Raw genomic sequence first — 126,115 nt, 5'->3', positions numbered from 1 at the left:
CCTGGAAGGACAGAGAAGAGATCTGGGAAATGTATTTCATGACACATGGAGCTTCCGGACCACCACACTGTATAATGACTCTGTGCTCTGCAACCTCCCTCTCATGCTGCTTTTTTTTTAACCAGCCATTTGTTTCAGGTTTTGCACACATGATAAACTGCACACTTTAGGCCCGAAGATTAGTTAAACCTCCAAAACAGAATATATTTTCTGAAAGCAAAGACAATGGGTGGGCGGGGCTGGGGGGGGGTGCAGTTGCCCCAGGCACTGTGATACTATGGGAGGTGTGGGGGTGGGGAGCACTGCAAGGAGATTGGAGGGGGGTAGGGATTTGTGTAAGAAGGATGAATTTGGGGGGGAGAAGTATTTTTATAAGAGGGCAGATTGTGGGGGGGATTTGTGTAAGAAGGATGAATTTGGGGGGGGGAGAAGTATTTTTATAAGAGGGCAGATTGTGGGGGGGATTTGTGTAAGGAGGAGGAATTTGGGGGGGGAGAAGTATTTTTATAAGAGGGCAGATTGTGGGGGGGGATTTGTGTAAGAAGGAGGAATTTGGAGGTAGTTGGGTAAGGGAGAAGTATTTTCATAAGAGGGCAAATTGGGGGGGGGGGGGGGTGTAATGCAAATAGTGATCATTTAGGGGGATTTGTGTTGGGAGAGGGGGTGGGGAGCCATGCTGGGAGGGGGGAGGATTTGCAGTGGGGGAAGAAAGAAGATGTGTATGGGGAGGGGAAATTTTAGGCATACGGGATTTGTGCTAGGAGAGGTTTTTTTTTTTTTTTGGGGGGGGGGGGCAAACCTGGGGGGATTTGGGGGGGGCAAAGATTTGTGCTCGGAGGGGGGATTTCAGCAGGGAGGCGGATTTGTACAAGGGCGAATTTATATGGGGGGGGGTTGAGCATTAAAATTAGTGCATAGGTTGTTTTCTTTTGGGGGGGGGGGCATTTTTGCTGACGCATAAGGCTCAAACATCTTCAGGGGGGCGCAGTTTAGCGAGTTCACTCTGGACTATAAAGGACCTTGTTCAAGCACTGTTTTCAGGAAGCTATGTGCAGTACCCCTGTTGGCCCCTCCCACTCAGCCATGATCTGCCTGCATTGTATAGAGAAGCGCAGAGACCCAGCAATGACATCAGTAGATATAAAAAAAAAAAAAAATTTTGTGACAACATAAAGAATTTATTTAAACATTTCGTGTTGATGGGGGGGGGGGGGGAGGGTAGAACCAGGAAAAGCAAAAAGAATGAAAATGACATGTAAAGTTGCTGAATCTTGTATAGGATTACAGTGATGGAGATTTCTCGGGTTTATGGCCGACACGTTATGAGGGTCTCGGAGATGTTTGTGCGGCAGAATTTCTGCACCTGATCTCCGGCTCATCATTCTGCTCCCATAAGAGCCATCCTGCAGAGACCACAAATGTTCGGCTGACTCCATGCTGTCCCTGGACCGGTCCCTGGGACCCCCGGCGCACACATGATACGGCTTCAGGTCTTCCAGTAATTGCATCTCCGGGAGAAACATTACCGCTCCCCCTCCACTTCCAGTATCGATCGGAGGAAGAGGCTCATCTCCTGAAGGTCATCAGCGAGGACACAAGTCGATCTCTCGTGTTGTGTCTCTGCAATGCTGGAGCCGTCCAAGATCTACCAACCTTCAACCAAGCCACCCAAAAGTGAGCCGGGTGGGTCATGTCATCCCCTGGCTTCTTTACCCTACCCATCATAGTGCCTGGCCACGTGCCCAACCGAGTGTGTGCCCACCATGTGTTCCTGGCTGTGTGTCCATCCCTGTGCCCAATCTGGTGTGTGCCCACTATGTCTTCCTGGCCACATTGCCAACCTAGTGTGTGCCCACCATGTGTTCTTAGCTGTGTGCCCAACCATGTGCGCAACCGGAGGTGTTGCCACCATTTGTTCTTGGTTGTGTGCCCAACCTAATGGGTGTCCACCGTGTGTCCAACCTAGTGTGTGCCCACCATTTGTTCCTGGCTGTGTGCCGAACCTAGTGTGTGCCCACCATGTCACCATGTGTTCCTGGCTGTGTGCCCAACCTAGTGTGTGCCCACCACTTGTTCCTGCCTGTGTGTCCAACCTAGTGTGTGCCCACCATGTCACCTTGTGTTCCTGGCTTTGTTACCAACCTAGTGTGTGCCCACCATGTCACCATGTGTTCCTGGCTGTGTGTCCAACCTAGTGTGTGCCCACCATGTCACCATGTGTTCCTGGCTGTGTGCCAACCTAGTGTGTGCCCACTATGTCACCTTGTGTTCCTGGCTGTATGTCCAACCTAGTGTGTGCCCACCATGTCACCTTGTGTTCCTGGCTTTGTTACCAACCTAGTGTGTGCCCACCATGTCACCATGTGTTCCTGGCTGTGTGTCCAACCTAGTGTGTGCCCACCATGTCACCATGTGTTCCCTGGCTGTGTGTCCAACCTAGTGTGTGCCCACCATGTCACCATGTGTTCCTGGCTGTGTGTCCAACCTAGTGTGTGCCCACCATGTCACCTTGTGTTCCTGGCTGTGTGTCCAACCTAGTGTGTGCCCACTATGTCACCTTGTGTTCCTGGCTGTGTGTCCAACCTAGTGTGTGCCCACCATGTCACCATGTGTTCCTGGCTGTGTGTCCAACCTAGTGTGTGCCCACTATGTCACCTTGTGTTCCTGGCTGTGTGTCCAACTTGATGTATATTCCCACCATTTGTTTCTGGCTGTGTGTCCAACCTAGTGTGTGTCTACCATGTGTTCCTGGCTGCGTGCCCAATCAGTCATGGGAGGAACCAGAAGGTCGGGGACCTGCAGCTCGGTCTATGGGAACTGCAAGCACCAGTACACATACCTCCCAACATTCTAAAACAACAAAGAGGGACATATGTAGCGCAAAGTATATAGTTGAGGGGCACACCCCCAGAGACATGAAGCATGCAGATACACAAAAAATGGTAAAACCTACACATAATTACCCATAATAACAATATCCATTCCATTAGAGGGGGTAAAAGAAGTACAGGACAGTCCAACACATTTAATGGTTGCACAGGCTTGTCTTCATAAAAGAATTTTTAGAGAAATTCCCATGACAAACCTGCGTGGATATATGTTTTGTGGGAATGGAGAAAAAATTGAATGTTATTAGGCTATTTTGTCTCCAGTTCGAATGTTATTCATTCAAAAAGTATAGAGCGAATCAGGAAAATGCCTCATAATGGCCACTAGAAGGAGCCGACAATCATGGGAAATAAATATTCATCAGCGTCATCTAGTGGCCATAATGTGGTATTGATTTGACTCACTGTACCCTTTTTGAATGAATAACAATCGACCTGGAGAGAAACAGCCTAACAACATTCATTCTTTCCCCCAATTGGCACAGAACACATGCGGTGTCACAGGATGAACAGCTCTGCAAACGTTTTATACATATACACCTATTTGGAGTAAGGAGGAATTGGAGTCCAATATAAGGACAGTCCCTACAATTCAGGGACAGACGGGAGGAATGAACACACTGGAAGATAGACTGGTCTGTGAGATGATGAAATGGTTAAATGTGAGTCACGTGACCCTTTCTGGCAGCCATGTAGGAAGGGAAGTTAGCTCAGTCGTGCCGTGTGCTGCTTGTTCATCCTTTTCACATTATAACAATCGTACAAAACATGACGTCCGGAGTGTATAGAAACCCCAACCATGAACGTCTCGTTAGTTCCCCTTCCATCTGTAAAGTGTTACTAAACCCTGGACCCCACATTCACTGTGTTCCGCTCTCCCGGACCCCGCATTCACTATATCTGCTCTCCCCGGACCCCCGCATTCACTATATCCGCTCTCCCCGGACCCTGCATTCACTATATCCTGTCTCCCGGACCCGCATTCACTATATCCGCTCTCCCCGGACCCCGCATTCACTATATCTGGTCTCCCCGGACCCCGCATTCACTGTATCCGCTCTCCCAGACCCCGCATTCACTATATCCGCTCTCCGCCGGACCCGCAATTCACTTTATCCGGTCTCCCGGACCCCGCATTCACTTATCCGGTCTCCCCGGACCCCGCATTCACTATATCCGCTCTCCCCGGACCCGCATTCACTATATCCGCTCTCCCCGGACCCCGCATTCACTATATCCCGATCTCCCCGGACCCCGCATTCACTATATCCGCTCTCCCGGACCCTGCATTCACTATATCCGCTCTCCCGGACCCCGCATTCACTATATCCGCTCTCCCCGACCCCGGATTCACTATAATCCGCTCTCCCCGGACCCCGCATTCACTATATCCGCTCTCCCGGACCCTGCATTCACTATATCCGCTCTCACCCGGGACCCTGCATTCACTATATCCGCTCTCCCCGGACCCTGCATTCACTATATCCGCTTCTCCCGGACCCTGCATTCACTATATCCGCTCTCCCCGGACCCTGCATTCATATATCTGGTCTCCCCGGACCCTGCATTCACTATATCTGGTCTCCCCGGACCCTGCATTCACTATATCCGCTCTCCCCGACCCTGCATTCACTATATCCGCTCTCCCCGGACCCTGCATTCACTATTCCGCTCTCCCCGGACCCCGCATTCACTATATCCGCTCTCCCCGGACCCCGCATTCACTATATCCGCTCTCCCCGGACCCCGCATTCACTTTATACGCTCTCCCGGACCCCGCATTCACTATATCCGGTCTCCCCGGACCCCGCATTCACTATATCCGCTCTCCCCGGACCCCGCATTCACTATATCCGCTCTCCCCGGACCCCGCATTCACTATATCCGCTCTCCCCGGACCCTGGATTCACTATATCCGCTCTCCCCGGACCCTGCATTCACTATATCCGCTCTCCCCGGACCCTGCATTCACTATATCCGCTCTCCCCGGACCCTGCATTCACTATATCTGGTCTCCCCAGACCCTGCATTCACTATATCTGGTCTCCCCGGACCCTGCATTCACTATATCCGCTCTCCCCGGACCCTGCATTCACTATATCCGCTCTCCCCGGACCCTGCATTCACTATATCTGCTCTCCCCGGACCCCGCATTCACTATATCCGCTCTCCCCGGACCCTGCATTCACCGACCGCATCGTTACAGATCTTCACGACGTCGTGTGCGTTCTCCCATTGGCCGGGACCGGATCGCGTGTTTTACAGACATTCACAGGACAAAAAAAACTGTTTTATAAATGAATATGTTTTACTTTGAGAATATTGTCATCAGTGGGATGTGATTTAGACCCCTCCCCCCCCCCAAAAAAAAAAAAAAAAAAAAAAAAAAAAAACTTCAGTAAAACAAAGAAATTCCAAATAAACTTAAGGACATCAGAGCCCCCCCCCCCCTTTTACACTGGAGTCAGAGTCCTCATCAGAATCCTTCTTTCATTTGTGCCCCCCTTACATCAGAGTCCCGAAAGTTCCCCTTACACCCGAGTACTTGTTACATCAAAGCCCCCTGTACATTGCAGTTCCCATTAAAGTCTGTTTTACATCAGAGTCCCCATCAAGGCCCCTTCGCATTAGAGTTTGCATTAAAGCCCCCCTTACATCAGAGTCTCCATTAAAGCCCCGCTTACATCAAAGTCTCCCATATATCAAGAGTCTCCATCAAGGCCCCCTTACAATGGAGTTCCCATTAAAGTCTCCCATACATCAAAATTTGCATTAAATATTAAAGTCCCCATTACATCAAAGCTCCCCTTACATCAGAGTTTGCATGAAAGCTCCCCTTACATCTGAGTCTCCCATATATCAGAGTACCCATCAAAGCCCTCTTACATTGGAGTCTCCCCATACATTGGAGTTCCCATTAAAATCTCCCTTACATCAGAGTCCCCATCAAGGCTCCTTCACATCAGAGTTTGCATTAAAGTCCCCCTTACATCAAAGTTCCCCTTACATCAGACTCCCCATTAAGGCTCCTTCACATCAGAGTTTGCATTAAAGTCCCCCTTACATTAGAGTCTCCATTAAAGCCCCTATTACATCAGAGTCTCCCATATATCAGAGTACCCATCAAAGCCCCGTTACATTGGAGTCTCCCCATACATTGGAGTTCCCATTAAAGTCTCCCTTATGTCAGAGTCCCCATTAAGGTCCCTTTATAGCAGTTTGCATTAAAGCCCCCCTTACATCAGAGTCTCCAATATATCAGAGTACCCATCAAAGCCCTCTTACACTGGAGTCTCCCCATACACTGGAGTTCCCATTAAAGTCTCCCTTACATCAGAGTCCCCATCAAGGCTCCTTCACATCAGAGTTTGCAATAAAGTCTCCCTTACATCAAAGTTCCCCTTACATCAGAGTCTCCATATATCAGAGTACGCATCAAAGCCACCTTACATTGAGTTACCATTAAAGTCTCCCCCTTAAATCAAATTCCCCCTCGACATCAGAGTCCCCATCAAGGCCCTTTTACATCAGAGCCTCCGTTAAAGCCCCCCTTACATCAGAGACCTCATCAAAGCCCCCTTATATTGGCAACCCCCTTACATCAGTGGGCCAGATAAAATCTTGCAGGGCTGAATTTGGCCCATGGGCTGTAGTTTGGAGCCCCCATTAAAGCCCCCCTTACATCAAAGACCCCATCAAAGCCCCCTTGCATTGGAGTCCATCCTACAAAGCCCCACCCCCTTACCTGTACATTGGGTATACCGTCCTATTCCAGCCATAAACAAAAGTCTACATTTAGATTACAATTTCTTTTTCAAGTTTAGAGGGATAAAATCGAACCGATCCCATCTTCTCCGCCATCCCATAGACAGCGATTACCCTGATCACATGATCCCCGGCGGGGTAATTACTGATCACATGATCCTCGGCGGGGTAATTACTGATCACATGATCCTCGGTGGGGTAATTACTGATCACATGATCCCCCAGGGGGTAATTACTGATCACATGATCCCCCGCGGGGTAATTACTGTCACTGACTTCTAATGAGCGGAAGATTGATTTACAAAACAAAGAATCTTCACATCAGACAATATTTACCCAGCTAATCATCTTCCCCTCCCTGTCTGATGATCAGAAAACTGCCCCCAGCAATCACTGATACTCACTAGAGTCACAGCATGCCCAGCCAGGCTGTCCCACAGAGCTTGCAATCTAGCAGAGAACACAACTTACTGTCAGCCTTCTTCCAGGAACTAGTTACAATGTTACAATCAAAGCACAAGCTAAGGAACTCTGTTGGTTTGGTGGGAGGGGCAGAAAGAGATGACATCCCTGATTGGCTGCCAGGAGTGTTGGAGCCGTGAGAAGGTCAGTGATTGGCTGTGTGCACTGAACTGAGGGAGAGCCACAATGCTGAGTCTCATTGCTGTGTCACATGCCTTTCATTACTGCATGACTGCAGCCTGTGTTATCAGTGTGCACATGGGGGGGTTGGGGGGGTGAAACATTGCAACACGATATGTACAACCGGACAGAGCTTGGGAACAAAAGAATAAATATATACTATTATTATTATACAGGATTTATATTATTATTATACAGGATTTATGGCGCCAACAGTTTGCTCAGCACTTTACAATATAACGGGAGACAATACAGCAACAATACAGTTCAATACAAGAGGGATAGGAGGGCCCTGATCCTTGGAGCTTACAATCTAAGAGGGAGGGGCTGTTGGTACAAAAGGTAGTAACTGTGGGGGATGGACTGGTAGGAAGAGTAGAAGATTCCATTATTAGCTGAGGGCGGGATAGGCTTCAATGAAGAGAGAGGTTTTCAGAGATCGCCTAAAAGTGAGCAGAGTAGGCGATAGTTGGATAAATTGGGGTAGAGAGTTCCAGAGGATGGGGGAAGCTCTGGAGAGTCCTGGAGACGAGCATGGGAGGAGGAGACAAGGGAGCTAAAGAATAGGAGGTCTTGCAAGGAGCAGAGAGTACGGTTTGGGTGATATTTGGAGACAAGATCGGTGATGTAATTCGGGGCAGTTATAAATGGCTTTATATGTTATTGTTTTGAATCATTACCATCATTATAATCACCAATAAATATATAGAATATTTATATATACAACTGTCCACAGTACATAAGTCAGGAAATATAGTAACAGAAATATACAACTATTATTATTATTAATAATAATATTAATAATAATAATAATAATAATATTCGTAAGAATAATTAACAAGTATAATCAATAATAATATATACAAAAGTAATATATAAATTTGGCAAAAGCACAGAAGCCAGGAAATAATAATAGCAGTAAACAATAAATAGAGCTAATACTAATAATATATGCAAAAATAAAAATAATATGCTGGCTCCAGATTACAGGAGTCAGCAAACCAAAAAATAAGTAGTAGTAGTATTGTTATAATTATTATTATTAATAATAATAATAATAATATAAATTATAATAATAATAGTAGTAATAAACAATGAATATAGCCAATAATAATATATGCAAAAATTTTATATGTATATATATACACACACACGAACAACTGTACAGGAGCCAGCAAACAAAATAACAACAAAACAAAATAAACAAAAAACAAAATTATAACATAATAAATATGTAGTAGCACTGTGGTTAATAATAGGAACATTTTTTAATATATATATATATATATTAATAGAGGCACAGGAGCTTAGAAGCAAAAAATATATATATATATATATGTATATATACAGTATATAGTAATAATAATACCGTATATACAAGGGACATCCAGAGACAAGCATCAGGAAACAAAATAATAAATATCAACAAGAACTATTATGAATAATAACAACAGCAGCCAAAAAATATATACAATAATAATTTATACAACAAAATAATAAATATATAGAAGAACAATTAACAGTAATTAAATCATTTTAATAATTTGTCTTATTATTATTATTACTATTAATAATAATAATTACTAATAAATATCTGCTTAATAAATATTACTAATAAATATAAAACAATATTAATAATATATACAACCATCTGGGGAACAGGAGCCAGGAAACAAAATAATAAATATGTACACAAATTATTAATGATAATAATAATAATAAATATATACAATAATATTACTATATTCAATTATAATTTATTGTTAATATTAACAATAAATATGAATGTACAGTATATGTGATGGAGGTGTGGGTGGGACAGAACACACGCGAAGAGCAGTGGGCACACACGGTTTTTATTGAGTGATTTGGGGCACTTGATCGGTATAGCAAGAGTTAAGTCCGGGGCACACAACAGAGGGCAGTTCAGGCAATGGGTAATCTGGCACACAGCAAAAGGCAGACTGGCAGCAATGGGTAATCCGGGCTCACAGCAGAGGGGACACAGCAGAAGACAGTTCAGGCAGGCAATGGGTAATCCGGGCTCACAGCAGAAGACAGTTCAGGCAGGCAATGGGTGATCCGGGCTCACAGCAGAGGGGACACAGCAGAAGACAGTTCAGGCAGGCAATGGGTAATCCGGGCTCACAGCAGAAGACAGTTCAGGCAGGCAATGGGTAATATGGGCTCACAGCAGAAGACAGTTCAGGCAGGCAATGGGTAATATGGGCTCACAGCAGAAGACAGTTCAGGCAGGCAATGGGTAATCCGGGCTCACAGCAGAAGACAGTTCAGGCAGGCAATGGGTAATATGGGCTCACAGCAGAAGACAGTTCAGGCAGGCAATGGGTAATCCGGGCACACAGCAGAAGACAGTTCAGGCAGGCAATGGGTGATCCGGGCACATAGCAGAAGACAGTTCACAGGGTAACAATTCAGGGACTCACCAGCCAGCAGTAGCTTCAGCAGAGGAAGTCTAGGCAGATAGGCACCCACTCCTCACGGGTCTTCAGAGGGATGTGTGTCTTGGCCGTAGCTTCAAGACTCCACAGGCATTAGAACCACAAGTCCCAGCAGTGCACAAAGCAAAGCACAGTTTAAAGCATCTCCTAGCTAGCCCTTCAGGCATAAGCGGCTCTGTCCATCCTGACACAAGCTCTGCCCATTCTAAGAGTCCTTCTCCCCACAAGGTCCTTTCCATTTCCCCCCCAAGCCCCCGGTGCCGACAAGTCTGGCTTTTCACAGCCACAAGACACCATGCTGTCTGCGCTCCCTGCTGGGACAATTCTCACCTCCCACCCCCTGCTGGTGCAGGAACTTCAAATTATAAACAAATCAGACAAGATGATTGTTGGCCACAAAACAACACAAAAATAAAAGAATATTTCTGTGGATATAGTGAATGCGGGGTCCTGGGAGAGCGGATATAGTGAATGCGGGGTCCGGGGAGAGCGGATATAGTGAATGCGGGGTCCGGGGAGAGCGGATATAGTGAATGCGGGGTCCGGGGAGAGCGGATATAGTGAATGCGGGGTCCGGGGAGAGCGGATATAGTGAATGCAGGGTCCGGGGAGAGCGGATATAGTGAATGCGGGGTCCGGGGAGAGCGGATATAGTGAATGCGGGGTCCAGGGAGAGCGGATATAGTGAATGCGGGGTCCGGGGAGAGCGGATATAGTGAATGCAGGGTCCGGGGAGAGCGGATATAGTGAATGCGGGGTCCGGGGAGACCGGATATAGTGAATGCGGGGTCCTGGGAGAGCGGATATAGTGAATGCGGGGTCCGGGGAGAGCGGATATAGTGAATGCGGGGTCCGGGGAGAGCGGATATAGTGAATGCGGGGTCCGGGGAGAGCGGATATAGTGAATGCGGGGTCCTGGGAGACCGGATATAGCGAATGCAGGGTCTGGGGAGACCAGATATAGCGAATGCAGGGTCTGGGGAGACCAGATATAGCGAATGCGGGGTCCGGGGAGAGCGGATATAGTGAATGCGGGGTCCGGGGAGAGCGGATATAGTGAATGCAGGGTCCGGGGAGAGCGGATATAGTGAATGCGGGGTCCGGGGAGAGCGGATATAGTGAATGCGGGGTCCGGGGAGAGCGGATATAGTGAATGCGGGGTCCGGGGAGAGCGGATATAGTGAATGCGGGGTCCGGGGAGAGCGGATATAGTGAATGCGGGGTCCGGGGAGAGCGGATATAGTGAATGCGGGGTCCAGGGAGAGCGGATATAGTGAATGCGGGGTCCGGGGAGAGCGGATATAGTGAATGCGGGGTCCGGGGAGAGCGGATATAGTGAATGCAGGGTCCGGGGAGACCGGATATAGTGAATGCGGGGTCCTGGGAGAGCGGATATAGTGAATGCGGGGTCCGGGGAGAGCGGATATAGTGAATGCGGGGTCCGGGGAGAGCGGATATAGTGAATGCGGGGTCCGGGGAGAGCGGATATAGTGAATGCGGGGTCCTGGGAGACCGGATATAGTGAATGCAGGGTCTGGGGAGACCAGATATAGCGAATGCAGGGTCTGGGGAGACCAGATATAGCGAATGCGGGGTCCGGGGAGAGCGGATATAGTGAATGCGGGGTCCGGGGAGACCAGATATAGTGAATGCAGGGTCCGGGGAGACCAGATATAGTGAATGCAGGGTCCTGGGAGAGCAGATATAGTGAATGCAGGGTCCGGGGAGACCAGATATAGTGAATGCGGGGTCCAGGGCGATCGGATATAGTGAATGCGGGGTCTGGGGAGACCAGATATACTGAATGCCGGGTCCAGGGAGCCCGGATATAGTGAATGCAGGGTCCGGGGAGACCGGATATAGTGAATGCAGGGTCCGGGGAGCCCGGATATAGTGAATGCAGGGTCCGGGGAGACCGGATATAGTGAATGCAGGGTCCGGGGAGACCGAATATAGTGAATGCAGGGTCCGGGGAGACCAGATATAGTGAATGCAGGGTCCAGGGAGAGCGGATATAGTGAATGCAGGGTCCGGGGAGAGCGGATATAGGGAATGCAGGTTCCAGGGAGACCAGATATAGTGAATGCAGGGTCCGGGGAGAGCGGATATAGTGAATGCGGGGTCCGGGGAGAGCGGATATAGTGAATGCAGGGTCCGGGGAGCCCGGATATAGTGAATACAGGGTCCGGGGAGACCGGATATAGTGAATGCAGGGTCCGGGGAGACCGAATATAGTGAATGCAGGGTCCAGGGAGAGCGGATATAGTGAATGCAGGGTCCGGGGAGAGCGGATATAGTGAATGCAGGTTCCAGGGAGACCAGATATAGTGAATGCAGGGTCCGGGGAGACCGGATATAGTGAATGCAGGGTCCGGGGAGACCAGATATAGTGAATGCAGGGTCCGGGGAGACCAGATATAGTGAATGCAGGGTCTGGGGAGACCAGATATAGTGAATGCAGGGTCCGGAGAAAACGGATATAGTGAATGCAGGGTCCGGGTAGAGCGGATATAGTGAATGCAGGGTCCAGGGAGACCAAATATAGTGAATACAGGGTCCGGGGAAAGCAGATATAGTGAATGCAGGGTCCGGGGAGAGCGGATATAGTGACTGCAGGGTACGGGGAGAGCGGATATAGTGAATGCAGGGTCCGGGGAGACCAGATATAGTGAATGCAGGGTCCGGGGAGACCAGATATAGTGAATGCAGGGTCTGGGGAGAGCGGATATAGTGAATGCAGGGTGCGGGGTTTGGTAACACTTTAAAGCGATTCTTATGACAACATTCATGTTTCACACATACTGAGGACATATGCCACATGGGGACAATTAAGGACAACTACGCTGCATTTTGGCACCCAGGAGCCAGCTTTTGTGTACAAATAAGTCACGAGTTATGTCTGTACACGGGTATAAGCAGCTCCAAGTGCAGACACACAGTATGGATGGACTCCCCTGAACTTTGACTGTCCTATAATTTATTTGTATTCAATAAATTATAGGCCGTATGCAACACTTGTGGTTTCCAGGCACCAAAATACAGCCGCGTTTTCTATGATATGCCCCAGTAAGCCTAAGTGCATGAGCCCCTGGGGCTTACCATGAAAGCTGGTCACATGTCCCAACCCCAAACTGATCATCCTTGTCTGACCTGTGGGGTGCATTATACTGGAAAATCCTGTTTGTCTTTAAATTTGATTAACGCGGCTCCGCCCAAAAAGCTTTGTCATCCAATGTTATCCAATGTTTACAAACTCTACTAAGTCCATCTGCCACCATGGCACTGCCGGTAGCACTACAATTTCATTCCAGCCGCATTTCTTTGAGCCCCTTAGCAGAAGGCCTGTACCCCCCCCCCCCCTCACAGACATTGCACCCCTGAAGCACCTATGGAGGGTACATTGCAGTGCAGCCTTCTATACACACATTAAAAAAATATATATATATAAATGCACATTGATTACAGGATTAGTGTTGCTGCATTTGCTGCTTTGCTGCAAAAGATGAACGTAGCCATTAAAGCAGATCTAAACCCTCACCTAGATGACATATCCTTTGCCACAGCTCCCTGTATAATACACAATTGGCATGTTTTATCATTTACAGCATCCATTTTTCATCATTTTTTGAAGATCTCCTCCAGTCGCTTTTAGGCACTTGGTGTCTGTGTGCCCTCCCTCCAGGGTGGGTGGCAGATTATTACTCTGGACTGACTTTTCTGGCAGTCACAATGGTTGGACCATGTCTGCACAATGTGTGTTAGCAGAGCTACACAAAGTCTCCACTAGGGGCACAAGTGACAAGGTGACAACGCAGGAGCACAGTTGGGAAAGAGTGTTGTCAACCTATACCAGGAAGTGATTTTTACAACTTTGCCAGTGCTACACCCAGTGGTGTATTTAGGTTTCATGCTGCCCTAGGCAACACAAAAATCCGCTCCCCCCGCCCCCTTGGTGAGACCCTGACACTGACAAACACCCCCTTCCCCCACGATAAGAGCCTGACATTGACCAACAACACCCCCCCACACCCGAGAGAACCTTCCACTACCACCACCCCCCATACACTGGCAACCCCCCCACCCCCCTTCACAGCTCCCCCAGGATAAGAGCCTGACATTGACATTGACCAACAACACCCTCCCCCCCACCCGAGAGAACCTTCCACTACCACCACCCCCATACACTGGCAACCCCCCCCCCCCCACCCCCCTTCACAGCTCCCCCAGGATAAGAGCCTGACCTTGACCAACAACACCCTTCCCCCCCCCCCCACCCGAGAGAACCTTCCACTACCACCACCCCCCATACACTGGCAAACCCCCCCACCCCCCTTCACAGCTCCCCCAGGATAAGAGCCTGACATTGACCAACAACACCCTCCCTCCCCACCCGAGAGAACCTTCCACTACCACCACCCCCATACACTGGCAACCCCCCTTCACAGCTCCCCCAGGATAAGAGCCTGACATTGACCAACAACACCCTCCCCCCCCCACTTGAGAGAACCTTCCACTACCACCACCCCCATACATTGGCAACCCCCCCACCCTCTCTCAGATACCACCTGGTCCCCATGCTGCGTGTCCCTTCTTCCATCCCTTTTTTTGGGGGGCAGTGCTACACCCCTGAAAAATGCTGCTGCCCCCCTGAAAAAATGCTGCCCTAGGCAAATGCCTTGTTTGCCTTGTGGTAAGTACACCCCTGGCTACACCCCTCATGCATTATTACTCTGTCACCCTAACCCCCCCATCTTTCCCCACAAGGGCCTCCTCCACTGTCACCACCACATCTACCACCACCCCCCCACTATCCTATCACCCCCCCCCATCCCCAACCTTACCAAGCAACATTTTGCTAGTTTCATATAAAACAAAAAGTACTTTATGTGAAGAGTTACTGAAGTCATTCAACAATAGAGCCGGGAACCCCCCGGACGTGGAATATTTAACATTTCTATCAATTTAATGACGGCCTGTGAGGACAGCTGGCTGTGTTCCTCTTTCGAAATGACAAGAAAGGAAGTCAGCTATGTGTAGGAAAAAAAAATTATATATATTTTTTTTTTTTTACTTTTTCTCCCCTTCCTTTTCTAATCTCCGTTCTGCTGATCTCCTCCAGCCTCTTTAAGCTTCTTCATGTCTTTATGCACTTGCTTCAGCATGGGCTGCGCCATATTGCCCTGGACTGGCTTCCTGATACTCACAACAGAGGACTGTGCCTGGGCAGTGTGTGTTGGTACATTTGCTTGCAGTCTTCAACAGACGCACATGTGACAGGGTGACAACGCAGGAGCATGATCAGGAGGCAAGGGCAGAGTGTTGTCACCCTATAACAGGACGGGTCCTTTAAGCCCTTGTGCACACGGGACGTTTTGATAACGCTGGTAATGTTAGCTGTGTAAAGTCACGTTAAAAACGCGAGTCATTCAGCTTTTTTTCAGCATTTTTGCATTAGCGGTGTTTTCCCGCATTTGATATGAAGAGGTGCTCTGATGTGGTGGGGGACTCTAACAGGAAGAGGGGCTCTGATGTGGTGGGGGGACCCCTGATGTGAAGAAGAGATCTGATGTGATGGGGAGACTCTGATATGAAGAGGGGCTCTGATGTGGTGGGGGACCTCTGATTTGAAGAGGAGCTCTGATGTGATGGGGAGACTCTGATGTGGTGGGCGGGGGGGGGACCTCTGATGTGAAAGGGGACTCTGATATGAAGACTGGCTCTGATGTGATGGGGATACTATGATATGAAGTGGGGCTCTGATGTGGTGGGGGACCTCTGATGTGAAGCGAGACTCTGATAGGAAGAGGAGCTCTGATGTAGTGGGGGGACCACCAATGTGAAGAAGGCATCTGATATTAAGAAGTGCTCTGCTGTGATGGGAGGACTCCGATATGAAGAGGGGCTCTGATGTGGTGGGGGGACTTCTGATGTGAAGGGGGACTCCAATATGAAGAGGGGCTCTGATGTGGTGGGGTGGACCACTAATGTGAAGGGGGAGCTTCTTATATGAAGGGGGAGCTTTTGATTTGCTGTGGGGGCATCTGAAAAGATGGGAGGACCTCTGATGTGAGGGGGGGGGGGAACCTGTGACGTGAAGAGAGGACTCTGATATTAAGCAGTGCTCTGATGTGATGATGGGACTCCGATACGAAGAGGGGCTCTGATGTGATGGGAGGGCCACTAATGTGAAGGGGGGGCTTCTTATAAGAAGGGGGAGCTTTTGATTTGCTGTGGGGGCATCTGGTAAGATGGAAGGACCTCTGATGTGAGGGGGGGGAAGGACCAGGCTCAGGATTCCCATTGACAGGAAACGGTTACTATTTTTAGACTGGGGGGGCTCCAGATTCTGCATACTGTAAAGGGTGCCACCAGGGAAAAATGGTTGAGAAAAGCCGATGACATCTCCAGATGACACCTATTATTTATTTCAGGTACTTATATAGCGCCATCAATGTACGCCGCGCTTTACATATATATTGTACATTCACATCAGTCCCTAACCCTCAAGGGGCGTACAATCTAAGGTCCCTAACTCACATTCATACATACACATACTAGGGACAATGCAGACAGGAGCCAATTCACCTACCAGCATGTCTTTGGAGTGTGGAAGGAAACCGGAGTACCCGGAGGAAACCCACGCAGGCACAGGGAGAACATGCAAACTCCAGGCAGGAGGTGCCATGGTTGGGATTTGAACCAACGACCCGAGTACTGCCAGGGAGAAGCGGTAATCATTTAGCCGCTGTGCTGCCCCCACCTACAGATGACACCTACATGCCTGTTGTAACCTGAACCTTCCGGTTCTACTTCAAAGAACTTTATTTTTATCCTCAATGACTTACCTGTCCGATATTTAATGACGAGATGAGGAAAGCACCCGGCACTCCTTATTGGGCAAGAAGAAAGGGGATTTCTGGGTTATTTTTCATCTCAGAACATCCGACGTCATAAGAAGCACATAATATGCTTTCACTTTTGTTTTAGGGAAAAAAAAAAAGAAAAAAGGAAAAAGAAAAAAAAAGGAAAAAAAAGCAAAAAAAAAAAAAAAAAAACAGTTTCTTTTGAAAGGGAACGGAAAGAGAGCCTGTCACTTCCCAAGATCCTTGAAGCAAAACTCCAGCTTTTTACTATTATTATACAGGATTTATATATTATTATTATTATACAGGATTTATATATTATTATTATACAGGATTTATGGCATCAACAGTTTGCTCAGCGCTTTACAATATAACGGGAGACAATACAGCAACAATACAGTTCAATACAAGAGGGAAAGGAGGGCCCTGATCCTGGGAGCTTACAATCTAAGAGGGAGGGGCTGGTGGTACAAAAGGTAGTAACTGTGGGGGATGGACTGGTAGGAGGGTTAAAAGATTCCATTATTAGCTGAGGGCAGGATAGGCTTCCCTGAAGAGAGAGGTTTTCAGAGATCATCTAAAAGTGAGGGGTGGAGGACACTGAGTGGAGGCCAGTGGAGGGATTGGCAGAGAGGGGTGGAGGCCAGTGGAGGGATTGGCAGAGAGGGGTGGAGGACACTGAGTGGAGGCCAGTGGAGAGATTGGCAGAGAGGGGTGGAGGATACTGAGTGGAGGGATTGGCAGAGAGAGGTGGCAGATACAGAACAGTTAGTAAGGTGGATGAGTCCGGCAGGAGCATTCATGATAGATTGAAGAGGGGATAGCCTGCGATGAGGTCGGCCAATGAGAAGGGAGTTACAATAGTCAAGGCGAGAGATAACCAGGAAGGAAAGAAGTTGCTTAGTGGTTTCCGAGGTTAGGAACTGTCGTATCTTGGAGATATTGTGGAGGTCGGAGATGTTTTGAAGGTTGGAGATGTTGGAGATGTTGCGGAGGTTGGAGATGTTGGAGGTTGGAGATGTTGCGGAGGTGAAGTCTACAAGATTTGTACAGTGATTGGGTTTGGGGCTGAAAGGACAGATGGGAGTCCAGGATTACACCTAGTACCCTGGCATGAGGGGAGGGACTGATGGTTGTATTATTGATCTTGATGGAGAAGTCAGGGGAGGGGGGCATGGGCTGGGGGGGGGGGGGGGCTGCCATGTCCAGATCAATGCCCTGTGCTGTTGACTGGTTCCCCTTGCCGTATTCAGATCAATGCCCTGTGCTGATGACTGTTACCCCTCGCCGTGTCCAGATCAATGCCCTGTGCTGATGGACGTGAACCTTTCCCGCCTTGACTCTCGCTAGGTCTGGTTTAATGACCTGTGGCCTTAGGCTTAAACCTTGCCCCGGGACCCGGACCTATCCTTTTGGATGGCTGCAGGACCACCCTGTAATCATGCCCTTGATCCCACGACTCCACCCATATTGCTCCCTGGGATCTACCCTCCCCCAACTCTATCTGCTGACCAAAGGCTCCTCTACAGCGATTGGAAGATTTATTATTTTATTTTCAATAAACAGATTACACTTCCATGCTCTGTGCAATAGAATGGCTATATCCTTCCCTTCTGGGGCCCCCGCTGGTGTTCCGGGCTCCTCTTCTTGGTGTGCTGCCATAGGAAAGGCACTATTATGGCACACCTGCAGGCTCACTCCTGAGCCGCACTGCCTGCATCCATAGGCACAGATGGAGCGGCTCGGCCCTGCCCCCATCACAGGATTTGACTGACAGCAGAGGGAGACATTGGCAAAATTCAGCAATGCCTGTGAACACGGGGACAGCCGCTGCACACTGGGACAGCTGCAGCACACGGGGACAGCTGCAGCACACGGGGACAGCCGCTGCACACGGGGACAGCGCTAGATCTGGTAAGGATCAAGGAGGGCAATTCTGTTACCCAAATATTTTTTACCGTAATGCAGAGAATGCACTAAAGTGGTTGTAAAGGCTGAGGGTAACTCTCCTCACAGCCCAATCCCCCCCCCCCCCAAATACCTGAGACCAATCTCGATCCAGCGCTGTGCATGAGAACAGCGGCTCTCCCGCCTCTCTCCCTCCTCAATGGCTCAGGAACAGCAGCGGAAGCTATTGGCTCCTGCTGCTTTCAATCACAGTCAGTGAGGAGGGAAGTGGGGTGCAGGGCCGAGCCATGCTCTGTATGTCAATAGACACACAGGGCGGGGCTCAGGAGCGAGCACACATGAATGCCCCCATAGCAAGCGGATGGCTAAGGGGGCACGAGACAGGAGTGCAGGCGAGGGACTCAGGAAGAGGAGGAATGGGGCTGCTCTGTGCAAAACCACTGCACAGAGCAGATAAGTATAACATACAGTATTTGTTATTAAAAAAGAAAAAAAAATTGTACCTTTAATATCATCAAATTGAAAACCGTTTAGGCCAGGGGCCTCCAAACATTCTAAGCAAAGGGTCAGTTTACTGTCCTTCAGGCTTTAGGGGGGGCCGGACTGTGTCCAGTGGGAGTAAACAATGCCCCATCTTTGTTTATACTGGGAGGAATAGTGCCCTATCCATTGGTGTCAGTGAGAGGAATATAGTGCCCCATTCACTGGTGTCAGTGGGAGGAATATAGTGCCCCATTCACTGGTGTCAGTGGGAAGAATATAGTTCCCCATCCACTGGTGTCAGTGGGAAGAATATAGTTCCCCATCCACTGGTGTCAGTGGGAAGAATATAGTTCCCCATCCACTGGTGTCAGTGGGAAGAATATAGTTCCCCATCCACAGGTATCAGTGGGAAGAATATAGTTCCCCATCCACTGGTGTCAGTGGGAAGAATATAGTTCCCCATCCACTGGTGTCAGTGGGAGGAATATAGTTCCCCATCCACTGGTGTCAGTGGGAGGAATATAGTGCTCCATTTACTTGTGTCAATGGAAGGAACAGCGCCCCATCCATTGGTGTTAGTGGGAGGAACTGTGCCCCATCCATTGGTGTCAGGGGAACAGTGCCCCATCCATTGGTGTCAGGGGAACAGTGCCCCATCCATTGGTGTCAGGGGAACAGTGCCCCATCCATTGGTGTCAGGGGAACAGTGCCCCATCCATTGGTGTCAGGGGAACAGTGCCCCATCCATTGGTGTCAGGGGAACAGTGCCCCATCCATTGGTGTCAGGGGAACAGTGCCCCATCCATTGGTGTCAGGGGAACAGTGCCCCATCCATTGGTGTCAGGGGAACAGTGCCCCATCCATTGGTGTCAGGGGAACAGTGCCCCATCCATTGGTGTCAGGGGAACAGTGCCCCATCCATTGGTGTTGGGAACAGTGCCCCATCCATTGGTGTCAGGGGAACAGTGCCCCATCATTGGTGTCAGTGGGAGGAATAGTGCCCCCATCCATTGGGGTCAGTGGGAGGAATAGTGCCCCCATCCATTGGGGTCAGTGGGAGGAATAGTGCCCCATCCATTGGAGTCACTGGGAGGAATAAGAGCCCTAAGGGCCGAATAAAGGCAAACAAAGGCGCACATCCAGCCCCCTGGCCACAGTTTGGAGACCCCTGGTTTAGGCTATAGAACCAGTTTAGGCTACCCCATACCCCATGTTCCGCTCACACCTCCATCACATTCAGGCTGAGCTGGCACGGCTGATTGTACCATCTACGATCCCGGCCGCAAGTACCCGCAGGACGACACTTCTTGCCCCCATGAATGAGGCCTTAAGTTTTAAAAAGAAAGAAAGAGAGAGACTGCACCACAAAGCTATGAATTTAATTTTTATTTTATACAAAAAGGAAAGAAGGGAGATCTGTATTAAGTCAGATGCATAATAACGAACGCCATTGCAACTCTTCAAGTGACAGATCCCGGCCAGAAACCGTTCAGTGACGGTATAGATCACAACGCTTTTCCAAGCTTCTCATTTTCACCCATATTTTTTTTTTGAAAGAAGAAGAAAAAAAAAAAAATGTTGCTAAAGGGATCCAAGAACGAAAGGGGCAGAGGCGGACATGTTTGTACACCCAAACATGATAAAACAAAATTCAAATTAAGGGGAAACAAAAAAAACCAAAAAAAAAAAACCAACAAAACAAAAAAACAAACCAACAAAACAAAAAAAACAAAAACAAAAAACAACAAAACGAAAAAAAACAACAAAATGAAAAAAAAAAAAAACCAACAAAACGGGAAAGAAAAAACCCCAAAAAAAACCACACAAAACAAAAAAACAACGAAAAAAACAACAAAACGAAAAAAAACCAAAAACAAAGCAAAACGAAAAAAAATAACCAACAAAAAAAAAAACAAAACAAAAAACACAAAACAAAAAGGACACTTCTTGTCCCCATGAATGAGGCCTTAAGTTTAAAAAAAAAGAAAGAGACTGCACCACAAAGCTATGAATTTAATTTTTATTTTATATAAAAAGGAAAGAAGGGAGATCTGTATTAAGTCAGATGCATAATAACGAACGCCATTGCAACTCTTCAAGTGACAGACCCCGGCCAGAAACCGTTCAGTGACGGTATAGATCACAACGCTTTTCCAAGCTTCTCATCTGCACCCATATTTTTTTTTTTTGAAAGAAGAAAAAAAAAAAAAAAAAAAAAAAAGAAGTTGCTAAGGGGATCCAAGAACGAAAGGGGCAGAGGCGGACATGTTTGTACACCCAAAACATGATAAAACAAAATTCAAATTAAGGAGAAACAAAACAAAAAAACAAAAAAAAAAAAAAAAACAACAAAATGAAAAAAAAAAAAGGGGAAAAAAAAAACGAAAATGGAAAAAACTCCCCAAAAAAACAAACAAAACAAAAAAAACAAAAACGAAAAAAACCAACAAAATGAAAAAATAAAAACAAAACAAAAAAAATTAAAAAAAACCCAACAAAACAAAAAAACAGCAAAAACACAAAACAAAACAACAAAAACACAAAACAAAACAAAAAAACAACAAAACGAAAAAAAACAAAATGAAAAAAAAAACCCCAAAAAAAACCAAAAAAAAAAAAACTGGAAAAAAACAAAAAAAATTTTAAAAAACCCAAACAAAACAAAAAAATAACAAAACGAAAAAAAAACAAAATGAAAAAAACAAAAACAACAAAATGAAAACATAAAAACAAAAACGGAAAAAAAACAACAAAACGGAAAAAACAAAAAATTAAAAAAAACCCAACAAAAAAAAAAAAAAAATTAAAAAAAACCCAACAAAACAAAAAAAAAAAACGAAAAAAAACAAAAACACAAAACAAAAACAACAAAATGAAAAAAGAAAAAAAAAACAAAAAACAAAAAGCAGAACTAAACTTGTCCAACTCCCAAACAGTTTCCACAACTGCATAGATAAACGTTTGTTGCAGAGACCACAATATATAAAGAGTTATTTAAACTATAAAACATTTTTTTTCCTTTCATTGCTATACAAGACAACAATCTCCGAACAGAAGTCGATCCGAACCAAGTTCTATGGCACAGGCTCGGCGATAACCAAAAGCACGCCAATTTTTTTTTTCTTGCGGATGCGTTCCTCGCTTGCCGATGATTATCAAGTCGCTGTCTATATATTTAACAGTCACAACAGTGGAAAGCGATCCTCATTTCCCCACGAACGGTAATTTGGCGAGCAAACCTTTGACATATCTCTGCAAAACAACCTGGCGCCGAAAAGTATCGCCGGTCAGAATGCTCGATATTAGCCTTTTTTTTTTCTGTTTTTTTTTTTTTTTTAAAGTCAGCAGCCCACCAGTGCAAATAATTTCACTTCTCCTTGGGAGTTTGAGAAAAAAAAGAAAACATTTTAAATAAAGTTTTGCATTAAAAAAAAAAAAAAAAAAAAAAAAAAAGGGGCGCCTAGTAAAACCTGTACAAACTAAACTTTGAATTCCAGGTGAACTCAAAGGCCATCTATACCCTGTGCCACAAATATATAAATGAAATATACAGAAGATCATATTTTTCTCAAGTTTTTTTTTTTTTTTTTTTTTTTTCTGTTGAATCCACAAAACGTAACGTGATAAGAATTCCAAGCAGCTTTTATTTATTTATTTTTTTTTTTTTCACCAGGAAAAAAAAAAAGGGAGGAATTAGAGCAGTTCCTGAGGGATCGCAGAAACGGTACATCTCACGCCATTCTCTCCCCCCCCCCCCCCCCTTTTGGCCATCGTGTATACAGTTTTGGTTCCGACGTGAGTTTTTCGAATTTTTTCGCAGTTGCTCCCGCGGCCCGAGCTCAATGCCGAGGATCTGACGATGCTTCTCGCCAACGCACACGTCCCTCTTGTGTGCGTCGCGTCTTGCCGGGCTTCGAAAAGGTTTTTGTTTTTCGCTCTGTTGCCCATCGCGGATTGCGAGTTTTGCGTGTTTTTATAGATTTGAAGCGCCGGAGAGGGGAGCTCACGTTTTCCGATGCGAACGGCGAGATTGCCAGATCTGAAATTTGTTGTAGGCGGTCTGCAGCATCTCCTCCAGGTGGCTTGTGAGCTGCAATAGAAACAACAGAGCTCAGTGCTGGAAGGTGCATGGGCCATCGTCAGCCGGATTTTGTTCCATCCAGGCCACGGCGATTTTAACCACTCAGCCCGAAAAAGGTGACAGATGCGGATGTGAAAACAACATTACCGGCTTCTTCCTCATGCGCCCCCCCCCCCCCGCTGACCAGCGCTGTGATTGGACATTTTGCGATTTTGTCAATGATTTATGTCGAAAGCAGGGAGAAAGAACAGCCAGATCTCTTAGTAAAAGCAGCACTTGTTGGGTACACAGTTAACCCTTTGTCATCTCCCAGTCGGTGCCTGCACCAGATTGCCCGCCGCACTATCACAGTCCAGTATAATCGTCATTAGTACAGTGTAGAGCATTATTATCTGATCACTGTATTAATGTCATCTCCCAATCAGTGCCAGCGCCAGATTGCCCGCCGCACTATCACAGTCTAGTAGAACGTCAATAGTACAGTATAGAGCATTATTATCTGATCACTGTATTAATGTCACCTCCCAACCGGCGCCTGCACCAGATTGCCCACCGCGCTATCACAGTCCAGTATAAACGTCATTAGTACAGTGTAGAGCATTATTATCTGATCACTGTATTAATATGACCTCCCAATCGGTGCCTGCACCAGATTGCCCACCGCACTATCACAGTCCAGTATAACCTCATTAGTACAGTGTAGAGCATTATTATCTGATCACTGTATTAATGTCATCTCCCAACCGGTGCCTGCACCAGATTGCCCACCGCACTATCACAGTCCAGTATAAACATCATTAGTACAGTGTAGAGCATTATTATCTGATCACTGTATTAATATGACCTCCCAATCGGTGCCTGCACCAGATTGCCCGCCTCACTATCACAGTCCAGTATAAACGTCATTAGTACAATGTAGAGCATTATTATCTGATCATTGTATTAATGTCATCTCCCAATCGGTGCCAGCACCAGATTGCCCTCCGCATTATCACAGTCCAGTATAACGTGATTAGTACAGTGTAGAGCATTATTATCTGATCACTGTATTGATGTCACCTCCCAAACAGTGCCTGCACCAGATTGCCAGCCGCACTATCACAGTCCAGTATAAACGTCATTAGTACAGTGTAGAGCATTATTATCTGATCACTGTATTAATGTCATCTCCCAACCGGTGCCTGCACCAGATTGCCCGCCGCACTATCACAGTCCAGTATAAACGTCATTAGTACAGTGTAGAGCATTATTATCTGATCACTGTATTAATGTCATCTCCCAATCGGTGCCTGCACCAGATTGCCCTCTGCATTATCACAGTCCAGTATAACGTCATTAGTACAGTGTAGAGCATTATTATCTGATCACTGTATTAATGTCACCTCCCAACTGGTGCCTGCACCAGATTGCCCGCCGCACTATCGCAGTCCAGTATAAACATTATTAGTACAGTGTAGAGCATTATTATCTGATCACTGTATTAATGTCACCTCCCAACCAGTGCCTGCACCAGATTGCCTGCCGCATTATCACAGTCCAGTATAACGTCATTAGTACAGTGTAGAGCATTATTATCTGATCACTGTATTAATGTCACCTCCCAACCGGTGCTTGCACCAGATTGCCCGCCACGTTATCACAGTCCAGTATAAATGTCATTAGTACAGTGTAGAGCTTTGTTATCTGATCACTGTATTAATGTCACTTCCCAAGCTGTGCCTAAACCAGATTGCCTGCAGCACTATCACAGTCCAGTATAACCTCACCAATACAGCGTAGAGCATTATTATCTAGTCGCTGTATTAATGTCACCTCCCAACTGGTGCCTGCACCAGATTGCCCGCCGCACTATCACAGTCCAGTATAACGTCAATGACCACCGCCATTACCAGTATAGCATCGTAGCTGCGTAAATTGCATAAAGGCTGTAAAAGCAATCATTTCCCCTTCTCTCTGGCTGCATTCTTGCAGCCACTGAGAAATACTGTGTGAGCTGCGATTGGTCACAGCTTGTCACATGGTACAAGCCTGTTGTGAATGGCCCTGTACCATGTGATCTCTGTGATCATTCACAGATTTCACACGTAGTAAGCAAAGATGTCAGAAGTGACATCTTGTTTACTACTATTCATGTGATTACTGATTGGCCAATCAGTGATCACATCAATTGGGACCTCACACAGAGGTCCCGTACAGCGATCTTTGTTTGGAGGACACAGCGGGCACCGATCGTGGTGCAGCGCATTCCCAGGGAGCGTGCACAGGCAATGGATGCGGGGGGGGCACTTAGAAACGTCCAGCCGCATCCGCAGCGCTCCCGTCTGGCCGTTTATCAACATGGACCAGACAGGAAGAAGTTAAAAGACTTTGAAATATCTTACATTTGTGCTCAAGTATTGCTTCTTGATTTTCTCCTGGAATGGACATAATTTAGTAACCTGAAACCTTTCCAAGTTACTCTTCATTTTAATGACCTGCAAAAGAAAATACAGAAAAGTTTACATAAATGACTTTTGTTTATTGAGAGAAGAAGAACAGCCACAGCCTTGAATATAACAAAACTGCTGAACCATCACAGCTACATCTTTCCATCCTTTCCCATAACCTGTTACTGAAAACATGGAGGAGGTGCCATACATTACATGACTACCCTGTAGTCGCACACATGCTAAACCAGGGCTTGAAATTTCCACTCACCTGCTCGCCAATGGCGAGTGGAAATTATGGTGGGGGCGAGTGTGTCCCCCAGGGCCGTCTTGCTGAGCAGGCTCGGAGCTCAGGCCGGATCTGTCATTGGCACTGGGAGCCGTCAGACTGCTCAATAGCTGAGCGCAGTGAAAGCAAAGGAAGGAGTGTGTGCTGTGCTCTCTGCCTCCCCCTAGAGTGCAATACCCGGATCTGTGAGTGAACAACGAAGTACTGCAACTTTTTAAGGGGTGTGGGGGGGTGGTGTGTGTGTGTACGTGTACATGTGTGTGTGTATCCATGTACAATTGTACATGTGTCTGTGTGTATGTACATGTGTGTATCTGTACATGTGTCTGCGTGTATGTACATGTATGTGCAGGGGCGAACTGACAACTCATGGGGCCCCCGGGCAATAGGGGATCATGGGGCCAGTGTCCTTGCCCACACTCAAAAAGGCCTATATAAAAAAAAAAAAAAAAAAAAGGTACCAGGGGCATTTCATGGGGCCCCCTACTGACCCCGGGCAGTGCTCAAGTGCTCAAATGGTCAGTCCGCCCCTGTGTATGTGTGTGTGTACATGTGTCTGTGTATGTATGTACAATTGTACATGTGTCTGTGTGTGTATCTCTACATGTGTCTGCGTGTATGTATATGTATGTGTGTGTGTGTACGTGTGTGTGTGTGTGTGTACGTACATGTGTCTGTGTGTACATGTGTCTGTATGTACGGGTCTGTGTGTATGTACATGTGTCTGTGCTTGTGTATGTACATGTATCTGTGTGTATGCGTGTCTGTACGTGCCTGTGTTTGTATACATGGATGTGGATGTGTGTGTATGTACATTTCTGTGTGTGTGTACAGGTGTCTTGGTTGGTTGGTGGTGTTGGTAACTCTAAGGTCTGGCTAGTAGTTCAGGACTTGAAATTTTAGGCCCTGTGCTAAACGATTTCTGGTCGCCATGCGGGTGACCAGTAGAGACGGATGGAAAATTGTCGGCCACACATCGGCTGCATCTGCTCATATGCAGCCGTGTTTGGGTATTCTGACAGGCGCGGGCAGCGGCCGTGTCTGTGCACCTGCTATGTCCCATAGGGCATGAATAGACAGCACAGTGGCTCAGTGGTTAGCACTTCTGCCTAGCAACAGTAAAGTTGTCGGTTCAAATCCCAACCATGGCACTACCTGCCTGGAGTTTGCATGTTCTTCTTGTGACTGCGTGCGTTTCCTCCGGGTGCTCCGGTTTCCTCCCACACTCCAAAGACATGCTGGTAGGTGAATTAGATCCTGTCTAAATTGTCCCTAGTATGTGTATGTATGAATGTGAGTTAGGGACCTTAGATTGTACGCCCCTTGAGAGCTAGGGACTGATGTGAATATACAATATATATATATATATATATATATATATATATATATATATAAATAAAACGCTGTGCTCCGGTTTCCTCCAACCAGGGGCGGACTGACCATTTGGAAACTCGGGCCCTGCCTGAGGGCATGGGGTCAGTAGGGGACCCCTTGAGATGCCCCTGGTACCTTTTTCAAAGGCTTTTTTGAGTTTGGGCAAGTACACAGGGGCCCCATGATCCCCTATTGCCCGGGGGCCCCATGATCCTCTACTGGCCGGGGGGCCCCATGAGTTCTCAGTCCGCCCCTGCCTCTAACACTCCAAAAAACATGCTGGTAGGCTAATGGACTCCTGTCTAAATTGGCCCCAGCGCAGATCTATGGGTCAGGTATAATTAGCGCTTCTTCCATGCAGCACTGTCCTCGGTTCAGATCCTGGCCAGAACACTATCCGCACAGAGTTTAGATGTTCTGTCTGTGTTTGCATGAGTTTCCTCCCGGGTACTCCGGTTTCCTCCGGCACTCCAAAGATGCGATGATGGTGGATTAATTGGTTCCTGTCTAAATTGGCCCTAGTATGTGTGTATGCATGCATGCAGAATAGGGACCTTTGATTGTAAGCTCCTTAACCCCCAGTTTGCATCTAAGCGGGTGGTGCCGCTGTGGATACGCATGAAAATCCATGCAGCTGCACCACCCACACAGAGAATTGCGGACCCGCGGGCGGGTGATATTAGTTCTAATGGCACGCCGTCGCACGGGGAAACACAACCGTACTGAGAACCTCGGCTGCGTTTTACAAAGTAGTGCAGGGACTTCTTTCCCTGCGTGTCACGGGGCACGGGAGTCCATTCAAATGAATGAGCTCTCATGCCCAAGCAAAAGGCGGCCCGCATGGCCACATAGGTGTGAACCAGGGGAAGGCACGGACTGATGTGAATGTATAATAAATATGTAATAATATTTATTATTATTATACAGGATTTATAGCTCTAACAGTTTGCGCAGCGCTGTACAATATAAGGGAGACAGTACAGCAACAATACATTTCAGTGCAGAAGGAATAGGAGGGCCCGGCTCGTGGAGCTGACAATCTAAAAGAAGGGGGAGGGGGAGGGGATACAAAAGGTGATAGCTGCGGGCAATGATCTGGTGGAGGTGACTCAAGTACAATTCTTAGGTGGAGGTGGGGTAGGCTTCCCTGAAGAAGTGCGTTTTCAAAGATCGCCTAAAGTCAGACAGGGTGAGGGCTGACCGGACATACTGTGGTAGGGAGTTCCAGAGGATGAGAGAGGCTCTGGAGAAGACTTGTGTGTGAGCTGGTGGTCTGTATACAGTGCCTGGGCTCCTAGTTCTCCTCCGATTAAGAAGTCTCCTCACTCAGTACATCACCTGGAGGCCATCGAGTGATCACTGAGCAGGCCTCCTTTTTTTGGGTCTCCCTGTGAGCTTACACCATCCACAGAGCGGGGCCGCCAACATTGGCAGCGGATGTCGGAGAGTGAGGGATACCAGGCCTGACCAGACCCTGAAGGGATCTCCAGTACTCTGAGATTGATCTCTCTAAATGCGCAGATTGATTGCGTATCTGGTGAGTGCGCAATCTTTATACTGAGATTGATCACCATCCTACTTGGATCAGATTACTGGATCCTGAAGATCGTCATGATCTCCCACGCACCTTATTATTGGACTTTTATTTGGCACGTTGCACATTATCAGTCACTGTATAGTGACACATTCGATCACGGTCTATCACTTTATTTATCGATGTGCCAATATCATATCAAGTTTACTCATCTCTTAGCTGGTTTTATCTGAGGTGTTTACATGCAATAATGATATATTTCTTATGCCATTTTTAAGTTATTTATACTTATTCATTGGATTTTGATATTTTTGGGTTTCACCCGTTTTATTATAGTATATTATTACAGCTGGATATTTTAGCGCTACACCCTGCTGTCTATTATACAAAAGGTGATAGCTGCGGGGGATGATCTGGTGGAGGTGATTCAAGTACAGTTCTTAGGTGGAGGTGGGGTAGGCTTCCCTGAAGAAATGAGTTTTCAAAGATCGCCTAAAGGCAGACAGGGTGGGGGCTGACCGGACATGTTGTGGTAGGGAGTTCTAGAGGATGGGAGAGGCTCTGGAGAAGTCCTGGAGGCGAGCGTGGGAGGAGCTGATGAGGGTGCTAGAGAGGAGGATATCATGGGAGGAGCGGAGCGGGCGATATCTGTGGATGAGGATTATATATAATAAACTGACGATGCTATAGGATTACCTGTAATAAATAAAATGAATGCACGGGGATACACGGAACACCTGTGTACAACGCCTGTGTGAATGAGGCCTAAAGGACACTCAATTCTGCTCCGCCATCAGCTTTTCCCAACACAGAAGCTCGGTATCTCTTACCTTTTCCTCTAGAAAAAGCGTATTGACAGGGAAGCAGGACCAGAAATGGCGCAGCAGCTCGCCCACCGCCACGTATAAATGCTTGAGTTCAGACTGGATGTCGTTTGGCACCATCTCTGTAAGGGACAGACACACGTCATTGCAGAGCCTGATGGAAAACAAAGTAATATGCTTTGTATCCTACGGAGCAAACACACAAGTCTAATATATGGGATGAAGGGCGCGTCCCCTCTTCTGAAAATCATAAATAAGTATTGGAGTTCACGGAGAGCGTTAGAGACCTTACAAGGTGCCACGGACTGCGTTGATTCACAGAAAAGAGTTCCAACATAGCGAAGGTCAAAGCTTTTATTTTTTTATGTGTGGATAGAAGACTGACAGCAATGTCCCCCCGCTGGGGAGATTCACCCTCTCCATCTGTCCTGGTGGCCATCGTCACTGAGACCAACAGAGATGAGAAATGACAAATTTTACAGTTGTCACCAGAGCAAGAACATGTGGAAAATGTCTAATTGGGACAACTGTACCAGTGACAACTAAATTAGAATTTTTATTATTTTGTTTTTGTATTGGTCTGTTAGCGTGTGTGTGTGCGCATGTGTCTGCGTGTGTGTGCGAATTATTCTTTTTTTCTTTGTAATGGTCTGTTAGCACGCGTGTATGTGTGTGTGTTGGTGTGCTATAAAAAGGTCAATTGTACCTCTGCTAAAAATTAAATTACGTCGAATGCAAAACATGTATGGGTAGAAAGGGTTCAAAACCCAGGTTTCTTTGCAGTGTCCACTGGAGAGATTTTCCTTCACTTCCTGTGCTGGAGGCACAACCGGATGTGAGAAGAGAGGCTTTTTTTATCTGTTACTTTTTTTTTTTTTTTTTTTTTTTTTAATAAAAGCTGCCTTCCCTGTCAGCATGCTGCAGAAACTACTCTCCCTCTTTGTGCAGAAGCAGTGATCTCTCTGGAGAGGTCCTGCAGAGTCTGACCTATATCACTGAAATCGGCAAAGCTCATGCTCCCTGTTGATTGTAAAGCTCAATCTCCGATTCAGTAGTGGGTGAGACAGACCTCTGCAGAGACCACTACGTCCACACAGAGCAATCGTCCTCTACAGCAGAGGATCAAAGTGTTACTAAACCCCGGACCCCGCATTCACTATATCTGGTCTCCCTGGACCCTGCATTCACTATATCCCCTCTCCCCGGACCCCGCATTCACTATATCCGCTCTCCCCGGACCCTGCATTCACTATATCCGCTCTCCCCGGACCCCGCATTCACTATATCCGCTCTCCCCGGACCCCGCATTCACTATATCCGCTCTCCCCGGACCCCGCATTCACTATATCTGATCTCCCCAGACCCTGCATTCACTATATCCGGTCTCCCCGGACCCTGCATTCACTATATCCGCTCTCCCCGGACCCCGCATTCACTATATCCGCTCTCCCCGGACCCTGCAATCACTATATCCGCTCTCCCCGGACCCCGCATTCACTATATCCGCTCTCCCCGGACCCCGCATTCACTATATCCGCTCTCCCCGGACCCCGCATTTACTATATCCGCTCTCCCCGGACTCTGCATTCACTATATCCGGTCTCCCCGGACCCTGCATTCACTATATCCGGTCTCCCCGGACCCTGCATTCACTATAGCTGCTCTCCCCGGACCCTGCATTCACTCTATCCGCTCTCCCCGGACCCCGCATTCACTATATCCGCTCTCCCCGGACTCTGCATTCACTATATCCGCTCTCCCCGGACCCTGCATTCACTATATCCAGTCTCCCAGGACCCCGCATTCACTATATCCGCTCTCCCCGGACCCCGCATTCACTATATCCACTCTCCCCGGACCCCGCATTCACTCTATACGCTCTCCCTGGACCCCGCATTCACTATATCCGCTCTCCCCGGACCCTGCATTCACTCTATCCGCTCTCCCCGGACCCCGCATTCACTATATCCGCTCTCCCCGGACCCTGCATTCACTATATCTGATCTCCCCAGACCCTGCATTCACTATATCCGGTCTCCCCGGACCCTGCATTCACTATATCCGCTCTCCCCGGACCCCGCATTCACTATATCCGCTCTCCCCGGACCCTGCATTCACTATATCCGGTCTCTTCGGACCCTGCATTCACTATATCCGGTCTCTTCGGACCCTGCATTCACTATAGCTGCTCTCCCCGGACCCTGCATTCACTCTATCCGGTCTCCCCGGACCCTGCATTCACTATAGCTGCTCTCCCCGGACCCTGCATTCACTATATCCTCTCTCCCCGGACTCTGCATTCACTATATCCGCTCTCCCCGGACCCTGCATTCACTATATCCAGTCTCCCAGGACCCCGCATTCACTATATCCAGTCTCCCCGGACCCCGAATTCACTATATCCAGTCTCCCCGGACCCCGCATTCACTATATCCGCTCTCCCTGGACCCCGCATTCACTATATCTGGTCTCCCCAGACCCTGCATTCACTATATCCAGTCTCCCCGGACCCCGCATTCACTATATCCGCTCTCCCCGGACCCTGCATTCATATATCCGCTCTCCCCGGACCCCGAATTCACTATCCGGTCTCCCCGGACCCCGCATTCACTCTATCCGCTCTCCCCGGACCCTGCATTCACTATATCCGCTCTCCCCGGACCCTGCATTCACTATATCTGGTCTCTCACAGTACACACAACATGGAGATGCAATTATTGTAGTAAATATAAACTGCTAAATACCTTTTCTCATCAGCAGTTTATAGCAGTCTTGTGACCAGGGACGTGGATAAGGGGGTACCACCACTCCTCCTGTATGGGGCCCAGGATATCAGGAGGTCAAAGCAGCTGGGTGAATCAGATGTGGGCAGGGAGGGTAATCAGCATAATGGGGGGGGGGGGGGTGTTGCTGGAACCGATCCCCTCTATGGTTCTCTCTGCAGCAGCTAAAAGCGGACTTCTTCTCCTCTCCCTCCTGCTGGCTTTCAGCTGATTTTACTGTTGTGGGTTTAGTAACACTTTACAATACACTGCATTTTTAATGAGTTTAAAGTAGTACAGACATTTCAGTGACTAGAAGAGAAAGTCGACTCACGGTTTATGGCTTGCTGGGCCCCTCCCTGCATCAGGGCCCCACCTGGTGAGAGAGCCGATATGGTGCTACTAGCAGCCGAGCTTGAAAGAACCTGCATCATGAGAGATAGGAATTAGATATTTCTTACAGGCATTAATACAGCACTTTACATACTATACAGTCACATCGGTCCCTGACCCTCAAGGGGCGTACAATCTAAGGTCCCTGACCCTCAAGGGGTGTACAATCTAAGGTCCCTGACCCTCAAGGGGTGTACAATCTAAGGTCCCTAACCCTCAAGGGGCGTACAATCTAAGGTCCCTAACCCTCAAGGGGTGTACAATCTAAGGTCCCTGACCCTCAAGGGGCGTACAATCTAAGGTCCCTAACCCTCAAGGGGCGTACAATCTAAGGTCCCTGACCCTCAAGGGGCGTACAATCTAAGGTCCCTATCCCTCAAGGGGTGTACAATCTAAGGACCCTAACCCTCAAGGGGTGTACAATCTAAGGTCCCTAACCCTCAAGGGGTGTACAATCTAAGGTCCCTAACTCACATTCATACATACACATACTAGGGCCAATTTAGACAGGAGCCAATTAACCTACCGGCATGTCTTTGGAGTGTGGGAGGAAACCGGAGTACCTGAGGAAACCCACCCAAACACACAACATGCAAGCCACATGCAGATGGTCTCCTGGCCAGGATTTGAACCAAAGACAGAGTGCTGGAAGGAAGAAGTGCTAACCACTGAGACAATATTAGGAATCACATTTTCCAGTTGCTGCTCACATGACATTCTCTTACCCCGAGCAGGCTATGTATAGGAGACAATGATCTAATCTGGCAGCAAACCTGCCTGTTTTGCAGGCCATAGACGGGGCGTTTATCGGCCGAATTTTCGTCCGCATGAAAAATTGGCCGACATTCACGCCGTTGGTGAGGCCAGCCCGTCGGCTATTTTTCGCGGATCTTCACATTTATTTTTATCGGTCATGCTGGAAAATCCACGAAAAACGACATTGGTGGCAGCATCGGCAACGGGGCTGACCGATTTTCCTTCCTTTCTATGGCCTGCCTTTGTAGAACAGGAAGTGCTGCAGGCAATGGTTGTTCTATAAAAACAATGGCAGTTGTCTGAGAAATGCTGTCCAGTCAACTTGCTTAACTCGAGCAGACTCAGGCGAATACATTCACACTTGTGCTTCACTTCCATTATATCTCATGACTTTGGAATTTCAGGATCTGTATAAATTCCCTCTGGGGGGTCTTCTGTATATCAGAGATGAACAATATTGATCCCTGTTTACCCCTTCATGCTGGCGCCTCCTGGCCCTTTAAGAGTTTCAGAAGCCGGGAGACGGGACGGGCGGGTATTAGGGATCATGTGACCACTGTGATCCGTCATCATGGCGGTCACATGATCGGGAAAGGTCCCAATCGAAAGAGCAGACCGGGACCTTTCCGTGAGTACCGGACGTGTGTGCTGGGAGCGCGCAGGGTGCTCGCTCTCAGCACATATGTTTTTTGTTAATAGAACGCAAATGTGCGAGCGCTTGGCGTCTAGGCCCAGATGCCGGGAGGCTGCACATTTGTGTGCGGCTGTCGTGAAGAGGTTAAAAAGAGACCCTGCCTCCACGCTAAAAGTTAAAGAGGTTGTGAAGGCTGAAGGTTTTTTTTTACCATCATACATTCATTCACAGATATCACACGTAGTAAGCAATGATGTCAGAAGTGACATCTTCCTTACCCCCTTGTGTCCGGAGGAGCGCGCACAATCCAAAATGGCGGGCACCGTTTGTGAACGGCAACCCGCCCCTGAACTGCCACCGTCCGCCCGTTTATATACAGCGACGGGAAGTGGTTAACAACTTCCAGTCCGGACACTTTCACCCCCTTCCTGCCCAGGCCAATTTTCAGCTTTCAGTTCTATCACACTTTGTATGACAATTGCGCGGTCATGCAACACTGTACCCATACGAATATTTTAGCTTTTTTTTGAGACAGATAAAGCTTTATTTTGGTACTATTTATTCACCACTGGGATTTTTATTTTTTTTGCTATGTAAATGAAAAAGTCCAAAAATTTTGAAAAAAGTGTTTTTCTTATAAAATTTTGCAAATAAATAGTATTTCAAATCTTGACCAAAATTTATTCCGTTATCTTTTAGTAAAAAAAATAAATAATCCAAATTAGTTTATAACCAAAAATTATAATTTTTAAACTTTTTTTTTACATTTTGGTTTTTCTTTTTTTATATTATTTATGTTTATTTTTTTACATACTGTCACCCTAGCAGTACAGTGCCACCATGGTGACACTGTACTACTTGTGGGGGGTGATGAAGATTTTTTTTTTTTTTTCACACTGATTGCTTTTACACCCTTAAAAGGCTGTAAAAGCAATCATTCCTCTCTGGCTGCATTCTTGCAGCCATTGCGAAATGCAGTGTGAGCTGTGATTGGTCACAGCTTGTCACATGGTACAAGGCTGTTGTGAATAGCCCTGTACCATGTGACCTCTGTGATCATTCACAGATTTCACACGTAGTAAGCAATGATGTCAGAAGTGACATCTTGCTTACTACTTTGCATGTGATCACTGATTGGTCAATTAGTGATCACATGATCGGGACCTCGCACAGAGGTCCCGTCCGACGATCAGTGTCCCACTGTGTCCGGAGGACACAGCGAGCACCGGATTGCGGTGCTGTGCGCTCGCAGGGAGCGCACACAAGCAGGGTCAGGGAGGCCGTTTATCAACGTCCACCTGCCCCTGCACTGCCACCGTCCGTCCGTTTATATACAGCGGCCGGACAGGAAGTGGTTAATAAATGGTTTATGGGAAGGAATTTACAATAGCTGATATTTTGCACCTTTGAGGTTACACCGTGTTATCCCTCCCAGTTATCTATACATGTTCTGCCTACAATATGCTCCGCCCCTACCTGAGTTAGCCCTGGTACGTAGTTGTCCATCTGTTGTGTAATACTGTTCAGAGAATTAATAATATCCTGACTGGTTGCATATTGCTGGGAGTGGACTGGGGTCGGACCATGGCAATACCTGAAAATAGGAAACAAAAATGGAAAGTAAACACCCACCACAATGTATCGAGAGCAATATTTCCATGGGTTTACCCATCCACCCAGTACTTGTATATGTGAATTAATGCTGTCGTGATCTATGGTACCCCAGGGGTCCATTTTCCATATGGTTCTGTTTAACCCCTTGACGCCGACGTAACACAAATATACTGCCTCGCAGATCTGGGCCTTTTTCCCTGAGGCCGCTTATTTGCGTACCTGTCTTTGTGCTGGGAGTGCGCCGCACAAAGACCGCGGTGTCACCGAGAGCCCCGGGTCCCATTCTAACGATCGGGACCCGGGACTCATATGATCACTATGATAGGTTCATTCTCTCCAGGTCTAACTCATCCTCTTACTCGAGATGCTGTAACTATTATGGAGCGCTAAGGGGGACTGCTGCACCCAGAACTCAGTTGGAAGACGCCAGGAATCCAGAGAACTACCAACCCTTGGAGCACGCCACTAATGGATGACTATCTTGTTGAGGCTGAGAGTATGAAGTACTGCCTGTGGAGGAGAGATTTCTTGTACTGATGTAGCCCCAGTGAATGGTCAAAGGTTACCACTAGCAACCACGGTTAACCTCCCTAGCGGTCTGATTATGTCAGTATTTCTGTGCTCAAAGCGGTACTTTTTTTGCATGGAAATAGGTCTTTTTTTATTATAGGCCTGTCATTTTTAGGAATAACTCACTGAAATCTGTCTGAACAAGAGTCTAGTAAACATCCCGGGTATGATACAATTTGAAACACGAAATCATAAATTATAATATAAGAAATAATCTTCAGGGAAGCCTGCCCCGCCCTCAGCTAATTACTGAATTCCTCCACTCTTCCTACCACTCCATCCCCCACAGTTGTTTCCTCCTGTACCACTATCCCCTCCCTCCTAGATTGTAAGCTCCAAGGAGCAGGGCCCTCAAACCCCTCGTGTATTGTATTGTTACTGCACTGTCCCGTGTATTGTCTCCCATTATAATGTAAAGCGCTGAGCAAACTATTGGCGCTATATAAATCCTGTATAATAATAAAAAATAATAATATAATAATAAATTTAATTCAATAATATAATCAAACCAAAAACACTGAAATGTGAAATAGAGCGCCAAGTTCGCACATCGCTGAGTAAAGTCGTAAAATCGTCACGAGGAAGTCACAAGGTACTATCCTCTCCCTATCCCCTCCCTCCTAGATTGTAAGCTCCAAGGAGCAGGGCTCTCGAACCCCTCGTGTATTGTATTGTTACTGTACTGTCCCGTGTATTGTCTCCCATTATAATGTAAAGCGCTGATCAAACTATTGGCGCTATATCAATCCTGTATAATAATAATAATGATAAAAAATAATATAATAATACATTTAATTCAATGCTATAATCAAACCAAAAACACTGAAATTTGAAATAGAGCTCCCAGTTCGCACATCACTAAGTCGCGAAATCGGCACGAAGAAATTACGAGGTATAGTGACGTAACGCGTAGGTATGCCGTGACGCACATCTTGCGTTGGACGCCATCTTGGAACACCCTGAAAACCCCATGCAGTACACCCAAGCATGAGGATGTAAATGTGTTTTCTCTTTGCCAAAACGTGAGTGGGCATTTATTTAGGTTATTAAAGGAGATTTAATTACAAAATTACTACACTATGGAGGATCTCTTTTTTTCTCACCATGGGTATTGGTGAGAATAATATTTAGCAGACACACCTTTCCTGAGAGGCCTGGAGTATCTGATATAATACCTGGGAGAGGGACTACAGGTGAAACACTACCAGCCAGGATTGGAGTAGGATCTAGGAGTGATCCTGAAAGCGAAGTGGCCCATTGGGTCTCCTAAAGGAGGTGAGGAGGCAATATAGCCACTGTGGATAAAGTGTCTGACACTTTCACGGATATCATCACCACCTTGCATGATTTTTTGTTGTTTGAAGCACCTATACATATTTATGGCATTTTTAAAGATTTATATACGTGTGTTTTATATGTGATTTGTTGTGTGGTCACATTGGCACGTATCACCTTTGTATTGTATCCCCTGTGTAATAGGGGTCTATGTCCTAACATTATAGGTTGCAGTATTATTTACATTTGTGTTGTTGGATTTCACTGTTGTCAGGTCACTTGTGTGAACACAGATCACATTGCTTTGGGCACTATATGCACTTATATTTATTATTTACGGTCACACAGTTTATTATTCATTTATTTTAGCACAGTGGTTTATATCATTTTGATATATATTTAGGGTAGCGCTGCACTAGTTTTGAGTATTATTCTTTTTATCACTGTTAAGGTGATATATTTTTCAGGCATTATTATTTTATTATTATTATACAGTATTATTATTATATTATTATACAGTATTTATAAAGCGCCAATAGTTCGCTCAGCGCTGTACATTACAAAGGGGGACAGAACATGTGACAGAACAATACCAATACAATGCAAAACATGAGGGGATCGAGGGCCCTGCTCTTTCCAGCTTACAATCTAGGACACAGTATTTATATAGCGCCAATAGTTCGCTCAGCGCTGTACATTATAATGGGAGACAATACACGATACATTACAACAACAATACAATGCGATACACGAGGGGATCGAGGGCCCTGCCCCTGGGAGCTTACAATCTAGGAGGGAGGGGATGGTGGTACAGGAAGAGATAGTTGTGGGGGATGGAGTGGTAGGAAGAGTGGAGGAGGTCGGCAAGTTAGCAGGGGGTGGGGTAGGCTTCCCTGAAGAGATGGGTTTTCAGGGTGCGCCTAAAGGAGAGGAGAGTAGGTGATAGTCTGATGGATTGGGGTAGGGAGTTCCAGAGGATGGGTGACACCCTGGAGAAGTCCTGGAGGCGGGCATGGGAGGAGGAGACCAGGGAACTAGAGAGAAGGAGGTCTTGTGAGGAGCGGAGTGTGCGTGTTGGGTGGTACTTGGATATTAGGTCGGTGATGTAGTTCGGGGCAGTATGGTGGACAGCTTTGTACGTCAGTGTTAGGATTTTGAATTTTATCCGTTGGGCAATCGGAAGCCAGTGGAGGGATTGGCAGAGGGGGGTGGCGGATACGGCATTACTTCCTTTAAGCGCAGGAGGACTCTGTATATACATTTCACTTTTAGAACACTTGTCCCAGAAAGCAGGCAACCAACTCAAAACATGACCCATGAATGTGATGTGATAATTACCTATCGGATTTCTTAAGATTAAGTGCTATTGGCTTCAAACCATTACTTTCTCCCAGATCTTCATAGTCTATGGCCTCCTGCAGCTTCACCTACAAAATAAAAGCGGTCAGTAATGTGCAATGAAGATTTGACCTGAGATGGCAATATAACCGGCCATATTCTATCAGATAAACACTGCAGCAATTATTACAATCATTTTTCATTGTGTTGACCACTATTAGGGCTCATGTACACTGCAGCTGAAAAACTCACGTTTAGGAGCTGTTCTGCGTTTTGTTCAGCAGCCCCTGAACTCTCCCTAATGTTCTCCTATGTGTCCGTGTACACATCGTCGTTTACAGTCGTTTACAGGCATTTGAGTTTACAGCCGTTTTTTTGAACGCAGCAGTCGATTTTATCGGCATTTCAAATGCAAAATGCTTGTAAACGCAGCTAAACGAGGCAAATCGCATTTATAAGCGTTTGTTTTTAAACTTTTTTAACTCTTCCAGTTCTTGATGCTGTCCAGAGCCTTTTTTCATCATGAAAATGCATGCAAAGTGTTTTCAAGGTACTCAGATGGACAAAACGACGAACACAGGATGTTCCTACCAAGCTTGTCACACATTGTAATGACCAATTCACACCTCAGACCTCTCCCACCCTTGGAAACAAAAGATATGTTAATGACCATTCACACCTCAAATTCCTCATGAAGACCCCCTGCCAGGTGACCTTAATGACTCCCTCCACCAGACACCTTTCCCACCCTTGGAAACAAAAGATATGTTAAGGACCATTCACACCTCAGACCTTTCCCCCCTTGGAAACAAAAGATATGTTATGGACCATTCACACCTCAAATTCCTCATGAAGACCCCCTTTCAGGTGACCTTAATGACTCCCTCCACCAGACACCTTTCCCACCCTTGGAGACAAAAGAAATGCTAATGAGCAACTCACACCTAAGATAATCTCAACACATACTGCTGTCTCTGCTTCTACTCTCTGTATTTCTGTGAAACAGTCTGAAATAGTTAATAATTTACCATTTTTCAGTGCATTCTGGGCATTTGGGAGGTTCTCCTGTGCTTATCTTTAAAAAATGCTTCTAAACACAAACACACACATAAACGTGTTATGCAAACGCGGCTAAAAAGACGTTTTTTAACCTATGTTTTCCAGCAGTCAGTTTCCATCATTCAGAAGTGTCCCGTGTACATGGGGCCTTAACCAAAAGGGAACTCTTACCAGGTCCTATGGACACAGAGGACTGGACACTCATCAGGCTCTTTGTACTGACCAAACAATATACAGTTGTGCTCAAAAGTTTGCACCCCCTGGCAGAAATTGTGAAATTTTGGCATTGATATTGAAAATCTGACTGATCTGCCAAAAATGCTCTTTTATTGAGGGATGATGATCATATGAAGCCATTTATTATCAAATAGTTGTTTGGCTCCTATTTAAATCATAATGATAACAGAAATCACCCAAATGGCCCGGATCAGAAATCTCCACCCCCCCCCCCCCCGGATCAGAAGTCTCCTCCCCCTGGAATGTTTGGCCTTGGTACAGACACACAAGGTGACACACACGGGTTAAAATGCCAATTAGAGGTTAATGTCCCACATCTGTGGCTTTTTAAATTGCAATTAGTGTCAGTATATAGTCAATGCGTGTGTTAGCTGTTACGTGGAAGTATTGAATAGGCTAGATACTGAGCCATGGGGATCAGAAAAGAACTGTCAAAAGTCCTGCGTAACAAGGTAATGGAACTTTATAAAGATGGAAAAGGACATAAAAAGATGTTCATATGCCAATCAGTACTGTTAAATCACCTATTAAGAAGTGGAAAGTTTGGGGATCTCTTGATACCAAGCCAAGGTCAGGTAGACCAAGAAAAGATTGGAGCTGTCACGGACATAAGAATTGTCCAGGATAAATGGCTTCATATGATCATCATCCTTCAATAAAAGATCATTTTTTGGCATGATCAGTCATATTTTCAATATCAATGCCAAAATGTCACAATTACTGCCAGGGTATGCAAACATTTGAGCACAACTGTATTTCTCATGGCTGATATGCAATGCAGACACAACTAGTCCATCCCATGCAATGTGCTGCAGATCAGCAGTGAATGCTAATATGAGGTTGTGATTCATTTCTCAGTGAAGATAGTGAAACCTTTGGGCAGCAGCTGCTGCTATTATAACAATTCATACCTTCTTTACAGGGGGCTGAAAGAAATCGGAGTCCCGAGAATTGCCGTCTGTGCTACTCGTCTCACTGCATTGATCATTTTGTGCTTCTCTGCAAAGACATCAAAGCACATTGTTATACACACAGGAGATACAATCAGTTCATAGTATACCTGCTGTTTAGTGTGCCTGCCTCCTTCAGAAGGTCACATGACCAAACGCCAGAGCAAGAGGGGACCTGCAGATGTGTAAGGGTAGTATTTCAGCCCTTCAGTTACTCTAGCTATCCATTCTGGAGAGACTTAAAGTGCAACTGTAACAAACAATGCCCCTACCTACCCGCGTGCGGTCTTCTCCAGCACTGTAAATGGAGCCGTGCATGCGCAGCTCAGCTTCCAGTGCCGGGCCAGTCTCTCTGTGCCAGAAAGATGGCCTCCTGCGCATGTGCGAACGTTATGAGTGAGACATCTACACTTCATGGTTATGAACATGCGGTGAAGATCACAAGTCACACACATATATATATATATATATATATTTTTTTTTAATTTATTTATTTTTTATTTATTTAAAAAACATTTTTTCACATTTTTGGATTTTTTTGACCCTCTTTGGAATTTTCTATTACTCTATTTTGGGACAGTTACACGAGTTGTCATTATATTCATGTTTTTTTATTATTTACTTCACATGTTTATTATTGGTTGAATCTGAACCACTGCACCACCTGCCTGGAGTTTGTATGTTCTCCCAGTGCCTGCGTGGGTTTCCTCCGGGTACTCCGATTTCCTCCCACACTCCAAAGACATGCTGGTAGGTGAATTGGCTCCTGTCTAAATTGTCCCTAGTATGTGTATGTATGAATGTGAGTTAGGGACCTTAGATTGTACACCCCTTGAGGGTTAGGGACTGATGTGAATGTACAATATATATGTAAAGTGCTGCGCAAACTGACAGCGCTATATAAGTACCTGAAATACATAAATTACTATACGGAGGGGTTACAATAACTTTTTTGGTCTAAGCACACTTAGCCGCCCACAGCCAAATCACCCTGAATGCACCCGATCTTGTCTGATCTCGGAAGCCAAGCAGGGTCGGACCTGGTTAGTACCTGGATGGGAGATCGCCTGGGAATCAGTCAGGCATGGAGGGACAGCCTCAGTGTCCTCAGATGCTCATGTTTGGTCAAGCCAAATCAGGACAGAATAGTCAATGGAAGGAATATGGTCTATTTGGCAAATTACAGTTGTACCCTCAACATCAGCGAAATATGATGTTATAGACTTCACCTCCGCAACATCTCCCAAGATACGTCCGTTCTTAACCCCTTGGCGCTGGCACCTCAAAGCCCTTTAAAGGTTTCAGAAGCCGGGAGGCGGGGCGGGGTTTAGGGTCATGTGACCACCGTGACACGCCGTTACATGATTGGGAAAGGTCCTGATTGAAAGAGATCAGGAACTTTCCGTGAGTACTGGACATGTGTGCTGGGAGCGCACAGGGCGTGCGCTCTCAGCACATATGTTTTTTTTAATAGAATGCAAATGTGTGGCCGCTCGGGGTCTAGGCCCAGATGCTGGGAGGCAGCACATTTGCGTTCGGCAGGCGTGAAGAGGTTAATCTCGGAAACTACTAAGCAACATCCCTCCCCGGTTATCTCTCGCCTTGACTATTGTAACTCCCTCCTCATTGGCCGACCTCATCGCAGGCTATCCCCTCTTCAGTCTGTCGTGAATGCTGCTGCCAGACTCATCCACCTTACTAACCGTTCTGTATCTGCCACCCCTCTCTTCCAATCCCTCCACTGGCCTCCACTCAGTGTCCTCCACCCCTCTCTGCCAATCCCTCCACTGGCCTCCACCCCTCTCTGCCAATCCCTCCACTGGCCTCCACTCAGTGTCCTCCACCCCTCTCTGCCAATCCCTCCACTGGCCTCCACCCCTCTCTGCCAATCCCTCCACCGGCTTCCCATTGCCCAACAGATAAAATTCAAAACATTAATAACATAAAGCCATTTATAACTCTGCCCCAAATTACATCACCAATCTTGTCTCCAAATATCACCCAAACCGTACTCTCTGCTCCTCGCATGACCTCCTGCTCTCTAGCTCCCTTGTCTCCTCCTCCCATGCTCATCTCCAGGACTTCTCCAGAGCTTCCACCATCCTCTGGAACTCTCTACTCCAATTTATCAGACTGTTGCCTACTCTGCTCACTTTTAGGCGATCTCTGAAAACCTATCTCTTCAGGGAAACCTATCCTGCCCTCCGCTAATAATGGAATCTTCTACTCCTCCTACCAATTCATCCCCCACAGTTACTACCTTTTGTACCACTAGCCCCTCCCTCCTAGATTGTAAGCTCCCAGGATCAGGGCCCTCCTAACCCTCTTGTATTGAACTGTATTGTTGCTGTATTGTCTCCTGTTATATTGTAAAGCGCCGAGCAAACTGTTGGCGCCATATAAATCCTGTATAGCAATAAAAAAATTAATAATATGATGGAGGTCTACTTCCTGTGTAGAGTAAACCTACTCTTTTCGGAGACCCGCTGCCAGCACCATGGCACTGTGGTGGTTAAATCGTTTGATGATGGCGGCATTGCTGTTTTCTTTCACAGATTTTGCATTTGAAGTGGATGGCCCAGAGGAGATCCCGTATCCCTGAGAGAGAAGATGACACGGTCTAAAGTATGCTCATAATCCCAAATTCATACACGAAAAAAAGGTTAGAAAAACTGGGCTTATCTGGTTTTAAAACAAGCAAAGAATAAATGAAAAGAGAAGTGATGTGTTATAATGCACTATATGACCATAAAGCTTGTGGATACCTTACCATCACACCTACACGAGCCTTTTGGACATCCCGTTCAAAAACCATGGGCAATAATATGCCTTGGGGCCACGAAAGCCTCCGCTCTTCCGGGAAGGCTTTCCGTAGGAATTTAGAGTTTGCCTGTGGAAATGCGTTCCCATTCAGCTAAAAGAGCATGTGTGAGGTCAGGTTCTGGTGTTGGATGAGAAGACCTGGCTCACAACCAGCTAAGTCATCCCAAAAGGTACTCAGTAAGGTTGAGGTCAGGACTCTTGAGTTTCTCCATGTTAATCTATGGGGTTGATTTACTAAAGGCAAATAGGCTGCTCACTGCAAGTGCAATAGCTCTAGACCTGAAGGGAACATGCAAGGAAAATAAAAAAAACAGCATTTTTTCCTGGCACGTGATTGGATAAAAAATCAGCAGAGCTTCACCTCCTTTCAGAGCTTCCCTTCGGATCTAAGTGAACAGTAATCTTTAGTAAATCAACCCCTATGTCTTTATGGAGCTGGCTTTGTACAAAAGGGCAGAGTCATGCTGGAACAGAAAAATACCTTCCCTGAACTGTTCCTGCAAGGTTTGGAAGGGCACAATTGTCTGAAACATCTTCACCAGCTGTAGCATTTACCTCCCTAGCGGTCTGATTATGTCAGTATTTCTGTGCTCAAAGCGGTACATTTTTTTGCATGGAAATATGTCGTTTTTTTATTATAGGCCTGTAATTCTTAGAAATAACTCACTGAAATCCGTCCGAACAAGAGTCTAGTAAACATCCCGGGGATGATAAAATTTGAAACACAAAATCATAAATTATAATATAATAATAAATTTAGCCCTATATGTGACTATGAAACTGTTCAAATCGGTGCGACTCCGACTTTGCGGTGTGACACTGAAAAAAGGTTCCTGCACTATTTTTGCTGATTTCATGTGCAATTTGCATAGACACCTGTGCATGATGTTGCACAGATGTCAGGCAAGCTGCACATGAAATCACACTGACCAGCGGATTAAAACTGTGCTACCTTCAAGTGAAGAAGCACAATTTCAAAGCCACATTGAGCATTAGACAGGGCTTATGCAAGCCATACATGGTTCGAATTCCAAACGATTTTTCGTCCAAAAATCGGAAACGTCGATCGGTCAGTAATCCGATGGCGCCATCATTGATTTAGAAAATCAGCTGACCAAGTCATAACGTTCACCCCATATAACAGGCGAAACTTCCAACATGCCCGATCCCCGAAAAGGGGAGGAACCACGAAAATCGGCCGGTGCCACTGACTCACCAACAGAGCGAAAATTGGCCGATTATTCTTAGGTCTGATTTTCGGACAAAAAAAATCAGTCGATTTTCGACCCATGTATGGCTGGTCTTATGCAGGTCATAAACAGGTCGAAACCCGGCCATTTTGTTAATAAAAAAAAAAAACGAAAAATCGGTCATTTGATCGACAGATGTCACCACCAACGTAAAAAAAAAAATGGCCAATTTTCGTCCCGTCTACGGACGGCATTTTTTTTTTTTAATAAATATTTATTGGATTTCAATCAGATATAATTAACAGACATTTACTTCATTAAATAATCATTATATTCCTCATAATTTATTTAATTCCCACCACCCTAATCCCCCCCCAAAGCCCCTCCCCACCCACACCCATCCCCATATCCCTCCTCCCCCCCTCCATCCCGCTCTGCCATTTCTTATTCAAATCCAAAAGAGAGAGAACGAATAAATAAATAAATATATAACACTATCCTTTTTCTTTCTAAAAACTCATTTCTAAAAATCATTGTTCGTCAAGAGATGTAAATCAACTATATTTCACTTTCTTGTCTAAATTCTTCCCATTTTCCCCACTTTTTGTGGTACATCTCCATCCCGTCTATGTGTGTATAATAAAGTCTTTCCATCTCACATAACGGACTCGTTCTGATCAACCAATCTTCTTCCGTTGGGACCTCCCTTTTTTTCCAAAACTTAAGAATCAAGCTTTTGGCTGCACTCAGAAAGTACCAAATCCCAGAATCCTTATATGATCTCACTGTAAGCTCAGAGATATGAAGGAGACATAACTCTGGGTCCAATCTAATATCGATCTTAGTAATTTTCCTCATTAAATGGACGATTTTCCCCCAGAACACCTGTATCTTTGAACATTCCCACCAAATGCGATATAGAGTACCCACTTCTCCACAACCTCTCCAACATAGTGGAGAGTTCTCCCCATTCATCTTGTGCTCCACACTCGGTGCAATGTGCCATCTAACTAAACACTTATAATTTAATTCTACTTCTCTCATACTAATATTTTCGTGAATTAATCTAAGCATTTTCCTCTGCTGTTCCGCATCGATCTCCCTACCCATATCTTTTCCCCATTTCTCTACATAAATTAATTTTGTGTCAGTGTCTAGTGCCGTTAAGATTCTTTATATTTTAGCAACACCGTGTCTCCCATCTCCCCGTGTATCTAATAAACTTTCAAATAAATTCCAATCCTTTTTAATTCTCACCGGTTTTGGGAGACTCTCAAAAAAGTGTTTTAATTGGTGGTATCGAACCTCGTCCATTCTGCTAAAAACCTCTCCCTTTAATTTCTCCATCTCTCTATAGGATCTTAGTTCATCACCAACGATCTACTAACCGCCAAAGCCAAAGGCGACTACTCTGTCCTCCTCCTCCTAGACCTCTCTGCGGCTTTTGACACAGTCGACCACCCCCTCCTCCTTAATAAACTACTCTCCCTTGGCATCAGAGACACCGCTCTCTCTTGGTTCTCGTCCTATCTATCCCAACGCTCCTTCAGCATTTCCTACAACGGCGCCACCTCCTCTTCCCTCCCCCTCTCTGTTGGGGTCCCCCAGGGCTCTGTCCTTGGACCCCTTCTCTTCTCCATCTACACCTCCTCCCTTGGCAAACTCATACACTCCCACGGCTTCAACTACCACCTCTATGCTGATGATACTCAAATCTACCTATCCACCCCTCACCTCACCCCCACATTCTCCGCCCGCATCACTCACCTCCTAAACGACATCTCTGACTGGATGTCGCTCCATTTCCTCAAACTCAACCTCTCCAAAACCGAGCTTCTCGTCTTTCCCCCTTCCCGTGCCCCCCCCCCATCCTTTCCATCACTACCAACAACACCACCATCAATCCCGCCCAGCAAGCCAAGGTCCTTGGCGTCATTCTGGACTCAAACCTTTCCTTCCAACCTCATGTCAAATCACTCACAAATACATGCAGGCTCCACCTCCGCAATATCGCCAAGATACGCTCCTTCCTTACCCCAGACACCACTAAACTACTCGTTCACTCCCTGATTATCTCACGCCTTGACTACTGCAACTCCCTCCTCATCGGCCTACCCCAGTGCAAACTCTCCCTGCTTCAGACCATCCTGAACTCAGCTGCCAGACTCATCCACCTCACCAGCCGCTCCACCTCTGCCACCCCCCTCTGCCTCTCCCTCCACTGGCTCCCCATTGCCCAACGCATTAAATTCAAACTGCTCACTCTGACCTACAAAGCCATTCACAACACTGCCCCTAACTACCTCACCGACCTGATTCCCAAGTACCACCCTACCCGTACCCTTCGCTCTTCACAGGACCTCCTTCTATCTTGCTCCCTGGTCTCCTCCTCCCACGCACGACTGCAAGACTTCTCCAGGTCCTCCCCCATCCTCTGGAACTCACTACCCCAATCCATCAGACTGTCACCTTCCCTCCTCACCTTCAGGCGCTCCCTGAAAACCCACCTCTTCAGGGAAGCCTACCCCACCCTCACCTAACAGCCGCTGCCCTTCCCTCCTCCTACCACTCCATCCCCCACAGCCGTTTCCTCCTGTACCTCTACCCCCTCCCTCCTAGATTGTAAGCTCGAAAGAGTAGGGCCCTCTTACCCCTTGTGTGCTGTTTGATGTTACTGTACTGTTTCATGTATTGTCCCCCCTCTATTGTACAGCGCTGAGCAAACCCTTTGGCGCTATATAAACTCGATAAATAAATAAATAATAAATAAATTATATCTCTCAGTTGCGCGTCCTGTTTAATAATCCAATTCCCCGTGATATCTTCCTTCCCCGGTGCAAAGTAATCTGTATTTTTAACTGGCATTAACTGTGAGTTAAAAACCCAACCCCTTTGTCTGTGTAACATCTGCCAAACTTTTAAAACAATAAAAGTGTATATACTTGTGTTAACATCTAGACCTCTATGATGTGTAGGTAACCATATAATTCTATTCAGATTGGACCCACTCAGTATATTTTCAATTTTGACCCAACTTTTCCCTGGGTTATGAGTCCAGTCAAAGATTCTCGCGATCAAGGTCGCTTTATAATATCTCTTGAAATCTGGGAGCCCTAAACCTCTTCTCTCTTTAATTCTAGTCAGCGTTTCATAGCATATCCTCGGTTTTTTTTCCTCCATATATACCCCAACAGCATTTTCCTTAGTGTCCTAAAAAAAACCTCTGGAAGTTTAATTGGGATCATTTGAAACTTGTATAGGACTTTGGGCAAAATTATCATTTTTATCAAATTTATACGGCCCATCCAAGACGGATTTCCAGTTCCCAACCTCTTCAATTCCTCTTTTATCTCGTTTAAAAGTGAAATATAATTAATCTTATACATATTATTAATTGAGGCAGACAATTTTACCCCAAGATACTTTAGTTCTTTCTCTCTCCACACAAAGGGGAATTCTTCTTGTATTTTTTCTTTTTCACTATTTTTAAGATTTATATTTAAAATTTCTGATTTTGTTGGATTGATTTTTAAGTTTGATATTTCCCCATACTCTTTCAGTATTTTCATTAAGTTTGGTAGAGAAATACGAGGGTTCCCAACGAAAAACAATAAATCGTCCACGTAGGCCGCTACCTTATGTTCTCTATCACCTATCTTTATTCCTTTTATATTGATATTCTTTCTTATCATTGACAACAGTGGTTCCAGAGACAAAACAAACAATAATGGGGATAGGGGGCATCCCTGTCTAGTTCCATTTGACATCCTAAAGAGCTCCGATCTTCCTCCATTTACCAAGACAGTGGCTGTGGGGCCTTTATATAAGTTACCAATCCACTTCCTAATTCTATCCCCCAACCCTATCTCCACCAAGGTATCCATCATAAAACTCCAGTTCACTCTATCGAATGCTTTCTCTGCATCAATTGACAATAAAATTACTGGGGTCTTCCCTTTTTTTCCCTCTTGTATAAGCAACAGTGATCTTAATCCGTTGTCTCTACCCTCCCTTCCCGGGACAAATCCCACCTGATCCCCATGTATCCATTCTGGCAACAAGACCTTAAGCCTGTTTGCCAGAACTTTTGCAAACAATTTAGTATCAACATTCAACAGCGCAATAGGTCTATAACTTGCACACTGAGAAGGGTCTTTATCTTCTTTGTGAATTAAAACTATATTGGCCTGTAAGGACTCTCCCCTAATTTCCAACTTATCTCCGAGGGCGTTCATATATGTCTTCAATCTAGGTATTAATAACTCTTTATATTTTTTATAATATTTCACGGTAAACCCATCTGGGCCCGGACTTTTCCCCACCACTGTATCCTTCAAGGCTATTTCTATTTCTTCTGACGTAATTTCTGAATCCAAAGAATTCAGTTGAATTTTACTTAATTTTGTTAGACCTGCATTTTTTAGAAATATACTTCTTTTTTCTTTATTTACTATATCAATGTTATTGGGGGTGTCCTGGGGTATAATGTTGTATAGTTCACTATAATAATCTTTAAATACTCTAGCGATTTTTTTTAGTTGAGTGGACCATTTCACCCTTGGAGTTTCTTATTTTTTCTATATAATTCCTATTTTTCTTTTCCCTCAACACCCTCATTAGGTGTTTTCCCGGCCTATCTCCCCATCTATACCTCTCGCTTGTCAATTTATTAAAGACTCTTCTTTTTTCCTCCTCCATTGTTCTCTCTAATTCATCTTTCTTTTTTGTTATCTTCTGCCTTAGTTCTTTCAAGATATTCCTTTTATGAGCCTGTTCCAAATCAGCTATTTCATTTAAAAGTCTGTTGATCTTTTCTGTCCTCTTTTCTTTTTTGCCCCTATTGCAATAAGTAATCCTCTGATGTAGGATTTATGGGCTTCCCACAATGTTGCGACCGACACTTCCTCAGTGTCATTCTCTTCGAAATATCTTTCAATTTCTATTTTAATTTTTTGGTCGATCTCCTCATCCAAAAGAAGTGCTTCATTCATCTGCCACACAAAACCACCTCTATCTTCAGTACCCCATCTTAACTTCATTGCAACCGGAGAGTGGTCTGAAATAGAACTCCCTCCAATCATAACCTCTACCACGGAATCTATAAATTGATGTTCTACCAATACGTAATCCAATCTGGAGTAAGTCTCATGAACATGTGAATAAAATGTATAATCTCTAGCTTTCATATGCCTAATTCTCCATTTATACGGACGGCATTTAACCCCATAATTACCTCTGTCCCTTGCAGAGAGCTCCGCTATTATATTTTACATGAAAAAGTCTTGCGGTTGCAACAATGTATCTATTTGTATCCATTTCGGATACAGATGTTTTTATTTGGATACAAATAGATACATTGTTGCAACCGCAAGATTTTTTCATGTAAAATATAATAGTGGACTAGAATTCTTTTTTTTCTTCTTCTTGCAGGTCACGGCTCATGTGCAGATTTTTTATTGGTAAAACGATTGGCCGATTTGTCCATCATTGCCGTCAAAATCGGTCGCGAATTTTCCAACTTCACCGATAAAAAAAATGTGCCAAAACATCGAAAAACGGCCGACCAATTAACCCACTAATGGTGCGAAAATGGCCAATTTTTTTTTTCAGGCAATTTTCGACCCATCTATGGCCTGCAGGACCCTTCCCTGGAATCACACAAACTCCACATGCTTTTGGTCACATAATATATGATCAGTATAAAGATGGGGCAGACAAAAATAAAAAAAAATATCTTTTTAAAATATCTCACCTCATCCAGACTTTTGTCATCCAGGGATGTCAAATCTAACATTGGATTCTTCACCCCTTGAGAAACCAAAGATTTTAAACCTGGAAACAAATTCAAAAGTTGATTAAGCAGAAAGGAATGCAGAATGGTGTTCAGAATAGGCCTGTGCTGAGAGATCTAGAGAGGCTGCCCTCACCGAACGCCTTCTAAAAACAATCGCTGACCGCGAACATGAATGCGGATCAATGGAATCCTTAAGAGCGGATTCACACATGTGCGGTGCGGATTGAAGCTCGTTTCACAGCTAATTGACACAGTAGTCCTTCCCAGGTTTACGTCAGGTTCAGGTTTCGCTCAGGATCTTATCTTGTTCACACGTATGCGGTTAAAAAACGGTTTCCATAGAAACCAATAGCCTGTAATTTGCACCTGAACCGGACCGCACTGCTCAGAAAGCGGACATGACTCTTTTTAAAACCGCACTGAATTCGCACCACCAGCGCACCGGACATGTGTGAACAGGCACCATAGGAAGCAATGTTTTTTCGCATGTCATGTGGATTGGATGCGGTGCAAGCCGCATATATATGAACGGGCACTAAAGTGACACTATGGCCAAAATCAAAAATGACGTATATAATATAGTCTGTCAGTAGCATTTACAGAGCGGTCTTTATTTTTCTGAGACCCCCCGTAATGTAATTTATTATCTGGTGATCTGGCCAGTAGGTCTGTTGATTTTCAACTTCCTTTAACCACTTCCAGTCCGGACACTTTCACACCCTTCCTGTCCAGGCCAATTTTCAGCTTTCAGCGCTATCACACTTTGAATGACAATTGCGCGGTCATGCAACACTGTACCCATATGAATTTTTTAGCATTTTTTTGAGACAGGTAAAGAATTTATTTTGGTGGTATTTATTCACCACTGGGATTTTTATTTTTTTTTGCTATGTAAATGAAAAAGTCCAAAAATTTTGAAAAAAAATGTTTTTCTTATAAAATAAATAGTATTTCATCATAAATCTTGGCCAAAATGCATACCGTTATCTTTTTAGCAAAAAAAAAAAAAAAAAATAACCCAAATTAGTTTATAGCCAAATATTATAATTCTTAAACATTTTTTTTTACAATTTTTTTATATTTTTTTTTTTTACATACTGTCACCCTAGCAGTACAGTGTCACCATGGTGACACTGTATTACTTGTGGGGGGTGAGGAATATATATATATTTTTTTTACACCGATTGCTTTTACACCCATATAGGCTATAAAAGTAATCATTTCTCCTCTCTGGCTGCGTTCCTGCAGCCATTGAGAAATACTGTGTGAGCTGTGATTGGTCACAGCGTGTCACATGGTACACAAGGCTGTTGTGAATAGCCCTGCACCATGTGACCTTTTTGATCATTCACAGATTTCACACGTAGTAAGCAATGATGTTACAAGTGACATCTTGCTTACTACTCTGCATGTGATCACTGATTGGCCAATCGGTGATCACATGATCGGGACCTCACACAGAGGTCACGTTCGACGATCGGTGTTCCACTGTGTTTGGAGGACACAGCGGGCACCGGATCGCGGTGCTGCGCACTCCCAGGGAGCGCGCACAAGCAGGGTGCAGGGAGGCTGTTTATAAACGGCCACCCTACCCTGCACTGCCACCGTCCGGCCGTTTATATACAATGGATGGACGGGAGGTGGTTAATCCCTTCCTGCCCTTCCAGGCGGCCTTTTAACTGGGCCTAAATCCAGGAGGTGTGATGAACTTCCCAATCATTGATTGGCTGTCACAGTGGTCACATAGTCAGGATCCATACTGCATATACAACGGGCGGACGGGAAGTGGTTAACAGGCCAAACTGTCCAGAGAAAAGTGACTACAGGCAGGCAGCAACGAATACATCCACTGGTACTGAAATCATGGACCACAGAGATGAGCTTTAACTACATCACGGACATTTGTTTTTCTTGGTTCAGACATAATTCGTTGTGACGGTCTAATGGGGGTGTAGAGTCAAATTTACGATCAAGGATTCAAAGTTCTATATGTTTGACATCAAAACCACAGCAGTAAATTGAGAGTGATGTGATCAGTAAGTGGCAAAAGCAGGCCATACGCGGGTCAAATTCCGAACAATTTTTCGATCGAAAATCGAAAACATCGTTCGTTCTGTAATTCTATGGTGCCATCAAAGATTTTGAAAATCAGTCGTTTTTCACGAATTCTCCAGCATGCCCGATAAACGAAATGGGGAGGAACCACGAAAATCGGCCGGTGCCATTGCCCCACTAACAGAGCAAAAATCGGCCGATTATTCTTAGGTCCGATTTGCGAACGAAAAATCGATTGGAAAAATCGACCCATGTCGATTTTTCCAATCGATTTTTCGTTCGCAAATCGGCCTAAGTCTTAACGTGCCTAATATTGTAAGCATCTAGAACACAGCAAGCTTTTCATTCTGCCAGAAGTGTGTAAGACCTCTAATACGTCTCTTACCTTTCTCGTCTATCTTGGCGCACTCGGCAAACAAGTCTTTGGATCCCGTGTTGAGACGATCTCGGTGAAAATAATGCGACTGGAAGAATCGGGTCCAGAACTCTTTCTCCGTCATATTGTGAGGAACATTCTCATCGTACTTTAGCTTCACTGGAAAGATTAATGGTTACACATTTATTATTCAACTTTTCTCATCCCAACAATTCCATCTTTAACCCCTCGCCTACCGGGCACTTCTACCCCCTTCCTGCCCAGGCCAATTTATAGCTTTCAGCACTGTTGCACTTTGAATGACAATTGCGCGGTCATGCAACACTGTACCCATATGAAATTATCATTTTTTTGTGACAGATAGAGCTTTATTTTGGTGGTATTTAATCAGCTCTGGGTTAATTTTATTTTTTCTTAAACCAAAAACCACTGAAAATTTTGAAAAAAAAAAAACGTTTCTTAGTCTTTGTTATAAAATTTTGTAAATAAGTGATTTTTCTCCTTCACTGATGTGCGCTAATGAGGCTGCAGTGATGGGCACTGATAGGCTGCACTGATGGACACTGATGGGTGGCACTGGTAGTTGACACTGATGGGCATTAACCGGCATCACTGATGGGCACTGATATATGGCACGGATAGGCGGCACTGACTGGCACCAATAGGCAGCACTGACTGGCACTGATGGGTGACACTGAAAGACAGCACAGATGGGAACTGGTATGTGGCATTGATGTGCACTGGTAGGCACTGATATGTGGCACTGATACGTGGCACTGATGAGCACTGACAGCTGGCACTGCTGGGGCTACACTGATCATCAGGGCACACTGATCATCAGTGCTCTGATGATCAGTGTACATGTCCCCTCTGAGGAATGCCGATTACCGGCTCTCCTCTCCTCTGTCAGTGTGACAGCTCGAGAGGAGAGAAATGCAGATAACCGGCATTTCCCTGTTTACATGCGATCAGCTGTGATTGGACACAGCTGATCACATGATCGAGCCGACATCTTCGGCGCTTTCCGTGGATTGGTGATCCGCTGTGTCCGAGGGACACAGCGCACCGCCGATCGCCGTGCTGCGCGCTCCGGGAGCTGAGCATGTTAGAATGGGAGGATGTCTTATGTCACTGCAGCTGTGTGTGAATGGATATGCAGAACAGCGGCTCGAGAAGGCACCTGCTCGGGTGCCCCCATAGCAATCTGTTTGTTTGCTATGGGGGTACCCAACAGGAGGGAGGGACCAGGAGTGCCGGCGGGGGACCCGATAACAGGAGGATCCGGGTAGCTCTGTGTAAAACCACTGCATAGAGCAAGTAACTATAACATTTTTGTTATTTTTAAGAAAAAAAAACAAGACTTTAGTAACTCTTTAATATACAATAACTCAGCAGGATAAAAGCAGCAAATAAAAATATTTGGATTTCATCAAAATAACTTGAATTGGGAAGTATTTCGGAATCTGAAGAATCGCCCGGGAACCCTCCGCACTTAAATAGCTGGAATTCAAGGTAGCAGCACCTGCCCAGAAATTCTGCCCTTCCAAAAAGTAGCATAACCAGTTACAGGGATCCAGCACCCCTGTCCCAGACTGGAGCCAATAGTCCTTAAGGGGGTAGTGGACACCTAGCAGTACCGATTCTCTATGAGCCCCTACATTACTGCAGGACACAATAGTGACATAAAGGCTGCCAGTAGATTGCACCAATGAGCACAGAGGGGGATCTAGAAGCCTGACATTCCTGGAAGTGTCAGATTCTGCAACATCTTCAGCAAGGGATTCGATTTTTGAAGGGCAGCAGGGAGGGGAGAGATGAATGCATCCTTTGCACACTTTCATGTTTCAATCACACCACCGATTAATGCCGGTGCAAGCTGTAGTGGCAGAGATCTTTTGTTTACAGCTGGGGATGATAGCAGAGAGGTGCCCTGTTCACCACAATGACTGGTCGCTGGGGGCCACAGCTTCCCGGGGCTTTCTGTACAGCCAGTGAGTACCTGCAGTGATCTTGCCGGATGCACTCTGTGTGTGTCCAGCAGCGTTCATCACAGGTAAGAGTTGCCTATAGCTGTGGCCGTTGCCAACCTGTCATTGCAGTGAACGGGGATAGCAGCTGCACACAATGGAATTAATCTCCGATGTAAATGTAGCCTTAGTGACAGAATCATTTACCACAAATCTGTCACACTGTCCTCTCCTCAGGGTACTAGCACTGCATTGTGGTATGAGGAGAGTGCAGTTCACTTATAGAATGAGTGAGAGTGTATATATATATATAGAATTTATTTCAGGTACTTATATAGCACCGTCAATTTACGCAGCGCTTTACATATATATTGTACATTCACATCAGTCCCTAACCCTCAAGAGGCGTACAATCTAAGGTTCCTAACCCTCAAGGGGTGTACAATCTAAGGTCCCTAACCCTCAAGAGGCGTACAATCTAAGGTCCCTAACCCTCAAGGGGTGTACAATCTAAGGTCCCTAACCCTCAAGGGGTGTACAATCTAAGGTCCCTAACCCTCAAGGGGTGTACAATCTAAGGTCCCTAACTCACATCCACACATACACATACTAGGGACAATTTAGACAGGAGCCAATTCACCTACCAGCATGGCTGGAGTGTGGGAGGAAACCGGAGGACCCGGAGGAAACCAACGCAGGCACAGGGAGAACATGCAAACTCCAGGCAGGTGGTGCTGTGGTTGGGATTCGAACCAACGACCCGAGTACTGCCAGGTGGAAGTGCTAACCATTTAGCCACTGTGCTGCCCCCACCTACAGATGACGCCTACATGCCTGTTGTAACCTGAACCTTCTGGTTCTACTTCAGAGAACTTTATTTTTATCCTCAATGACTTACCTGTCCGATATTTAATGACGAGATGAGGAAAGTACCCGGCATTCCTTATTGGGCAAGAAGAAAGGGGATTTCTGGGTTATTCTTCATCTCAGAACATCCGACGCCATAAGAAGCACATAATATGCTTTCACTTTTGTTTTAAGGGGAAAAAAAAAAAAAGGAAAAAAAAAAGCAGTTTCTTGTGAAAGGGAACAGAAAGAGAGCCTGTACCTTCCCAAGATCCTTGAAGCAGGCACAGGGAGAACATGCAAACTCCAGGCAGGAGGTGCCATGGCTGGGATTCGAACCAACGACCCGAGTACTGCCAGGTGGAAGTGCTAACCATTTAGCCACTGTGCTGCCCATATATATATATATATATATATATATATATATATATATACACACATACATATACACACACACACATATTATTTCAAGTACTTATATATAGCGCCGTCAATTTACGCAGTGCTTTACATATATATTGTACATTCCCATCAGTCCCTAACCCTCAAGGGGTGTACAATCTAAGGTCCCTAACTCACATTCATACATACACATACTAGGGACAATGTAGACAGGAGAAAATTCACCTACCAGCATGTCTTTGGAGTGTGGGAGGAAACCCACGCAGGCACAGGGAGAACATGCAAACTCAGGCAGGTGGTGCTGTGGTTGGGATTTGAACCAACGACACCAGTACTTCCAGGCAGAAGTGCTAATCACTGTGCTGCTATAAATTATATATATATACACACACACATACATATATACACACACACACACACACACACACACACACACATACATATATACATACACACACAGACTAGTGGGGACTGACCGTTTGGAAACTTGGGCACTGCCCGGGGTCAGTAGGGGGCCCCATGAGATGCCCCTGGTACCTTTTTCATAGGCTTTTTTGAGTTTGGGCAAGGACACAGGGGCCCCATGATCCCCTATTGCCCAGGGGCCCCATGATCCCCTATTGCCCAGGGGCCCCATGAGTTGTCAGATATATACACACACACTATACAGTTCCCAAATGTGATAATATTTTGGGCCTGACAAAGCAAAAAAGTACACTTTGAAAATGTTAGCATCTTCCACCACTCAGGGCAGTTTGTAACGTGTATCCTACTGACAGGTTCTCTTTAAACTTACTTTTGAATACTTTAACATGCACATGAACACTTGCCTGCAGGATAGGTGCGAAATATGGACTCAATGATGTCTGTAGTGAGGTTATATCTCAGGCCATTGCATCCATCAGCCTGGGGACGAACATCCGCCTAAAAAGTAAAAAAAAAACAAAAAACTATATGAGGGAAGACAAATGCATATCCCTCCAGGCAACTGACAGATGTCTGCACTGCTACCTTCTGCACAACGGTCACAAAACAGTACGAAGGAGAGAGATTTCTAATATCACATGACCAAAACCTTTAAACATTCTGATGGATCGATGCAGATATTCCTGCCAAGCTGCAACCAGCGACATTACTGTGAGCGAGACCAGAGAACCATAGGGGCTTATTTTACAAAGCTAAAAAGGAGCAATACAGGCAGTACTGTCACAATGGCGTCATTTCATGCAATGTTCTTTTAACCGTTTCCATACCGGGCAATTTTCCCCCTTCCTGCCCAGGCCATTTTTCAGGTTTCAGCGCTCTCACACTTTGAATGACAATTGCGCGGTCATACAATATTGTACCCAAACTAAAATTTTATCATTTTCTTCACACAACTAGAGCTTTCTTTTGGTGGTATTTAATCACCGCTGGGGTTTTTATTTTTTGCTAAATTAACAAAAAAAAAGACCAAAATTTTTGAAAAAAAAAACACGTTTTTTTTTGTTTCTGTTATAAAAGTTTACAAATAAATAATTGTTCTTCATAAATTTAGGCCGAGATGTATTCTGCTACATGTCTTTGGTGAAAATAACCCAAATTAGGATGTATTATTTAGTTTGTAGGAAAGTTATAGAGTTCACAAACTATGGTATAGATCTGAATATTGATCAATCCTGAAGTACTGACGGCCAATCTAATTTCTTGAGGTCCAAGAATGTCAGAATAGTACAGATATCCCCCAAATGTCAGGACGGTACAGATATCCCCCAAATGTCAGGACAGTACAGATATCCCCCAAATGTCAGGACAGTACAGATATCCCCCAAATGTCAGGACGGTACAGATATCCCCAAATGTCAGAATAGTACAGATATCCCCCAAATGTCAGGACAGTACAGATATCCCCCAAATGTCAGGACAGTACAGATACCCCCAAATGACCCCTTTTTGCAGAGTAGACAGTCCGACGTACTTCATAAGAGGAATGGCGAGTTTTTTGAAGTTGTATTTTTTTGTCATAATTTTTCGGAAAATTAAAAAATTAAAAAAACTATTTTCACTATTTTTTTTTTACATACGGTCACCAGTGCAGTACAGCGTCATCATATAACTGGTATGGCGGTGAACAGGGACACTGACTGGTGACAGTATGAAAAAAAAAATATATTTTTTTTTTAATTTTTTTTAATTTTTTTATTATATTTAATTTTTTATTACATTTTTTTTATTTTTTTTAAGATTTTTTTTTCATATTTTACTATGACCAAAGTAGTACAATGTTACCATAGTAACATTGTACTACTTTGGGGAAGTGATCAGTATTTTTTTTTTTTTTTACACAATTTGCTTATAGCAAATAATTACTTTGCTATAAGCAAGCATTTACCTGAATGACATCGATTCATTCAGCTTTTCTTTTTTTTTTTTTTTTTTTGTGCTTAGCTGTGATTTGGTCACAGCTAATCACATGACATGTGCATGTGATTAGCTGTGGCCATTCACAGCTAGGCACTAGTATACAATGGATGGCATCATGAATGAAGCCATCCATGTATACAACTGTCATGTGACCTGCTGTGATTGGTCACAGCAGGTCACATGGTACCAGCAATGGGAGCCGGTACTCGGATCTGTCATCGGCCGTGTCCGAGGTGCACGGCCGGTGACAGATCGCACTGCTGCGCCGCTCTGCATTAGCGCAAACGGCGCATGTGTGGGAGCACGCCAAATGGCGTGCACCCGGAATGCAGAGACTGTTTTGAAGCCGCCAAACGGCCATTGGCCGGGCGGCTAATGGTTAAAGGCCAAGCCCACCATTTACAACAACTAAAATATATAACTGGATATAACATTTATAGGTAACGTTGATCCAGGGAATATCCGATTGCCTCTCGGGGGATCAGGAAGGAATTTTTTCCTCAACAGGAGCAAATTGGATCGTGCTTTGCTGGTTTTTTTGCCTTCCTCTGGATCAACTGTGGGTGTAGGATTATAACTTTTTTTTTTTTAATGGTTGAACTGGATATAACATTTATAGGTAACTATGATCCAGGGAATATCCGATTGCCTCTCGGGGGATCAAGAAAGAATTTTTCCCCTACAGAGCAAATTGGATCGTACTTCGCTGGGTTTTTTTTGCCTTCCTCTGGATCAACATTTTTTTTTAACGGTTGAACTGGATGGAATTTTGTCTTTTTTCAGCCAAACTAATGCCCCGTACACACGATAAGAAAATCGTCCGAAAAAGTTTGCGGAACCACCGATCGAACGATTTTCTCTTCGTTGACAAGCAGGATGTTTTAACCGATAACGATATTGTGAACAAAAAAATCCGGTTGAACAACAGTGAAAAAGTTTGTCGTTTCGCATACGAACGACTGATTTTCTATGCGGCGGTGTGACGGTCATACGAAAAAAATCTATCAAGCGCTATCACGCATGAGCGGAAACAGAAGATGACCCGGATGTTTATGTCCGAGGAATCTTCGGAAACACGAACGAGAAATCCAAATGTTAAAGTAGATCGGCCGAATGAGATCATGAAACCGGAATTGTGCAGATTATATTTTATGTATTTATGTATATAGGTCATGTGATAAACAATATTATACTCATTGCTGGTCATTGTAGTGTATATATCGATCGTTCTGGCCGGAAGGGCGTGGCTACAAGGTCACATGCACACCGCATCACTTCCACTTGTACGGAAGACGTCAACACTACATATTGCCCGACAAACGATTTTTGTAGTATGGTTAATGTCGGCCACGATTTCGACCAACAAACGAACGACCGCCTCTCGGTCGTCGGATGACCGATCGGTTGATTTTCTAATCGTGTATTTCCACCTTAACTCTGTAACCATGTGTAACTAGTAAATGCAGCAACAGGGATCTCATGATCAATGTGCATATACTACTTTTTCGCAATGAAGCCGGTGGAGCATTGCACCCAGGGGCGGACTGACAACTCATGGGGCCCCCGGGCAATAGGGGGATCATGGGGCCCGTGCCCTCATCCACACTCAAACCACACCCAAAAAAAGCCTTTGAAAGGTACTAGGGGCATCTCATGGGACCCCCTACTGACCCTGGGCCCTCGGGCAGTGCTCGAGTTTCTGAATGGTCAGTCCGCCCCTAATTGCACCTGTGATCAGTGCTTGGTGCGCCCAATGCATAGGCTCTTGCAATGTACCTCCCAGCCTCAGGCCTGTAGAGAGGTATGGACCTGACTGGAGCAAGTGCTGGTGAATTACAGAGTGAGGAGGAGGTGGTGTGATCCCTGGCATAGTCTGCCATGGTGGAAGACAGGACAGTACTGTCTGGGCGGAGCTATGCCAAAAAGGTAAACATTGCATAGAAGCACCCCATGATTTAAAGTAAGGGGGTGTCATATGTGATCGTGTGAGTAACAAACATAAATTATGGCCTTAGCTGTTAAGGCGATTTAAGCCGGCCATAGATGGTTCGAAATTTGGCCGCTTCAGCAGGAACCAGACAAATTTTGATCCGTGCAAATGATTCACAGAACAGGGAGCGCCATCATCTAAGTGTAGACTATTAGAAGAATAGACAACTCAGCAAGCGCTCAATAGAAATCAGCAGCTATGCACCGTAAAGGAAACCATCTAAAAGACATATAAAGTGAAAAAAAAGTGCAGCGCTAACATTAAAATGTGAAATAAAATGTAGGTGAAATATAAATCATTTATAATATAATAGTAAAAGTTTATAAAGCTCCTCGCAATTTCAGATAACTCAGTACACCACTTCTTCAAGGTATAGGTGAGAGGCAAAATACAGATGAAGTGCGCACTCACCAGAAGCGCAAAAAAAAATTGCGCAATGCGTAGGAAAATGGAGGTCTGCCAATGGGTCCCTCTCAGGATTGGAATGGAATCGACCCGGAAGAAATGGATGTCATCGGGGATATTCAACAGGAGGTCCCCTTTAACCAATTCCGGACCGGACACTTTCACCCCCTTTCTATCCAGGGCAATTTTCAGCTTTTAGCGCTATCACACTTTGAATGACAATTGCGCGGTCATGCAACACTGTACCCATATGAATTTTTTACCATTTTTTTGAGACAGATAAAGCTTTATTTTGGTGGTATTAATTCACCGCTGGGATTTGTATTTTTTTTTGCTATGTAAATGAAATGTCCAAAAATTTTGAAAAAAAGTGTTTTTTTTATAAAATTTTGCAAATAAATAATATTTCATCATAAATCTTAGCCAAAATTTATTCCGTTATCTTTTTAGTAAAAAAAAAAATCCAAATTAGTTTATAACCAAAAATTATAATTTTTAAACATTTTTTTTTACATTTTTTTTTTTTTTTACATTATTTTTTCTTTTTACATACTGTCACCCTAGCAGTACAGTGTCCATGGTGACACTGTACTACTTGTGGGGGGTGATGGAAGATTTTTTTTTTTTTTTACACTGATTGCTTTTACACCCATATAGGATGTAAAAGCAATCATTCTTTCTCTCTGTCTGCATTCTTGCAGTCATTGAGAAGTACTGAGTGAGCTGTGATTGGTCACAGCTTGTCACATGGTACAAGGCTGTTGTGAATAGCCCTGTACCATGTGACCTCTGTGATCATTCACAGATTTCACACGTAGTAAGCAATGATGTCACAAGTGATATCTTGCTTACTACTTTGCATGTACAGAGATCCCGTCCGACGATCGGTGTTTCACTGTGTCCGGAGGACACAGCAGGCACCGGATTGCGGTGCTGCGCGCTCCCAGGGAGCGCGCACAAGCAGGGTGCGGGGAGGCCGTTTATAAACGGCCACCCGACCCTGCAGTGCCACCGTCCGGCCGTTTATATGCAACGGCCGGTCGGGAAGTGGTTAAGGACTCGGGTGCAACCTCTTCAATGTGGTAAGGTGGTCACCAAGGGGAGCTCTGGGGGATTAAGCGCTCAGCATAGAGCAGCTGGATAAAAGTAATGGCCCGCCGGACCCCTGTGATCCGGCGGCTTGACGTCAGGGCTCGCAGGCTCCTCCAACCTGCAAGGAGCACCACCTTACCACATTAAAGAGGCTGCACCCGAGTCCCTAAAGGGGACCTCCTGTTGAATATCCCCGATGACATCCATTTCTTCCGGGTCAATTCCATTTCAATCCTGAGAGGGACCCATTGGCAGACCTCCATTTTCCTACGCATTGCGCAATTTTTTTGCGCATCCGGTGAGTGCGCACTTCATCTGTATTTTGCCTCTCACCTATACCTTGAAGAAGTGGTGTACTGAGTTATCTGAAATTACGAGGAGCTTTATGAACTTTTACTATTTTTATATTATAAATTATTTATATTTCACCTACATTTTATTTCACATTCTCTTGTTAGCGCTGCACTTTTTTTTTCACTTTATAAGTGTAGACTATTATTAACCACACATGACAAAAGTTTAGAATATGTTTAAAAAGGGTAAAAAGGCACATCAAGAATTCCTGTAGGCATCTGCAGAGCTCAGTTTGAGAAAAGGGCGTTCCAAGGCCCCAAAACGCATTGCCACGCCTCTCCCCCGTTGAAGTCATCCTGCTGAAACTTTCTGACCTCATCAAGCTTCCAGTCCTGGCTTGCTGGTGCATTCCACTCTGGTTCTAATTGGCGTGTCTACTCCCGACTGCTTCCTGCAACAAATCTGCATCACCCAGCAACGCTTCCACAACAAAATCTGCATAGGTTCCACAGCTGCTTCCAGGCACTACTCTGCAAACCCCTGGCCGCTTCCCTGGAGGACCCTGCAGGACTACCTGATGTGCCTTTTTACCTATTTTAAACATATGAACAAATTATAACTTTTATAAATAACACAAAAAACAGCGCAAAAATTAAATACATAAAAATAATCACAAATAAATAAATGTCCGTGCAAAAATATATATATAATATTTCAAACATAAGTCCTTATTTTCCCAAAAGGATTTTCAAAACAATGTTTCAAAATGTGCTTCCACCTAAATCACCACGTGAAGAATAATATTGACCGTGGTGATTTAGGTGGAAGCACATTTTGAAACATTGTTTTGAAAATCCTTTTGGGAAAATAAGGACTTATGTTTGAAATATTATATATATATTTTTGCACGGACATTTATTTATTTGTGATTATTTTTATGTATTTAATTTTTGCGCTGTTTTCTGTGTTATTTATTATTGGTGGTTTTCACTGGTGCACAGCTGCATAATTGTATACTTTCTTTGATTGGCGCTGGGATTTTTTTTAGTTTAAATTATAACTTTTGTCATGTGTTGTCTACACTACGAATGTGGCGCCCCCTATCTTTTGCAGTGTACAGGTACAGGGGATTTATCCTATACTCTGACCAGAGGAGCTGCAGCCATCCATAGTGTGAGTGAATACATGAGACTGGACCTTTGTGGACCTACTACTGGGACCACTGAAAAAGATACACATTTCCAATCCCCCCTTTCTTTCCTTTCACTTCAACCCCTTCACGCCTGAGGGTAAAACAAATCTAAATGCCTAAGCACAATTTTGCAACCTTGACATATGTTAGTAAAACCGTACATATCACCAAAACTACTTTGAACATCCAGGTGGATTATACCGCGTTTTTTTCCAGGACAAATTGGGCTTTCATTTGGTGGTAAATGGTAATGGATATCTCCTGATTTTTTTTTTCTTCAAAGGAAAACTGGCCCAAAATAGTAAAAAAAAAAAATTTTTTTTATTTAGCTGTGTGTTTCTTGTTACTACCATAACCTACCACCAAAGAACAACCCAAAATAAATTCTCCAGCTCTTGATCACAGCGATACCATATATGTGGATGTTATTTGTTTGTACCCGTAGTACAGCCCAGAAACAATAGTGCACATTTTTTGTCTTTTTTGTTTTTCTTTTTACCTAAAACACACTGACATTAACACTAACTGACACCAATTTTTTTTTTAAATCCTGACCTTTGACCCTGACCCAAACACTAACCCTGGCACTGACCTAGATCAAACCTTGAGCTAGGTATTTTTCTTTATTTTTTATTTTATTTTTTAATATTTATCTTCTTTTTTTAACAAACATTTTTTTCTCTCTCTATGCCAGGAGTTAGAGAGACACAATGTATCTCTAACCTCCATTCATAAAGAGAGAAAAAAGCAATGGGGCCGGGCTGTACAATGACTGATCACTGTGATAGCCAATTAGAGGCTATCACAGCGATCATGTGACCCGGAATTGGGAGTTAGAACGGGACCCTGGGCTCTCAGAGACACCACGGTCTCTGTGCTGGGAGCACCCCGCTCAAGACAGGTACGCAAATATGCGGCCCCACAGAAAAAAGCCCAGTTCTGTGAGGCCGCATATTTGTGTGACGTCGGCGTCAAGGGGTTAACATACACACTCGCAGCGGTTCGCATGAATGGAGTGCGATTCTGACACGGTGCGGAATTCGCACGGAAAGCGTTGCAAATTCCGCACCGCATCAATGTGAAGCAGAGCTGAAAATTTATTTCATTGTGAATTATGTCAGTTTAAAATAAACTTTTTTCACAATGATACCATATATGCATATGTTATTTGTACCCGTAGTACAGCCCAGAAAAAATAATGCGTATTTTGTTTTTTGTCTTTTTTTATCTAAAACACACTGACACCAATTTTTTTTTTTAATCCTGACCTTTTGACCTTTGACCCAACACTTACCCTGGCACTGAACTAGAGCAAACCTTAATCTAGGTATTTTTTCATTTATTTTTAACAAAACATTTTTTTCCCCCTCTGTGCCAGGAGTTAAGAGAGATACAATTTATCTCTCTCCTAAATTCATAGAGAGGAAAAAAAAAACAAGGGGGCGGGCTGTACAGTGACTGATCACTGTTATAGCCAATCAGAGGCTATCACAGCGATCATGTAACCCGGAATCGGGAGTCCCGATCGTTAGAACGGGACCTGGTGCTCCCAGTGACACAGCGGTCTTCGTGCTGGAGTGCTCCCAGCACAAAGACAGGTACGCAAATATGCGGCACACAGAAAAAAGTCCAGTTCTGTGAGGCCGCATATTTGTGTTACGTCGGCGTCAAGGGGTTGAACCAGTCTTGGCACCATAAAACAATATTTTGAATTTCGCTCCATCTATGGGCAGGCTGGTTGTACAGAAGTCGATCTATTGTTCGACTTCTGTACAATCAGCCTGTCGAGTTTTACCTGTGCGCTATAGCTTGCGGCAGGGATTATTGTATTCTGTCAGTGGGGAAGGCTTCCCGAACTCCCTGCAGGCAGAACACAACAGCACTGCGGGAGGGATTCCCCCATCAACATGGACTGGGCTGATGGAGGAATCAAGCAATTTTCTTTCTTTCCACCCATGATTGAAGGAAAGAAAATTGCATAATGCATGGCCTGCCTTAGAGAGTCATGAAGCAAACATCCGAATACTTAGATAAATTGGGTAGACGCTTCAGTCCACTCATGTGTCAAATACTAGTTCTGGGACAGTGAGCCTCCACCTCTTCACCAAGTCACTGCCTTGAAACTAGTAGGACAAGTCGGATAATATCTGCTGCCCTCAGGGTCTCACAGAGGTGGTCTCAGCTTAGTGAGAGTCTCCAAGTCTCGTGCTTCTATTCTTCAAATGTCTGCTTGATGAACCCTTCTAGTACCTGAAGACACTCACCAAGAAAGCTGCAGAAATCCCCACTTCCTGCTTGCTGTTCGACACGGTGCTATCCAGGGAGTTTAGATTAAGACGATTGGTCCAAAACTCCTCGGCGCTGATCACCTGACTGACAACGAGGTCTTTGTAGAGTTGGAACAAGACTGGGTCCTCCTTCAGCATCCTTAAGGGGAAAAAAAAAAAAAAAAAAAAAATCTGACTTCAGAATTTAAACAGTGTATGAGCGAGCAATGGGATTGGAAAAACGATCGTATCCGTGATGACTAGGAATACAGGGTTGTGCCCCAACATTTTACAAATACATTATAATCAACCTGAGCAGCAAGTGAGCAGACAAGCAAACAAAGCGCACATATAGAAGCCTGGGAGAGAACACTCATGGCGGTGATGTGGATCCTTACATTTGGGCCACACACACATTAGCAAACATCACTAATATTGGTAACCTCCCTAGCGGTCTGATTATGTCCATATTTCTGTGCTCAAAGCGGTACATTTTTTTGCATGGAAATATGTCGTTTTTTTATTGTAGGCTGTAATTTTTAGGAATAACTCACTGAAATCTGTCCGAACAAGAGTCTAGTAAACATCCCGGGTATGTTAAAATTTGAAACGCGAAATCATAAATTATAATTTAATAATCATAAAAAATAAATAATAAAATAATAAATTTTAATAATATAATCAAACCAAAAACACTGAAATGTGAAATATAGCGCCAAGTTCGCACATCGCTGAGCAAAGTCGCAGAATCGTTTTCAGTGTCTGATGAGGAATTTCCCCCACGAATCATTATCACTCAATTCTGCAAGTGGTTCTGATTTACTATCGCTGTTCTCTAGCCGGTCTAAAACCGCTTTTGACATAAAGGGACGCTTTTTGGACGCCATGGACGTTTCTCAGTTTCCAGGCAGAAAGAACAGTAAAAATGCAGGCAGGGCGCCGGACAAAGCACTCGGGACACAATGTATGTGAAATGGTTTGATACAGGAATGTTATACTATGTGATTTTAGTGTATTTAGTGGATGTCACTTTTTGTCATTTTCAAATTTCCCGCCAGTTCCGTCCCCCGTACGTCCCGACGCTCGCAGGGAACGGAACCCGTAAGACAGATGCCGGCATCCACCGGAGGACATTGCTGGGGACACTGCAGGGGGGACATCGCGGGAGCGAAGGACATGGTAAGTGCAGAAGAGATCCCGGAGCAACGCTGCAGAGTATTCCCGAGTGTAGATCGGTGGGGTTACCGCTTGTGGTGCTGAAACTTTACTCCGAGTTACACTCGGGAATACCGCCAGGGGGGTTAAACAGATACATAACTGCACAAGTGGGAGATTTACTAAAGCTGGAGAATGCAAAATCTGTTGCAGCTGTGCATGGTAGCCAATCAGCTTCCAGGTTGAAGAGCTCAGTCACACCTGCTGCGACTTGCCTAGCCACGCGAGTTTCAAATCGCACGGCAAGTCGCACCCTGTTGTCCGCAATTAAAGCGGTCATATCCGTGTGATTCCGACTTGGTCGGAGCCGCACCGATTTCTAAAGCAGTGCATGCGCTACTTCAGGTGCGACTTGCATAGACATCCCTGCCAGAGCACTGTAAGGCTAGGTTCACACCTATGCAGTCTGCGTTTGATTTGTTCCTGCAGTGCGTTTTGCGTTTTTTTCCCCAACTTGTTGGTGGGCAGATTAAAATGCAAAACGCATCAAAAACGTACTACATGGTTTTCTGCAGCATTTCCATTGATGTCTATAGAAGCAAAAACGCAACGTTTTGCGTTAAAAAAAAAAAAGCCCCTGACCCTTTCCAAAAATGCACCGGGAGAAAACGCGAACCTGTCCCATAGGAAATCATGTTAAATGGACTGCTGTGCGTTTCTGCAAAACGCATAGGTGAGAATCTACACTTAGCTGATGAGGTGTGGAATTCGCACTGGTTTCAGTGCGATTTCCGCACCGCATCATAATCGCACCCCGTTCATACGAACCACTGTGGGTGCGTATGTTAAGTTAACGACACCTCTGAAAGCGGGCCGCAAAACGCGGTGCGATGTGCAGAATCGGACCACATGGGTGTCAACACCCCTGTGTCTGCAATTAATATGGTCATATCGGTGCAATTCTGACTTGGTCAGAGCAGCACCGACTTCATACGGATTAACCCCTTGGCTGCCTCTTTACCTCTGCACCTCCAAAAGAATAAAGTGCCAAACAGTGCAAAATAAGTGAATGAATCAATGTCCGCAATATTACTAGATAACAATCAGCAAATATCAGCACCCCTGAGGACGTGCAGTCGCACGAAACGCGTCAGGTAGAGCCTACACTGCTGCCGAGGAACGGAGCAGTGGCCATTTTGGTATTTTATATCATACTCCACGTGGAATTTTAAGCTGTTTGTGATACATTTACAGAACCATAAATACTACACTATATTATTGTTCTGGCTCCTGTGGTTGAGCTATCTTTCCCAGGACATCGGATACTTTCCCCACTTTCATACGGATGAAGCAGTAGGATTAACCCCTTGGCTGCCTCTTTACCTCCAGATGTGACAGGTTTAACCAGATGCCTATTTATGTTTACACTCTGGTGAGTGTACATCCGTCCAAGGTGGTGGATTCCCTTCGTGGATGTTTGCACTTGGATACACTGCAATTGATTTGAAAACTATTATCGATTGATATTTGCTGATTGTTATCTAGCAATGTAGGCTCCACCCAATGCGTTTCATGCGACAGCGTGTCTTCAGGGGTGCTGATATTTGCTGATTGTTATCTAGCAATGTAGGCTCCAACCGACGCGTTTTGTGCGACAGCATGTCTTCAGGGGTGCTGATATTTGCAGATTGTTATCTAGCAATGTAGGCTCCACCCGACGCGTTTTGTGCGACAGCATGTCTTCAGGGGTGCTGATATTTGCTGATTGTTATCTAGCAATGTAGGCTCCACCCGACGCGTTTCGTGCGACAGCATGTCTTCAGGGGTGTTGATATTTGCTGATTGTTATCTAGCAATGTAGGCTCCACCCGACGCGTTTCGTGCGACAGCATGTCTTCAGGGGTGCAGATATTTGCTGATTGTTATCTAGCAATGTAGGCCCCGACACGTTTTGTGCGACAGCATGTCTTCAGGGGTGCTGATATTTGCTGTTATCTAGCAATGTAGGCTCCGACGCGTTTTGTGCGACAGCATGTCTTCAGGGGTGCTGATATTTGCTGATTGTTATCTAGCAATGTAGGCTCCACCCGACGCGTTTCGTTCGACAACACATCTTCAGGAGTGCTGATATTTGCCGATTGTTATTTAGTAATAATGCGGACATTGATTAATTCAGTTATTTTGCACTGTTTGGCACTTCTTTTAAAAAGTCCTACTAAGAGCATAATTTATATTACCGCATCAATATTTATATACAGATTGTGCGTTTATAGCGCTGCACTTTATTTATACACATTAGCAAGACGGGTGACCACAATCCCTGCCATGCAGACATGAACGTGAAAATCAGATCAAATATTACTTTCAGGTAAAATTTACAATAAGTCACTGAAAGAAAACTAAAGTTCATCTTTACAAAGGCTGAAGAGGAAGACTGAGGCATTCAACAGAACCATTCTCTCTTTTCTCCAAGGTTCATCCCATCTACAGCTCCCCCCATACCTGTTCTTCTCCTCCAGCTCCTTGTTGGCCTTCCTTTTGAATTTGGGGAGCAGCTGCTGCAGAAGCTCTTTCACGGCGTCTCTTTCTTTTATTGCTGTGCTGTCATTGGAGAAATGAAGGTTGGTTGTCTCCCCCGCGTGGAGGACAAGTTGCAGCTGGACTTTCGCTTTGCCATCGGGGCTGATCTTTTGACCTGGAGCAAACAAACACAACCAAAGATTGGTAAGTCAAAGTGCTCAAAACAACTCTTCTCCCAAGTGGATGAACCGCATTCTCAGTGATGTCACCAGCGGGGGGACGGGGGGGGGGGGACTGACAACTCACGGGGCCCCTGGGCAATAGGGGATCATGGGGCCCCTGTGTCCTTGCCCAAACTCAAAAAAGCCTATGAAAAAGGTACCAGGGGCATCTCATGGGGCCCCCTACTGACCCCGGGTCCTCGGGCAGTGCCCAAGTTTCCAAATGGTCAGTCCGCCCATGGTCACCAGTCTCTAGCGCAGTGTTTCTCAAACTTTTTCCAGTCGGGGCGCCCTTGAAAAGTATCAGTCACAAGGCACCCTTTTCCAAGGCTTGGTTCACGTTACTGTGTGTCACGGGACGCAGGCACAATCGCGCTCATTCCTGACGCGCAGAAAAAAAATGGATGGAACATGTTCCCAAAGGTGAACTTAACCACTTCCCGCCGGCGCCTCCCGGCCCTTTAAGAGTTCCAGAAGCCGGGATGCGGGATGGGCGGGGTTTAGGGATCATGTGACCGCCGTGACGTGTCGTCACGGCGGTCACATGATCGGGAAAGGTCCCAATCGAAAGAGCAGACTGGGACCTTTCCGTGAGTACCAGTCATGTGTGCTGAGAGCAGGCAGGGCGCGCGCTCTCAGCACGTGTTTTTTGTTAATTGCACGCAAATGTGCTGCCGCTCGCCATCTAGGCTCAGACGCCGGGAGGACGCACATTTGTGTGCGGCCGGCGTAAAGGGGTTAAAGAAATATAGAAAGATGGCTCTGACTAACTTCAGGAAAACGCAAGAAAAGCGAAGAATCTTCTTGATCCCAGATCCTTCCATAAAGAGTACCTGTCACATGCCTTTTGCTGCCACAAGGGTTGTTAGCATTCCTTGGGACAGCAATAAAAGCCACAAAAAAAATTTTTTTTGAAAGCAACAGCGTAAAAATAAAATAAATTAAAAAAATAAATAAATTGCCCCCATCCCCCTCTGCTCACGCTAAGAGGCGCACGCAAACAGCGATCGTCAGATCATTGGCAGCAATTCTAGCACTAGGCCTCCTGTATACATCTAAAGTGGTAACCTGTACAGCTTTTTAAAGCGTTGCCTATGGATAGCAAAATTCACGCCGTTCGTCGCTGTTGCATGTGAATGAGCAATTTTAAAGCGTGACACGGTATCTATTTATCCGGCATAACATCATCTTTTATATTTTACAGAACAATTGGGTTGTGTATTGGCGGTTTTCTCATTAAAATTCAAAAAAAGTTTATTTTATACTGACATAATTCACAATGAAATTAACTTTCAGCTCTGCTTCACAATGATGCGGTGCGGAATTCACAGCGTTTTCAGTGCGAATTCCGCACCGCATCAGAATCGCACCCCGTTCATGCGAACCGCTGGGGGTGTGTATGTTAACCCCTTGACGCCGACATCACACAAATATGCGGCCTCACAGAACTGGGCTTTTTTCCGTGGGGCCGCATATTTGCGTACCTGTCTTTACGCTTGGAGCACGCCGCTCGGCGCGCTCCCAGCACAGAGACCGCGGTGTCACTGAGAGCCCCGAGTCCTGTTCTAACGGTCTGGGTCACATGATCACTGTGATAGCCTCCGATTGGCTATCACAGCGATCAGTCACTGTACAGCCAGGCCCCCTTGCTTTTTTTCTCTCTCTATGAATGGAGGAGAGAGATACATTGTATCATCATATACATCATATTATACATTGTATCATCATATACATCATATTATACATTGTATCATCATATACATCATATTATACATTGTATCATCATATACATCATATTATACATTGTATCATCATATACATCATATTATACATTATATCATCATATACATCATATTATACATTGTATCATCATATACATCATATTATACATTGTATCATCATATACATCATATTATACATTGTATCATCATATACATCATATTATACATTGTATCATCATATACATCATATTATACATTATATCATCATATACATCATATTATACATTGTATCATCATATACATCATATTATACATTGTATCATCATATACATCATATTATACATTGTATCTCTCCAACTCCTGGCATAGAGACAGAAAAAAATGGTTGTAAAAAAAAAAAAAAAAAAAAAAGATGATTAAAAAATAAAAGAAAAAAAAAGAAAAATACCTAGATCAAGGTTTGATCTAGTTCAGTGCCAGGGTTAGTGTTTGGGTCAGGGTCAAAGGTCAAGGTCAAGGTCAGGATAAAAAAAAAAAAACAAATTGGTGTCAGTGTGTTTTAGGATAAAAAAAAAAAAAAAAAAAAAAAAAAAGACAAAAACAAAAAGCGCGCTATTGTTTCTGGGCTGTACTACGGGTACAAACAACAAATGACATACACATAGATGGTATCGCTGCGATCGTCAAAAGCTGGAGAATTTATTTTGGGTTGTTCTTTGGTGGTAGGTTATGGTCGTAACAAGAAACAAAGCTAAATAAAAAAGAAAAATATTTATTTTACTATATTGGGCCAGTTTTCCTTTGATAATAAAAAAAAATATTTTTTTTTACTATTTTGGGCCAGTTTTCCTTTGACAATAAAAAAAATATTTTTTTTACTATTTTTGGCCAGTTTTCCTTTGATAATAAAAAATATATTTTTTTTTACTATTTTGGGCCAGTTTTCCTTTGATAATAAAAAAAAAATATTTTTTTTTACTATTTTGGGCAAGTTTTCCTTTGATAATAAAAAAAAATATTTTTTTTTACTATTTTGGGCCAGTTTTCCTTTGATAATAAAAAAAATATATATTTTTTTACTATTTTGGGCCAGTTTTCCTTTGATAATAAAAAAAAATATTTTTTTTTACTATTTTGGGCCAGTTTTCCTTTGATAATAAAAAAAAATATTTTTTTTTACTATTTTGGGCCAGTTTTCCTTTGATAATAAAAAAATATATATTTTTTTTTACTATTTTGGGCCAGTTTTCCTTTGATAATAAAAAAAATATATTTTTTTTTACTATTTTGGGCCAGTTTTCCTTTGATAATAAAAAAAAAATATTTTTTTTTACTATTTTGGGCCAGTTTTCCTTTGATAATAAAAAAAAATATATTTTTTTACTATTTTGGGCCAGTTTTCCTTTGATAATAAAAAAAAATATTTTTTTTTACTATTTTGGGCCAGTTTTCCTTTGACAATAAAAAAAAATATTTTTTTTTACTATTTTGGGCCAGTTTTCCTTTGATAATAAAAAAAAAATATTTTTTTTTACTATTTTGGGCCAGTTTTCCTTTGATAATAAAAAAAAAAAATTTTTTTTTACTATTTTGGGCCAGTTTTCCTTTGATAATAACAATAACATTTTTTTTACTATTTTGGGCCAGTTTTCCTTTGATAATAAAAAAAATATTTTTTTTACTATTTTGGGCCAGTTTTCCTTTGATAATAAAAAAAAATATTTTTTTTTACTATTTTGGGCCAGTTTTCCTTTGATAATAAAAATAATATTTTTTTTACTATTTTGGGCCAGTTTTCCTTTGATAATAAAAAAAAATATTTTTTTTACTATTTTGGGCCAGTTTTCCTTTGATAATAAAAAAAAAATATTTTTTTTTACTATTTTGGGCCAGTTTTCCTTTGATAACAATAATATTTTTTTTACTATTTTGGGCCAGTTTTCCTTTGATAATAAAAAAAAATATTTTTTTTACTATTTTGGGCCAGTTTTCCTTTGATAATAAAAAAAAATTTTTTTTTTACTATTTTGGGCCAGTTTTCCTTTGATAATAAAAAAAATATATTTTTTTTTACTATTTTGGGCCAGTTTTCCTTTGATAATAAAAAAAAATATTTTTTTTTACTATTTTGGGCCAGTTTTCCTTTGATAATAAAAAAAATATATTTTTTTTTACTATTTTGGGCCAGTTTTCCTTTGATAATAAAAAAAAAATATTTTTTTTTACTATTTTGGGCCAGTTTGCCTTTGATAATAAAAAAAATATATTTTTTTTTACTATTTTGGGCCAGTTTTCCTTTGATAATAAAAAAAATATATTTTTTTTTACTATTTTGGGCCAGTTTTCCTTTGATAATAAAAAAATATAATTTTTTTTACTATTTTGGGCCAGTTTTCCTTTGATAATAAAAAAAAATATATTTTTTTTTACTATTTTGGGCCAGTTTTCCTTTGATAATAAAAAAAATATATTTTTTGTTACTATTTTGGGCCAGTTTTCCTTTGATAATAAAAAAAAATATTTTTTTTTACTATTTTGGGCCAGTTTTCCTTTGATAATAAAAAAAAATATTTTTTTTTACTATTTTGGGCCAGTTTTCCTTTGATAATAAAAAATATATTTTTTTTTACTATTTTGGGCCAGTTTTCCTTTGACAATAAAAAAAAAATATTTTTTTTACTATTTTGTGCCAGTTTTCCTTTGATAATAAAAAAAAATATTTATTTTACTATTTTGGGCCAGTTTTCCTTTGATAATAACAATAATATTTATTTTACTATTTTGGGCCAGTTTTCCTTTGATAATAACAATAATATTTTTTTTACTATTTTGGGCCAGTTTTCCTTTGATAATAAAAAAAAAAAAAAAAATCAGGAGCTATCCATTACCATTTACCACCAAAAAAAGCCCAATTTGTCCTGAAAAAATCACGGTATAATCCACCTGGATATACAAAGTAGTTGTGATGATACGGACGGTTTTACGATCACATGTCAACGTTGCAAAATTGTGCTTAGGCATTTAGATTTGTTTTACCCTCAGGCGTGAAGGGGTTAAGTTAACAACACCCCCAAAAGTAGTCCAAAAAACGCGGTGTGATGTACAGGATTGGATCGCATAGGTGTGAATACTCATGGGATCCGATACTAGTGCGGACCAAAAAAAGGGTCCTGCGCCTTTTTTGGTGCGGTGCGATTAAAGCCATACAAAATGCACGGCTCCGATCGCACCGCACACACATCGCATGTGATTTGCACAGGAATGCAGTGCGGTTCATGTGCGAATCACATGCGATATACCGCACCGCATGTATGTGAACCCGGGCTTACGCTCACTTGGAGGGTGTCATACCTGAAACCACGTTAGGGTTCCCCCTTATTACCAGACGTTACTTACACTTGATGTCTGCATACAGGTGGCTCACTGTGAATCGGTCCTTGCCTTCGGGGGCCCAGGCAATCCTTTCCGCCATCAGGTAAAGGGCCCCATCTTGTTTCTTCTGGCGCACCTTCTTCACGATCAGTAACACTTCTTCGGATGATGTGGCCATGGCGGTGGTGCGGACGGGTGCTGGGGAATGTGGACACAACGCGTCATGTGACAACTCGAGAACATATGGAAAGCCAATACAGAACAGAAGGGATGTACTGGCAGCAGTAATGTGACAGATAATCTGATGAGTCCCAACACAGCGAGGTGCGAGGATCAGGACGGTGGCAGTCCGAACGCACATTCGCATGAACAGAAAGCTGCATCCGGATCTGCAATGTATCCAGAAAGTTTACCAAGCATGCCTTGATGGCGGGAATAGACAACAGCTTACAGCTGGAGTTTAACCTGCCTATATTACCGCCCCCCTTCCCACACCTCCCCTTCCCACTAATAAAACTTATATTAGATCAGAGGTGCTCAACACGTGGCCCTGGGAGCCCTCTGGTGCGGCCCTGGGAGCCCTCTGGTGCGGCCCTGGGAGCCCTCTGGTGCGGCCCTGGGAGCCCTCTGGTGCGGCCCTGGGAGCCCTCTGGTGCGGCCCTGGGAGCCCTCTGGTGCGGCCCTGGGAGCCCTCTGGTGCGGCCCTGGGAGCCCTCTGGTGCGGCCCTGGGAGCCCTCTGGTGCGGGCCTGGGAGCCCTCTGGTGCGGGCCTGGGAGCCCTCTGGTGCGGGCCTGGGAGCCCTCTGATGTGGCCCTGGGAACCCTCTGATGTGGCCCTCAAACTGAATACAGGAGTTTGGGGCGTGTTTAGATCTCAAGACGCTTTAGTGCGTCTGGAGGAAAAGAGATTTAACCTCTCGCCCTCCAGAGGATTCACCCCCCTTCCTGGCCAGGCCATTATTTGTATTACTTTAACTGACAATTGCGCAGTCGTGCAACGCCGCACCCAAATTAAATTTATGCCCTTTTCCCCCCACAAATAGCGCTTTCTTTAGGCGGCATTTGATCACCTGTGCGGTTTTTATTTTGAGACCGACAATTTTGAGAAACAATAGTTTTGACTTTTTGCTATTAAACACGTCCAATAAAAAAATTTGAAAAAAAAAAAATCAAATTTCGTCATAAATTTTGGGCAAAATGTATTCTGCTCCGTGTCTTCGCTAAAAACAAAATCCTGATACGTGTAAATTAATTAGTTTACATGAAAGTTATAGCGTTTACAAATGGCGGTATAGATACACTGGGATTTTTTTTTTTCTTTACTAGTAATGGCGGCGATCAGCGACTTATAGCGGGACTGCGGCGGGCATTCTGACACTGGGGGGGAAATGACTTGGTGTCACTGACATCCCCTAGTGACACCAATACAGTGATCAGTGCTTAAAAAAAGCACTGACACTGTACTAATGGCACTGGGCAAGAAGGCGTTAACGTGGGGCAATCAAAGGGTTAACTGTGTGCTGTGCTTTACACTGTAAGCACACTGCTTTGTATGGCACTGCTATGCAGTGTGCAGGAGCTGACAGGTGAGAGATCTGTTTTGTTTATACACAGGTCTCTCCCCTGTCAGAGATACTCAGCGATCACCAGGTGCCAATGAGTAATCACCAGCCGAGGCCGCGAATGGCAGTGCGGGTAGGGTGCACGCCTCCTACCCAGAACTGCAAAATCATATATATGTGTGTGTGGGATTTTGCAGTTCAGGGTAGGGGGCGTGCACCCCACCCACGCCAGTCATATATATATATATACACACACACACACGAGTTTGTGCACCCATGCCGCCCGGTAGCAGTATTTCTGCCACAGGGCGTTGTGGAAGCGGTTAATCTCCAAACACGGAAAGGTTTCTTTACAGTAAGAGCTGTGAAAATGTGGAATAGACTCCCTCAAGAGTTGGTTGTGGCCAGCTCAGTGGATTGCTGTAGGAAAGTCCTGGATTCTTTCTCGGATACACAGAATATAACATTTATAGGTAAAGTTGATCCAGGGAATATCCGATTGCCTCTCGGGGGATCAGGAAGGAATCTTTTCCCCAGCAGGAGCAAATTGGATCATGCTTTGCCGGGGGTTTTCCTTCCTCTGGATCATCTGTGGGTGTAGGATTATAACTTTTTTTTTTTTTCTGTGGTTGAACTGGATGGACTTTTGTCTTTTTTCAGCCAGACTAACTATGTATCTCACTATCTACCACACCCGCAGAGGGAGGTTAGGGGAGGGGGGGATCAAAGGGTGAAAGGAGGGGGGGATCAAAGGGGGATATGACAGGGAGGGAGGAAGGAGGTGATGCCTGCAGAACATCTCTCCCGTCAACCCCTCCTCCATCCCTGCAGAACATCTCTCCCGTCACCCCCTCCACCATCCCTACAGAACATCTCTCCCGTCACCCACTCCTCCATCCCTGCAGAACAAATCTCCCGTCACCCACTCCTCCATCCCTGCAGAACATATCTCCCGTCACCCCCTCCACCATCCCTGCAGAACATCTCTCCCGTCACCCCCTTCTCCATCCCTGCAGAACATCTCTCCCATCACCCCCTCTTCCATCCCTGCAGAACATCTCTCCCGTCACCCCCTCCTGCATCCCTGCAGAACATCTCTCCCGTCACCCCCTCCTGCATCCCTGCAGAACATCTCTCCCGTCACCCCCTCCTGCATCCCTGCAGAACATCTCTCCCGTAACCCCCTTCTGCATCCCTGCAGAACATCTCTCCCGTCACCCCCTTCTCCATCCCTGCAGAACATCTCTCCTGTCACCCCCTCCACCATCCCTGCAGAACATCTCTCCCGTCACCCCCTCCTGCATCCCTGCAGAACATCTCTCCCGTAACCCCCTTCTGCATCCCTGCAGAACATCTCTCCCGTCACCCCCTTCTCCATCCCTGCAGAACATCTCTCCTGTCACCCCCTCCACCATCCCTGCAGAACATCTCTCCCGTCACCCCCTCCTCCATCCCTGCAGAACATCTCTCCTGTCACCCCCTCCACCATCCCTGCAGAACATCTCTCCCGTCACCCCCCCCCTGCATCCCTGCAGAACATCTCTCTTGCCTGTCCCCCCTCCTCAGAGAACATCTGTCACACTTCTCTGCAGATTATCTCCATTTACTATCCCTGCAGAACATCTCTTCATTCCCCCCTCCCTGCAGATCACCTCTCCTGCTCCCCTACAGACTGTCTCTCCCCAGGCGGTCGGAGCCCCTGCAGCCCGGACCGGGCAGTGGCACTGAGCGGCGGTGGGAGGTATGGGGGGTGCAGACCTCCGGTAGAGTGCCGGGCGGGGGTCGGACACACACGTACCGCTCCGGTCAGGCGCACAGCGGCTCCATGCTCCCCGGCGGCCCCTCTCGCCGCTTCCTCTTCCCTTCCTCCAGCTCTGTGTACGGAGCGCCGCACCAACCAATCCAACCTCCCCCGCACGCCGCCACCCATTGGCTGCCCGGTGGTCACATGACACCTCTGACAGCCAGCTAAGGTACCGGGCCGCTCATTGGCTGACGGAGGTCACCTGCCCGGCTTGGGGCGGAGCTGTGGGAAAGAGGGCGGTGTGGTTGCTTCGCTGTGGTCACGAGGTAGATGGAAGCCCAGCAATCCTTGAACGAGTTCTACAGTGTAGGCGTGGCTGTAGGCTTGATAACCAGGAAGTGTAAAGGTGACGCCTGTCCTCCACCAACAAAATGACCGCCCTAGTTCTCTACCTCAGGAGTATTACTGATAAGCTCCGCCATTGCTTTTAAAAACGGATATAAATGGCTGCAAGTGGCCGCTAAATGTGTAAAATGAGAGTTTTGTGAAACATTTTTCAAGAATGTAAGAAATGAAATGTAAGGTTCATTGTAAATGTGTAATCTTTCCACCCTGAGGAATTCTACGGGCCCTGAAATGTACCTGAACATCGACCGTTCCCTACTCTGTGCAAACAATAAAAAAAAAAGGTTTCAGTATTTTATAGGAAACACTATTATTATTTCAGGTACTTATATAGTGTCATCAATGTACGCAGCGCTTTACATAGATATTGTACATTCACATCAGTCCCCGCCCCTGAGGAGCATACAATCTAAGGTCCCTAACTCACATTCATACATACACATACTAGGGACAATGTAGACAGGATCCAATTCACCTACCAGCATGTCTTTGGAGTGCGGGAGGAAACTGGAATACCCGGAGGAAACCCACACAGGCACAGGGAGAACATGCAAACTCCAGGCAGGTAGTGCCGTGGTTGGGATTCGAACCAACGACCCGCGTACTGCCAGGCGGAAGTGCTAACTACTTAGCCACTGTGCTGCCACATTATGATTTTGCTCTATGTTGAATTCTTTTTCTTCACTGCTGTTTTTAGCCTCAGGTTGTAGATAGTTCCTTGACTAGTTTGTGTAAGTATGAGGCTGGACTGCTGGCTCACCCCTGCGGGAAAGAAGTTACATATATAAATACTACAGTCAGCCTGACATTATTATATCAGGTACTTATATAGTGCAGGGATGGAGGAGGGGGTGACAGGAGAGATGTTCTGCAGGGATGGAGGAGGGGGTGACAGGAGAGATGTTCTGCAGGGATGGAGGAGGGGGTGACAGGAGAGATGTTCTGCAGAGATGGAGGAGGGGGTGACAGGAGAGATGTTCTGCAGGGATGGAGAAGGGGATGACAGGAGAGATGTTCTGCAGAGATGGAGGAGGGGATGACAGGAGAGATGTTCTGCAGGGATGGAGGAGGGGGTGACAGGAGAGATGTTCTGCAGGGATGAAGAAGGGGGTGGCAGGAGAGATGTTTTGCAGGGATGGAGGAGAGGGTGACAGGAGAGATGTTCTGCAGGGATGGAGGAGGGCGAGACAGGAGAGATGTTTTGCAGGGATGGAGAAGGGGATGACAGGAGAGATGTTCTGCAGGGATGGATAAGGGGATGACAGGAGAGATGTTCTGCAGGGATGGAGGAGGGGGTAACAGGAGAGATGTTCTGCAGAGATGGAGTGACAGGAGAGATGTTCTGCAGGGATGGAGAAGGGGATGACAGGAGAGATGTTCTGCACAGATGGATAAGGGGTTGACAGGAGAGGTGTTCTGCAGGGATGGAGGAGGGGATGACAGGAGAGATGTTCTGCAGGGATGGAGGAGGGGATGACAGGAGAGATGTTCTGCAGGGATGGAGGAGGGGATGACAGGAGAGATGTTCTGCAGGGATGGAGGAGGGGATGACAGGAGAGATGTTCTGCAGGGATGGAGAAGGGGATGACAGGAGAGATGTTCTGCAGGGATGGAGGAGGGGGTAACAGGAGAGATGTTCTGCAGGGATGGAGGAGGGAGTGACAGGAGAGATGTTCTGCAGAAAGTGGTGAATGAAGACTGAGTCCTATGAAGACTGAGAATGAGCTGTGCAGTCACCTTTGCAGCAGTTGTTTTCTTTTCCGGGTCACAATCCTGCGTAATCCTTTTGTCTCTTTCGGTCAGGTGACCATGGCGACCGCGCTCATGCTTATCAGACACCATTTTCCCAGAAACTGGAGGGAGTGATGTCAGGGATATTCTGCAGGGATGGAGGATGGGATGACAGGTGAGATCCTCTGCAGAGAGGGGGGAATGAACAGATGTTCTGCAAAGGTGACATATAGGAGAGATGTTCTGCAGAGATGAGAGAGGAGTGACAGGAGAGATGCTCTGCAGGGACTCAGATTGGGGTGACAGGAGAGATGTTTTTAAAAAAAGGGTGACAGAAGAGATGTTCTGCAGGGAGAGGGGAATGAAGAGATGTTCTGCAAAGGTGGCATATGGGAGAGAAGATCTGCAGCGATGAGAGAGGAGTGACAGGAGAGATGTTCTGCAGGGACTCAGATCGGGGTGTCAGGAGACATAATCTTTAAAAAAGGTGACAAAAGAGATGTTCTGCAGAGAACAGTGACAGGGGAGATAATCTTCAGAGATGGGAGAGATGTGCTGCAGAGAGGAATGACAAGGGAGAAAATCTGCATGGGGGGGTATAATAGCAATGTTTTGCAGTGGTGGCAGATGGGAGAGATGTGCTGCAGAGGAGGAAGAGGGACAACAGCAAAAGAAATGTTCTGCAGATATGGGGGGAAGGGGTGACTGGAAAGATATTCTGTGGGGACAAATGAGGGGCGATGTAAGGGATATTCTGCAGCAAAGGAGGACGGGATGACAGGAGAGATGTTCTGCAGAGAGGGGGGAATGAACTGATGTTCTGCAAAGGTGGTATATGGATGAGATGTTATCCAGAGTTGAGAGAGGAGTGACAGGAGAGATGTTCTGCAGAGACCCAGAAGGGGGTGACAGGAGAGATGTTCTTTAAAAAAAAGTGACAGGAGAGATGTTCTGCAGAGAGCAGTGAGAGGGGAGATAATCTTCAGCGATGGGAGAGATGTGCTGCAGAGAGGAGTGATGGGAGAGAAGATCTGCCGGGGGGGGGGGGGGGGGGTACAAGAGAGATGTTCTGCAAGGGTGGCAGATGGGAGATATGAGGAAGAGGAGTCACTGCAAAATGTTCTGCAGATATGGGGAGATGGGGTGACGGGAAAGATATTCTGCAGGGACGAATGAGGGGGTGATGTCAGAGATGTTATGCAGGAATGGAGGAGAAGATGACAGAAGAGATGTTCTGCAGAGAGGGGGGATGCAGAGATGTTCTGCAAAGGTGGCATATGGGAGAGACGTTCTGCAGAGATAAGAGAGGAGTGACAGGAGAGATTTTCTGCAGGGACTCAGCTTGGGGTGACAGGAGAGATGTTCTGCAGAGAGCAGTGATGGGGAGAGATGTGGTTGTACACAGCAGGAGTCGGTCAGGAAGTCCTGGCCATCGATTCAAGGCCGGGATCTGCTAATCGGTTGCGTCCAATCACAGCCAAGAGCTCTGTGCTGACATTCAACACAGAGCTCTGTACAGAGGGAATGATCTCTCTGTTTCTCATTTCTGCAAAGCATGCTTGTTACACTCACTGTGGAACCTAAGGGGTAAGTCCTCTGCACTGTGTAAAAAGGCTGTTTAATCCTGTCTTCTCTGATCCTCCCCTTCTTCTACTGTCCCCAATCCAGAGCTCTAGGTGGCACTCTGCACATGCTCAGTTTGGTGTGTATTTCTAGAGACTTTTTTTTTTAAATCTTTGGGAGAGTGCATGTGGTCGGTACAGGGCCAATCAGCACTCTTCAGACAGAGGGTCAGGGGTCATGCAGCCTCATAGAACAGTCAGAGGAGAATGAAAACTCCTCCTACAAGATTTAACCAGTGCTTGGCTGGACACTGACAGAAGTCACAAGACTGCTATATACTGCTGATGAGAAAAGGTATTTAGCAGTTTATATTTATTGAAATAATTGCATTTCCAAGTTCTGTGTACCGTGGGAAAGCCGATATAGTGAATGCGGGGTCCGGGGAGAGCGGATATAGTGAATGCAGGGTCCGGGGAGAGCGAATATAGTGAATGCAGGGTCCGGGGAGACCAGATATAGTGAATGCAGGGTCCGGGGAGACCGGATATAGTGAATGCAGGGTCCGGGGAGAACGGATATAGTGAATGCAGGGTCCGGGGAGAGCGGATATAGTGAATGCGGGGTCTGGGGAGACTGGATATAGTGAATGCAGGGTCCGGGGAGAGCGGATATAGTGAATGCAGGGTCCGGGGAGAGCGGATATAGTGAATGCAGGGTCCGGGGAGACCGGATATAGTGAATGCAGGGTCCAGGGAGACCGGATATAGTGAATGCAGGGTCCGGGGAGACCAGATATAGTGAATGCAGGGTCCGGGGAGACCAGATATAGTGAATGCAGGGTCCGGGGAGAGCGGATATAGTGAATGCAGGGTCCGGGGAGACCAGATATAGTGAATGCAGGGTCCGGGGAGACCAGATATAGTGAATGCAGGGTCTGGGGAGAACGGATATAGTGAATGCAGGGTCCGGGGAGACCGGATATAGTGAATGCAGGGTCCGGGGAGACCAGATATAGTGAATGCGGGGTCCGGGGAGAACGGATATAGTGAATGCAGGGTCCGGGGAGAGCGGATATAGTGAATGCAGGGTCCGGGGAGACCAGATATAGTGAATGCAGGGTCCGGGGAGAACGGATATAGTGAATGCGGGGTCTGGGGAGACCAGATATAGTGAATGCCGGGTCCGGGGAGAGCGGATATAGTGAATGCAGGGTCCGGGGAGAGCGGATATAGTGAATGCAGGGTCCGGGGAGAACGGATATAGTGAATGCGGGGTCCGGGGAGAGCGGATATAGTGAATGCGGGGTCCGGAGAGAGCAGATATAGTGAATGCTGGGTCTGGGGAGACCATAGTAAATGCAGGGTCCGGGGAGACCGGCTATAATGAATGCAGGGTCCGGGGAGACCGGATATAGTGAATGCGGGGTCTGTGGAGACCGGATATAGTGAATGCGGGGTCCTGGAAGAGCAGATATAGTGAATGCAGGGTCCTGGGAAAGGGTCCTGGAAGAGCAGATATAGTGAATGCAGGATCCGGGGAGACCTGATATAGTGAATGCGGGGTCCGGGGAGAGCGGATATAGTGAATGCAGGGTCCGGGGAGAGCGGATATAGTGAATGCAGGGTCCGGGGAGACCAGATATAGTGAATGCAGGGTCCGGAGAGAGCAGATATAGTGAATGGGGGTCCGGGGAGACCAGATATAGTGAATGCAGGGTCCTGGAAGAGCAGATATAGTGAATGCAGGGTCTAGGGAGACCGGATATAGTGAATGCAGGGTCCGGGGGGACCGGATATAGTGAATGCGGGGTCCGGGGAGACCAGATATAGTGAATGCAGGGTCCGGGGAGAGCGGATATAGTGAATGCGGGGTCCGGGGAGAGCGGATATAGTGAATGCGGGGTCCGGGGAGAGCGGATATAGTGAATGCGGGGACCGGGGAGACCGGATATAGTGAATGCAGGGTCCTGGAAGAACGGATATAGTGAATGCAGGGTCCGGGGAGACCTGATATAGTGAATGCGGGGTCCGGGGAGACCAGAAATAGTGAATGCAGGGTTCAGGGTTTAGGAACACTTTAAGCTGAAAGTTCAGTTGGGATTAATAGACATATAAAAGATGCAGGATATGAAACATAACAACCAAATGAAAACTGTAGAATGAAAAGGGACGGCGCATAAGAAATGAATTAGCGGTGACCCCCAATGTAGTCCTCTGATAGCCCCCTGGCCAGCTTGGTTGGAATTGTATTTTGTAGGGTTATGTCTTGCATTGGCCTGTAGGTGGCGCACGTCTCTCACATTACGCTGCATTCATTCTCTCTGACATGGGAAGGTGTAAAGTTGCTGAAACACATAATGATATTGGCAGGACACACAGGAAGCATTTACCTTGCTATGAAGGATATTTGCACTGCTGCTGCTTTGTTTCTGAAACTAAGGAATGTGTGCCTTATCCAGGATTTGAACCATCACAGGATCTTGAAAGTTACACCATAATGCAAAGCAGAACATTTGCTAAAGTGTCACTAAACCCACAACAGTAAAATCAGTCTGTATATGTAGTAAAGCACGCTTGTTATACTCACTGTGGAAACTAAGGGGTTAATCCTCCGCATTGTGTAAAAACGCTGTTTGATCCTGTCTTCTCTGATCCCCCCTTCTTTTACTGTCCCCAATCCTTCTGCTGATAGAACAGAGCTCTATGGGGCACTCTGCACATGCTCAGTTTGGTGAGTATTACTAGAGATTGGGTTTTTTTTTGTTGGAAGAGTGCATGTGATCAGCACAGGGCTGATCAGCACTGTCCAGAAAGAGGTCAAGGGTCCTGCACCCTCCTAGAGCAAAAAAACCTCCTCCTACACACTTTAACATGTGTTGTGCTAAACACTGATAGAAATCACAAGACTTCTATATACTGCTGATGAGAAAAGATATTTAGCAGTTTATATTTACTAAAATAATTGCATTTCCATGTTCTGAGTACTGTAGGAGACCAGATATAGTGAATGCAGGGTCCTGGGAAAGGGTCCTGGGAGAGCAGATATAGTGAATGCGGGGTCCGGGGAGAGCGGATATAGTGAATGCAGGGTCCGAGGAGAACGGATATAGTGAATGCAGGGTCCGGGGAGAGCGGATATAGTGAATGCAGGGTCCGGGGAGAACGGATATAGTGAATGCAGGGTCCGGGGAGAACAAATATAGTGAATGCAGGGTCCGGGGAGAGCGGATATAGTGAATGCGGGGTCGGGGGAGAGCGGATATAGTGAATGCGGGGTCCGGGGAGAGCGGATATAGTGAATGCGGGGTCCGGGGAGAGCGGACATAGTGAATGTAGGGTCCAGGGAGACCGGATATAGTGAATGCAGGGTCCGGGGAGAGCGGATATAGTGAATGCAGGGTCCAGGGAGAGCGGATTTAGTGAATGCAGGGTCCAGGGAGAGCGGATATAGCGAATGCGGGGTCCTGGGAGACCAGATATAGTGAATGCAGGGTCTGGGGAGACTGGATATAGTGAATGCAGAATCTGGGAAGAGCGGATATAGTGAATGCAGGGTCCGGGGGAGACTGGATATAGTGAATGCAGGGTCCGGGGAGAGTGGATATAGTGAATGCAGGGTCCGGGGAGAGTGGATATAGTGAATGCAGGGTCCGGGGAGACTGAATATAGTGAATGCAGGGTCCGGGGAGAGCGGATATAGTGAATGCAGGGTCTGGGGAGACTGAATATAGTGAATTCAGGATCCTTCCCTAGATGCAGAGCGGGGCCCTTTGTTCAACGCACAGGAAGCCCAATGGGGGACTGCAAGCTAAGCATTGCATGGTGACCTGAAATCCCTTCTGCTTGTTATTTTTCTCCTTCATTGGAGACACAAAGCTGACATTCCTCTGTAAATCCTTAAAACGGCGAGGAATGGAGGGCGAGTGAACCTGAGAAAATACCCAACCATGCGTCAAATCTTGTTATCTCTGCGATTGCACAGAGGACTCTGCGTCCTGCTCGCCTCGCTGAACTGTGACCATCCACCACCTGGCCCCCCAACATTATACTATGGACAGTCCATCCTGGACCATAATGGGATGGCTGGCCATCTCACTGTGTCGCAGTCACAACGCAGGCAGAATTAGTGGGAGGGGGCACCTTTGTCGCTTGGGGCTCATTCACACTTGTGGTTGAGCCGCAGCTATTGACCCTCCTATGTGATAGCGATAACATTCATCTAAAAAGAAACATTCCCACATGGAAGAAACATATATTTGAAATAATACTGCGCTGCAGTGTCTGTTGGTGCTATCCCAACAAAAAAAAGAGCATTGTGCTGTGAGAGTCGTTTCTCGGGACCTTCTCCTGGCACAGACGGTGTCAGAGGTGGCACGGCCTGGCTGCCATTTATTTTTAGACCGCACTTTGTACCGTGTGCGCTGCAAACCAAAGCAACAAAGTCAAAGTTCACAGTCCCAGGGAGGCGATATTGGAACCCGAATCTGAAATCGTCAATTTAGAGTTAAACAAACAGGATTGTTAAAAATGTAATGGGTGATTACATACATGCAGGTGTTTTATGTGCAGGTGCTGGGAGGGGGGGGGGGGGGGACTTTTATTTATTTTTTGGTTTGAAGCAAATCTCCAACCAAAAAGTGACTAGATAAAAAATGAATAGAAAAATAAAAGATAAAAAGAACAAAACCAGCCTTGGCTGCAATAGCCACCTGCAATATAAAAACTTCCCCTGCAATACTGTTTTATGCCACTAGATGCCCTCAGTCTGATGCTGAGGTTGTCCTGGAGCCACCCTGGGCCTGTGAATGGACAGTGAAAGGAGAAGCAGCACAGAGATAAGCTCATCTCTCTGTCACTGGTGTCTCCTCCTATCAGCATGCTTCTTTTTAACGCATAAACTGATTGTCTCCTTGTGCTGCTTCTTTCACTCATGGTTTCTTTTTTCTCTGTGAATGGAGGAGAGAGATATATTTTCTCTCTCTCTCTCTCTCTCTCTCTCTCTCTCCTTGCGTAGAGAAAAAAAAACTGTTTGTTAAAAAAAAAAAAAAAAAAGTTAAATAAATAAATATTAAAAAAATGAAAGAAAAAATACCTAGCTCAAGGTTTGATCTAGTTCAGTGCCAGGGTAAGTGTCAAGGTCAAAGGTCAAGGTCAAAAAGTCAGGGTCGAAGGTCAGGATTAAAAAAGAATATTGGTATCAGTGTCAGTTAGTGTCAGTGTGTTTTAGGCAAACCAAAAACAAAATGCGCACTGTTGTTTCTGGGCTGTACTACGGGTACAAACAACAAATAACACACACATATATGGTATCGCTGCGATCGTCAAGAACTGGAGAATTTATTTTGTGGTGTTCTTTGGTGGTAGGTTAGGGTAGTAACAAGAAACACAAAGCTAAATTTAAAAAAAAATTATTTTTTTCTATTTTGGGCCAGTTTTCCTTTGATAATATAAAAAAATCAGGAGATAGCCATTACCATTTACCACCAAATGAAAGCCCAATTTGTCCTGAAAACAAAACGCAGTATAATCCACCTGGATGTACAAAGTAGTTGTGATGATACGGACGGTTTTACTATCACGTGTCAACGTTGCAAAATTGTGCTTAGGCATTTAGATTTGGTTTACCCTCAGGCATGAAGGGGTTAAATATTCCATCCTAGACAAATGTCTGCAGGCCCATTCACTCTCTGACTGGAAGTCAGCAATTGGTGTCGAGTCACATTCATTCCAGCTTTCTTGCCATAGAGAATAATGAGCAGTCATTCCTGTCCCTGCCTTCACCTTGGTTGAAGCTGCACCCAGGCACATGCCATTCCATGGCTTTCTCTACTTTGGGGCAGGTCTGACATTTCTAAAGGGCCCAAAAGACATATGACTCTTGTCAGTCATCTCAAGATTATGAGTGGCCCCAACAGTGGCCGGCTTAGACAACCTTCGTCCAGGGGCGGACTGACCATTTGGGAACTCGTGCACTGCCCGAGGGCCCTGGGGTCAGTAGGGGGCCCCATGAGATGCCCCTGGTACCTTTTTCAAAGGCTTTTTTGGGTGTGGACACACGGGCCTCATGGTCCCCTATTGCCCGGGGGACCCATGAGTTGTCAGTCCGCCCCTGCCTCGTCTATTCACTCTCTGACCGTAAGTGAGCAATTAAAGTTGATTAAGAGCCCAAACAACCTTTTCCAGATCCGCCCCGACTACAGGATTGCATTATGCAAAACTAACTGCCATGAAAATACATTCAATCTGACTTCCGGCCTTCCCTCCAGTCTTGCACAGATGTACCGTCTCCTCTCCTGGATTGAAATGGCTCTGATTTCACTGCACACTGTGAGCTTCTCACATTAACAGCTGCAGCAAGTCAGATAGAACCCACCTCATTGCCTGGCTGGAGGACATCCCGAATCATCTAGCTCTTTCCTCCCCAGCCTTACTGAAACTGGCCCCGCCCCTTTCATTCCTTGAATTTTAGTTCTTTCAACCATGGAGGCTCACACATGGGCATTACCTACAAATGCAGCCTGCCTAGGAACGCCCACTCCTCCAGAATGACACCCACCTACCAAGGCAATTTGCATAACTTCTCCCAAGAGCCAGCCCACTGCTTTCATTGGAGGTCTTGAGAGGAGTACTGAGGCAGGGTGCTGTAATCCTTCTTTAAGAAACTATGTACAGCACCCTGAAGGCCCCTCCCGCTGGCCATGAGTTGACTGCATTTCATAGAGGAGCACAGAGACCCCGTGATGACGTCCCTGGGCCCAAAACAGGATGTGTAGTCAAAATGTAATGGTTTTATTTCAAAATGCAAGGAATGCCAAATATATGAAGATTAAACTGTTACTAAACCCTGGGCCCTGCATTCACTATATGTGCTCTCCCCAGACTCTGCATTCACTATATCTGCTCTCCCCAGACCCCGCATTCACTATATCTGGTCTCCCCGGACCCTGCATTCACTATATGTGGTCTCCCCAGACCCTGCATTCACTATATCCGCTGTCCCTGGACCCTGCATTCACTATATCCTCTCTCCCCGGACCCTGCATTCACTATATCTGGTCTCCCCAGACCCTGCATTCACTATAGCTGGTCTTCCCCGACTCTCCATTCACTATATCCGCTCTCCCCGGGCCCTGCATTCATTATATCCGCTCTACTCAGACTCTGCATTCACTATATCCGCTCTCCCCGGACCCCGCATTCACTATATCTGGTTTCCCCGGACCCTGCATTCACTATATCCGGTCTCCCCGGACCCTGCATTCACTATATCCGCTCTCCCCGGACCCTGCATTCACTATATCCGCTCTCCCCGGACCCTGCATTCACTATATCTGGTCTCCCTGGACCCTGCATTCACTATATCTGCTCTCCCCGGACCCCGCATTCACTATATCTGGTCTCCCTGGACCCTGCATTCACTATATCAGCTCTCCCCGGACCCCGCATTCACTATATCCGGTCTCCCGAGACCCCTCATTCACTAAATCCGCTCTCCCCAGACCCCTCATTCACTATATCCGCTCTCCCCGGACCCCGCATTCACTATATCCGGTCTCCCCGGACCCTGCATTCACTATATCCGGTCTCCCCGGACCCTGCATTCACTATATCCGGTCTCCCCGGACCCCGCATTCACTATATCCGGTCTCCACTGACCCCGCATTCACTATATCCGCTCTCCCCGGACCCCGCATTCACTATATCTGGTCTCCCCAGACCCCGCATTCACTATATCCGCTCTCCCTGGACCCCGCATTCACTATATCCGCTCTCCCCTGACCCCGCGTTCACTATATTCGCTCACCCCGGACCCCACGTTCACTATATCCGCTCTCCCCGGACCCCGCGTTCACTATATCTGGTCTCCCCGGACCCTGCGTTCACCATATCTGGTCTCCCCGGACCCTGCATTCACTATATCCGCTCTCCCCGGACCCTGCATTAACTATATCCGCTCTCCCCGGACCCTGCATTCACTATATCCGCTCTCCCCGAACCCTGCATTCACTATATCTGGTCTCCCACAGTACACACAACATGGAAATGCATTTATATTAGTATATATAAAATGCTAAATACCTTTTCTCATCAGAAGTTAGTCTTGTAACTTCCATCAGTGTTCAGCCAAGCACTAGCTAAAGCTTCTAGGAGGAGTTTTCATTCTGCTTTAGGAGGATCCAGGACCCCTGACCTCTGTCAGTGCTGTTTGGCCCTGCGTTGATCACATGTACTCTCCCAAGAAAAAAAAAATACCTCCTTAGCGATACACACCAAACTGAGCATGGGCAAATCGCCTACGGTTCAGTCTGTCTTATCAGGAGATAAGCGGTCCCTTGAAAAAGGGGAGGAACAGAGAAGACAGGATCAAACAGCTTTTTTTACACAATGCAGAGGATTAACCCCTTAGGTTCCACAGTGAGTATAAGTATGCTTTACTGCATATACAGACTGATTGTGCTGTTGTGGGTTTCGTCTCTTAGATTGTAAGCTCCCAGGATCAGGGCCCTCCTAACCCTCCTGTATTGAACTGTATTGTTGCTGTATTGTCTCCCTGTACATTGTAAAGTGCTGAGCAAACTGTTGGCGCCATATAAATCCTGTATAATAATAATAATATATAAATCCTGTATAATAATAATATATAAATCCTGTATAATAATAATATATAAATCCTGTATAATAATAATAATATATAAATCCTGTATAATAATAATATATAAATCCTGTATAATAATAATATATAAATCCTGTATAATAATAATAATATATAAATCCTGTATAATAATAATATATAAATCCTGTATAATAATAATAATATATAAATCCTGTATAATAATAATATATAAATCCTGTATAATAATAATAATAATAATAATAATAATAATAATAAATCCTGTATAATAATAATATATAAATCCTGTATAATAATAATATATAAATCCTGTATAATAATAATAATAGTAACACATTAAACTTCAGCATTAATAAAAGATAAGAGTTTCCATGTTGTCAGTTGTAACAGGTTACATTATATGGAAATATTTTGCTACATTTGTAACATGACTTGGATGTCTTTGAATTGGTTACATTTGCAACATGGATCTGATTGAAGATATACAGGTCCGGCCAGTGTGGCGATTGCCAGAGGTCCACTCTTTGTCAGGCTGGGGTTTTGGCTGCAAAAAAATCAAGGTGGCACAAACCGCCGTCAGCTATAAATAAGGCCGCCATGCCGTATCGCTGCGTCCTACTCAGAATTCTCCCAACGATGAGCCGAGCTCTGTGAATTATGTATGAAGACTTGTTTACAGCACACACTGAATCCCTCTGATCCCTGAGCTCTGTTCATGGATCATCAGAAGAACAAGGATCCACAATAAGAGGGGATGGTGCTGTGTCATGGGGGGGTGGGGGGGATAATTCATGTGCCCAGCTGCCCACAGTAAGGGGACCGACCCTGCCAAGGTTACATAAGTCACTCCTTGGATCAGATGTCCCGTCCTCAGAGCAGCGACTGAGGAATTCTGGGCATATCGGTTGTATTTTTATAACCAACCTACTGTATGTATCCAAATTCCACGGTGAACGTCTTCCCTGACCTTACCGCTGATTGTACAATACGTGTGAAAAGCAGGCCATAGACGGGTCGAAAACCGGACTTTTTTTAGAGAAAAAAAAACGAAAAATCGATCGTTCGATCGGCCGACGTTACCATCAACGGTAAATTAAAAAAATCATCCGATTTTCGTCCTGTCTACGGCCGGCATTTAACCCCATAATTACTTCTGTCCCTGCAGAGAGCTCCGCTATTTTATTTTACATGAAAGTCTTGCGGTTGCAACAATGTATCCATTTCAGATACAGATGTTTTTATTCGGATACAAATGGATACATTGTTGCAACCGCAACACTTTTTCATATAAAATATAATAGCAGACTGGAATTCTTCTTTTTCTTCTTCTGACATGACATGGGGAGGACACTAACATGTGGGGGGGTCAGTGACATAAGGGGGGCATGACATGCGGAGGACAGTGACATGTGGGGGGCCAGTGACATGGGGGGGACTGACATGGGAGGACAGTGACATGTGGGGGGGAATGACATGGGGAGGACAGTGACATTTGGGGGGGTCAGTGACATGGGGAGCACAGTGACATCAGGGGGGGAAGTGACATGGGGAGGACAGTGACGTGTGGGGGTCAGTGATATGGGGAAGACACTGACATGTGGGGGGGTTCAGTGACATGGGGGGGCCATAACATGTGGGGGGGCAGTGCAATGGGGGGGCATGACATGTGGAGGACAGTGACATGTGGGGGGCCAGTGACATGGGGGGGGGACTGACATGGGAGGACAGTGACATGTGGGGAGGACAGTGACATGAGGGGGGGAATGACATGGGAAGGACAGTGACATGTGTGGGGGTCAGTGACATGGGGGGGCCGTTACATGGGGAATACACTGACATGTGGGGGGGTTCAGTGACATGGGGGGGTCATAACATGTGGGGGGGTGTGACATAAGGGGGGGCATGACATGCGGAGGACAGTGACTTGAGGGGGGGAATGACATGGGGAGGACAGTTACATGTGGGGGGAGGATAGTGGGGGGGGGGGCACTGACATGGGGAGGACAGTGACATGTGGTGGGGTCAGTGACATGGGGGGGCCGTGACATGGGGAGGACAGTGACATTTGAGGGGTCAGTGACATGGGGAGGCAGTGACATGAGGGGGAGAAGTGACATGCGGAGGACAGAGACATGAGGGGGGGTCAGTGACATGGGGGGGCCGTGACATGGGGAAGACACTGACATGTGGGGGGGTATGACATGCAGAGGACAGTGACATGTGGGGGGCCAGTGACATGAGGGGGGGACTGACATGGGAGGACAGTGACATGTGGGGAGGACAGTGACATGAGGGGGGGGTTGACATTGGGAGGACAGTGACATGTGAGGGGAAGACAGTGGGGGGCCTGACATGGGGAGGACAGTGACATGTGGTGGGGTCAGTGACATGGGGGGGGCCGTGACATGGGGAGGACAGTGACATATGGGGGGGTCAGTGACATGGGGAGGACAGTGACATGGGGGGAGTGACATGGGGGGGCCGTGACATGTGGAGTACAGTGACATGTGGGGGGGTCAGTGACATGGGGAGGACAGAGACACGAGGGGGGGTAGTGACATGGGGGGCCTGACATGGGGAGGACAGTGACATGTGTGGGGCTGCGACATGGGGAGGACAGTGACATTTGGGGGGGTCAGTGACATGCGGAGGACAGTGACATGAGGGGAGTGACATGGGGGGGCTGTGACATGTGGTGGGGTCAGTAACATGTGGGGGACAGTGACATGTGGGGGGGTCAGTGACATGGGGAGGACAGTGACACGAGGGGGGGCAGTGACATGGGGGGCCTGACATGGGGAGGACAGTGGCATTGGGGGGCAGTGACATGGGGAGTACAGTGGCATTGGGGGGGCCATGATATGGGGAGGACAGTGACATGTGGGGGGGTCAGTGACATGGTGGGGCCTGACATGGGGAGGGCAGTGACATTGGAGGGGGGCCATGACATGGGGAGGACAGTGACAATGGGGGGGCACTGACATGGGGAGGACAGTGACATTGGGGGGCAGTGACATGGGGATTGCAGTGGCATTGGGGGGGCCATGATATGGGGAGGACAGTGACATGTGGGGGGGGTCAGTGACATGGTGGGGCCTGACATGGGGGAGCAGTGGCACTGGGGGGGCATGACATGGGGAGGACAGTGACGTGGGGAGGACAGTGATGTGGTTGGGGGGGATGACATGGGGAGGACAGTGGCGTGGGGGGGGGGCCACTGTCATGGAGAGGACAGCGACATGGGGAGGACAGTGCAAAAAATGATGTGGCGCTAGTACCATGTGAAACCCACAAGTGTGAATACAAAATAGTAACAATATATGAAAAATAACAAATATAAATAAACAAATCCTGGAGGGGGTAATGATGACAAGTGGCGCTCACACCAACCTGGGTACAAATACAAACAATGAAGGTGCCAAGAAAAAGTCCAAATGGGACCAACGAATCAATAGTGCCCAAAAAGATCCTAATTGGAAACACAAGTAAACACTTCCATAGTGGAATACCATTTATTAAAGGAATATGGCGTCCAGACCGGAAGTGCGTCACCATGTCCCGACGCGTTGCGTCCCCCGTCTGTGTTGATTTGGGGAGCCATGTCATCTGCTGGTGTTGGTCCACTGTGCTTCATTAAGTCCAGGGTCAACGCAGCCGTCTACCAGGAGATTTTGGAGCACTTCATGCTTCCTTCCGCAGACGAGCTTTATGGGGATGCTGACTTCATTTTCCAGCAGGACTTGGCACCGCCCACACTGCCAAAAGCACCAAAACCTGGTTCAATGACCGTGGGATTACTGTGCTTGATTGGCCAGCAAACTCACCTGACCTGAACCCCATAGAGAATCTATGGGGCATTGCCAAGAGAAAGATGAGAGACATGAGACCGAACAATGCAGAAGAGCTGAAGGCCGCTATTGAAGCATCCTGGTCTTCCATAACACCTCAGCAGTGCCACAGGCTGATAGCTTCCATGCCACGCCGCATTGAGGCAGTAATTGCTGCAAAAGGGGCCCCAACCAAGTACTGAGTACATATGCAGCTTCTACTTTTCAGAGGTCCGATATTGTTCTGTGTACAATCCGTGTTTTATTGATTCCATGGAATATTCTCATTTTCTGAGATTGTGGATTTGGGGTTTTCATGAGCTGTAAGCCATAATCATCACAATTATGACAAATCACGGCTTGAACTATCTTGCTTTGCATGTAATGAGTCTCATATATTAGTTTCACCTTTTAAGTTGCTGCACTGAAATAAATGAACTTTTGCACCATATTCTCATTTTTCGAGTTTCTCCTGTATGTCAGATTGTATCTCTTTCACATCTGTGGTAACGATTGCCGCTCACTGAAAAGCGATCTGTGATCACTTTTCAGAGGGCGGTATAGCAGCAGCTGAGATGCTTTCAGGCGGGTGCCACCACCACCACCTGATGCCTGTTTTTTTTTTACTTTTATTTTTGCTGAATGTCAGTGTCACATTGCGGGACTGCGCTGTGACTGTGAGCGAGGCATTTGTGTCACACGTACAGAGCGGCCCTATTCTCCTCCATGGGAGAGTTTGACCAGCAATACCGGCTGTCAGACTCTGCAGTCTTCAACATGCAGCAGCTGCAGAGTAAAGCATGATTGGGCATGCAGCCAGGGGTGGCGGTAAAACTGCGGCTCAGCAGCCCCCATGTGAAAGAGCCCTTGGAGGTGATGGACGGAAATAGCTGGGCAGATATGTCTGTAAATGGGAGGGAGAGACGCATTCACTGACCCCGAGCTGCAGTGACACCCACATACTGCAAGTGAAGCCGGCTGCATGGGGGCACAGCAGGGGTGGACTGACAACTCATGGGGCCCCCGGGCAATAGGGGATCATGGGGCCCCTGTATCCTTGCCCAAACTCAAAAAAGCCTATGAAAAAGGTACCAGGGGCATCTCATGGGGCCCCTACTGACCCCGGGTCCGCAGTGCCCGAGTTTCCAAATGGTCAGTCTGCCCCTGGGGCACAGCCATCCCGGCCTACTCTCTGCTTGCAAAGTCCAGCCGGCTCCTGGAACATTCGCCCCCCCCCCCCCCCCCAATGCTGTCAGCAGCTTCATTTCTGCCACCCTCCACACTCACCCCTCCAGCTGAAGCCATCCAGAGTTTACAGAGCATGGCGGGGGGAGGCAGAAATCTTCTTTCCTCCCTCTGCATACATGGAGTGTAGAGATATCAGTAAGGATCGCTGGTGGGGGAGACTTGGGGGAGGGGGGGTTGTTTCAGAACCCCGAAGAGTAGTGTCAGCATGAAAGCAAACTCCTCTAGGCAGTGCGGACGGAGCACACAGTCGCAGCTTGCCCCATGTGTCTGTTATTTGGACGTAGGTGCAGGAGCTACCTGCAGCACTTCACTGTCTGTGACCTGCTTTAATTTTTGGGATGCTGCCCGGGACAAGGACCTCTCAGGACAGCATTCAAAAATCTGCGAGTGTCCTGGGCAATTCATGAGAGTTGGCAACTATGCAGGTCTATGGAGTCAACCCCTCCCAATCCCCCCTCATAGCACAAATCCCCCCCCCCTCTTAGCACAACCCCTCCCGATCCCCCCCCCCGGCAAGCATTCCTCCTTCCTATCACAAATTCCCTCCCAATCCCCCCTCCAACAACAAATCTCCCCTGCTAGCACAAATTCCCACCAATACCCTCTTCCAGCACAAATTCCCACCAATCCCTTCTCCCAGCACAAATTCCCACCAATCCCTTTTCCCAGCACAAATTCCCACCAATCCCTTCTCCCAGCACAAATTCCCACCAATCCCTTCTCCCAGCACAAATTCCCACCAATCCCCTCTCCCAGCACAAATTCCCACCAATCCCCTCTCCCAGCACAAATTCCCACCAATCCCTTCTCCCAGCACAAATTCCCACCAATCCCTTCTCCCAGCACAAATTCCCACCAATCCCTTCTCCCAGCACAAATTCCCACCAATCCCTTCTCCCAGCACAAATTCCCACCAATCCCTACTCCCAGCACAAATTCCCACCAATCCCCTCTCCCAGCACAAATTCCCACCAATCCCTTCTCCCAGCACAAATTCCCACCAATCCCCTCTCCCAGCACAAATTCCCACCAATCCCTTCTCCCAGCACAAATTCCCACCAATCCCCTCTCCCAGCACAAATTCCCACCAATCCCTTCTCCCAGCACAAATTCCCACCAATCCCTTCTCCCAGCACAAATTCCCACCAATCCCCTCTCCCAGCACAAATTCCCACCAATCCCCTCTTCCAGCACAAATTCCCCCCCCCCCCAAAAAAAAAAAAATCACCCCTCCTAGCACAACCTCCCTTCAATCCCCCCTCCAAGCACAAATCCCCCCTAATCACCCTTATTAGCACAAATCCCCACCACCACCAAGAAAAAAACATTCCCCTATAGTTCTACTTCACCCCTCCTAGCACACATGCTCTTTACCCTCAAATGTTTCACCCTAGAACAAATCCTCTCCTCCAATCCCCCTCCTAGCACAACCCCCCCCCCCAAATCACCATTCATAGTACAACCTCCCCCAAATCCCCCCTCCTAGCACAACCCCTCCCAATCCCCCCTCCTAACACAAATCCCCCCTCCTAGTACAACTCCTACCAATCCCCCCTCCTAACACAAATCCCCTCTCCTAGCACAACCCCTCCCAATCCCCTCTCCTAGCACAACCCCTCCCAATCCCCCCTCCTAGTACAACTCCTCCCAATCCCCTCTCCTAGTACAACTCCTCCCAATCCCCCCTCCTAACACAAATCACCCCTCATAGCACAACCTCCCCTAAATTCCCCCCCCTAGCACAAATCTCCCCTCCAAATAAAAGATGGATGAAAGATTTGGCACTGGAAAACACTTTTTGATAAATCGTACAGGGGGACAGAGTGACAGGGGGACTGAGGGGCAGAGGGACAGGGGAACAGAGGGGCAGGGGGCAGGAGGACAGAGGGGCAGGAGAACAGTGAGGCAGTAGGGCAGAGGGGCAGGAGGACAGAGAAACAGGGAAACAGAGGGGCAGGAGGACAGAGGGGCAGGGGAACAGAAGGACAGGGGGACAGAGGGGCAAGAGAACAGAGGGGCAGGAGGACAGAGGGACAAATGAGGACAGAGGCCTTGTTCGGAATCAGTGACAGTTATGAAGCATGTGTGGTGCGTTTTTCCGCAACTGCGGTGGAACTCGGGATTATGGGCTGAGGGTGACAATTTCTGCCACTTTTTGATAAATAGTACATTTTATATACAACTACAGAGATCAGACCAGAATGAGGGACAAATGAGGACAGAGGAGCAGGGAGACAGAGGGACAGGGGGACAGAGGGATGGAAGGACAGAGAGATGGAGGGCCAGGGGGACAGTAGGGCAGGGGGAGAGAGGGGCAGGAGGGCAGAGGGGCAGGGGGACAGAGGGGCAGGAGGACAGAGGGGCAGGGGGACAGAGGGGCAGGAGGACAGAGGGGCAGGGGGACAGAGGGGCAGGGGGACAGAGGGGCAGGAGGACAGAGGGGCAGGAGGACAGAGGGGCAGGGGGACAGAGGGGCAGGAGGACAGAGGGGCAGGAGGACAGAGGGGCAGGAGGACAGAGGGGCAGGGGGACAGAGGGGCAGGAGGACAGAGGGGCAGGAGGACAGAGGGGCAGGGGGACAGAGGGGCAGGAGGACAGAGGGGCAGGAGGACAGAGGAACAGAGTGGCAGAGGAGCAGGGAGACAGAAGAACGGAAGGACAGAGAGATGGAGGGCCAGGGGGACAGTAGGTCAGGGGGAGAGAGGGGCAGGAGGACAGAGGGGCAGGGAGACAGAGGGTCAGGGGGACAGAGGAACAGAGGGGCAGGGGGACAGAGGAACAGAGGGGCAGGAGGACAGAGGGGCAGGGGGACAGAGGGGCAGAGGAACAGAGGGGCAGGAGGACAGAGGGGCAGGGGGACAGAGGGGCAGAGGAACAGAGGGGCAGGAGGATGGCGGGGACAGAGGGGAAGGAGAACAGAGGGGGCAGAGGAACAGAGGGGCAGGAGGACAGAGGGGCAGGGGGACGGCGGGGACAGAGGAACAGAGGGGCAGGAGGACAGAGGGGCAGGGGGACGGGGGTAGAGGGGCAGGGGGGTAGAGCTGCAAGGGAACAGAGGGGCAGGAGGACGGCGGGGACAGAGGGGAAGGAGAACAGAGGGGCAGGGGGACAGAGGGGCAGGGGGACGGCGGGGACAGAGGGGCAGGAGAACAGAGGGGCAGGAGAACAGAGGGGCAGGAGAACAGAGGGGCAGAGGAACAGAGGGCAGGAGGACAGAGGGGCAGGGGGACAGGGGTAGAGGGGCAGGGGGGTAGAGCTGCAAGGGAACAGAGGGGCAGGAGGACGGCGGGGACAGAGGGGAAGGAGAACAGAGGGGCAGGGGGACAGAGGGGCAGGGGGACAGAGAGGCAGAGGAACAGAGGGGCAGGAGGACAGAGGGTCAGAATTGCAGGGGGACAGAGGGGCAGAGGAACAGAGGGGCAGGAGGACAGAGGGTCAGAGGGGCAGGATTGCAGGGGGACAGAGGGGCAGAGGAACAGAGGGGCAGGAGGACAGAGGAACAGATGGGCAGGAGGACAGAGGAACAGATGGGCAGGAGGACGGCGGGGACAGAAGGGAAGGAGAACAGAGGGGCAGAGGAACAGAGGGCAGGAGGACAGAGGGGCAGAGGGACAGGGGTAGAGGGGCAGGGGGGTAGAGCTGCAAGGGAACAGAGGGGCAGGAGGACGGCGGGGACAGAGGGGAAGGAGAACAGAGGGGCAGGGGGGCAGAGGGGCAGGGGGACAGAGAGGCAGAGGAACAGAGGGGCAGGAGGACAGAGGGTCAGAGGGGCAGGATTGCAGGGGGACAGAGGGGCAGAGGAACAGAGGGGCAGGAGGACAGAGGAACAGATGGGCAGGAGGACAGAGGAACAGATGGGCAGGAGGACGGCGGGGACAGAAGGGAAGGAGAACAGAGGGGGCAGAGGAACAGAGGGGTAGGAGGACAGAGGGGCAGATGGGAAGAGGGGCAGGGGGGTAGAGGGGCAGGGGGGTAGAGCTGCAAGGGGACAGGGGCAGGAGGACGGCGGGGACAGAGGGGAAGGAGAACAGAGGGGCAGGAGGACAAATGAGGACAGCGGGACTTGTTCGGAATCAGTGACAGTTGGGAGGTATGAAGCATGCGTGGTGCGTTTTGCAGCGATTGAGGTGCGACTCGAGATTATGGGCTGAGGGTGATAATTTCTGCCGCGACTCAAAATTGCGAATGTTTTTTGGTCTTTTTATGTGTAAGCCCAAAACAATTTGTCTTCTGCCGATGGAAGGCCAGACGGTCGGACACCCCCGGATCCAGGCAGCTGGAATGCATAGGCAGCCAAAAACCGCAACCCCGCTGTACCTGCTGTGCGCCCAGGAGCTCATTCTAGTTGCAGTTCCCCCTCCAGCCTCTAAGCCTTGCATTTTGTTTTTGACGGCGAGCCGTCCAGTCCTGTCTGCGCATGCGCCTCTCCGTCTCAGCCCCGTGTACGTGCAGAGCTGTGTTCAGTATGGCTTCGGCGGGAAGAGAAACATTGGCGGGAAGTATGAAGGACAACCTGGCCGGGGAGCCCGGAGGAGAGGTGAGGGGGCCGCTGTGTGTGATGGCGGGAAAACCGTGACAGGGAATGTTCCCGGATGATGTGTGGCAGGCATTCTATGCCAGTATGGGATGTCCGTGTTCCGGTAATGTGGATGGCGGGCTGGGACTTGTAGTTCTTTTTGTTTACATCTGTTGGTTTGATTGCTAGAACCCCGAACATGTTGTACCGCCCCGGAGAATACAATGGCGGGTTCCTTTCATGTTTATTTCCACCACTTGCCTACCGGCAGGGGAGTCCCTGGGGTTGGTGTCACCCGGTGCGGCAACATTTGGCGTCACCCCCTCGGACGATCCCCGCGTAATGGATCGGACTCGGACCCATCATCCTCCCCAATCCGTACATCCGATCCATCCTGCGGGGATCGGCGGCTTGCTCTGCAACTGACCTGTCAGTGGAGCGGGTCCGGAGTCACCCCGTGCGCCTCCCCCTCCCGGGACGTCACTGCCTGCCAGACACTTCTCCCCCTCCCTGCCCGGCCAATGTTCAGCTGTCAGCGGGGTCACACTTCGGAGGACAACCGCGGTCATGTGACACCGCACACACGTGACCTGTGTAGCATCCTCACAGCTTTGTTGGGGGGGTCTGTACTCCTTGGAGGGGGGGGTCTGTACTCCCCGGAGGGGGGGGGGGTCTGTACTCCCCGGAGGGAGGGGGGGTCTGTACTCCCCGAGGGGGGGGGGTCTGTACTCCCCGGAGGGGGGGGGGGGTCTGTACTCCCCGGAGGGGGGGGGTCTGTACTCCCCAGGAGGGGGGGGGGGGGGTTGTGCTATAAACAAACAAAATCAAAACATTTGAAAAAAGTTTTTTTTGTTTCTATTATAAAATTTTACAAGCCGGTCATTGTTCTCCTTCACTGATGTGTGTTAATGGGCGGCACTGATGTGGGGCACTGATGGTGGGCTGCACTGATGTGGGGCACTGATGGTAGGCGGCACTGATGGTGGGCTGCACTGATGTGGGGCGCTGATGCTGGGCTGCACTGATGTGGGGCGCTGATGCTGGGCTGCACTGATGTGGGGCACTGATGGTGGGGCTGCACTGATGTGGGGCACGGATGGTGGGCTGCACTGATGTGGGGCACTGATGGTAGGCGGCACTGATGGTGGGCTGCACTGATGTGGGGCGCTGATGCTGGGCTGCACTGATGTGGGGCGCTGATGGTGGGCTGCACTGATGTGGGGCACTGATGGTGGGCTGCACTGATGTGGGGCACGGATGGTGGGCTGCACTGATGTGGGGCACGGATGGTGGGCTGCACTGATGTGGGGCACGGATGGTGGGCTGCACTGATGTGGGGCACGGATGGTGGCTGCACTGATGTGGGGCACGGATGGTGGGCTGCACTGATGTGGGGCACGGATGGTGGGCTGCACTGATGTGGGGCACTGATGTGGGGCACGGGTGGTGGTCTGCACTGATGTGGGGCACGGGTGGTGGTCTGCACTGATGGACTGCACTCATGGGCGGCATGGATGTTGGGCACGGGTGGTGGTCTGCACTGATGTAGGGCACGGGTGGTGGTCTGCACTGATGTGGGGCACGGGTGGTGGTCTGCACTGATGTAGGGCACGGGTGGTGGTCTGCACTGATGTAGGGCACGGGTGGTGGTCTGCACTGATGTGGGGCACGGGTGGTGGTCTGCACTGATGTAGGGCACGGGTGGTGGTCTGCACTGATGTGGGGCACGGGTGGTGGTCTGCACTGATGTAGGGCACGGGTGGTGGTCTGCACTGATGTAGGGCACGGGTGGTGGTCTGCACTGATGTGGGGCACGGGTGGTGGTCTGCACTGATGTAGGGCACGGGTGGTGGTCTGCACTGATGTAGGGCACGGGTGGTGGTCTGCACTGATGTGGGGCACGGGTGGTGGTCTGCACTGATGTAGGGCACGGGTGGTGGTCTGCACTGATGTAGGGCACGGGTGGTGGTCTGCACTGATGTGGGGCACGGGTGGTGGGCGGCACTGATGGACTGCACTCATGGGTGGCATGGATGTTGGGCACGGGTGGTGGTCTGCCACTAACTGCCACTGACATCAGTGACACTAACACAGTGGTCAGTAATACTATACACAATTACTGTACTAATGACACTGGCTGGAAGGGGTTAACATCTTGGGTATTCAAGGGGTTAAATGTGTGCCTAACAATGATTAATGTGTGCTGCTTCTTACTCCCGGTCTTTGTCTCCTATTCCTGCTTTGCTAGGATATGAAACAGAAACACCGTTCCCTCTGTACATAGCTCTATGTTGATTGTCAACACAGGGCTCTGGCCTATGATTGGACACAGCTGATCAGCAGGTCCCGGGCGTGATTCATTGGCTGGGACTTCCTGACAGACTCCTGCTGTGTACAATCACAGCAATTGTCAGCACGGGGGGCATGCATGCGCCCCTCTAAGCCCAGAAGCAGGCAGGGGTGTACAGTAGGTCACTGTGCCTGAGCGGGCTGCCCGTCTGCAGTACATGACTGGCGGTCCACAAGTGGTTAAATTTGCAGGATGAGTCTTTTGCAACACAGAACTGGTCCCGGCACAGAACGCAGTGGAACGTGCTGTAGTGGCTCCACTAGATGTGATTGGTTAGAGAGAAATATGTGCATCAAAAGAACCGATTCTAAGTGTTGTGATTTTTCTTTTTTAGGCACAACCCCTGTGTGTGAGGACATCGGGGGCCAAGTCCTGGCTTGTGGCCGGCGTGTTTCTCCGGAGGAATGGACCGCCAAGATAAATGTAAGTCGCCATGCTAATTGGCAGTTCAGTTTTCCTGCAGAGGTTAATGAAACAACCAGTTACATACATTCCTGGTGGCTTCCTGCCCCGAGATTGTGTGTAAATCTGACAGGCAGACTCCTTTCTGTCAGATGGAGCGTTCGGGAGGCTGTGCCCAATTGCTTCCACACATACTTGGACGGAGGGGCGGCGGGGGTGTACTCGGACGGAGGGGCGGCGGGGGTGTACTCGGACGGAGGGGCGGCGGGGGTGTACTCGGACGGAGGGGCGGCTGGTGGGTACTCGGGCGGAGGGGCGGCTGGTGGGTACTCGGGCGGAGGGGCGGCTGGTGCGTACTCGGGCGGCTGGTGCGTGGTGGGGCGGCTGGTGCGTACTCGGGCGGCTGGTGCGTGGTGGGGCGGCTGGTTCGTACTCGGGCGGTGGGGCGGCTGGTGCGTACTCGGGCGGTGGGGCGGCTGGTGCGTACTCGGGCGGTGGGGCGGCTGGTGCGTACTCGGGCGGTGGGGCGGCTGGGGCGTACTCGGGCGGTGGGGCGGCTGGGGCGTGGTGGGGCGGCTGGGGCGTACTCGGACGGAGGGGCGGCTGGGGCGTACTCGGACGGAGGGGCGGCTGGGGCGTACTCGGACGGAGGGGCGGCTGGGGCGTACGCGGGGGGGGGCGGCTGGGGCGTACTCGGACGGAGGGGCGGCTGTGGACGTGGTATACTTGGATTTTGCAAAACCGTTTGACACAGTTCCTCACACACAGCTGTAAGGTGAAGTCTACAGACTTGGAAAAATCAGTTTGTAAATGGATAGAAAACTTGCTAAAAGCCCAAATTCAGAGATTATTGGTTAATGATTCCCACTCTGAATCGTCCATAATAATGGGAATAGGATTTCTCTATGGGGGGGTTTGCAGGACAGCCAGTGAAAATAAATCCATTTATTATTTGTTACAACTTTAAATCTTGTTATTTATCACAAGTAAAATCTGTGGCCCCAGAGAGGACATTCCCTTCATCCACTGATAGTGCCGACAAGACGCAGAGAAGGGCGGGGCACAGAAAAGTATTCTTAGCTACTGAAATCTAATTGGTCATTTCTGATACTAAACCCCAATGCAGATGTTTTGCCACCAAATGAAATGTTTGTTCTACAGAACAAAGCTTCTAGTTACAAATGTGAATGTTTATTATCATAGTGAACACTCACTGATTTGGGCTAATCTACTGGGAGCTGCAGACTGAAAATTATTTAAGGGGTTCCCTGAAATTTAGAAGAAAAAATTGGCTTGATGGTTAAAAGGTTGACAAACTTCCCTACAGGGCGCTTTGTGCTGCACGCCCCTACAGGACGTGTGTCCGGCATCCACCTAAAGGACGTGTTCCGGCATCCCCTACAGGGCTTTGTCCGGCACCACCGAGAAGGTGTTTGTTCGGTACCCCCTACAGGGTGTTTTTCTGGCACTCCTTTCAATGCGTTTGTTTGGCACACCCTTCAGTGCATTTGTTGGGCCTACATTGCCTGTGTCCGTCACCTGCTTCAGGGTGTGTGTCCGGCACCACCTACAGGGCGTTTGTCCAGCACATTGCGTTTGTTTGGTACCCCCTACGGGTTGCTGTCCGGCACCCCCTACATTGCGCTTGTCCGACACCCAATACAGGGCGTTTGTGCGGCACCTGCTACAAGGCGTTTGTGCGGCACCCGCAACAGGGCGTTTGTCTGCCATCCCCTAAAGGGCGTTTACCCGAGACTCACTACAGCGCGTTTTCCGGTACCCCCTACAAGGCGTTTGTCCGGCACCACCTACAGGGCGTTTGTCCAGCACCCCCTATAGGGAAGTTTGTCGGACATCCTTCCCTGGGCTTCTTAATTAGAATTCCACAGAAGTCTGGTGTTTGGTCACTGCAGGCAGGGATGCGGGGTGAGGAGAGGATCTGTCTGGGTAGGAAGGTGGTAGCTGGGATGGTAGAAACAGTCAATGTGAGGAGGAATGTCAGGAGTACAGAGCAAGACCAGACACACCCAGAAAGCCATGTGTATGATGTCACTTTCAGGTCAGCCTCTGTGTCCCCAACCAGCATGACCAGGAAATAATGGAATGCAATGCGATCCGCATTGTACTACATTCAGGGGATTCATGCCGGGTCTATCAGACCCTGAGTGTCTCATTAACGATGATCTGTTTCCCAAAAAGTCATCACACGGGGAATGTATGTGTACTAATGAGAAAAAATAGCTTTGTTTTGTAGTGTGTATGTATGATGACAAATGTGTAAAATGTTGAAGATTTTTGTTTTTCTCTCGGCAGGCCATCGGTGCTAAAACATTGAGGAACGTCGGCTGAAAGTACATCTATGACAAGTGTCCTGCTGGAGCTGCACATGGTAGGTAGTTTTTAATTTTAAAGCATTTCCAGTAGTTGTGACTTTAATCCCAAAGGTTAGTCCATCCAAACGTTTTAGTTTGGTTGGTTAAAGTGTTAATAACCACTTGAAGACTTCCTTCCCTACATCTACATCGGCACTTTCAAGTGGTACCGTGGACTGTCCGTCTATACTGACTGGGGGTTTGTGCTGGGCGGGGACCATCTGTCTATACTGAGGGCTCTGGGCTGAGGGCGCAGTCCGTCTATACTGAGGGCTCTGGGCTGAGGGCGCAGTCCGTCTATACTGAGGGCTCTGGGCTGAGGGCGCAGTCCGTCTATACTGAGGGCTCTGGGCTGAGGGCGCAGTCCGTCTATACTGAGGGCTCTGGGCTGAGGGCGCCGTCCGTCTATACTGAGGGCTCTGGGCTGAGGGCGCCGTCCGTCTATACTGAGGGCTCTGGGCTGAGGGCGCAGTCCGTCTATACTGAGGGCTCTGGGCTGAGGGCGCAGTCCGTCTATACTGAGGGCTCTGTGCTGAGGGCGCCGTCCGTCTATACTGAGGGCGCCGTCCGTCTATACTGAGGGCGCCGTCCATCTATACTGAGGGCTCTGGTCTGAGGGCGCCTTCCGTCTATACTGAGGGCTCTGGGCTGAGGGCGCCGTTCGTCTATTTCAGGGGTGGGCAACTGTGGCCCTCCAGCTTTTAGTGAACTACAAGTTCCATCATGCCTCTGTCTTTGGGACTCATGCTTGTAACTGTCAGTTTTGCAATGCCTCATGGGACTTGTAGTTCTACAACAGCTAGAGGGCCACATTTGCTCACCCCTGGTCTATACTGTTGCTCTGTGCTGAGGGCGCCGTTCCGTCTATATTGAGGGCTCTGTGCTGAGGGCGCCGTTTGTCTATACTGAGGGATTTGGGCTGAGGGCACCATCCGTCTATACTGAGGGCTCCGTCCGTCTATACTGAGGGCTCCGTACTGAGGGCTCCGTACTGAGGGCACCGTCCGTCTATATTGAGGGCTCTGCTAAGGGTGCCGTCCGTCTATACTGAGGGCTCTGGGCTGAAGGCACCGCCCGTCTATATCTGAAGTGGGCTACCCTCCAACTTTTAGTGAACTACAAGTTCCATCATGCCTCTGTCACTCATGCTTGTAACTTTCAGTTTTGCAATGCCTCATAGGACTTGTAGTTCTGCAACAGCTAGAGGGCCACATTTGCTCACGCCTGGTCAATACTGAGGGCTCTGTGCTGAGGGTGCCGTCCGTCTATACTGAGGGCTCTGTGCTGAGGGCACCGTCTGTCTATATTGAGGGCTCTGTGCGGAGGGCGCCGTCCGTCTATACTGAGGGCTCTGTGCGGAGGGCGCCATTCGTCTATACTGAGGGCTCTGTGCTGAGGGTGCCGTCCGTCTATACTGAGGGCTCTGTGCTGAGGGCGCCGTCCGTCTATACTGAGGGCTCTGTGCTGAGGGTGCCGTCCGTCTATACTGAGGGCTCTGTGCTGGGGGCGCCGTCCGTCTATACTGAGGGCTCTGTGCTGGGGGCACCGTCCGTCTATACTGAGGGCTCTGTGCTGGGGGCACCGTCCGTCTATACTGAGGGCTCTGTGCTGGGGGCACCGTCCGTCTATACTGAGGGCTCTGTGCTGAGGGCACCATCCGTCTATACTGAGGGCTCTGTGCTGAGGGCACCGTCCGTCTATACTGAGGGCTCTGTGCTGAGGGCACCATCCGTCTATATTCAGGGCTCGGGTGGGAGGCATCTATCTTTACTGAGGGCTTTGTTCCGGGGGCAATGTCTGTCTTTACCAAGGGGTATATGGTGGTGGTGGGGGTCTTTCCATATGGACTTTGTGCTTATGTATGTTAGGGTTATCTGTACTGTTGGGGATCAGGCTTTGGGGGGGGGGGGGGGGGGTGATTGACTTGTGCTGTGATGAGGGGTTATTATGGTCATACTCTGTATGGTGGTCTGTGTATTGCTCACTCCGGACCCCTGAACTACAGGTGGGAGTTCATCAAAAGTGAAGCAGACAGAATCTGGAGCAGCTGTGCTCTGCAAACAAGTCAGCTTGAAATTCTCATTTTCGAAGCTTTTAGTTTATGTCGGTGAATTTGCCCCTCCAGGGGCCATCTTTAGGCTTTCAGCACATCGGCCTTTACATATTCAGCACAGTGACTGAAAATAGAGAGCAACTGAGCATGTGTAGTGCAGGTCACAGCAGAGAGGGTCATCCTTCCCAATGGGGACATGGCGAGCAATCAAAGTACATCCACACTTCATCCAAAGAAAAAAATGTTACTTGTTAAATGTTGTTAATGAATGCCGGCGATTTCCAGCAACTGTCTTCTAATTCTGATCCAATTTCTGTCTCCATCTAGGTCTCGTCAAGCAGCTCCCTGACTACGGCTGTATCCGCAGTGCTGTGTTCTGGCTCCGTCTCTGTTCTCCATCCAGTTCAGGGGGCACATTTTTTTGGAATAAACAAGATCTGGCCTTTGAGGATCAACTAAAGAAATGCTGGTGATTGACTTTCAGAAAACATTGAATGTCGGGGGGGGGGGCTCCCCTTTCAGCAGATGTAAAATACAGCCAGGAACATCCATTTGTGTATTTGACATGTGAACAGTTTGTGACATCACTGAATAAAATGCCATTTTAAAGCAGGTATTTCGACTTTTTTTTCTTTTTTTTGGGGGGGGGTTAGTTACTGTTAACCACTTGTCCTGCAGAGGATTCCCCCCCCCCCCCCTTCCTGACCAGGCCATTTTTTGCGATACAGCACTGCACTACTTTAACAGACAATTGCTCGGCCATGCAACACTGTACACAAAATAAATTTGTCGCCCCCCCCCCCCCCCCAAATATTTATTTCTTTCGGTGGTATGTGATCACCTCTGCGTTTTTTTTTTTTGTTTTTTTTTCGCTATAAACAAAGACTGACATTTTTGAAAAATAAAACAATATTTTTGTCTTTTTGCTATAAAACATATCCAATAAAGCTGTAAAAAATCTATTTTCTTCATGAATTTAGGCCAAAATGTATTCTGCTCAGTGTCTTTGCTAAAACAAAAATCCCAATACCTGTGAATTAATTAGTTTACATGAAAGTTTTTTTTTTTTAAGTCCGCGAACGTGCGGAAAACGAAAAAACCCGTAAGTGTTCACAAAAAACGTGCAAGTGCAAAACACCACACAAAAAAGTGCACTTAGGGGTGTGCTTTGTCCTTCCCTTGAAGGGAATGGACCTCTACCCTGATCCCCCGGGGAACGAAGCTCCTGACAGGGACAAGGTTCCCATTTGGTCCACCTAAGCCAAAAGGCCTGGCGGACCACCGTTCCTTGTGGCCAGCCACTCAGTACTTGGCCAGGGGGCTCTCCCGAAGAGAAAACCCCCTAGGGGCAGGGGAGGAAGGAACCAAAAGGCCACACATCCTCCCCCTAGACTTCAGGGTAGGCCCGGTCCTAAAGGCGCTGTGCAAGAAAAGTGTTTGAACACAGTGACCATGTGCCTTTTCACACGCTGGGGTCCCACACCCAAGTGTTACTAAGAGCACCCCTGAGGCGACCACTCGGGGGGGCACTGGTTCGCGGACTTTCTGCCTTCCCGGCCCCTGGCCAGACAAGGTAGATCCGCTCAAATCAGGAGGAACTGGGCCCCTCCGGTCTTCCAGGGGGAATTACTCCCGGGCCCCAGCAGTCTGTGGGCGCCTCGGTTTCTGTTCCAACCTGTACTAGCCGTCAGGACCCCTTTACGTGAAAGTTATAGCGTCTACAAATGGCGGTATAGATACTGGGATTTAAAAAAAAAAATAAATTATTTTAATACTAGTAATGGCGGTGATCTGCAACTTATAGCGGGATTGCGACGGGCATTCTGACACTGGGGGGGGGGAAACTAACGGACACTGACCTCCCAGTGACACCAATACAGTGATCATTCCGCTGTGTCCGGAACACCTATCCCTCTGTGTGAGGTCCCAGTCAGTGATCACATGAATAGTAGTAAACAAGATGTCACTTCCTGACATTATTGCTTACTACGTGTGAATGATCACAGAGATCACATGGTACAGGGCTATTCACACCAGCCTTGTATCATGTGACAAGCTGTGACCAATCGCAGCTCACAGTATTTCTCAATGGCTGCAGGAATGTCGGCACGTGGTGACGCACTTCCGGTCTGGACGCCATATTCCTTTAATAAATGGTATTACACGATGGAAGTGTTTATGTTTCATGATGGAATGATTGGCCGTCACAAAGGGTTTATTATTATACAGATTTAAGGTGTCATTCACCGCACTGGACTCTTCATTTGCAATTTGTGTTCAATATACGCATTTAGTGGGATGCGGTTTTTCTGTGTTTTTATGCATGTTATGTTTATGTGATTATTTGTTGTTTATTATCACACATGCACCAATTAGGTGCATTTATGCCATAGTGCATTTTTTTTTTTTTTTGGGGGGGGGGGGGGGGGGGGGGTTTAGCACTTTTATGTGTAGCCCTACTTTGGACTCCTTGTCATACGGTATTATTTTCACATCACCTTTAGACCCAATTAGGATCTTTTTGGGCACTATTGATTCCTTGGTCCCATTTGGACTTTTTGTTGGCACTTTCATTGTTTGTATTTGTACCCAGGTTGGTGTGAGCGGCACTTGTCATTATTACCCCCTCCAGGATTTGTGTATTTATATTTGTTATTAAGTGTTCTTGCATAGCAAGGAACACTTATTGTTATCTCACATATATATTCTTTTTCCGTTTCTTATTATAGCCATATTTGCCACGCTAACTCCTCCCACAGTTTTTACACTACAAAAACAAGTAATATATCAAAACGTGCGGATTGTTCCCGATCGGATTGCTATTACTTTGTGGAACGTTTCGCCGAATCGTTCAAGAAATATCGCGGTTTTTGCTGCGAAATTTTCCCATAGGAATGCATTGAGCAACTAGAGTGAGAAATGACAAATCTAGAGTGTAGAAGGAAAAATCAGAACATGATTTGTAAACTGCCATCACTCTGTCATTTTCAAGCCCACCTACACATATCTTATCAAAACGTTCAGCTAACCCTGCTGTCACTAAAAATTTTCACGGCTAGGACATACTCCTGATAGTTTTCAGAATATGACCATTTGTTTGCACCTCACCCCTCCCATTGACTTTCATTGAAACTCCACTCTAGACAGCAGAAATTTTAAGGGACGTTTTTAAACTGCGACTGTGCCTTCATTTTTTATCTTTCAGAGACATACTATACATCAAAAGTTAGGTCTGTTTCTTGTGATTGTCACAATATAATCCTTTTCACGGTAGCATTTATACTTTTAAAACTACAAGTGTTTGAAGATGGCAATCGCCAGTGAACTTGGCAAGTTTAAAAAGCATGTTTAGAACAAACATGCTGACATTCCTCTCAGTGTGAGTTGTCATAGCAACCCAGCTGTCTCAGCACAGTGAGCCTACTCCGCCCACTCCAGGTGCAGCAACCAAAGGTCACTCAAGAGGCAGATGACTCACCAGGCTGGACTGTGAGCTTCAAAATACAAGCTGAAATGCATTTCTCACTATCAGGCTTGCAATGTGCACTGCTTACATTTCATCAATCATTTGGTAAAGGTTGCGGCAAGAACACTTTACACAATTTCCCCAGAAATTGTAGATTTTCTAGTTATTATTATTATACAGGATTTATGGCGCCAACAGTTTGCTCAGCGCTTTACAATATAACGGGAGACAATACAGCAACAATACAGTTCAATACAAGAGGGATAGGAGGGTCCTGATCCTGGGAGCTTATAATCTAAGATATATATATATATATATATATATATATATATATATATATATATATATATATACATACAGTGGGGCAAAAAAGTATTTAGTCAGCCACCAATTGTGCAAGTTCTCCCACTTACAAAGATGAGAGAGGCCTGTAATTGGCATCATAGGTAGACCTCAACTATGAGAGACAAAATGAGAAAACAAATCCAGACAATCACATTGGCTGATCTGGAAAGAATTTATTTGCAAATTATGGTGGAAAATAAGTATTTGGTGAATATGAAAAGTTCATCTCAATACTTTGTTATATATCCTTTGTTGGCAATGACAGAGGTCAGACGTTTCCTGTAAGTCTTCACAAGGTTGGCACACACTGTTGCTGGTATGTTGGCCCATCCTCCATGCAGATCTCCCCTAGAGCAGTGATGTTTTGGTCCTATCGCTGGGCAACACGGACTTTCAACTCCCTCCAAAGGTTTTCTATGGGGTTGAGATCTGGAGACTGGCTAGGCCACTCCAGGACCTTGAAATGCTTCTTACGAAGCCACTCCTTCGTTGCCCGGGCGGTATGTTTGGGATCATTGTCATGTTGGAAGACCCAGCCACGTTTCATCTTCAATGCCCTTGCTGATGGAAGGAGGTTTGCACTCAAAATCTCACGATACATGACCCCATTCATTCTGTCCTGTACATGGATCAGTCGTCCTGGTCCCTTTGCGGAGAAACAGCCCCAAAACATGATGTTGCCACCCCCATGCTTCACAGTAGGTATGGTGTTCTTTGGATGCAACTCAGCATTCTCTCTCCTCCAAACACGGCGAGTTGTGTTTCTACCAAACAGTTCTATTTTGGTTTCATCTGACCATATGACATTCTCCCAATCCTCTTCTGGATCATCCAAATGCTCTCTAGCAAACTTCAGACGGGCCCCGGACATGTACTGGCTTAAGCAGGGGACACGTCTGGCACTGCAGGATCTGAGTCCCTGGCGGCGTAGTGTGTTACTGATGGTAGCCTTTGTTACGTTGGTCCCAGCTCTCTGCAGGTCATTCACTAGGTCCCCCCCGTGTGGTCCTGGGATTTTTGCTCACCGTTCTTGTGATCATTTTGACCCCACGGGGTGAGATCTTGCGTGGAGCCCCAGATCGAGGGAGATTATCAGTGGTCTTGTATGTCTTCCATTTTCTAATTATTGCTCCCACAGTTGATTTGTTTTACAATATGACCATTTGTTTGCAACTCACGCTGCCCATTGACATTCATTGAAACTCCACTCTAGCCACCTCAAATTTGAAGGGCAATTTCTAAAGTGCGACTGTGCCTTCATTTTTAATATTTCAGATTCTCACAATATAAAGCTCTTCGTTGTAGGATTTATAATTTTTAAACTACAACCGTTTGAAGATGGCAACCGCCAGTGAAGTGAGCAAGTTGGAGCAGTTTGTTTTTAACCACTCTTCTCTGCCCTTGCTGTAGAGTGAGTTGCCATAGGAACCCAGGTGTGTGAGCAGGAAGCAGAGTGACCAAAGCTAGAGTGTGAGCTGAAAAATAAAAGTTGAAATGCATTTCTCACTCTATCAAGCTTGCCATGGGCACTTTTTAAATTTGATCAATCAATTGGTTAGTGTCATGTTTACTATCTTTACTCACTCCGCCCACTCCACACAGTTACTCCGCCCACTCCAACCTTTTCACAGTTACTCCACCCACTCCAACCACACAACAGTTACTCCGCTCACTCCAACCACACAACAGTTACTCCGCTCACTCCAACCACACAACAGTTACTCCGCCCACTCCAACCACACAACAGTTACTCCGCTCACTCCAACCACACAACAGTTACTCCGCCCACTCCAACCACACAACAGTTACTCCGCCCACTCCAACCACACAACAGTTACTCCGCCCACTCCAACCACACAACAGTTACTCCGCCCACTCCAACCACACAACAGTTACTCCGCCCACTCCAACCACATAACAGTTACTCTGCCCACTCCAACCACACAACAGTTACTCCGCCCACTCCAACCACACAACAGTTACTCCGCCCACTCCAACCACACAACAGTTACTCTGCCCACTCCCCCCCCAAATGTCAGGACAGGACAGATATCCCCCAAATGTCAGGACAGGACAGAGATCCCCCAAATGTCAGAACAGGACGAAGATCCCCCAAATGTCAGGACAGGACAGATATCCCCAAAATGTCAGAACAGTACAGAGATCCCCCAAATGACGGTACAGATATCCCCCAAATGTCAGGACGGTACAGATATCCCCCCAAATGACCCCTTTTTGCAGAGTAGACAGTCCAACGTACTTCATAAGAGGAATGGCGAGTTTTTTGAAGTTGTGTTTTTTTTGGCATTTTTTGGAAAATTAAAAAATTAGTTTCACTATTTTTTTTTTTTTTTTACATATTGTCACCAGTGCAGTACAGCGTCATCATATAACTGGCATGGCGGAGATCAGGGACAATGAGTGGTGACAGTAAATTATATATATATATATTTTTTTATTTTTTTTATTTTTTTAAAAAAAATTTTAAGATTTGTTTTTCATATTTCACTATGACCAAAGTAGTACAATGTTACCATAGTAACATTGTACTATTTTGGGGAAGTGATCAGTATTTTTTTTTTTTTTTTTTCCGCAATTTGCTTATAGCAAAGAATTACTTTGCTATAAGCAAGCATTTACCTGAATGACATCGATTCATTCAGGGTTTTTTTTTTTTTGGTGCTTAGCTGTGATTTGGCCACAGCTAATCACATGACATGTGCATGTGACCTGCTGTGACCATTCACAGCTAGACACTAGTATACAATGGATGGTATGAATGAAGCCATCCATTGTATACAACTGTCATGTGACCTGCTGTGATTGGTCACAGCAGGTCACATGGTACCGGCAACGGGGGGCGGTACTCAGATCTGTCATTGGCTGTGTCCGAGGTACACGGCCGGTGACAGATCGCGCCGCTCTGCAGGAGCGCAATCTGCGCATGTGCGGGAGGACGCTGTATGGTGTCCACCTGGGACGCTGATGACATTTCCCGCCTGCCATTCGGCCATAGGGCGGGTGGCAAATGGTTAAAGCAGAATCCCCCCCCCCCCCCAACCTTTAGTCAAGAAAGCTGTCATTTTACAGGCGGTTGCCGTGGTCCTGCTCCTGTGTCCAGCTATGGCATGAAAAGTCAGTTGAGAGCTCTCATAGGCACACTGGTGACAGTTATCAGCACAGGTATGATTTGAATGTTACTGGCTGAACCTGCTCATTTGCATATCTTTGCAAAGGATTCTGGGAAATGGGTTTTGCCACCTCAGGGTTGATCAAATCTGAATTATTTGTGTTTTTAGATGGTTTATAGAGCCAGAAAGATTTGGAAGTGAACATACAAGCCAAAAGGAAGACTTTAATGTTAAATTCAAATTTGACTCTCCATAGGTTGATATTTTGGTAGTTGGGGCGGTTTAAAAAGACTCGAAGCTTACTGAGCAGATGGAGAGGTTGGGAAAGCTCAATGGACACCAAGTGAAGGATCTCTCTGGGGCCGAATCAGTGACACTGATGTGAAGATTCCTCTGAGGGGAAGTTCATTGATACTGATGTGAGGATCTCTCTGAAAGTTCAGTGATTACTGACAGGAGTGATACATAAGGATCTCTCAGGGGGAGTTCAGTGATACGGACAATGAGGATCTCTCTGGGGAAGTTCAATGATACTTACAAGAGGATGTCACAGAGAAGTTCAGTGACACTGAGGGCAATACAAACTTCTCTGAGCCCCATTCCAGAACACTTGGAAGTTGAGCGTTGTTCCCTGCCTCTCTTTTTTAGGTGTTCCTGCATGGCAGACTTATCTCACATTATTCTTATTATTATAGCCACCCTAACTCCTCCCACAGTTCTTACACTACATAAACCGTAATATACCGAAACGTGCGGATTGTTCCCGATCGGATTGCTATCACTTTGTGGAACGTTTCGCCGAATGGTTCACGAAATATCGCGGTTTTTGTGGTGAAATTGGTCCCATAGGAATGAATGGCGGAATGTTCCAAACTAGAGTGGGAGCTGAAAAATCAGGACATGATTTGTAAACTGCCATCACTCCCTCATTTTCAAGCCCACCTACACATATCTTATATCAAAACGTTCAGCTATCCCTGCTGTCACTAACAATGTCCACGGCTAAGCCATAGTCCTGATAGTTTTCACAATATGACCATTTGTTTGCAACTCACGCCGCCCATTGACATTCATTGAAACTCCACTCTAGACACCTGAAATTTGAAGGGAAATTTTTAAACTGCAACTGTGCCTTCATTTTTCATATTTCAGAGACATACCATGCATGAAAATGTAGGTCTGGGTCTTGTGATTCTCACAATATAAAGCTCTTCGCTGTAGGATATATAGTTTTAAAACGACAACCGTTTGAATATGGCAACCGCCAGTGAAGTGAGCAAGTTGGAGCAGTTTGTTTATAACCATGCCTCTACTGTAGAGTGAGTTGCCATAGGAACCCAGGTGTGTGAGCAGGCAGCAGAGTGACAAAAGCTACTCCGCCCAGTTACTCCGCTCACTCCAGTTGTAGATTACTGGTGGAGGCAAGAACACGTCACACAATTTCCCCAGAAATTGTAGATTTTCTAGTTTTTCATATATTGTTACTATTTTGTATTCACACTTGTGGGTTTCACATGGTATTAGCGCCACATCATTTGCACTGTCCTCTCCATGTCACTGTCCTCCCCATGTCAGCCCCCCCAAATGTCAGTGTCCTCCATGTCAGCCCCCCAGGTCAATGCCCCCACATGTCACTGTCCTCCCAAAGTCACTGACCCCCCCCACACACACACACACACACGTCACTGTCCTCCCCATGTCACTCCCCCCCTCTTCATGTCACTGTCCTCCCCATGTCACTCCCCCCCCACCCCCCATATGTCACTGCCCCCCCAATGTCACTCTCCTCCCCATGCCACTGCCCCCCATGTCATTGTCCTCCCATAGTGTCACTGTCCTCATGTCACTGCCCCTCCCCAAATGTCACTGTCCTCATGTCAGCCCCCCAGGTCAATGCCCACCACATGTCACTGTCCTCCCCATGTCACGCCCCCCCCTTCATGTCACTGTCTTCCCCATGTCACTCCCCCCCCCCTTCATGTCACTGTCCTCCCCATGTCAGCTCCCCCTTCATGTCACTGCCCCCCCAAATGTCACTTTCCTCCCAATGTCACTGCCCCCCCCCATGTCGCTGTCCTCCCCATGTCAGCCCCCCACGTCACTGCCCTCCCTAAGTCACTGACCCCCCCCATGTCACTCTCCCCCCCCCTATATGTCACTGCCCCCCCCTCCAATGCCACTGCCCCCCATGTCATTGTCCTCCCATAGTGTCACTGTCCTCATGTCACTGCCCCCCCAAATGTCACTGTCCTCCCCATGTCACTGCCCCCCCCAAATGTCACTGTCCTCCCCATGTCACTCTCCTCCCCATGCCACTGCCCCTCATGTCATTGTCCTCCCATAGTGTCACTGTCCTCATGTCACTGCCCCCCCCCCCCAAATGTCACTGTCCTCATGTCACTGCCACCCCCCCAAATGTCACTGTCCTCATGTCACTGCCCCCCCAAATGTCACTGTCCTCATGTCACTGCCCCCCCAAATGTCACTGTCCTCATGTCACTGCCCCTCCCCAAATGTCACTGTCCTCCTCATGTCAGCCCCCCAGGTCAATGCCCACCACATGTCACTGTCCTCCCCATGCCACGCCCCCCCCCCTTCATGTCACTGTCTTCCCCATGTCAGGCCCCCCCCCCCGGATGTCACTGACCCCCCCCATGTCACTGACCCCCCCCATGTCACTCTCCCCCCCCCCTATATGTCACTGCCCCCCCCTCCAATGCCACTGCCCCCCTGTCATTGTCCTCCCATAGTGTCACTGTCCTCATGTCACTGCCCCCCCCAAATGTCACTGTCCTCCCCATGTCACTGCCCCCCCAAATGTCACTGTCCTCCCCATGTCACTGCCCCCCCAAATGTCACTGTCCTCCCCATGTCACTGCCCCCCCCAAATGTCACTGCCCCCAGGTCAATGCCCACCACATGTCACTGTCCTCCCCAAGTCACTGACTCCCCCCACATGTCACTGTCCTCCCCATGTCACGGCCCCCCATGTCAATGCCCCTCCCGAAATGTCACTGTCCTCCCCATGTCACGGCCCCCCCCCATGTCACTGACCCCACCACATGTCGCTGTCCTCTCCATGTCAGCCCCCCCCCGCCACTGTCCTCCCCCCACATGTCACTGTCCTCCCCAGGTCACCCCGCCCCCATGTCTCTGTCCTCCCATGTCTCAGCCCCCCGTGTCACTGACCCCACCATGTCACTGTCCTCCCATGTCACAGGCCCCCCCCCCGTGTCACTGTCCTCCCCATGTCATCCCCCCCCCTTCATGTCACTGTCCTCCCCATGTCATCCCCCCCCCCTTCATGTCACTGTCCTCCCCATGTCACGTCCCCCCCATGTCACTGTCCTCCCCCACATGTCACTGTCCTCTTCATGTCATTCCCCGCCATATGTCACTGTCCTCCCATGTCACAGCCCCCCCCCATGTCACTGTCCTCCCCATGTCAGGCCCCCCACTGTCCTTTCCTCTCGTGTCACTGTCCTTCCATGTCACAGCCCCCCTGTGTCACTGACCTCACCACATGTCACTGTCCTCCACATGTCATCCCCCCCCATGTCACTGTCCTCCCCATGTCACTGTCCTCCCCCCACATGTCACTGTCCTCTCCATGTCATCCCCCCCATATGTCACTGTCCTCTCCATGTCATCCCCCCCACATGTCACTGTCCTCTCCATGTCATCCCCCCATATGTCACTGTCCTCCCATGTCACAGCCCGCCCCCGTGTCACTGTCCTCCCCATGTCAGGCCCCCCGTGTCACTGTCCTCCCCATGTCAGGCCCCCCGTGTCACTGTCCTCCCCATGTCAGGCCCCCCGTGTCACTGTCCTCACCACATGTCACTGTCCTCCAAATGTCGTCCCCACCCTCCATATGTCACTGTCCTCCCCACATGTCCCTGTCCTCCCATGTCACTGACCCCATCACATGTCACTGTCCTCACCATGTCAGGCCCCCCCCCCCCCTCATGTCACTTTGATCCATCTTGCTGGAGCATTGGCGGCTAGTGATCCGCGGGATCAGCGGTGCATGTAAGTGTAATCAGCGGTGCAGCAGAAAAGGGGTTAACTGTGACAGCTCTGTGCTATGGTTGTTGATCGGCTTCCTATGCCTAACACCGTGACATGCGCAGTTGCTTCATGGGGGGGACAGATCTTCATGGGGGACAGATCTTGCCACTACACCAGCAAAACACCTTGTCCCTCTGGGTGGACACCATATGGCATCCTTTCAGGCATGCGCAGTTTGCATGCCCGCAGAGCCGCGCAGCGGCGCGATTTGTCACCAGTTGTATACCTCGGACACGACCGATGACAGATCTGAGTACTGGCCCCATTGCCGGTATCATGTGAACAATTACAGCAGGTCACATGACAGTTGTATACAATGGATGGCTTCCTGTCATGCCATCTATTGTATACAACTGTGGCTAGCTGTGAATGGTCACAGCGATCACATGCACAAGCTGGGCCAATCACAGCCCAGCTGTGTCATGTGATTAGTTGTGGCCAAATCACAGTTAAGAAAAAAAAAATCTTGAATGAATCGATTTCATTCAGGTAAATGCTTGCTTATAGCAAAGTAATTCTTTGCTATAAGCAAATTGTGTAAAAAAAAAAAAAAAATACTGATCACTTCCCCAAAGTAGTACAATGTTACTATGGTAATATTGTACTACTTTGGTCATAGTGAAATATGAAAAAAAAATTTAAAAAGAGAAAAAAAGGAATACATATAAAAAAAATTATCCATTTTTTTTTTTTTCGTATGGTCACCAGTCAGTGTCCCTGATCACCGCCATGCCAGTTATATGATGACGCTGTACTGCACTGGTGATAGTATGTAAAAAAAAAAAAAAAAATAGTAAATCTTTTTTTATTTCTTTATGTCTGAAAAATTATGACAAAAAAAATACAACTTCAAAAAAACTCGCCATTCCTCTTATGAAGTACGTCGGACTGTCTACTCTGCAACAAGGGGTCATTTGGGGGATGTCTGTACCGTCCTGACATTTGGGGGATGTCTGTACCGTCCTGACATTTGGGGGATGTCTCTACCGTCCTGACATTTGGGGGATGTCTGTACCGTCCTGACATTTGGGGGATGTCTCTACCGTCCTGACATTTGGGGGATGTCTCTACCGTCCTGACATTTGGGGGATGTCTCTACCGTCCTGACATTTGGGGGATGTCTCTACCGTCCTGACATTTGGGGGATATCTGTACCGTCCTGACATTTGGGGGATGTCTGTACCGTCCTGACATTTGGGGGATGTCTCTACCGTCCTGACATTTGGGGGATGTCTCTACCGTCCTGACATTTGGGGGATGTCTCTACCGTCCTGACATTTGGGGGATGTCTCTACCGTCCTGACATCTGGGGGATGTCTCTACTGTCCTGACATTCTTGGACCTCAAATTAGATTATCTGTCAGTACTTCAGCATTGGTCAATTTTCAGATATATCCCATAGTTTGTGAACTCTATAACTTTCCTAAAGACTAAATAATAAATACTGATTTGGGTTATTTTCACCAAAGACATGGAGCAGAATACATCTCGGCCTAAATTTATGAAGAACAATTATTTGCAAACTTTTATAACAGAAACAAAGAAAAACGTGTTTTTTTTTTTTTTAATTTTTGGTCTTTTTTTTTGTTAATTTAGTAAAAAAAAAAAAAAACCCCGGTGGTGATTAAATAACACCAAAAGAAAGCTCTAGTTGTGTGAAGCAAATGATAAAATTTTAGTTTGAATGACAATTGCGCGGTCATACAACATTGTACCCAAAGTGTGAGAGCGCTGAAACCTGAAAATTGGCCTGGGCAGGAAGGGGGTAAAAGTGCCCGGTATGGAAGTGAATATATATATATATATATGTGTGATTTTGTGCAGCCCTGCCACTCTGTAGCAGTAGTTCTACTATAGGGCGGCAGGACAGCGGCTAAGGGCGCATTCATGCAGCTGCAGTGTTGGGGCAGCGCAGTGTTTTCACACGGGTTACCCACGCTTCCTCATAGACTGCTAGTAGGTTGGTGCGTTTCCTGAAAGCACACCAAAAGTCCTGCATGCTGCATCTTTGCTTTTGCTTCCAGAAAACGCATCACAAATGTCCGATCTGATAGAAGTGTATGGGAAAGCGTGAGTAACCCACAAGAAAAACCATGGACACACTACCAGTTTGGTGTGAAAACACCCTTAGAGGGATGTTCAGGGTGGGGGCGGGGCGGTACAAACGCAGCTCAACCACCCCTAGAGCAAGTTTGTCATGTATTGGATGAGTATTGTGCAATGGCTTTATAGAATGCATTTTATGCCGGGAGGAGATAAGATAGGAGCCAAATTCACATCTAACTGCCGAGTGCGTTGAAGCAAGTGCATTTTCTTGCATCCTAGCGTGCGCTGCGTTAGACCGCCAATTCAAAGTGAATGGATTGCATGCATCCTAGCCAGGGCAGTTTTTCTCAGAGAATAGGTACTCCCCCTTCCGAGTCACCCCTTGTCTCCGCCCCCTATCCACCTCCAAGCACCATCCATTCGTTCCACCCCCCCCCCCATCCACCCTTTTTTATAGAAAACACAACAAAGTATCATTTTGTGCTATTAAGTAATTTGCATGTAATTTGTTATTAACAAGAAGAGCAGTCACATAGCCCCCCTGCAGCCAGCAACAATAGCCCCCCGCCAACAATAGATCTCCCCAGTGACAATCGATCCTCCACCAGTAACAGTGGATTGCCCCAGCAACAACACACCCCCCAGCAACCACAGATTAACCCCAAGAAACAATGGACCCCCGCCAGCAACAATAGAATTTTTAGAAGCTAGCATTATTAGACCTTCCAGCAGGTAGAAACAAGAGACTCCTCCCTCAGCAATAGATCCCCTCCAGTGACAATAGATCCCGCATGAGCCAGCATCAATCAACCTTCCAGCATACTTTGCCATTCCATACATTCAGTGCTGGAGATCAACCCCAAGAAACAATGGACCCCCGCCAGCAACAATAGATTTTCTAGTAGCCAGCATTATTAGACCTTCCAGCAGATAGAAACAAGAGATTCCTCCCTCAACAGTAGCTATCCCTCCCAGCAACAATCCCCCCCAGCAACACTGGACCCCTCCCTTAACAATAGATCCCCTCCAGTGACAATAGATCTCCCACAAGCCAGGATCAATGGACCTTCCAGCATACTTTGACATTCCATACATTGAGTGCTGGAGATCAACCCCAAGAAACAAAGGGCCCCCGCCAGCAACAATAGATTTTCTAGTAGCCAGCATTATTAGACCTTCCAGCAGATAAAAACAAGAGATGCCTCCCACAACAGTAGCTATCCCTCCCAGCAACAATCCCACCCAACAACAATGGACCCCTCCCTCAACAATAGATCCTCTCCAGTGACTATAGAGTCCCCACGATCCAGCATCAATAGACCTTCCAGCAGATAGAAACAAGAGACTCCTCCCTCAACAGTAGATATCCCTCCATGCAACAATCCCCAACAATAGTTCCCCCCAGCAACAATGGACCTCTCTCAACATTAGATCCTGTCCAGTGACAATAGATCCCCCACGAGCCAGCATCAATAGACCTTCCAGCAGATAGAAACAAGAGACTCCTCCCTCAACAGTAGATATCCCTCCCAGCAACAATCCCCAACAATAGTTCCCCCCCAGCAACAATGGAGCTCTCTCAACAATAGATCCTCTCCAGTGACAATAGATCCCCCATGAGCCAGCATCAATCAACCTTCCAGCATACTTTGCCGTTCCATACATTCAGTGCTGGAGAATAACCCCAAGAAACAATAGAACCCCCAGCAACAATAGATCCTTCACAATCAGACCTACACCTTTCTTGGCAGCACACCACACTACAACGCACCGCATCCTGCTGTGCAATGCACCTCCATCAGCAAAGTGTACTAGGGTGCCATTCAAAATGAATGGCATCACATTGCACCTTTGCAAGTACCCACGCGTGTTGCAGTAATGCACACAGGGACATGCATGTTCCCACAATGTAATATTGTGAATGGGATCGGAATGGGAATTCAAATTTTTGCTAAATTCCATATCATTCTGAGGACATTCTATGGTATTTGTATAGCTCCTGTCTGTGCTGGTGGTATCTTACCAGATAGGGTATACTAAGCACAGAATAGCAGAGTATCCGTCATCGGTGTCCCAGTTCCAGGACAGCAAAGGGTTACATTCTGCCCTTCACACAGAGGGACACGGAGGACACTGAGTGACATTTACAGGTTCATATTTGGCACCCGAGCCTTCTGCTTGACCTTATAAGTGTGACCTTCCCTAGACCTCTAGCTGACAGATCCATGGCCTTGTCCAGTCTCGGTGTTCTTGGTGCCGAGTCTCTTCTGTAGTTTTAGCATACAAGGGTTTATTTAGATGCCTTTAAAACCGTGATTCCTGACCTGCAGTCCATTGGCACTTGTTGTGCGCCCATCGGACCCATGTAGCATTGTAATGGCAGTGATGTAGCCTCATCATGTAACATTTTCAAGTCTCGTCTGGTTTTCAACCAAACCTGTACCATGTCCAGGGCTGCGCTTAGAAACCACATGGCCCCATACAGCCAACCTGACAGGCCCCCCCCCCCCCCCCAAAAAAAAAAAAAAGTACACAGTTTACTATGCTTCAGCTATGAATGAACACAGTGATAGGTACGGACCATTAACTGTGTTCATTCAGGGAAGGAAGGGGCTTATCAATGTGACATATTTTACCAGATCCTTCTTCTACTCTCCATCCTGAAGGATCCTATTGTGTGCTTGCAGCTGCCGGTGAGAAGGAGAGGAGGGAAGCCAGAAGCATTGCAGAGGTGGGGGCACACAGGGGGGCATGGGCTGCAGGGGGAAATGTATGCTGTACAGGGAGGGTAATGGGTGCGGAGGGGGGCAGTTACTGGAGCTGATCTCCTGTATGGCTCTCTCTGCAGCAGTTGAAAGTCAGTGGGAGGGATAGGAGAAGAAGCCGGCTTTCAGCTGCTGCAGAGAGCCATACAGGGGATCGGTTCCAGTACTTTCCCCCCAGCCATGCCGGTCACCCACCCTGCTCACATCTGATTCATCCAGCTACCTGGGCCCCCCTGCTGGCCTGAGCCCCGTACAGGAGGACTGGTGGTACCCCCTTATCCACGGCACTGACCATGTCCACAAACTTTGACCATCATTTATTCTAGTATACCTTTTCTCCACCGAGGTTCCATGGAACTCTGGGGTTCCTGCAGAGGTTTCCATGGGTTTCTTGAGCAATGAGCTATTTCTGCATCTTAGATAAGCCGCCAGTGGTTTTGTTTCAGGGGCATTTCTTCCCACTGTACACAGAGCTCAGCATAGATGAATACACCCCAACAGATTTGTCAGAGAACCTCTACTTTCCTTTCACAATCCACATTTTCTATGGGACACTATACTACAAAATCCTCCCACAAATGCAGGCCATGGATCGCAAACAAGATTTGTTCCTTTGCACACACAAACAAGTATTTTTCCTAACAAATTCATTCAAGACCATGCCAAAATGAACACACCCCAATGAAAGTCTTAGGAGCAAAGCTAAATTTTAGACAACAAAATCCTAAGTAGCAAGAATTCAACTACAGGGGAGTCTAATTATTCATTAAACAGATGTCCAGCAGACAGATGATTATAAAAGGGCGTTACTTAACAAAGAAAACCCCTCCCATTTCATGCGGTCAGCAATGGCATTACATGCAAGAGAATTGTCACAAGGCCCGAGAAAGAAACTAATTTCTTTACACAAAAAAGATGAAGGCTACAAGAAGATCAGCAAAGCTTTACTTATCAGTCAGAATACTGGAGCAAAAGTGATACAAAAATGTAACAACGATGGAACTGCAACCATCTCACAGAGATGTCCAGGCCGTCTACAGAAGTTAACACTTGGGACAGGAGCGTCTTCTGAGGAGAAGGGTTGAAGAAAATCGCCATCCAAGTTCACTGCAGTTAGCTAAAGAAGTAGAAAGCCAGACTGGGGTGATTGTTTACCGTGACACAATACGGCATATACTGAAGAGAAATGGCATGCATGGGTGTCATCCATGAAGGAAGCATCTCCTAGAGCCCATGCACAAAAAAGCCTGCCTAGAATTTGCCAGGGCCTGTGCTGTAAAAGAAGAATACTGGGACTCCATACTCTGGAGAGATAAGACCAAGATGTTTTTTTAACTGATGGCTTCAAAACTGTATGGTGCCGCAAAGGTGAGGAGTACAAAGAAAAATGCATGGTGCCTACAGTGAAACATGGTGGTGGCAGTGTCCTTCTGTGGGGCTGCATGAGTGCTGCTGATGTCGGGGAGCTGCAGTTCATTGATGGTGTCATGAATTCACAGATATACTGCTCTATTTTGAAAGAGAAGATGCTCCCCTCACTCCATACCCTTGGTCATCGTGCACTTTTCCAACATGACCATGATCCAAAACACACATCTAAGGCCCCTGTTACATTTCTGAAGAAGAACCGGGTGAAAGTGATTCAGTGGCCAAGTCTGTCTCCTGATCTGAACCCAAATTACCCCTATGGAGAATTCTGAAGAGACAAGTTGAGCATCATTCTCCATCCAGCATCCAGGCTCTAAAAGAGGTTGTTCTTGAAGAATGGAAAAAGATCGATGTTGCAATATGTTGCCAACTTGTTCATTCCATGCCTAGAAGACTTGGTGCTGTCCTTACAAATCGCGGAGGTCATACCAAATACTGGATGGAGGAGATTTTGTTGTGGGGTGGATTCATTTTTGTATCAACTAATTTGAGTAAAACTGAAGATTTTGTATTAACCTTACTTTCATGGAATGAGCTAAACAAATGTTCTATAAAACTCGGTTTTGTCAAAATTTTGGAAATTGTTCTTGTGTTCATTGAGATATCGATTCAAATCTTACTTTTCAAAAGGGGTGGAGTCATTTATGCTGAGCACTGTATATAGCTATATGTAAGGGGAGCATTTTTGCCTGTGTGAACATCAGTGTGAGGAACATTCTTTCCCCTGAGCACAAATGCAAAGAGCATTCTTCCCAATGACTGCCAATAAAAGGGACATTCTTCCCATTGATTTCCAATATAAGGGTCATTCTGTTCATTGACCATCAATGTAAGGAGAATTCTTCCCACTGATAACCAATGTAAACGGCATTCTTCCCACTGACCACCAATGTAAGGGGACATTCTTCCCACTGACCACCAATGTAAGGAACATTCTTCCCACTGACAACCAATATAAGGGGCATTCTTCCCACTGATCACCAATGTAAGGGACATTCTTCCCACTGATCACCAATGTAAGGGACATTCTTCCCACTGATCACCAATGTAAGGGACATTCTTCCCACTGATCACCAATGTAAGGGACATTCTTCCCACTGATCACCAATGTAAGGGACATTCTTCCCACTGATCATCAATGTAAGGGACATTCTTCCCACTGACCTCCAATGTAAGGGACATTCTTCCCACTGACCTCCAATGTAAGGGGTATTCTTCCCACTGACCCCCAATGTAAGGGACATTCT

The 126,115-nt window shown here is 46.9% G+C and overlaps 2 protein-coding genes across 7 annotated transcripts; one reads left to right on the top strand and one right to left on the bottom strand.

The window, feature by feature from the left end:
• Nucleotides 1-22,635: 22,635 nt before the first annotated feature.
• GTF2H1 (general transcription factor IIH subunit 1) lies at nucleotides 22,636-78,694 on the bottom strand. Of its 4 annotated transcripts, none has more exons than XM_089662286.1 (15): nucleotides 78,573-78,694; nucleotides 75,237-75,410; nucleotides 69,881-70,073; nucleotides 66,221-66,383; nucleotides 57,411-57,504; nucleotides 53,375-53,524; nucleotides 50,893-50,972; nucleotides 43,598-43,725; nucleotides 41,089-41,176; nucleotides 38,882-38,970; nucleotides 35,561-35,678; nucleotides 32,636-32,726; nucleotides 29,546-29,661; nucleotides 25,474-25,566; nucleotides 22,636-23,101 (listed from the first exon to the last, which is right to left on the bottom strand). In XM_089662286.1, the coding sequence occupies exons 2-15, from the start codon at nucleotides 75,388-75,390 to the stop codon at nucleotides 23,015-23,017; spliced, it is 1,644 nt and encodes a 547-aa protein (XP_089518412.1). In that variant the 5' UTR covers nucleotides 75,391-75,410; nucleotides 78,573-78,694; the 3' UTR covers nucleotides 22,636-23,014. The 4 variants fall into 4 exon arrangements, 2 of the variants coding, with proteins under 2 accessions (XP_089518412.1, XP_089518413.1); XM_089662287.1 differs by lacking the exon at nucleotides 78,573-78,694 and adding an exon at nucleotides 78,533-78,551; XR_016308354.1 differs by having other exon boundaries at nucleotides 23,058-23,101; nucleotides 29,546-29,693.
• Nucleotides 78,695-100,019: 21,325 nt separating this feature from the next.
• LOC149435899 (uncharacterized) lies at nucleotides 100,020-108,228 on the top strand. 3 transcript variants are annotated; one of them, XM_089662285.1, is made up of 4 exons: nucleotides 100,020-100,460; nucleotides 103,124-103,212; nucleotides 105,505-105,580; nucleotides 107,944-108,228. In XM_089662285.1, the coding sequence occupies exons 1-3, from the start codon at nucleotides 100,109-100,111 to the stop codon at nucleotides 105,538-105,540; spliced, it is 477 nt and encodes a 158-aa protein (XP_089518411.1). In that variant the 5' UTR covers nucleotides 100,020-100,108; the 3' UTR covers nucleotides 105,541-105,580; nucleotides 107,944-108,228. The 3 variants fall into 3 exon arrangements, 2 of the variants coding, with proteins under 2 accessions (XP_089518411.1, XP_089518410.1); XM_089662284.1 differs by having other exon boundaries at nucleotides 103,124-103,254; XR_016308353.1 differs by lacking the exon at nucleotides 103,124-103,212 and having other exon boundaries at nucleotides 100,024-100,460.
• Nucleotides 108,229-126,115: the final 17,887 nt, after the last annotated feature.

The sequence above is a fragment of the Staurois parvus genome, unplaced genomic scaffold (genome assembly GCF_062004578.1).
Source record: "Staurois parvus isolate SC_StPar_1 unplaced genomic scaffold, SC_StPar_1.0 ptg001452l, whole genome shotgun sequence".
In the NCBI taxonomy this organism is placed as follows: Eukaryota; Metazoa; Chordata; class Amphibia; order Anura; family Ranidae; genus Staurois; species Staurois parvus.
This window is presented reverse-complemented; position numbering and strand designations above follow the sequence as displayed.

Bases quoted from the DNA above. Each gene is read 5' to 3' on its own strand.
- GTF2H1 (XM_089662286.1), bottom strand. From the start codon at position 75,390: ATGGCCACATCATCCGAAGAAGTGTTACTGATCGTGAAGAAGGTGCGC. The intron at 70,074-75,236 runs GTAAGTAACGTC...TGTTTGCTCCAG, and splicing joins CCTGTATGCAGACATCAAGT to GTCAAAAGATCAGCCCCGAT. The intron at 29,662-32,635 runs GTGAGTCGACTT...TGTCCCTTACAG, and splicing joins GGCCCAGCAAGCCATAAACC to AGATGGTGCCAAACGACATC.
- LOC149435899 (XM_089662284.1), top strand. From the start codon at position 100,109: ATGTTTTTTGGTCTTTTTATGTGTAAGCCCAAAACAATTTGTCTTCTG. The intron at 100,461-103,123 runs GTGAGGGGGCCG...TTTCTTTTTTAG, and splicing joins CCGGGGAGCCCGGAGGAGAG to GCACAACCCCTGTGTGTGAG. The intron at 103,255-105,504 runs GTTAATGAAACA...TTCTCTCGGCAG, and splicing joins AGTTCAGTTTTCCTGCAGAG to GCCATCGGTGCTAAAACATT.